The sequence below is a fragment of the Hemibagrus wyckioides genome, linkage group LG25, assembly GCF_019097595.1.
Source record: "Hemibagrus wyckioides isolate EC202008001 linkage group LG25, SWU_Hwy_1.0, whole genome shotgun sequence".
Classification (NCBI taxonomy): domain Eukaryota; kingdom Metazoa; phylum Chordata; class Actinopteri; order Siluriformes; family Bagridae; genus Hemibagrus; species Hemibagrus wyckioides.
The window spans coordinates 13,236,833-13,359,157 of record NC_080734.1 but is presented as its reverse complement, the minus strand read 5'-3'; the positions used below and the strand labels follow the sequence as shown (position 1 = coordinate 13,359,157).

General features: G+C 39.2%; 3 protein-coding genes across 7 annotated transcripts; 1 reads left to right on the top strand and 2 right to left on the bottom strand.

The window, feature by feature from the left end:
- Nucleotides 1-15,226: 15,226 nt before the first annotated feature.
- On the bottom strand, nucleotides 15,227-62,560 carry mark3b (MAP/microtubule affinity-regulating kinase 3b). 3 transcript variants are annotated; one of them, XM_058379056.1, is made up of 18 exons: nucleotides 61,861-62,560; nucleotides 53,719-53,910; nucleotides 53,340-53,393; nucleotides 36,963-37,011; nucleotides 33,769-33,834; nucleotides 33,576-33,646; nucleotides 32,613-32,669; nucleotides 31,422-31,658; nucleotides 30,615-30,734; nucleotides 29,394-29,493; nucleotides 27,800-27,912; nucleotides 27,019-27,166; nucleotides 26,685-26,896; nucleotides 26,442-26,545; nucleotides 24,626-24,805; nucleotides 23,229-23,495; nucleotides 21,377-21,403; nucleotides 15,227-15,873 (listed from the first exon to the last, which is right to left on the bottom strand). In XM_058379056.1, exons 1-18 carry the CDS (start codon nucleotides 61,909-61,911, stop codon nucleotides 15,528-15,530), a joined length of 2,394 nt encoding a protein of 797 aa, XP_058235039.1. In that variant the 5' UTR covers nucleotides 61,912-62,560; the 3' UTR covers nucleotides 15,227-15,527. The 3 variants fall into 3 exon arrangements, with proteins under 3 accessions (XP_058235039.1, XP_058235037.1, XP_058235038.1); XM_058379054.1 differs by lacking the exon at nucleotides 24,626-24,805 and having other exon boundaries at nucleotides 61,861-62,559; XM_058379055.1 differs by lacking the exons at nucleotides 21,377-21,403; nucleotides 24,626-24,805 and having other exon boundaries at nucleotides 61,861-62,558.
- A 4,247-nt stretch (nucleotides 62,561-66,807) lies between these two features.
- Nucleotides 66,808-78,068, top strand: clic5b (chloride intracellular channel 5b). The gene is made up of 6 exons (XM_058379765.1): nucleotides 66,808-67,476; nucleotides 75,621-75,730; nucleotides 75,877-76,002; nucleotides 76,909-77,015; nucleotides 77,219-77,400; nucleotides 77,567-78,068. Exons 1-6 carry the CDS (start codon nucleotides 66,904-66,906, stop codon nucleotides 77,729-77,731), a joined length of 1,263 nt encoding a protein of 420 aa, XP_058235748.1. The 5' UTR covers nucleotides 66,808-66,903; the 3' UTR covers nucleotides 77,732-78,068.
- A 6,265-nt stretch (nucleotides 78,069-84,333) lies between these two features.
- runx2b (RUNX family transcription factor 2b) lies at nucleotides 84,334-114,715 on the bottom strand. 3 transcript variants are annotated; one of them, XM_058378508.1, is made up of 8 exons: nucleotides 114,463-114,715; nucleotides 114,145-114,276; nucleotides 102,950-103,263; nucleotides 101,559-101,715; nucleotides 99,887-99,991; nucleotides 92,434-92,607; nucleotides 91,300-91,461; nucleotides 84,335-88,389 (listed from the first exon to the last, which is right to left on the bottom strand). In XM_058378508.1, the coding sequence occupies exons 1-8, from the start codon at nucleotides 114,509-114,511 to the stop codon at nucleotides 87,902-87,904; spliced, it is 1,581 nt and encodes a 526-aa protein (XP_058234491.1). In that variant the 5' UTR covers nucleotides 114,512-114,715; the 3' UTR covers nucleotides 84,335-87,901. The 3 variants fall into 3 exon arrangements, with proteins under 3 accessions (XP_058234492.1, XP_058234491.1, XP_058234493.1); XM_058378509.1 differs by lacking the exon at nucleotides 91,300-91,461 and having other exon boundaries at nucleotides 84,334-88,389; nucleotides 114,463-114,714; XM_058378510.1 differs by lacking the exons at nucleotides 91,300-91,461; nucleotides 114,145-114,276; nucleotides 114,463-114,715 and having other exon boundaries at nucleotides 102,950-103,768.
- Nucleotides 114,716-122,325: the final 7,610 nt, after the last annotated feature.

Below are 122,325 nucleotides of genomic sequence, written 5' to 3'. Positions count from 1 at the left end.
TATAAAAGAACATCTATGAAACCTAACAAACCACATGACTTGCTGGTATCAAGTGTACTAGTCTTCTTCTGCAAATGTTTGCACTCAGCTTTATAAATTTGCATCAACTGATTTTTAACCCTCATGTGTTCAGTGATAGTGAATAGAACAATTATAAAGCCTTGCTTTCAGTTTGCAGTTTGTGAAGGTGCCTTCACTTTAGGAATTTGAGCCCTTGCTTATATTAGCCTGAATGTCTTATGGTTTCAATCTACTGATTACCTGTCGGGGTTCAGGTCTCCAAAACTGCTTTGGAAACTGCCTTTGCATTCAAGACTTTCACAACCGAAGAGAATGTGGTTTATAAGGTTTGGAAAATTTGTAGGTGGAGGACATTTCCACGTCATTCCTTTCTCATCAGCTTACACATGCTGCTGAACAGCTAGCTCCTTCTGCAGTGGAATTTAATAAACAGAACTGCAACGAGGCCTACCTGCCTTTAAAGGGATCTGTGAGGGTCCCATTAAGGATAATATAGGTTCTAATTGTTCCACTCTGGACATTAAGAAAACAAAAAGCTTACTCAAGAGGCTTTCATGGAAAAGCTAGAGCTTACAGATTTCAATATATGATATTGCATTATTAATGCTGCTTCTGATTGTGATTGGAAATATCCACTGAAAATTTTACTCCTTAAGCCGATGGAGTCATATTTACAATTGGAAGACTAAGTATTACGGGCGATACGCAATGATGTAGGATATAATCTTTCCTGGCAGTAATATTTGGTTGGTATTTATTAAATATTATTTAATAGCAATAATATATATATATATTTAAAGAAAAATAAAAATAAACCCTCCTCATTTCCTTTTACTGTGTTGTTTGGATAACATGTGCTTTACTGTGTGTGCAAATTGCAAGACATTCAGCTGAGTGGATGTACACAACATAGAAATAGAGTAATTCATATTGCTCTAAAAGTTCCATAATATTCAAATTATTTACAACCTTGTATCCCAGTAATCCCTAATTCCGTGCACCATAAGATAAATAAAAAAACTTTTATCAGACATCACCATCTTGGGAAGCCTATAGTTCGCCCGTACTTCCTGGTTCTTCTTTATTTTACCCTGAGGCTTCGTCTAACATGGGTGAGTGAAAATTCTCTCTGTTTGGATTTCTTGTTTGTCTGTTTTCCCAGCCCTTTTAATATTTCCCTAGTGTTAGCAGTTTAAAGTTGATTTTTCCATCTCTTATAATATTTCTTTATATTTTCATAGTTTTAGCAGTTTAAAGTCTATTTTTTCTGACTCTTTTAATATTTTAATATTTTCATAGTGTTAGCAGTATTTCTCTGAATCAGAATCAGCAGTATTTCTGTGAAGTCTTTATGCTGTGTGCCCTTGGGCCCCTTGTTGGTTTTTCCATACTTCATGTTCTGTTTTTTTCTCACACTCACACTCCTGGGCCCACATTCTATAGTTACTGATTACCCTCATACTTTATGCTTTTCAGGTCTCTGTGCAGCTGATATTTCATTCATAGTCAAGAGTTTCCTGGACAAACATGGCATTTCCAATCCTAAATTGCTCATAGATTTCTTCGTTCTTTAAACTTGAAGACTTGAAGTACAATGGACTGCTCACTACCCTTCTACTACCAAGATGGTTGAATTTTCGGGTTCACTTATAGAAGCTTGAGTTGCACTCACAACAATGCCTCCAGGGCTGAATTCAGAGAAGAGATGCTAAAGAACCACACAGAGACAGTGATTGAATAGTGAAACTCCTCGAAATGATGAACAGGGAGTATTTATACAGAAGAAAGGTAAGGCATTAGCAGAAACAGACGTGGTGGTTGACGTGTTCACTGGAAGTTTTCCTAGTTTATTATGAAAAGGATTGTCTAAGATACGGAAGACGGGACTGTCTGTGCTTGGCACAGGTTCTCAAAACAGAAGAGAAAGAATTTCTAGGACAAAACAAAGGATATCAAGGTAATAAGATGAGGTCATAAACAAATGGCGTCACACAATCAGCATGGCCGCAGTCAGCCCAGGATAGAGCGTGCCCTCTTATGTCCAAACTTGAACTGTGCACGTTCCTGAGGAGCATCAAAGACAGTCTCAGTGCCCACTGGGCCATCCCACAGCCCCAATCTCAAACAACAGTCACCCTTTAAGGCCACTCATGCCAGAGTTCAGAAAGTGGTCCAGTCCAGCAAGAAGCAAGACCACTTGGAGTGGAACTTTTACATAAGTGTTGTTAACTAGGGCATCTACAGATCGCCTAACACAAACAGAAATGCACTTAAGGACACACGGTAAGAACAGAAAGACCAAAACAATGAACACAACAACTAGTATAATGAAATGCAGAATCCAGAAACCCCAACCATCCCAAAGAGAAGAGAATCATGCAAACTAGGAGTCATCAGACAGTGGTGGAGCAGCTATAGCCTTTCTCATATGTTGAATGATATTGGTGATGTTGTGAGAGTTAAACAGACTGCTGTTCCTTCTCTGACCTCATCCAAGAGCACTCAATCTACTTAGTAGGCGTGGTGTGTTAACAAAAGGACCGGTTTCCCTGTGTGACATGCTATGAAACATTGTCATATGAAGAAGTGATGGTCTTTGTATGAGTTCTCTTAAAGTAAATGCTCATCCTAGACCTTAGTCCTGTGTGTGTGTGTGTGTGTGTTCTTTATCCCCCTGTTTTTCAGAGCAGCGGTCTCTGTGCCTCTTTATTCCCACTTCCTCTTTCTCACATCATATTAGACCACTTTGGGTCTCTCCTAGCCACATCATTTTAGTTTTGTATAGTTTATTATGCCACATTTCCTACATCTGTTTCTAGAGCGAAGTCTGAGTAAACAGAGTAGTTATTTGTTTGGAGCTAATGCAGTCAGTCCACAGCCACACGTCTGTCAGCTGGCCTATTTACTCAGGACACATGTGTGCAGTAGATCACCTGTCTGAGTGATCAAAGGCCGGCATCTGACTCCATCAACAAGAGTGTGTAAAACACAAAACACACGTGCTGTTCTTAATACAATTCAAAATCAATGACGGCACCATGGAAATAGGTCAAAGAGCAGCATGTTTAAAGGAAAAGCTCACGCTGAAGCATATTCATATGTTTATGTCAAAATATCTGTGATTGCTTAGCAATTCTGGTGTTAATTTCTCCCAGTAACGTCACAGGACAGGCTTTGTAATCAATCTCAGATATATGAGATAAAGGTCAGAATACCTTTAAAAGAAAAAAAATAAGAACTTGTTTTTACATGTTGTTTTACATATGCATTGTTTCATCTGCTTGTCTCAAATCCTAATGCGATTTTTTCTTTGGTGTGGTTTCATTAGGCAGGTGGAAACACAGCAGTCACACTCAGGTGCAGACCAAAGCAATTGATCAGAAGCCCTGTGTGAGAGTGAAGTGGCCTCTGTTTGAATCCACATAAACTCCAGTGTGGTTCGACTGCAGTGGGATCGAATGATTCAAGTCTGAATCAACTCAACCACAGAAAGAGAACCAAACATGACGTGATTGAAGCCGTATTGTTTGGAGTAATTTTGGAGAAGTGAGCTGCTTAACCAACCAAATGACAAAGCAACACAATTTTCATCATCCAAAGCATCTGTTATGGCAAGGATGTGGATGGCTGTCAGTGAAACTGGGTCACTGCTGTTTATTGATGGTGTGACTACTGATAGAAGAGGCAGGATGAATTCTGAAGTGTATCGAGCCGCTATACTTTCTACTCAGAATTAGCCAAAAGTTGCAAAACTGAAAAGATAGCACTTCACAACTTTCACAGATAAAAGGATAATGACCCAAAACATATTGCGAAAGCTTCTTAAGAAAAAATATATGGAATGTTTTTAAATGGCTGTCAGTCACCTGATCACATCTAGTTAAGCATGAAGACAGATCTGCAAGGATTAAAAATATACTCATACTTATCATTTTACTAGTTTGTCCAATTAATTCTGAGTCTGTCAAAATGGAAGGACTGTGTAAACAATGGCTGCTATTCTGAAATGTGTTAATATAATACCCTGTATAAAGCTTGCTTTATTTTAAATCTATTTTTAGTGGTGTACAGAAGCAAAATCTTTTCTCTGTTGAAATACGTACAGTCCTTTCTGTCTCTAGCAGTGTGTACAAATTACTGGGTATGAACTGAAGCTGCTCCGCTGTCAGACAGAACCTGAAAGCGTACTAGGTTTGCAACATGAAAAGACTTACTGTAGTGAAAAGACTATCGTTAAGTCAATAATCATGTAACTCACACACAAAACACAACACTTATTAAACATTTATTGTCCAGGCGTCTGTCTGCACCACATGGGGAAGCAAAGGCCTGAGGGCAGGTCACTGATTGAATAACTGGCCAGTATTGTCCTCTAAATCTCAGGAGTCATGCTGCCACATTATCACATGATGTTACAGCCCTGTGGGTGAGGCATGAGGTGGATGGAGGGCAGTAACATCTGACTTACATTAATCATATTGTCACATTAAAACAGGAAAGAGGAATGTGCAGCACATTTCTTAAGATTATTCTTTTTTGTCAAAACTGTGATAGAGGATTTTGAGAAATGAGTCTAATAGGAAGACAATCAAAGTGTGAAAAATTGTGACTGCAGTGATTTTGCCTCAATCTTGAAGACGCTGAAGCACTTATTACAACCTACACTGCACCGTATGCTCTCTGATCCTCTAGCACTCCTCACTTGCCCCACCATCTCTGAGGATACAAGGAAGATATGATTCAAGACTCTTCTCTGTTCCCCTAGAGATGTTCCACTATGTCCAAACAGTTGGGTCACTGGCATAAATGTAAATGTTAGGTTGGAATCCAAACCAATCAAGTGCTTTTGTGTTATAAAATTAAAAAGCCAATTATATTCCAATGTGCCAATCCACACCTTGATGCAAAAATGTTTCCAGATTGTATCTAGTGACTCTCCTGTATGGAAATGTTTAAAAAAAGTTAAAAATCTTCAAAAAAGTTTTGGGTGACATTGTGATTACCATCATTTGCGCTCTCTCTCTCGCTCTCTCTCTCTCTCTCTCTGTCTCTCTCTCTGCTAGATGAAATCATCTCATCTAGACCTGGTTATGTTATTGTATCCAGAGCCAAAGTATTAATATTTACTCATGCAGATCTCTGTCCTGTTATACAAAGGTTAAAAATGATTTTAAAGGCTCACAGTAGTCTCTGCAGTTCCACCTTGTCCTTGTTAAAGATGGGTTAATTAAAGAGTTGCTTTGCTCCTCACTGTGCTGTCAGGCCTCAGGGGCACAGCGCCGTGAAATTGAGCTTCACACGCAAAGGACAAGCTAAGGGCAAACTGTCTCATTAACCAAATAAGTTTTTATTCTATAGTAATGTTTGTGTGGCATGTCCATGAGTATCCTTAATATAACTGAATGTCATAAGTAAGTATTGATGGTGAGCATATTTTTTCGCTGTGTAACTCTACAGTATATCTAAATGACTGCAAAATGCACCATGAGATATAAAGTGATGACCCTAAACTAACCTTTGGGCTATTATCAGTGGTGCTTACAGTGCAAAAACTTTATTGATTCCAGAGCTGGACAGGAAAGAGCACTTAGGGGCTGAAAGAGCTTTGATTCAAGCATGGGCTGGCAAAAACTTTGAGCTTTTATTGAGGTCACATGGAAATAAGTGAAAGAGAAGGTTGTCAGGTGGAGCTGGTTCAGAGAGCAAAATCCCGGAAAAGATCAATTTGGTTTTTTAACAGAAGTCAGAATGCATGCAGATGTCTGACTGTGCTTAGGACAATCATTTATCTTGTGTTGTCCGGCCCCTCGGCCATCTTCGATCCAAACTTTATTTAAACATTCGCCAAATTGTGTTATCTTCTCCTCCCACTTTTGTCTTACTAAGGAAACATGAATGATGATCAGTTTTTTATATCCAACTGCTAAATCATCCCAGCTTAGCGATCGCCTCACCATTTATCATAGACATCCTCTTTTATCTAAACCTTCCTCGTAGGATGAAAGCTAAACTCAAATGATGGCTGTGAGATTACTGCACATTAGGTCTCTAATAGGTTTCAGTCTGGATTTTAGCTCAGGTCCTGAGTATGGATCCCTGGTGAAAGCACCTAATCGCTGATGCTTTAATGGCCATCAGTGGGGAGGCAGGATGATCGATGGCCAGAGCGGAGCAACAAAGCACTGCTCCTTTATTCAGCTGCCTATAACCCAGGAGACCCACTGTGCCTCACTTCTGAGACCCCAGATGGCCCCGAGGCAGCAAAGGGACAACACCAGCTTGAGGGAACAGCCCGGAAATATCAACATCTCCTCTAACAGCCTAATTGTGCAGATGGGTCACAAAAGACTGCCTAATGAAGCCCAGTGACAGCTAATAAGAAGTGGAATAACTTACAACTTTATATGGTTCTGTTAAAAGTATGAAAATTTGTTCCCTTCTGTTCCCAGTTGTTATGATCAATGGACGAGAAGCTGATCCTCTCATCTCACCTCAAATAAGCCTGAGTTTTAATAACAATGATAATAAAACATTATACACTGTTCATTAATCTACAATATATGGCCAAACTGTTGCCAAAAATTTGGAAGCACAAAATTGTCTAGATATCTTTGTATGCTGGAGCATTACAGTTTCCCTTTACTGGAACTAAGAGGCCCAAATTTGTTCCAGCATTACAGTGCCCCTGTGCACAAAGTTACTGAAACTAGCAGCTTCTTGCCAGGCTAACTCTCTGTCTCTGAATGTCAGCAACACTAAGGAACAGATTGTAGACTTCAGGAAGACCTAGCAGCAGATTTAAAACCCACTCTAGATCAGTGAGACCCCTGTGGAGAGAGACTGCAAGTTCCTGGACCTGACCTGGACCTATGCTCAAGCAAACAAAGCCAGACAACAATTATACCATCTGAGGAAGTTCCCAGTGATCCTGAAAAACATTCTATACTGGAGTTATAGACAGTTTACTAACCAAATGCAACCCAGCAGAGAGTGGTGCACCAAGCTGAGCACATTTCTGGGACTGCACTTCACTCTCTACACTGTATCTACAGCAGGTCATGCAGTATGAGAGCTGCTAAAATCATTAAGGACTCCACCCTCCATAGAAAACGTCTGTTCATCCTGTTGCAATCAAGCAAGCACTTCTGTAGGCTGATGGCAAGAAGTGGGAGTCTCTTCCCTCAGGCCAACAGGCTCCTTAATACAGCCATGTTCAGGTTATAGTTCCCTTAGGAGTGCATCAAGACTCTGTCAGTCTATTGACACACTGCAGTTTTTCTGTTATTACATGTAGCATTCTGCACACTGTTACTGCACACTGTTACTACATGTAACATAACTGCGCATCAATTTTCTATTTCTTCTTATTTTGATTCAGTCTTAATTTTAACTTAGGAGTTTATATGCACAGTCTAAAAAGGAGCAGGCCGGGTTTTCACTGTTACATACTGTATATAACAGTGTACATAACTCTTGAATAAACTCTTGAATCTTGAATCTCTTGAAGTGCGCCCCATGAAGACATGCTTTGCCAAGATTGGTGCAGAAGATCCCAACACAACTAAACACCTTTGGGATGAACTGGAAGACAGACTGCATTCAGGCACACCTCACCCAACATCAGTACCTGGCCTCACTACTGCTCTTGTGGCTAAATAAACACAAATCCCCACAGTCACACTCTAACATCTAGTGGAAAGCCTTCCTAAAAGAGTGGAGCTTATTATAACTAATAATGAATGGGTATAATGGTCAGGTGTCCACAAACCTTTGGCCATGTAATGTATCTTTAAAGCTCTAGTGTCCCCAGTATCCCATCTTCAGCTTTCTGGACCTTCCTGATCCATCACGATGCCATGCTTCTGGTTGAAGTACTCATCACTTGGAAACCACTCATTGCTCTGAGGATGGCCACTCATGAACAGCCTAAATATTCATGAGATTAGTGTGAATGGAACCATTTAGAAATCAAAAACATGGCTTTGGACTGCAGTCGATATGAAGAGCTTTGCACTCAAATTAGTAAACAGTTGATAACTTACAAAACAGACTTCATATTAAAATAATTTTAGAATAAATTTCCTGGGAATATAATGGCACATTTTGACCATATAGTACATAGTTACTGTATATAAGGGAAGTGATTTAATATTCGCACTCTCCGGTGTCACCCAGATGAGGATGGACTTCCTTTTGAGTCTGGTTTCTTCCTCATTTTGTCTCAAGGACTTTTCCTCTGGTCTCAGGGACTACCATCTCCTCTGGTTTGCTCATTAGGGATAAGAAAATTTAAAAAAATTAGAATCCTGTATTTATATATTTCTGGAAAGCTGCTTTGTGACAAGGACAAGAAGCTAAAACAGAATTGAATTGAATCTCTGTTGTATTCCTGCCTCATGCCCAGTGATCGGAGGATAGTCTCTGGATTCACTCCGACCCTGATTATGGTAAAGAGCATAATGAAGAAGAATGAATGAAATAATAAGATCTAAATGAGAACATTTTGGTTGTCAGATAAAGCATTACAAATGTATAAGGCTGTGCATATAAGGTTGCTTGCATCTTTTAATTAAAGCAATATTAAATCAAATCAGTATTGAACCAGGAAACAGTTAAGGAAATAAATTAGGTCCCATCTGGAGTGCTGGATGTGGAGGTGTCACCCGCTCCCTCGCCCCGTAACTCTCAACTCTCCCCTGAGATCTCACAGGCCTCATCTGCCTTTCGCCCTCACAATATTGATGTCAGTGTGCAGAGCCGAGCATCATCGGCTTTTAACTATGGGCCAAAAGCATTGGGTTTTGATTACACCCAGCGCATGGCTGTTTTTATTCGCGTTTCCAATCACAGATGGTGACTAAAACACACACCTGGTTCCAATTAATCAGTGTGTAGCTTATTCAGTGCTGGTGAAATCAAATAAAAAAAGCAGCTGCTAGTCAGTATGTCAAAAAAATAAATAAAATAAAGTCATTACAGGCTGAGATGATGTCTTAAAGACAATAAATAAGTGCAGGGTTTTGAAAGAAGAGAAGACTGTTGTAGACCTCATTATGCTGCATAAGCCTGTGATGAATATTTCATAACTGAAGTCTAGCGCTAATGACTACTTTAAAATCAATATTTATCAAACTGGAGATTTAATGGGAAAGCCATGTGCAGGCAATAAATAGAATGGATTCAGAAGAAAAGTTTAAGATTTACACTTCCAATGAAAATCCATTGAATCTACTGAATTTATATTCATAACATTACAGTTTAAAGCAAGTTTCAGATAAACACCTATCTGAAGGTAGAATAAACGTAAACACACTTGGTGACTTGGTGGTCAGTTATCAGGACGTCCAGGTTAAAAAGTGCTTTTCCAAAGATAACTACCCAACCTGGTCAAACTTTGCTCAGAACTTACACATGATCATGTGCTGATTATTCTTTGCCCCAGGAAAAACCTATGCATGTAGAAATCAATACAAAGTCCAAATCTATGCAGAGAAACCCTCTTTGTTTACAGTTCTTCTATTTTGCATATTGAACCGTATAACATATTATACACAACTTATACTGGTCTGTGTTATTTTGTGTTTTGGGTCTTTTTGTCTCGCACGGTTTGCACTAGGTTGCATATGTTGTACTTTATGTGGCTAGGACTAACTTACTTTTAGTCCTAAGCTCAGTGTTGTTATGTAGCTTTATGTTGTTTTATGAAGCACCAGGGTCCTGGAGAAACGTTGTCTTATTTCACTGTGTACTGTGTCAGCTATATATATATATACACTACTCAAAAAAATAAGGATATTTGGTTTTTGGATGAAATTTATGGAAAATGCAAGAAGTTCACACTACAGTGATATTATATCACGAAAGTAGGGCATTTAAGGAGAAGCATGCAATGGTGATTTCCTCATCTCAAACAATTTATTGAAACAAAAGCCAACAACAGTGGTGGGTATACCACAACAAAAAATATCAATGTCTCAATAATTTGTCATGTGCCCTTGACCATCAATTACAGCTTGACAACGACGTCTCATGCTGTTCACGAGTCGACTTATTGTCTGCTGAGGCATGGCATTCCACTCTTCTTGAAGGGCGGCCCTCAGGTCATTTAGATTCTAGGGTGCAGGGTTATGAGCCTCTACACGGCGACTCAGCTGATCCCATAGGTTTTCTATGGGATTCAGGTGTGGAGAAAGTGCAGGCCACTCCATTTGAGGTACCCCAGCCTCCAGCAGCCGTTCCCTAATGATGCGACCTCGATGAGCTGGATCATTGTCGTCCATGAAGATGAAATTAGGCCTGTTTTGTTCATGCAGGGGCACAATGACTGGATTAATGATGTTATTCAGGTAGTATTGGCTTGTCACTGTACCATGCACAAGATGTAGGGCAGTTCTGTATTGAGTAGACACACCTGCCCAGACTGTAACACCACCACAACAGTGTCTGATGCATAGCGCTCTCCTTGACGTCTCCAACATCGTTGGTGGCTATCATTTCTGCTCAACGTAAATCGACTTTCATCAGAGAACAGGACTGAGGCCCACTGGTCCCTCATCCAGCGTAAATGCTCCCTGGCCTGGCGGTGTGGTCAGGTACCCTTGCAGGTCGTCTAGCACGCAGACCACACTGATGTAAATGGTTTCGAATGGTCTGATGTGACACTTGGGTGCCTCTCACCTCCCTTAAATATTCATGGAGTTGAGTGCCATTCATCATCCGGTTCTGCAGGGCATTGTTCACAATGAAGCGGTCATCAACGTGGGATATGGCCAAAGGATGTCCACTTCTATGCCTTTCTGTGACTCTTCCAGTCTCTCTGTATCTCTGTCGCAACCTGCTGATGACACTCTTTGACACTCTAAGCTCAGTGGCCACTTCCCTCTGAGAACATCCTGTTTGAAGCCTCGCAATGGCGAGGTACTGTTGATCAGTTGTTAGGTGTGGTCTTGCTCTCATGATGTCAAAATATGAACAGCATGATGAAGAGGACTGTTTAAATACCAATTTAATTTAATTTAATTTATTGGTCAATTCATGGATCAAACACCAGTTGTAAATTTTGCCGTTAAGCACCTTGTTAGAGAACAGCAAGTTATGCAAAAAGTACTGAATCACTGAACAGTTGGACATGTGCATTCAAAAGTGCAGAGAAGGTCAAATTCTCCGAAAGCCGAATATCCTTAACTTTTTGTGAGTAGTATATATATATATATATACACTATATTGCTAAAAGTATTCGCTCACCTGCCTTGACTCGCATATGAACTTAAGTGACATTGCATTCCTAATCCATAGGGTTCAATATGACATCAGTCCACACTTTGCAGCTATAACAGCTTCAACTCTTCTGGGAAGGCTGTCCACAAGGTTTAGGAGTGTGTTTATGGGAATTTTTGACCATTCTTCCAGAAGCGCATTTGTGAGGTCACACACTGATGTTGGACGAGAAGGCCTGGCTCTCAGTCTCCGCTCTAATTCATCCCAAAGGTGTTCTATCGGGTTGAGGTCAGGACTCTGTGCAGGCCAGTCAAGTTCATCCACACCAGACTCTGTCATCCATGTCTTTATGGACCTTGCTTTGTGCACTGGTGCACAGTCATGTTGGAAGAGGAAGGGGCCAGCTCCAAACTGTTCCCACAAAGTTGGGAGCATGGAATTGTCCAAAATGTCTTGGTATGCTGAAGCATTCAGAGTTCCTTTCACTGGAACTAAGGGGCCAAGCCCAGCTCCTGAAAAACAACCCCACAACATAATCCCCCCTCCACCAAACATTACACTTGGCACAATGCAGTCAGACAAGTACCGTTCTCCTGGCAACCGCCAAACCCAGACTCGTCCATCAGATTGCCAGATGGAGAAGCGCGATTCGTCACTCCAGAGAACGCGTCTCCACTGCTCTAGAGTCCAGTGGCGGCGTGCTTTACACCACTGCATCCGACGCTTTGCATTGCACTTGGTGATGTATGGCTTGGATGCAGCTGCTCGGCCATGGAAACCCATTCCATGAAGCTCTCTGCGCACTGTTCTTGAGCTAATCTGAAGGCCACATGAAGTTTGGAGGTCTGTAGCGATTGACTCTGCAGAAAGTTGGCGACCTCTTCGCACTATGCGCCTCAGCATCCGCTGACCCCGCTCCGTCAGTTTACGTGGCCTACCACTTCGTGGCTGAGTTGCTGTCGTTCCCACTTCCACGTTCTTATAATACAGCTGACAGTTGACTGTGGAATATTTAGGAGCGAGGAAATTTCACGACTGGATTTGTTGCACAGGTGGCATCCTATCACAGTTCCACGCTGGAATTCACTGAGCTCCTGAGAGCGACCCATTCTTTCACAAATGTTTGTAAAAACAGTCTGCATGCCTAGGTGCTTGATTTTATACACCTGTGGCCATGGAAGTGATTGGAACACCTGATTCTGATTATTTGGATGGGGGAGCGAATACTTTTGGCAATATAGTGTATATATATATATATATATATATATATATATATATATATATATATATATATATATATATATAGAGATATATAGATATGGGAGAAATGACAATATAAGCTTCTGCCTTGACTGGTGGCTATGAGATGATAGATTATGCTGGAGACTTATGCTGTACTCACACCAGGAAATTGCATCAGCTGTACATTTACATGTTTTTGCACACAGATGAAGTCATGCATACATGAGAAATATTCAGACGAAACACAAGTGATTTAACACTTCAAGACTTGACTGAAGATCGACATCTAGTGGTTATAATGCAAAAGTGCATATTCACACCTAAAGGAGTTAAACTCGGAGCATTGACACGTGCACTATTATGAATTAGAAATAATTTAGGGATCTTGGAGAACAGTGTAGACATGTTTATTAAAAAGGTTTGTTTATTTATTCCAGGAATAGATCTTCAGTAAGTAATTGATCCTGGTCAGGGTCACAGTGCCTCTGAAGCCTTTCCCAGGACACGAGTACATCCTGGATGTATGCCAGTCTATCATAGGGTAACACGCATACACACACATTAGAGTCAGACATTGACTGGTATGTTTTGGGGAAATGGGAGGAAACATGCTCATAACCTATATTATTAATTCAATCCAATTCCATTCAGTTTGATTTCTTTGATTAATGCTTTCTACAGTGCAGCTTTACAGAACATATGAAATATAGTACAAAAAGGTCAAGATTAATATAAGACTTATATTTACATTTATTTGTATCAATCCCCTAATCCCTAATGAGTAAGCCTGAGGTAACTGTGGCAAGGAAAAATTCCATCCATCCATTGTCTATACCCGCTTTATTCCTAATTAGGGTCACGGGGGTCTGCTGGAGCCTATCCCAGAGCACATAGGGCGAAAGGCAGGGGTTCACCCTGGACAGGTCGCCAGTCTATTGCAGGGCCACAAGGAAAAATTCCCTTAGATGAAACCTTGAGAGGAACCAGTCTCAAAAGGGAACCCATCCTCATTTGTGTGACACCAGAGAGTGTGATTATAAATTACTATAAACACCAGTGTGATTATGACATATGTCCTTTCTACAGTCATATACAATCAGCTGGAGCTGTGTATTAGATACAGGATGCTCATTATTTCTTGTTCTTAGTGGAACCTGATATGTTTTTCTGCTGTTGTTGCAGAGTTCATCCACCTCACGTTACAATGTTTTATGAGTGCTGAGATGCTTTTCTGATCATCACAGTTGTAAAGAGTGATTATGTGAGTAACTCTATTTTTCATGACTGCTTGCCCATTTTTTCCCCTCAGACCTCTCATATCACAAGGTGTTTCCCCCCACAGAACTGTCACTCACACAATGTTTTTTTGTTTTTGTTTCTCACACCATTCTGTATAAGCTTTATTAGTTTTGTGCACAAATTCCCGGGAGATACTGGATCTGTCTGAAATACTCAAACCACCCAGTCGAATTCCAACACCCATGCCACAGTTATAATCACAGATCACATTTTTTTCTTCATTCTGAGGTTTGATGTGAATAGTTACTGAAGCTCTTGGCATGCATCTGTGGGATTCATTGCTGGTAGTATAACTGCATGAATGTGGACATCTTCACAGTGGACAGTGAGTGTACATGGGGAAACTTCATACACAGTAAGCTGAGATGTCTGGTCAACTTTAAATGATTTCCAGCTCTATGTCAAACTGTCAAATGAAATTTAGCAGGATTTCATGTCCCTCTTGCTTTAATACACTTTAAATAACAACAATCCGCCAACAGACAGGTGCTGAGCCCATGAACCAACGCATAAAGCCTTGTAAAATCCTTCACCTCCAGCAGGTACCACCACTGGTGTAAAAGAAAGAGACATTGGATTTTAGTTTTAGGTGTGTTTTAATGAAGAGACTGATTAACCTTACTGTGTGATGAGTACATTAATTTCCACAGTTTCCAACTCACAGCCAGATTTAGAAAAGGAAAAGTATCAATATGTAGCTGTTGCAAAACTAAGGTACATTATTTACATTCCAAAAAAATAAAAACAGTGCCATGGTTTTCTTTACGGATGGGAGTGAATACTGAGGCCTGAAAAACGACATCGTGACTCGGGAGCTTGACTCCTCCATAGGCCCTTTTTCACCTCATCGGAATACAAACGACATTTCAATTCAACAACTTCCAATATATGTTACAAAAGAAAAACAAGACACTTCATATGGTAATAAACTAAATATACCAACAGAGCAGGAAGGAAAATCTTCCTGCTCTGAATAAGTCTTTTAATTCTCTGAAAATTGTTAGTCTCACAATGCATTACAACCATGAGGTTTCGCTAAGGTGCTGTGGCTGAACTCTCCTGTGACCTCACCAAGCTGAGTCCGTCAGCAGATTCATGGCACCACAGTCTATAAATAAGCAGATCCTGTCCATCATTAGGCATATAGAACAGTTCAGTCCAACAGGACAAAGTCACTTCCTGTCTGGATAAATGAGGAGGGAGAAATGTGACTGTACTGCTGTCAGCAGCTTTGGGAGGCGGGGGTTGTGGGGTGCGGTGCATATCATTTTCTTATCCAACACAACAACACACAACGTCATGGCCATTTTTGCTTAGTATCAAAAAAAGAGACCAAAGGAGTTGTGGGCAGGCACGGCACTGAAGAGAAATACTGTGACTCCATCATCCCTCGGTTTTAAATGAAGGGTTAACTATAGGACTATGGGGCAACTAAACGCAGTAGTGCATAAATAAAAAAAAAAAAAAAAAAAAGAAACCCATCAATCATTTCTTTTCCATACAGTTTGAGACCACCAGTCACAATAGTAATAATAGTAATAATAATAATAATAATAATAATAATACCACCTAAGGCATGATTCTATACATTTTATTACACATTTCTGTAAGCATCCGAAACACAATCCTTGAATGTGCTACTTTTTTTAAACAGAAAAAATAGATTTTTGTATGCATTTGTCCTTTTGTCACATTTTCACATTTTGATTATTATTTTCTTTTTTTTTTTTTTCTTTTTTTTTTTTTTTTTACAGCTTTAGCTCATTGGCGATTTTTGAAGCTATGTTCTTGAATGCAATAGACGTTCCCGATATCCGTTTGAAGCGCACGCCATTGAGAGAGAGACGGGGCAACTTGCACACCTCCATCTCCCACTGAACGAGGCTCTCGGCATGGCCGTCGCCATGGACACAGAGCAGCAGGAAGCGTTCGCGTTGCTCGTAGTCGCAGTTGTTGGCGTCGAGCACCTTGCGGATCTCGCGCATCATGTCGCTGGGCTCCATGGCTGACGTGGTCTTCATGCTCCAGGTGAAGCGCAGGGAACGTGGTTTGGTGTCTTTCTGGTCCTCCTTCTGATCCCCGGACACGTTCCGACTGCCAGAAAAAAAAAGGGAGAGCAGTTATAGTTACAGCTAAACAACTGCAGTCCAGAGGTCAGAGATGCGTTATGAGAGTAATGAACATGTATGGTAATCAGTCACTGCTTAGCACAGCAGGAGAAGTGATACAGGTGCTAGATCATGTATATTATCCTCTGTAAAACAGAACTGTGTAGAAATGCATGCAGGGGAGCGCAGCGTGCAGCAAACACAAACATCAGTTCTGCATGCATATATATATGAGAAGAGCTCAGGGGGGGAAAAAAACATAGAAGAACAAACAGTTCACTACAGCCACAGAAATAATATCCATCACTCTGTGGATATTACAGTCACTCAAGGCAGAACTGGAGGTTCTCTCTAATGCAAAACACCCAGCACTGCAGATCAACCGTAAGACCTTACAGCAAACACAATATATACTGAGATAATAATAATAACAATTATTTACAAAAACATCCACCGATATAAAGCTCTGGAAAAAAACCCACTGCAAAATAATCAGTTTCTTTTCTGTTTTTTTCTTCTTCCAGGTTCATGTATTGGTGAGAGGAACAGTTTTGTTTCATTTTTTGTGAACTGCTGCCAATATTTCTCCTAAATTCAAAATATAACTATTGTTATTTCGAGTGTATATTTAAAGGAAATGACAACACATCAAAATAACCCAAGATCATGCAGTATTTGCAGAGCTTTAATAAACCAAATAAAACACAATGCAAATAATTTGTAAACAAATTGTGTTAATGCTTTGGTTAAATCACATTAAGAAATCAGTATTTGGTGGAATAACCCCGATCTGCATGTGTTTTGGCTCCATGATCTCCACCAGTTTTTCACATTGCTGTTGGGGAACTTTATACCACTCTTTTTGCAAAAAAGCAAACAGCTCAGCTTTGCTTGATGGTTTGTGACCATCCATCTTCCTCTTGATGACATTCCAGAGGTTTTCAATAAGGTTCAAATCTGGAGATTGGGCAGTGGTCTCATTTTTTTTTTTTTTTTTTACAGAGCTGTATATACCAGTTGGTGCACTTTTTATCTATGCAATTACTGGTGCTATCTGTAGCTATGTAGACACATATGATGACCTCTGCTGATCAGAAGTTCAGAAAAAACACCTATTACTTAGCTGGAGATAGAAGACAGGAGTACCTAATTATGGCTTAAGACTCACTCCAATTTTATTTCAAGGTGTAATATGATGTTTTGTCCAAAAGGTGGCAGCACAGTAGATGAAATGCTTTTGAAAGACTGTGCATTATTTCCCTGTTCTGAACTGAATATAAATCCACATCAACGGAATTAAATAAATAAATAAAAATATATCATAATATTGAGGTGTCAAACACAAGGCCCGGCAGTCGCATATGGCCTGCTGCCGAATATGAAAAAGCCTTCACAGTACCCACGGTAATATTACTTAAAATTCACACCAGATGCACTGTGAGAGTGACATACTGACTGTTCGTCCAATTCACACAACACCTCGCCTCAATATTCTAACAACAGCAGCCACATGTACAACAGTGTCAGTGGACAGACTGAGCAAGCTGTATTTACACACACTTAAAATCAGTGCATGTGTTTATTCAGATCTTATTCTGAAATATCACTGTATAAACATTAAATATTAGGATTTTAAAAATATGAGTATAGAAGTGTAAGGATTTGAGCGAGTTTGACAAGGGCCAAACTGTGATGGCTAGACGACTGGATCAGAGCATCTCCAATACTTCAGCTCTTGTGGGGTGTTCCCGATCTGCAGTGGTCAGTATCTATCAAAAGTATCCTTTACGTCTTGTAAGGGGTCCATGGAGACCCCACCTCACAACTTAAAGGACAAAGGATCTGCTGCTAACATCTTGGTGCCAGATACCACAGCACAGGGATCTAGTGGAGTCCATGCCTCGATGGGTCAGGGCTGTATTGACAGCAAAAGGGGGACCAACACAATATTAGGCACATGGTCATAATCTTATGCCTGATTATTGTATTTAGTAAGTAATTAAAAAAGATTGTGTCTTTGATGCTTCAGTAAGCAAGCAATAACTAAAAACAATTTATATAACTACAAAACAAAAAAAGAGTCTCATGGCTGTGACTCATGGTTTTACGGCTCTTCAAAACTACCAGCATGGCCAAGACAGAAACTGAGTCAGATAACCCTGCTAACTGCTAATGTATATATCACCATAAAAGTGTATCATCAGTGTGAAAGTAAGGATGCAGAGACCAGCCCAACCCCTTGAGGAGAGTTCCAACTCTGCAGAGGCTGTAGACAGGACACAGGACTGGGAATATACTACATGATGCTAAACTGGGTGTCCTGTCTCACCTTGAGCCCTCAAGTCTGCCATTCCTCTCAAACTCTGCTGGTATTCTTTATAACCAGGACATACCAAGAGGTCAGAGGTGAAGACAATTGGAGGGAAAAAAAACAGTCACGTAACAGAGAGGGTGATGATACGCGTTTTCATAAAGCTAGGACAAAAAGGAGATTGCATGATCATATCTAAAGACTTAAGGAAGCTAGCCAGTGTCTTCATATTCAATTTCCTGTGGTTTAGGGCGAGGATATTGCTTATGCACTCAGAACCACAGAATGTGATCAAACAAGAGCATGACGATTCTTCTTCAGCTGCACTTTCTGCAGCCTAGGAATGAATTTTCTGACCTAAACAAATCAACCACGGTGTCGGTTGCTCCCTTTTTCGGGTACTCAAAAAGAAAACACAATAGACAGGGCAGGAAACAGGAAGAGGGGGTTTTAATTTATCCTCTTGCTCTGGACTACACAGAAAAAACATCCCTCTTTATAAAAGAGCAGCTCAACATAATGACTGTTTACATTGATTACACTTGCTCCTTGTGCATTTACTGTAATCAGGGACAAAGAAAAACCCTTTTGGACACAGGGTATAATCTGGAGTGTAACATACAGATGTAGTGGGCTGGAATTCAGCTCACCACAAGGAACTGAATGATCAAGTACTCTTACTGAAACAAGCTGCTTCATATTTAATCAGTCTGAAAGTGATTAGAAAAAAGGCAGATAAAGTCATTGGACGCTCTCTTGCTTGTGATTACAGTGTTTATCCAAGATGAGCTCTTAAGGGAGGGGTCTTAACTGAACTTGCCAGTTTCTTTAAGTAGTCATCTAATGCATTAGATCAGTTAATGATCTTTATGCTGTAAATTAGTTATTGGTATTTATTCTTGTTATTGTTTTTTTTTTACCTTGTACCTATGTTGTTGTGAGCAAACATTAAGCCTTTGCTCAAACTGAAAATAGGAAATATTACCGGATATATTTTACAGCTCCAAATACTGATTTATTGATGGTTAACACAACACATACAATTCAGCTCTTTATAGTGTCTTTAAAGCAATATCAAACAATATTTTAGCGCCTTTATAAAGATGTACAAGGGTCAACAAAGTCATCACTGCAATTCCAAATTCCATATGTAACCTCTATAACTGACGAATGAAGGCGTCCCTTGATTGTTAATTTTATTGGCACTATGATGAGAAACCAATCAGAATCATGCCTTTTTGCCTGTTATTAAAAGCCAGACAGCTACACTCTGATCTCAGCTATATGAAGATAACAGTGTGTGAAGTACACAGGGTTTCCTGTAGGAGCAGTGCAGATCTGGCTATATAAAATAAAATGTAATTTCCGGGTATTACAAGCATCTTATTTGAAGCATTTTCAGTGTCTTGTAAGATTAAATGATTAATGATAAAATGAAATGTCCAATTCACGCCGTCGCTGCTTGTGCTGTCTGCCATTCTAATATATTTATACGCATCATGTGGTGATTTTGTTTAATATGTTTCATCATGGCACTCACCCATTCACTCCCTCTCTCCCTCTCATCAATTCCTCCCTCCCACACTCCATCCCTCTCTCACTCACTGCCTCCTGCCCTACCTACCTAACTCTCTCCCCCACCCACTTCCTCCCTCCCTCATTCACTCCCTCCTTCACTTTCTCTCACATGCCCTCACTCCATCCCTCACCTTCTCTCACATGCCCTCACTCACTCGCTCACTTTCTCTCACACGCCCTCACTTTCTCTCACATGCCCTCACTCCATCCCTCACTTTCTCTCACATGCCCTCACTCCATCCCTCACCTTCTCTCACATGCCCTCACTCACTCGCTCACTTTCTCTCACACGCCCTCACTTTCTCTCACATGCCCTCACTTTCTCTCACATGCCCTCCCTCCCTTACTCACTCCATCCCTCACTTTCTCTCAAATGCTCTCCCTCCCTTACTCACACCATCTCTCACTCCCTCTCACTACATCCCTCACTCATTCACTCCATCCCTCACACTCGACAAAACTACATGAATTCCTCACTGTACATTCTTAAATCTGTCCACTCTAGAAATATGACCTATTTACAGTCAAGACCTCCTTTAATTTAACTCGGTCCACAGTCTCAGCAGAAACCAAGCACAGAGACTGTGTGCAATCATCCACTCCTACAATGAAAAAGGAGGGAATATGCTGGGCTGCAGTGGGCTTCATTCCTGATCATACGAACAGCAGGTGGATAATAAAGTCATGTGGAACAAGTAGGAAATCTGTTTTATTAAGAGGGAAAAAAAGACAATTGGGATTTAAACAGTCCAACCAACAGGTTGTTAAAAGCAGACTCAAGTTGTGTGGGAGTTTACAGCTCAGAGAGAAGCATGTTGACAGTGGGTGGAGTCTGAGCTCTTTTACAGCAGGGTCTTGGTTAGGAACATTCTGCCTGGACAGATCTGGGGAAAACTGACAGGGGTGGGTCAGAAGATCTAGAGCAGTAAGATCTACAACTAGGACAGGATACTGGAGCATCAGAGCAGGGCCAAAAACGAGAAGGAGAATCGACAAAAAAACAAAAAAGAAAGTTCTCGGTACCTGCACTCCAGACATCTCGTAACAAATCACTCTCAATCGCCACATCTGTCAGCAGCCAAATTTAGCGCCCAGTACGGTGGCCTGAATTACAGAACCGGGAGTTTATCTTCTCAGAGTTTCAATGCAGGTACAGTGAGGGGATGATTCCAAAATGAAAACATCCCATGTGTATTTAAAACAATTGTATTCCACTTGTATCATGGCAAGTAATAATTAAATTAAAAAAAATTAAAATTTAAGAGTCACAAACGGTGTGCAAGAAACTACTGTGAAATTCGGCACAGGAAAATAAATCCCCACTGTAAAAGAAAACTTGACATTAATAGAGTATTAAAATAAAAACAAAGAGTTCTGTGCACATTTCCATCCTGTAGAGAGGCATGCACATGTGATTAGTAGAGATTCTGATGAGTCTGTTTCTTTCCATCAGGACAGCAGTGATCTCAGGCATGCTCAATCGCACTCCGATTAAGGCACATGGACCGAGGAGTGAGTATCAGGCAATTAATTTAGCACTTTGCCACACTTGGTTAAATGTTAACTCATGGTCACACTCACACCAAATTGAGGATCCTACCTTTTGGTAAACCTGAATGACATGTTTCTATAAAACAAACACACAATGCAAAGAGGCATCAATTACAATCTACAGTCTGTAGGGCAAACATAAGGTCAGAAACAAACACGCAGAATAAGTCATTTCAAGGTAACTACAAGGACACAAGGAAAATAAGGACACAGGCATTTCTAATGGAGAAAACATGAAGGGAACTTTCACTGAGGGGGGGATGAGCATAGCAAAGAGATCAAGAGTGCTGCTATTTTCCAGATTATAATAATGCATTTCTCCTAACATGCTTAGAATAGCTATATTTATTTCCCAGAAACCTTTTAAATAGCTCTTCAGATATTGCTACTGAGTCTATTTTTACACTGCTGCCTAACTGACCAGGTTAAAAAGTGGTAATTAATAATGTAATAAGATATGATGAGCATTAATATAAAGGTTGACTATAATTATCATCCCTTTTTTAGAAAGAGTGTTTCTATGTAGCACAGTTTTTGTTCCCTGACCAAAAATTTTTTGTAAAATATCAAGTCAATGGCCACCGTTTCAGCTGGTGTCCTGTCCAGGCATCACACACAAAAGATATGATAGGAGTACAGTTATTATTTTTTATTTTCTCTCTATATGTTTAACCATGAGGTGATTATTACTTACAGCAGGAGAGTTACATGACTGTTTTGGGCTGAATCATATTTGTACTGCGAATTTTTGTATTGCTTTCCACATTATTCAGCAGTGTATAAAATAGCTCTTGATCCAGCACTTTTGCGTGTCTTATTTTATTTTATTTTTTTTAACATCATGCTCCAACAGATACTTGTGCACACAACTGAATGAAGCCACAAGATGCTAAATCAACGGGATAAAACGGTTACATGAAACATTACTGCTCCTCCACCAAGTTGTTATGGTTGCAGAAATATTAGCTGAATCATGTGTAACTGAGATGCACACAGGGCATAACTCTCGCCTAACGCTTACTTCTAGTAACTACAATTGTGTAGTTGTTAAATCCTCACTCCACAACTCTGAATATTGCCCGAAATAAAAACTTTTTGAAAGTCAATAAGGACTATACGGTTATTTCCCTACAGTTGACAAATCTACTTTTCCAATCAGAAGAGTCTAAATATAGATAAATAAATAATTCCATGCAAACAAAACCTGCTTGTCTCAGTAACCACTTCCAAACATTTCGATTCTGAATATGTGACCATACTTGATAAAACGGGGTAAAAAAAATATCAGCCAGTAATGTGTCATGTTTGCCTTTCTCTTCATATTATGACAATATCTCAAAGCTATAGGTCTCCATTGTGTCGCGAGTACAAGCAAGTGATCTACCAGAAACGAAAACACTAACAAGTAGGTGATCTGCTGGAGTAGCATGCTTATTGTGAAAATAGGCTAAAGTAAGAACAACATGCATGCTAAAAGAAAAAAAAAAAAAAAAGCATTTTATAGTCTGGAAAATATGATAAACAGGAAGTTTGGTTGTATGAGGGCTGGTACTATGTGGCTTGTGTTTTGCATGAGCTTGCACAGAGGAAGCATTACAAGATGGAAGGAGGAGGAGAGGAAACTACACTGGTAGGGTTTAGTGAGATCACCAAAAATTTTGCCTGGTGACTTTCAGAAATTTTGTCAAGACCACCATCTACTCCACTGCTCACTGAATTCATTCAACAAGGTACAGAAGCCATGATAACAGTTACCTGTAGTTTCACTGATGGTTTGGGGAAAAAAGTAATGTTTCAAAAAAGGATAATAATAAAAAAAAAAAAAACAACAACAACAAAAACCCCAGAAGTGTGGTGGAAATGTCATGATGGATGTGTTGTAAGTGATGTGCTGTGCTTACCTGCGTGTGAGCTTGGAGGTGAGTTTGGTGAAGAGGTTGGTGGAACCGCGGCTGCGGGACTGAGAGAGCGGTGTTGCGTCATGGGAGAGGGTGGGTGAGGCAGGGGGTCCGTTGTATGTGGCTGTGCGCCGGTCCCTCAGCTGGCCGCCGTGGAAGGTGCTGCGGCTCGCCGTGCCTCGTGGGAAACGCAGGCGGTCTGGTGGTGTGGCGCTACTGATGCTGTGAGTGGAGGCCCCAGGGTTTCGCTGTGAAGAGGCTGAGGTTGTGCTGGGGAGCAGAAATGTGAAACGAGGGGCATTTTTAAATGTAACTTAGTAGTAAATCTACGCAAGAATGCACTCGACTTATTTATTTTTTCAATTTCAATACAATGGCAAATTTTCCAAGTTCCATACTTGACACTCCTAACATACTGATCATATATCCTCTTAATCAACGTAAAGTGTAAAAGGGTGATGTGTTTGTGTCATGTTCTTGTCCGCTATCTGCTTCATCACACATGTTGAGGTCATGAAAGACAGTGGAGCAGATTGGGGAAAAATGTCCAGTTTAGCTTTTGAGAACAGTACTGGTCAGAGTAAAGATACTGAGACTTCATGACTAATTCGAAGGCTACTGAAGCTCCTCAGGTGAGAAATATGTTGAGATCCTACAAGACATTCTGCATAGATGCTGAGAATTTGTCATAACACTACATTACAGAACGCTCTCTTTCCTAAATGCTCAGCTGTACATGCTCAAAAAGAAGCAGGTTCTAGTTTAAACCTGCTGTAAATAATGAAAAGTTTTAGAATCCAATAAAATCAATAAGGCATGAGTCAGAGTTAATGATGGTCTCATCTAGTTCATTTCCCTGCCACATTATGCATGGAAATAGGAGGAAGTACATCCTCTGGGACACTTCAACTTCAATTTGTACTCATGTCTTTCACATTATCAGTTTATTAGGTACAACTACTGTGAGCTATCCTTGACCTGTTTTTGTTCTATCACAGACTTTCACATATTGATCGAAGAAGTGTGGGATAGTTATCAACTAATATGTTAGACATTGCTTTATTTAGCCAGGTATTTAAACACACTGCCAGGCTTTATGCATTAGACAATATTAAACTTATTTACATGATATTAACATAAATAACGTCCACTACATGTAGTGGGATTACACATGGGAAGTTAGCGTGGGCAGTTTGAGCACACGGAGGAGAGAAGGATTGTATCAGACACGCCTTGACTGATTAGTAGGTGGGGGAGTGGGAGAGGTCCCCATAGGGATGAGTGGCAGGTGGCAGGCAGTCAAAGTGTTATAAATGCAGTCAGTAGAGAGGGCAGCGGGCATTAGAGTGGGGGTGGGGTCACGGTGCAGTTAGTGAGTCAGATGCCGAGTTCGTCTTTACTTGGGCCTGAAGAGTTCAGCAGGGCCGTCACTAGGGGGCAGTGTAGAGCGGCAGGTGTGGCCAGAAGCTGAAATTGGCGTGGCTTTGTGATGCCTCAGACGGACCGAGGCAGACGAAGCAGTGAGAGCAGCAACGTATGGAGACTGACTTGCGGAGGCACACGCTGACATTTCACTCAGGCTGGCCAAGCAGGCAGCAGAAAACAATGTGTATTTAAACCAAATAACAATGACGGATAAAAGCAAGAGGAACACAAAAAGAGAGAGAGAGAGAGAGAGAGAGAGAGAGAGAGAGAAGCACACTTTATGCTTTCTGGTTCTTTTGTGGAAGCAGCACATAATTCTGTCCAGTGCAGTTACGGGTGATGTAAAAGCAGCACATTTTGTCAGATATGGCTAGCACTAATACAGTGCAATCTGATCCAGAGCCTGCAGCACAACACGCACTACAATAAAAAAAAAAATGGATGGATAGATGGCTGGCTGCTTTAATTACAGCCCCAGAGAAAGAAAATGACATTTGATTTAAATAAAATTATTAGGGCTTGAATTTGAATGAAGAAGAGTATACTACACAGCTCTTAACCTGGACCCGTTTTTATTTTTATTATTATTATTTATTTATTTAATTAAAAAATAAAAATAAAAATTTTCTAGCTGTCGACTCTGATGACTGATGTAATAACTTTACACTTCTCCTCTGTGATAAAACACAAAAAAATGGGTTTCCTCTACACAAAAAGTCATTTGATGTATTTATTTGGCAGCATCTAGCTTTTAAGAGACTTTGAGAAAACCTCTCATCATTTACTTCTAGAAAACTAAACATTCATGATACATGGCTTATACATGTAGCTGACGTTATAATAGCCCTTTTCATGATCACCCTCTTCTATTTTCTTCTAGTAATGCACTCCCAGCATAGGTAGAATGGAGACAGTTATACAACCCGATCGAAGAAAGTAGTTAAGAGACGCCTCCACAGCATTCACCTTTACAATGCTGCAAAGTGGATATGCACGCTAGGTGACTAAATGAGGCAGCTCAATAGGCCGTATTTAGTCCCCCAACTCAAGAGGCAGCATCTGTATCTAATCATTGATGTGTGTGTCTGTAAGGGACTACAAGTGATGACTGCAGAATCGGTCCAGAAATAAAATCACAGCAGAGCATCTGCAAATGATGGAATTACTCCAAGCCCCCATGTAAATCTAATCCCACTGAGGATTTGCATTTGGCTTAGACTGACTAGTCAGGTAAAAACAAACCTATTAAAACTAGTCTAATCAATGTAGCTCATTAGGATCATACTGTCTATGAATGTAAGTTGAATAAATACATTTTAACAAAATCACATTTACAGAAGTAGAAAGAAAATCAAATTTTGCATTAAAGAAAAGCCTAACAGGAAAAAATAATGGTCCTGGTTCAATTTGGTGTGGACAGACTGGGCTACCAAAAGCATTAAAAGAACCCTAACCCTAACCCTTTCAATGGATAATGAAAACAGAGAAAACTATTAATGAGTATCTCATTCATATATAGAGAACCAAATGGAGAAACTGGTAAGGGAATAAACACATGGTGTGCAAAAATGAACAGAATACCAATCCCTATAGCACTAACAAAAGCAGATGTAAAACAATTAAGCTTCTCAGAACACTTTTTAGATAAATGTTAGCACTGGTCACAAACACTCCATCCGTAAAACCCTACAACAAGCAAGATCTGTCTCTCCGTCATTGATTGGTGCATGCTGTCCATTATGTTTAAAAGCCGTCTTGGCTCCTGTTGATTAAAAAAAGTGATGAGCTCACCTGTTTTCTTTGCCGTTCTGGATGACAGAGTGCCGGTCTGCAGCATTGCGTTCACTACAAACATATGTATTTCTCCTGGTCATCCCCCCAGACACAGAATTACTCTGTGGAAAAAGAACCACATTTAAATGCAGAGACTACAAATCCTATTAGTATGTTTAGAAAGGTTAGCAAAAATGCACTTAGAAGCTATATTAAAAAGAATGCAATTTCAGAGGACAGAGAGAGAAGCTGGTGACTTACCCCAGGGGCAGTGGAGCCCTTCTTGCGGTCAGGAATGTCAGCCTTATTTGGATTGTTGGCATTGCCCAGCAGGGGGCTCGGGGGTGCCATGCCACGGCTCCCAGAAGAGCTGGACTTGCGAGGTTGGGCACTGGTGTCCTCTTTGTGCTCATTATCTGCTGTGGTAGTCTGGCTCCTCTTGGGGTAACCCACCGAGGGAATGGCTGGACCAGCTGTGAGACGAGGCACAGGACAGATGAGAGACAGAGCTTAGGCATAAGTCACTAAGAGCACATTATTTGTGATCACTATATTCTCAAGCAGGTAGATGCTGATGCAGTGTGATGGCACTCACCCTGGTCACTGAAGCGCCGCTGTTTCTGGTTGGAGGTGCTCCTCTGGACTTTGAGGTGTGATGGTGACTGGCCATTGTTGTGCTCGCTGTTGGGTCTGACTTTGGTCAGGGACAAGTTACTGCTGGAGCTGGAGTCAGCAGCATCCAGCTACGAGGGCAAATAAACAGGAACACAATGACTTCATAAAAACTTTTATGTTACACAACAAACTCCTTTTTGCTCAGGGACAGAATCCTTCTTCTGTGCATAAAACTTCTAGAGACTTTAAAGGTAAATGCTGAGACAAAAAAAAATAGTAAGCACTGTTTTGCTTTACTAGACTTGAGGTTACGCTTCTGTTTCCTCGCTTTCTAAAAGTGTGACTAGCCACACAGCAAGCCATGTGACTGTCATATGATTTAAACATACAAGAATATATTTATAAAGTATTAGGGGACATGCAGAGTTACTTCCTGACACACTACAGAACCCAAACCAAACGTCACCTTTTCCGGCATAACTCATAGAGCAGAGGAAAAGCTAACCCAGCAACAGAGCTGCAGCTATAATGACAAATGTTTCAGCTATAGCGACACCTTTATTTCTGCATTTAGCCAAGTCTCGTTCTAAAATTGAAAAACTGCCCTTCTCTCTGCTCATATCTGAAAACCAGACCTGCATGAGCTTTAGAACCATGAGGCTCTCTCTAGAACACCTTAAAACAATGTGCTTATCTCATTCAGTGAGTGGGTTTAGTCTGGCACTTGGCCTATCGTTGCTTCTCTCCTGGAATTTACTCACCTCAGTGGGCTTTCTACCCAGCAGCAGGTAGGTTGCTGTAATTTCATCATACTTCGTCCTAGTCAGAGACTCGTGGATCTCCTCACGAGAGTAACCCATTCCCACCATTATGTCTGCAAAAAAAGAAGAAAAAATTGCAACAAACATCTGTAGGTAAATGGAGCAGATAACGTACACAGCAGGGTAGTTTGCAATATGTAAGGAATGAAACATGATGAGACATGCTGTTGTAGGAAGATAATCAACAACGGCCTTCTTATCATGTTTACAAGCAACCACAGATCTTGTCTTGTTACCAAGACAACACCGGCTTCAAGTTACAGCGCTATCTCTTACAAAACACTGACACAGACGACTCCTTATTTCAACAATTATCCATGTTTAAAAATCTGTGGAGTGTTCTCCGTTTAATTTAGAAAGGTCAGTAATTTTGGAACTACTGACCGACATGTACTGTTACACAATTTTATCCAAATTATTTGAGAATTCAGAATCAATCAATAGTATAGTGCTAGAAGATGAAAATATCACATTGTACTATTTAATGTATGTATTTATTGTAAATTTCCCCATTGGGACCATCCATCCGTCCCTCTATCCGCCCCTCCATCCATCCATCCATCCACCCAACCAACCAACCAACCATCCATCTTAATGATACACGTTACATTCAATGATATGTAAAAGTATAAAGTTTAGCTGAGTGGAAATTTATAAGAAAATATGCAAACATTTTAAACACTTAAGGTAGAAGAGAAAATGAAATAATCAGATGTGATAATTATATAACAACACTGTGTTATATTTATATCATACTAATATCTAATTTAAAAATACAAGTGTCATTATTTCAAAAGCATAGCACAAATTCTGTTAGAGCACAAGTACTGTTGTGTTGTGTTGAGAAATGCAATCCAATTTAAATACAATAGCTGTACTTTTTCCAGTTCTTTTGCTTGTTTTGATCACGTTAACGCTTATTATCTGACTCTCACTTCTCAATTCCCTAAAATAACAAAAACCAGTTATTTAAATTGAGTCACTAGTCTCAGGCAGAACACCAGTAATCCTGGGAAATGGATAGACTGGGATCTATTGATGGTGTGTTTGAAGGGCAGACTGCCCAGAGCAGTAGTGGAAAGTACAGAGACTGCCTGAGCTCCATCGACCCTTCACCACTGAGGCACATTAAACACCATCAGCCTGACGCTGAAGGAGACATTCCAGCCTGACACTTTGTTTTAGACTAAGGCAAAATACAGATATGCCACATGCATTTACACACACACACACACACACTCTAATGGTTCTGGTAAGAGATTATACAGCACAGAAAAGTATTGTGGGATTTTTTGCCACAACACTTCCTTGTCTGAACTGCAAACCTACATTTCTCTCCCAAAATCTCCTGTCCCAACTGTCTAATAATGTAGTAATAAATTATTCATATTTTGTTTTAAGTAGATGATCAGAGGGAGGGCTTATAAGCATGGAGATTAAGGTATGTCCAGAATTCACACAAAGAAAGCTAGCTTTACAGATTCAGACACAATCTGACTCCTGCTGTGTTAGGACACAATCATACAGGTGTTACCTATTCTTTTCTGGTCCGAGATGTCAAGTTCTGGCTCCACAAAGGGCTTGAGTTCATCCTCTTCAAAGCCAGCGTTGATCCACCGGTCCTTCATGATTTGCTGAAGTGGACGCATAGAATTACATAACAGTTCATATCCAGTGTTGGGGTTCAGCAATAAGAATGTTAAATTCTAAATTCTGATTCAGAAAGAGAGGAACTTGAAAGAGAGAGGATAAACAGGACAGGAAGTAGTTTGTTTCAATTATACTGTACAAGAATGAAAAAAATGTATCCATTTTGCCAATACTTTGGCTTATAAATCCTGTGCGACATTATTCATTACTATATAAACTGAATGTAGCAATAAATCTAAGGTTAAAATTAAAAAAATAAACAGAAAAAACAACTAATTCCTTTCAGATCCTGGCAAAACAAAAACATAAATATGACAGTATACAAACTGTATACTATATACCTCTAATATATATATATGTGTGTGTGTGTATATATATATATATATATATATATATATATATATATATATATATATATATATATGCGTGTGTGTGTGTGTATATATATATATATATATATATATATATATATATATATTATATATATATATATATTATATTATCCTTATTGTATTATATACAATATATACTATACATATATACAATATATATAATATATATTATAATATAATATATATATAATATAATATATACTATACATATATACATACAATATATATACAATGTATAAACACATACAGTGAATGCTAATGTACCTCTCATATCCTCTTTAGGCCATGCAATATTTAATATAGCCCTGGTCAGCTGGACAAAAAACCCAGCAGCTAAGCTTTAGTGTTATCGAAGAGCCTGAAGCATTAGTCTCTTGCAGAGCTGAGTGATGCTAAGTGGGAACTTCTAAATTATTCAGGACCTAAGCAGATGATGTTTTGTTGAATGTAGCATGGCAGTTCTGCATAGGGCATGCCTGCTGGTAGAAACATGTACTCAAGAGATCAGCTGACTCAGTTTTTCTGACACCATCCTTTCCTCTGTACCCAACTCTGATTCGGTTGACCCAACCTTGACCCAAATTTGGACCGCTGTGAATGAGCAAGCTGCCAGAGGCTTGTGTGTGTGTGTGTGTTTTTTTAAATGGGGTTTGGGTTGAAGGAAGAATGGTTTGAACCATGTTTCCACATTACATGCTTCTGTTTTCTCTCACCTCAAGTGTACCCCGCTTGATAGGATTGAGCACCAGGAAGCGTTTGAGGAGGTTTTCGCAGTCGGTCGACATGTAGAAGGGAATGCGATACTTCCCCCTTAGCACTCGCTCTCGCAGCTCCTGCATCAATCAGCACAATACATACACAGGAAACAGGATCTTTAAATACCTAGCTGGGGAAGTGGCAATGACAAAGCTGAACACGTTTCAACCAGTCACTAAGAGACAAAATCTAGTGTTCGAGTTGATTTATACCATGCATATGAATGATGTCTTCTCGGTGTATCCTGAAGTCCTTCATAGCCAATTTTTCTTACATTGCTCCATCGCATGCATTTCTAACATGATTTCACTATTAAGAGTTGTACTGATTTCAACACACTGCTTTTTGTTTTATTTACAAAGGTTCTGGATCTTGCCGATTAGTAGCCGATTAAATTTACAGTATGCTATTTGAGACACATCTTATGACAACAACCAGAAGAATGGTGGAATGTTTTTACAAGAAGCTAACAAACCTTGTTCATCATGTCCGTGTCGATTCAAAAACAAGAACCTGAATGTGTTAGAATGGACCAGTCAAAAGACAGACCTCTATTCAGTCAAAATTCTGTGGCAAAATTATTATATAAGGCTTCAGTAACGTTGGCACGAATTACAGGCAAAATATGAAGATCCAGATGTGAAAAGCTGACAGATGTATTCCAGAACACTTCCAGCTGTAATTACAACACCAGAAAATGTGGAAAAGTAGTATGCAAAGGACTGTATACCTGGGTACTAGTGACATTAGAACGACATACTGACCTTCAGGTTCTGGCCATCAAAAGGCAGTGATCCACTGACTAATGTGTAGAGAATGACTCCCAGGCTCCAGACGTCCACCTCTGGTCCATCGTACTTCTTTCCCTGAAAGAGCTCAGGAGCGGCGTATGGTGGACTGCCGCAGAACGTGTCCAGCTTGTTGCCCAGCGTGAACTCGTTACTGAAACCAAAGTCTGCTATCTTAATGTTCATATCTGCATCTAGCAGCAGATTCTCTGCCTAAAAGTGAGAGAGGAAACAACCACCACCATAAGCATAGCATATACACCATCATCAACGGAAATTTCAACTGATATAATTTAACAATGACAAAGAGAGGGGAAAATACAAGCAAATGACAAAATTACAGAAAAAAGGAAGTAGGGTATAATCATATACGCATCATTTGACAGAGCATCCCGTGGAGCAAAGAGGGCCAAATTGAGCAAATGAGGTTTTCCCCCTGCTCTTGACATGGTTTTAAGAACTCATGCATCATTGAAGAAGCACAGTGTAGGGGACCATGCAGACTAAAAGGTGAAATGAGCAACCAAGCAGTCACATTTCTTCCCCCATCACTCAGCATTTACTACATTCCTGCTGATGTTTAGAGTGCTCTCTGCATCATTATTCCAACACAAAGGTAGGTTTATGAAGTCCAGAGCTTCTGCATGCTTGATTTGTACTGTCAGAAAACATAGAAATATTCTAATTCCTCAAATATTCCAATAATTCTGACATTTTATTTGGTAACAAATATTAAACACATCACTTTGTCTTCTGGAACCTACATTTGTTCCAAACTGACAAAATGATCAGTCAACTTATAGCTACATCTGAAAACGAAACAAAACAGTTTAAAAATTGACAGCAAAAATTTGTACTGTATTATATAACGTTATAAGCCAGTCCAATTCCAGTCAACAATCACTGTGAAGTTTAAGCAGTGAGTGATCTGGAGCAAGAGTGTTTTTGCCATAACTCACTGATGACCAATCAGTTGGCAGTTAATCCATGTTGGCTAAGAATGGCTAAAAATCTTTCTCCAGCAGATGGAACTGATTGTGGCACTTTAGCAGTTTCCTGCCTTTGTGGTCAGTGGAACAACAGCCAAAACTGCCAGAGTGAGCGAGTGAGTAAGTGACTGGACCTGCTCCACTAGTCTCACACAGAGCAACAGCGTTCGGCTCTTACCTTGAGGTCTCTGTGCACAATGTGTTTTTGATGGCAGTACTGTACAGCTGACACGATCTATAGAGAGAGAGAGACAGAGAGAGAGAGAGAACAGCACGTTTAGAGATCAAGGTGGAACACACCAGGACAAATCGAATAACCCATAATGTGGAGTGGTGTGTGAAAGTCAAATTAGTCTCATCGACAGCTTTGGCCGCGTTTTCCCAGAATCCCATTGATTAAAAGTGGGGCATGTGTCTGGCTAGCACAACACGGTCTGCAGAGATCAGGATGGAGCCATGTATTTTGTCATTTTATGAACAAAGAAAAATGATACAGCATCATACATGCATCAGTTCACATTCTGTTTTATTCTTCGTTTTGAAAAGTCATAAACATGGCACTAATATAAAAATGGGGACAACAAGGCTGTAGTCTTAGTATAACACTTAGTATAAACACATATTGTGAACGAATAAACTCCATCTTGAGCCTTGTTTATATGAATATATTTTAATATTGATTTCATATTTTGCATATCATGTTCTATACATTTCAGCCACTGTGAATCGACAAGATTTAGTCCATCTGTGACATGGACGAAGCAACATTACAGGTTGGCGACATGTTTCTATTTTTCAACTTGTCTGACTGGGGAAGGATCTGGAAACATCCATGTGACGCTGTAATGTGCCTAGTGCTACATCCTGACCCAGATAAGCCAGTCTCCTAGCAGCTGCAGCACGACACTCTGAGCAAGAGGAGAAGGAGGAGGAGGAGGAGAAAGAGGAAGAGAGGGAGACCCTGGGTATTTAATAACCTACACGACTGACTTGGTAGACCAGTGGGATGTAGTGCTGATGGCAATTACCTCATAACTGCACAGCCAGTATTGCTAACACACACTATAGCCAAATGGCCTAAATGTACAGGATGACACAATGGCTGTTTTATACTGTTTTTGAGCACACCGCAGTACCATACCTGTCTAAATTTAGCCCTGGCCTCCTTCTCCTTCATCCGACCGTGTGCTACGAGGTAGTCAAACACCTCCCCTGCAAAGAAAACCACACAATACATTACACAGCAGCCATGTTTGCAGTGCACTCGCAGTAATCAAGAACATTCAAGATTACAATACAGGATGAAACTGGTAATGAGTAACGTGTGTTCTCACCTCCACTGGCATACTCCATCACCAGATAAAGGGTTTTTTCCGTTTCTATGACCTCAAACAACTTTACTGTAGAGTAGAGAAAAGGAGAAAGAGAGACACAAAAAGAGAAATATTTTAGTGCACAGTTTAATTAGGCCTATTCTTTGTTCGAAAAAGCAACTCAGACACTGGTACCCTTTCAGTCCATCATTTAATGAGTACTGTGGAAGAGTAATGTGTATTGTGTGGAGTCTTACATGCATATATAAGACACTTACTATAAACGCTCGGATGAATCTGAAGCCATTTGTTGAAACTAATTTTGGCTTTTTATGATGCGTCAGCATCGCTGTTATGTGGAACTGTACATGCCGTAACATTGCTGTGCGAAAGTCTCATATTTTGGGAAAAAAACCTTGATCCAGGTCTCTGTAGCTCTGTCACATTCTCAAATCTGACTCAGAATATGTGAACATTTTTTTCTGACACATGGATGTATATGGCAGAAATACACAGATTTAGTTAATATTCAGTAGTTATGTCTCCAGTATCAGTGCTGTATAACAGCAAGAGGTAAAGTTTTGCAATATAGGAAAGTCTTCAGGGCTTTGTGGGCTTTTCAGTTTCTCAGTAATATGACATATGATGAATAAAAGGAATTTCTTCATATTAGCATCTTAAGTATTTATAGCTGTTACAAGAATATTAATAACAGGAATTAACTTCATGGATATTTCCCAACTTATGAGAAATGAATAAAAAGTACATGCATGTGCCATTCTTTAAAAAAACAGAAAGTTATCGTCAACAAAGCTGGAAGAAAAAAAACCCTGACATGCTAAAAAGTAAGAATGTATTGTATTAAATGCAATGTTAATGTTAAAAATAAAACAATGAAACAATGAAGTTGTCAGCCTGCTGTGGTAGAAGAGGAATAGAACACCATGTTCTGCTACAGGGAAATAATGAAAACTGGAGTAACACCAGCCTGTAATTATTGTCCTATAATAACAAGCCCCAAGTCATATTTTATTCCTTACATAATCATACAATGGTAAAAGTATTGTAATTATAACAATTAAGCTAAACATTTAAAAAATATTATAGAAACCTACAGAGTAACTTACTCTGAGTAACCTACAGAGTGAAGCAGAGAAAGCACACTAGCTGCTCAGGGTCAAATAAACTACTATGTTCTGTTTTACATAACACCTAAAGTACAACCTGAACTTCCACAAAATGACTCTGCACCTACACTGCCACCTACATTTACCATATCCTGCACCCTGATTTCCTGTTCTCTGGGTTTAATGCAATGTCAACACCAAATATTTCGCCAATGCAGTCTGTTTTCAACACAAGAAAAGTGGGTCATTTCTATGGAAGAAATAGCATGTGACCAAACACAATAACCTTACTGATGCCATTGATGAGACTTCCCTAGGCCAGATTATCTGATGCTCGAGTGTGTGTGCGCTCGCTCAGCCCACAACAGGCAGCTGCAGGTGATAGTGTGTGCAATCAGAGAGATGCCGTGATAAAATCTGTACTTTTCATTTAGCCAGATTCCTAGAAAGCTCCTCTAGACATTTTTTTTTTTACAGAGTTGAGAAGTTTAAACACGCAGTGGTCCATCTAAAATCCAAAATGTGTTTTTATACACCTGGGATTGATTAACTGAGCTAAAACTTCACTCTAAACAATTCTACAACATTTCTGTCATTTCGCAGATGCCCTTATCCAGAGCAACTTACTTTTCATCTCATTTTATACAACTGAGCAATTTAGGATTAAGGGCCTTGCTCAGGGGCCCAGCAGTGGCCAATTCTACAATAACTGATCTGACTGCACATAATGTAATAATTAGTGGAAAATGACAGCGCATGGTTTGTCATTCTGCAGTCCGAAAGGATTCATCTGGCTGCGTGCTTGCAACGAGGGCATCTGTGATGAGTGTGGTGTTAATTTTTCAGCCAAAAGGCAAGCACTCAGTAGTCTACTCATAGTATAAACACTCACACATGGATTTCTGTTGCTTAGGCATGAAACTGTACGTGCACTCTTAAAATATAACGCTGAATAAAGAATCGCAAGGGCGCAAGACAAAGTGTGTGTGTTTCTTGTATGCAAACAAAATAATACATAATACATACATTTCGTCTGTTGCACAAACCAGCAAGGCGATTTCTACACACATCAACCAAACAAGACACAACACAGTCACGCAGATTATTGAGAATTTGTAAAGTAATCTGCTACAACAAAAGATCATGCCCGAAACCCTTCTACCTATTTAAACCCTTTCTACCTATTGTGAGATAAATTCAGAACTTTTGCTTTAAATCAGTGTAGAAACTAATGTTGGTAAAGCTAGGCTTGTATGCTAGAGTGAGAAGTAACTCAAGATGCTTGATTGTGGAAGGAAGAAAAATTAGGATGTGTGTAGGTTGAGGTTGTTAATTAATTGGCTTCCCTCCTCTTCCTCCTCCCTCTGAACACTGTCTACATTAGTGTGAGCTGACCTCTCTCACTCACTCTCTCACACACACACACACCACACTTTGGTGTTTACTGAATAAATAAGTGTAAAAATATTGGCAGAGATCATACGCAAAACTGTATGTGTGCTTAATGATTAATAAGCACAGATGTGGAAAGCAGTAGCACAGCATCCTAGATCCTCCTCCTCCTCTTCACACAGCAGTACTCATAGAAGCACAAACTATATTAGCATGAGGCTCAGGCAGAGCCAGCAAAAACAAAAAAGGGAATTCCTTTAGTTTCACGGCTCAGCAAAACAAACGTCTAGGGGCTCTTAAGGGTCCGTGAAGCTTAGCCAGAGGATTTCTTTTTTTTTTAATAGTAGGAAATTGCAGCCCACTGTTATCAAATTTACTATGGCATAAATATTATAAAATAAATTCTAATAATTTTTTTTAATAAATGGGTTCTATGTGTAGAAAGAAATATTTTAATAGACGTTTTTTTTTTTAGCTGAAATACATAACCAAAATATAAATAGCAAAATGGACAAACAGACAAATGATCAAACATATTTATTTTTGTTTTATATAAAAATGTAATATTATTCTTTGAATTACTTTTTTAATAGTTACGTGGGTCCAGGCACATCACGGTCAAAATAAAAAAATAAAAATTAATAAATGAATAAAATGTTTTGTAAAATGTATTGTAAGAATCTCTCAAAAACTCACCAATATTTGGATGGTTCAGAATCTTCATTATTCTTACTTCTCGGAAGAGCTTTAAAACAAGAAGAGAGAAAGAGAGACATAGAGTCGATTAGAACAATAAGTACACAAGTATAACAGCTTGTTTACAGACGCTATCTATAACGCCTAACTCCGAGTGATTAGGTTGTTGTGTAATGGCTCATAAAATGAGCATTAACCTCTCCATTAACCCCCGTACTTCAGGCATATTATTCAGCAACTGCTATGTATTATTAAGGGACTATTACAGCACTAATCAGAAACTGCATGTGGTTCCAGGAGTGAGGAATAGGCCTAGATCTTTTATTACTCCATTAGGTTAATTCTACGCTCTAAAAAGACAGGTCACTAAAGAAACATCTCAGAATACACATGACTAATCGAGGGGATGCTGTTCAGCCATTTCTTTCCACTGTACACAGCATCTAAACAGGAAGAATCCATCAAGCTATTAAATCTGCATTTATACCATGTGCTAACTTTATTACAGTCCTTACCTATTTATCCTACACATTTTCCTGAGACCCTCCTGTGACCCTCCCCCAGTTATACAAAACCTTATAACCCACATGCCAGCAAGAGGACGATGTGATTGACAGACTGTTGCTACGGAAAGGCAGATAGCCGGAGCGACACAAGATGCTTCGGTGTCAATCTGAGCCTCTTCCCAGCACACACACAGCCAATAACAGTTAGGTTTCCTTCGTGACATTTCCTGCTTCTATAAATTTGCTAATGCATCTTCCTCCCCACCCTCCTGATGCTCTCTTGTGCTCTTATGTTCTTTCCTTCCATTATCTCTCTAGCCACTCAACCTTTTAATATGGGTGCTGGCATTTTGCTGCGTGAGCAATCGGAGTACACAAACCCACATCGAACGCTGTGCTCTAGTGAGGACGGAAACTTCGTGCCTTGAAATATCTTCACCACACAAGTGCTAACTTACACTCACACAGGCACACACACACACAAAACATTAACCAGCAGATAGAAAGGAGAAAAAAAAAAGAAAAAAAAAGAGTTTGTTTCATTTTGTCCTTTTTCCACCGACCTTCGTATTCTAATTTCTCTTTTATGTCAATTGTGAGATGAGCTCATCATTATGCTGTCCTACATGTGTAAATATAAATAATGATATACAGCACTGAACTATAGTGTACTACACCACAAATCAATACACAGCACTTTACACTGCACTCCAATATAGTATACAAAGTAATATATGTTCAGTTTAATGCTTTTCTTTAGATGCCACTTCAAATGTAATTTGCAATGATAATATACCAAGTACAAAGCCCCAGCCCGCTCATATTTAGACTAAAAGTGTCTATTTACTCTTTATCTACTATAACTGAAGTACAGTAAGCTATTAAACAGCAGCAGAAGAGACGACCTAGCAAAGACAATAGCAAAAACAGCAGCAGTAGCAACAGCAAAAACAGCAGCTCTGCAAAACCCCAGAAGAAAACAAAGTGCCTTAAGGAGCTATAATACTAAACCCATATGTATGGTATAAGATTTAAGTGTGTTTATTGCAATATTAAATCAATGAAAAGGATTAATCCTAAAAAAAGTAACTTTTCTTTTGTGTTTGTTGGAAATTTAGCGCTGGTCAAATAAACAGCATGCTTGTGGATTATGGTTCATGAGATGCTGAGCTGCTCTATGGCTGTAGTGATGTCACTTTATTAGGAATGCCCTGCACATGCATGCAATTATCCAATCAGGTGACAGCAGCAAGTCAGGGACCAACTCGAGAGTTTTCTTCTTGTGAGTAATGCATCAAAAATAAAATCAACAATTTCTCCGCACGGACTTCCCATGAGCGTCTTTATTTGTCCCGTCTAATTCCGCTGAGCAGGTAGGGCAGTATATGCTCAGGTTAGAAACCAGAACCAATCTCAAAATCAGACTGCTGATTTTGATAGCAAGGTGCATGTTTTGGTTCAATTAGGTCTATTCTTGTGTCACTGTTAGACTTTTTTTCAGTCGTGTGTCCTATATGGGGTCTCGCATAACCAGACATTCAGACTGACAGCAGAAAGTCTGGACTCCACAGCAGCTTTTACCACCCAAGGACCGCCCTAGAGAGCATTTGACTAACGTATACTGCAACCAATCACAGATCACTCTGTTCAGTCATGTTTAGGAGACATGATGTAAAGTTGATGCTCCTACAAAAACAGACCAGTGTGTAACCATAGATCACTCACTTAAGAAAGCTGAGCAAATGAATGAATCTCTACTGAGAGCTTCACATCCACTTCAGATCCAGCGTTTAACTGACGCTCACTGTCACAGTTGTAAACACGACAGCTTCCTTCTTCCATGAGAGAAGCAGAAAGTCATGATGGCTTTATTTCCAGGCAGACAGTCAAAAATTTGACGCACACGTCTTCTGTAGAATTCGACCAATCAGACGACTATTTCGAAACACTTAAAGCGTTTCCAATTTTGTGTGTCATATGCAACAGACATTCACTCAACGGTTCATGATGTCAGAGGCTAAGACTAGGTCAGGTAAGGTCTCGTCCTCACTACTGAAACCTTGAGAAACATTGGTGAAGAAATCTTCTTGAGGCGTTCTTACTCGAGCCCCTGACTCATCGCAATCCATGTTCCTTTTTATGCAGTGTAACACGTGACAAATCCTCTGACTGCATTATGACCCACGAATGCAGAAGTGAATCTGATCGCTCATGCATTGTTATTAATTCTGTTGTAAAAAAAAGGTATTCATCACCAAAATTTTCCCAATGGTCTTAAATTGGCCTGTTGCTAGTCCATCCCCTGGAGGTCAAGATGCTGTTTATGCATCTCATCATACAGTTACAGGTCAAGAGCTTCAATAAACACTCGAATCAAAATAATTTCCATGTATAAAACTTTAAAAGATAACAATGTAGAAACATTTTGCATAGATGTGCAAGACTTTGCACAGATGTAACCTTAACCCATCTTACCGTTTAGCCTCAAATGTGTAGTTTCACTGACATTTAAAGTTTTACTTACTGCAGTGTGAAACACGACAGTGTTGCACTTTCATTACACTAGCAAAAACGCTGTCCATTATGTGTGCTGCAAAGACCGTGTATATTCAAAAATAAGACGATTAGGTACTTGTAATGCAATTTCAGACAAATGAAGAATCTACAGCAATCCTGAACAGTTCATTACAATAACACTACAGGCTAGGTTCAGGAGTGTCCGGTCTTATTCGGAAAGACCCGGGACGTATGCAGATTTTCATTCCAAACGAGCCAATATTAACTGATTATGACTGGAAACTCCTGGCCAAGTCCAACCTAAGCACAGATTGCTGCACTAATACCAGTTATGCTTTATATTTCCACCCACAATGTGTGTTGTCAGTATTTCACACGAGTATTAGGCCCCAAACTTCTAATAAGATTTCTTAAAACGTTCTCAGGCAAAAGCTAAGTTGACACTCCAGCCACTGAGCAAGGCGAGATAGATCAGCTGCTGACACGATGAGCGCCGACAGGACACACACTGTATCCGGGTGTCATAAAAGACCTTTCTGTGTCATAAATCATCGCGCTAATGCTCCGAATCAAAGACTAGCGGTTAACATCAGGTGCAGAAGACAGTAAAGGACCTGAGCTGATGTTATGGTTATGGCGTCTCGTCTTTTTCTTTAACGCTGGAGCTGTACAGGCATCTGCTCTCCATAAACACACACCGCTCTCAGCGCTACTGGATAAATATAGCGTCCAGCGAAGTCCTGTAACTCTGAACGTGAAAAGTAGTAACACAATCTCAACAACATCCTTCACCAGCTGAAGGTGTAAGAGAGACAAAATACACACTCTCGACTGTTGTCTCTTACATGGAACACTACAGGCAACTGGTGACTGGTTTATGAATGAGAAACTGCAAGGACTCATGGGAAGCCACAGGGTTCATTAGCAGGGAAACACCAAGCACAAACCCATCTGGCTCTACAGTAACTCGGGCCATGAGACGATGAGAGGTGGAGGGAAAAGAAAAAAAAAAACACCAAAGATTTCTTTGAACGCTTATTGCTGAGCATTATGTTACCTCATGGCTTGAAGAGACAGAGGAATGCTGGGAGTCTGTGTGTGGGAGAGGAGCACGCTGTGCTGCAAAGATCAGCCTGAAACCGCTAATCACCCTGCCGAGAACAAGACCGTTGCTTGTGCTAACAAGCCGATGGCGTCCAGACGCAGATGGAGCGGAGAGGATAGGGAGAGCTTCGAGGATGAAAGTCAGATGTTTTCCAGCATTTAAACAGTGAGATGAGATGAGTCATCAGCAGCATCCGCTTTACCGAGTGTGTGAATGGTGTTCTGTAAGCACAACGACATGATCCACAGGCGCCACCACAGAGGCTCATGGTCTAGAACGAGTTACAGCTTTTGTGTTAAAGAAATGAGTCACACCACAGGGGGATGGGGACAATCAGAAACTCATCACCCAGCTCACCAGGCACGTTTGCCAAGTTTTGGTAGCTAAATTAATAAAATAAGACAAACTAGTTAGATACCGGAAATAAGCAAGTCTGTATTTTTAAACATTGCACATAATGTTTCTGACTTTTCGTCTAGAGAGAAAAATCTTTGGTCTGCAATTCAACAATGAGGCATTATATTCTGAACTTGCTGCATGTAAAAGAGCATGATTAGAGTCATTTTCTTTTATTTCCCAGAGTATTTTAAAACCATTTTTATCAACATGAAAGTTTTGCTATGAGGTGGATTTCATTTTGTTCAGGCCTAGTTCTGATTTTATCAGCCAACTTTAAGGGGTGGAGGGGGGGAACTCAGCCAAATGTGATGTGAACATTACGGCATTAGGTAAACGGCAGAAACTGTTACTTCTCTATTTCAACCGCAGTAAACAATGCAAGGCCTCACATATTAGAGAAAACAAAAACAAAACCAGCGACGCAAATGGTTTTATTCATGAACAGAAACTAGATTGCACCAGCTGGCTTCTCTGACCTGGACTACAAAAACTACATCTATACAGTACAGACGTACAAAGGGAGTGCAGTCTAGATGTTGTTTTATTCAAATGTTTTTAACTGCTAAGCTCTTTCCTTCTGAAAAGTTTCTTTTATATGTAATCTCTATAATATCTTTCATTTTGAAGGTAAAGGTGGAGTGTTTCCATATTGTACATGGTACTGGTAAATGCTATATTGACTGGCTGATGATAAAGACAAAAAGCACATACACCGATCAGCCATAACATTATAACCATTATGCCTAATATTGTGTTTGTACCCCTTTTGCTGCTAAAACAGCCCTGATCCGTCAAAGCATGGACTCCACTAGATCCCTGAAGGTGTGCTGTAGTATCTGGCACCAAGATGTTAGCAGCACATCCTTTAAGTCCTGTTAAGTAAGTTGCAAGGTGGGTCCTCCATGGATCAGACTTGTTTGTCCAGCACATCACACAGATGGTCGATTGGATTGAGATCTGGGGAATATGGAGGCCAAGTCAACACCTCAAACTCGTTGTTGTGCTCAAACCATTCCTGAACCTTTTTTTGCTTTGTGGAACGGTACATTATTCTGCTGTAAGAGGCCACAACCATTAGGGAATACTGTTTCAATGAAAGGGTGTACATGGTCTGCAACATTGCTTAGGTAGGTGGTAAGTAACACCCACATGGATGGCAGGATCCAAGGTTTCCCAGCTGAACACTGCCTAAAGTATGACACTGCCTCCGCCAAGCTGGCCTTCTTCCCATAGAGCTCATCTGTTGGATCGGATCACACGGGCCACCCTTCACTCCTCGTGTGCATCAATGAGCCTTGCCTGCCCATGACCCTGTCACAGGTTCACCACTGTTCCTTCCTTGGACCACTTTTGATAGATACTGACCACTGCAGACCGGGAACACCCCACAAGAGCTGCAGTTTTGGAGATGCTCTGGTCCAGTTTTTTCAGCCATCACAATTTGACATGACAGAAAGCATAAAACCTGGGCATGTGTAACAGTGAAAGATATGCACTTGAGATTAAGGGTAGTTTTATACAGAGGTGCAACAGGAAATAAAAGAATCTTTTGACTAAAAAAAGGAGTTAAAAGAGATAATAAAAATACAAAATGTAAGCAGAGAAGAGGAAAACCAAAGTAAGCATTCACTACGAACTATTATTCATATTTACAGTGAAGCTCAATGCGGTACAAACCGAGACAGACTTGCACAACCCACAAAAAAACAACAAAAATTACAGATAAACATATATAAAAGAAACATTAAATCTAAAAATTAGGACTAGTTTGTGATATCTAATACCAAAGTGATTTGCAAACAATTATAAAATGTATAGTTTTTGAACAAAAAAGAGCTTTGTAAACATTCCTATTTGTATTTAACATTACAGAAAGAAGTTAAGAAACTCGAGTCTTCAGCACAGAGGAGTTTGTGCTTTCTCAGTAACATGAGAAGTTGCATTTTTTTTGCTTTAAACTTCAACAAGAACCAACTAGCTGATTTTTGCTGACACTTGCAACACCTTCCATGTCATAACACTCCTAACAGAAAACTTCACTGCGCTTGACAATCTTAAATAACACCTTTTATGTCCAATCAGATCCGCTATGGATGAGCCGTTACTATAGAAACAATAATGTGTTACGAGCTCATACACAGATCCAGGCTTTGATAGAATATTAATCAGCTTCTGATTCGAGAACTCATCCATGCTGTGATATAATGATTGCAATCAAGAAGAATTATAGAAACCTATTTGATCTTCTTGAAGGATGCAGAAGAGAGAGTCATGGCGGTTATGAGAGTGCTGCATGTACACCTGGATGCTGTTTTGCATTTTGCGCACCTATGCTGGAGCTCAGTCATCAGAGCCATCTTTGTTCCCAGGAAGCCAGGGACGGCCCTGAATACACTTTGCTCAGGGGAAAGTGGGCTGCAGGAGGAGAAAAGAGGACAGCATGTTCCCCCATTCCAAACTAGGTCTTCCAGCAGCATGTCAGATAGCAAAGAAACCGTAACTGACTTGAGACGAAAATATCCGGATGTATAGCTTACACCAAACAGTGGTTATAAAGCAATACTACACGTCCATCTTGTTTAATTCATGCATGTCTTTCATACTGAAGTGTGCACGTGTAGCGCCACACGGAGATCGAAGCACCAGATCACGACTTCATTCCTAAACTGTTTATGTGTGTGTACATGCTTGTGTCTTGTTTTTTTTTCCAGACTAGTCTGCTGAACACCTGTAAGCATTTGAGGAAGGTATTTTTATTCTGGGTGTGGTTTTGTTTCTTTGTCTCTGCACGTGTGTTTCCTCATGCCCACAGGCTGCGGTAGCTCCAATTGCTGCATTTCTGAATAATTCTCTGTGCAAATTGACATCATGCTTCAGTGGCCTTTTTTTGAGCCTCTGGCATGAAGTTCTGCCCTTAAAGCCTCGAGACACGATGCTCAGTCACACACCTCCCACACACTCGCCCGCTCTTGAGATGACCTATATGGCATATTTCACTTGGTTCGAAATAAGAAATATCAGAAAGTGAGCTCTTGAGAAAGGCACAGCGGTAAAAAGCCACAGAAGGCTTATGGAGGTCTGCAGGGCACACAGCAATAATGTTCCAGATGTGTGCATGGCTGACAGATGGCACATGGCAAATAACCATCCTTATTCTGTCAGCCAGGGCCTTCAAATAATTCACTGCTAATTTGGTTCAAGCATTGCCGTGCTGACGGGCATGGCGAGGAGAAGCAAAAGTGTGGACTAATATCCTGCAGGCACAACAGTCAGACCCACAGATGCAGCGGATCTCCCAATAGTGTGTGATTCTCTCTGCATCTCTGCGGGTGATTGGCTGCCCCTCTGTGAAGCTGTGAGATAGGAAGCTCCCCTCCCTCTCTCTTCTCTCAGCACACACTCCCAAACAGGAAGCTGCTCGTGGAGATGCGGCCGGGTGGTAGCGAGACATGCTTACACCCACAGGAAAAAAAAACAGTGTGTGCGAACACGTGCACTAAGCACAAACGTGTGCATAAACCCGACAAGACGAAAATACACCAGCTGCCAAACGTGTAACATTGAACAGCAGACACAAAGAGGCATAGACACACTGTATTGATCTAAGAGAAAATGCTAAATATGGGGCTTCTATGCTTTATCACTATGGATAAAACTACATTTTTATGATTAAGTAACATACCAGCTTTTGGTATTTTTTGAGTTAATCAATAAATAATTAGATTATTTAAAAAAAAGTATGCATACACTCTCTCCCTCTCTCTCACTCACACACACACATCTCCAGACAGTACTAAGAAAGCTGTGTGTCCCTGCTTGCAGAGTTCCTCTAGTGTCCATGGGAAAGCGGCACTACAAGTCTCCACGTATGATCTACAAGCACACAACCTAATTAAAGGCAAGTGCTGACTGGATAAAAAGTCTGTCTGCTTCACACGCTCCTGTGAAGTCGTGCCCCAGCCAGATCTAAAGGTACTCCAACATCCAGCAGCGGAACCAGAGGGTAAAAAATAGCAGCACTCACAGGTTACTTACTGTAGGAGGAGTGCAGATTGTCTGACCTCTTTAGGATATGAGTGGCCAAGCTAAACCCTGTCTGTTCTCAGAGTATTCTTTTCATCCGGAGGCATCACCTTCCAATCGGGCCATAAGTCATTCTGTGCCTTTAAGGCAAAAGGAGGAAGGAAAATATATAGCAATCTAACCAGCAGAGAGGACAAAGTTTCACACAACTTGATATATATAAGAACAGGTTTGGACAATGTTACACTGCAGGCAAATATTAGCATGCTCGACTCAGGAACACCGCAAACTCACAATGGGTTTTGGTAACACAAACTTGACAATTGACCAAACCCACAATATTCAGGATGTCATACGGCTAAGCAAATGACTACCCTGGGCAGGCAGAACAAGAAGATTAAATGCCTCCAACAACCAGATAAAGAAAAATGCTTCTCACTATTGACTTATCAAAAATGTATTTTTGTCACCTGTATTTAAACAAACAAAACATGCACTCATGGTGGCGTGATGCACCTCAACGCTGGGACTGCTCACAATTAAACCACTGTAGAGCAAATTCATTGTTGAGGTCTCCAAAATGATGGAGAAATATCATGAATGAGTCATGATCTAGGCAGAAATTTGTTTGTCTTCATTAATCCACTTAACTAGCTAACTATCTGGTCATACTTTATAATATTAGATTAGCTCCCATTACTAGCCTAGTCAGCTAGATCTCAGGGAAACTTAAACATTAGACTTGGAACTGCTTACCCCTTTGCCTCAAGTCAAAAAAGTGTATAACAAAAGAAATAATTAGCAATGGCAGTGTGATTTCTGTTTGCTGTACCCAGACTGCACTGATCTAAAAGAAACGATTACGTTCTGCTAATCATAGATCTATCATCAGAGGATCTTTGCCCTATAATCTGACATGGAGAACACACTCAGGCTGTTCCAAAAATCCAGCCAAGGTTTTATTGGGTTCATCATCTAATTCAGAGTGACAAGTAGTAATTATGTAGTAAAGACTGATGAAATCTGCTAAAACATGCTCAAGGCCAATATCAGACAATGATTAATAAACTGGTTAATAAATTCTCCACCTCTCTTTCCATACCAACAGTCATCCGTGCCTCTGGGGACCATGTAAAGACAATACTGCCACAGACAGCAGAGCACACAGTGCACAAGGGTCTCTCAGCTGACCAAACTGGCCAGCAGCCCACTTTCCCCACCAGCCTGTTAATGTGCTTTCCTCTCCAACTTCCTTCCTGGCATACTCCCTTGTTTCATCAGAGCATACACAAATATATATATACTGTACGCGCACACATGGACGCTCCCTCACTGCCATACATATTACATACATATACACTTTATATATATATATATATATAAATATAAGAGCTGCAAAGCTGTGCTCTGAGAGAAGCATTCCCGTGCCACATGCTCAGAGGTCCCTTATTCTGTAAGCAGGAGAGAAAATAAAAAATAAATAACAGACCACCAACAGCCAACTAATCAGGACACAAACACATCTCATATTCCCCATCAATCATGTTACCTATTACTTCAGAAAGTCCCCCTTGTTGCACTAGCATGCATTTTGGATATGTGACTCACGAGCCAACAAGTATTTTGCTATTTTCCACCAGGACTACACCTGTAACAGCTCACAAATGAAACGTTGTTTTGCTTCTCATTCCTCATGCATACAATCGACAGCACTCATCAGTACTGAGATCACTGATGGAGATCACGGAGGCGGAACTAACTGAGAGTGGCTCATTACACCAGACATTGCAGACCTGACATCAAATTATAAAGAGCAGCTTTTCAAACACTCTAAATAGACTAGTCCAATGCAGAATCCTAATTTGGGTTCTCTGTAGGAAAATAATGATCTGTATTTCATTTGTTGTGGTGCGTGAGTGCACCTGACTGCTGGGGTGGTGGACACTGAGCACAGTCGGTAATGTCCGCTCACAGTGTTAAAAGTAGCCTTGAGTAGGTGATGGCTCTTGGGTGGAAAGAGTGTCGGGATCAAAAGAAGCTGCTCATGCTAAAAGTCTACATATCGCTCATTCAGAAACACGCCTTTGTGCAAACAGACTAAACAACTGCTCCCAAATGTCAGCTAGAAACACTGAGCAGACTAAACACTGCATTTGAGTGAATAAGAGCTGTAATCGAGATATTGGCAGATGAGCAGTGAATCACTGCACACCTCTAGGGTGGATTTGAGATGGGATGGACTTTTATACTCTCTAGGGGCGAATCGTCCGACTCCTTGAGCGAGAGCTCATCTGGAGCCGTGGTGCGAGTCTACGTGAAGCCTGATGGAATTCTGAATTAGAATGGGAGCAGACTTGATTTTAAAGATGGCACACTGCCACTTTTTCCTTATTCCAAAAAAGTTTTTTTAAGCAGTTTAGGTAAGATAGCTGTCTAAAACGACCTTACACAAACATCTAAAATAAATTCTTTCACACAAAAAAAAATAAATGAACATCTCAGCACTGTTACAGTGGCTACAGTTTCTATTGCTATGATTACCTGTACTGTTGGTAACATTACTATTACTATTTCGATAGCTACTGTTATTGTTGGTATAATTGTTACTTTCACTCTTAATACTGATACTATTGGTGCTCTGTTGATCATCACTGCTACTTTCACTATTACTATTGCTGCCTACGGCTTCCGGGTGCTCTTCACTTCATTTGATATTCTGTAATTTCACTTTAAAGGTCATTCTGGGTCATGACACACTAAGGGTCATCACAAAAACCTTTTTTAAAGTTTTTATATCCACTGTATGTCTATCAGAGAATCGACTCAACCTCTCAAATAAAAATTCTTAACCAAAACCTGAAAATAAAAAGCAAAAATTTTGTAATGGAATTACAAAAATAAACAAACAAAATAAATGAAAACACTTTTCAGGCCATCTGGGTAGCACAGTCCACAGATGCCTTGTATTTCTTCAGCTAAATGGCTGTGAGGAACATAACGATGTCTAATCCGGACACGCTCGCTGCTGTCGTCGCTGGGCCATTCCAGGTAGCAGCTGATAAATTCTCAGCTAGCTGTGGGTGACACGCTATTTGAAAACATGCCTCAAGAGGAAGGAAGGAGACGAACTCCTGCAAGGATGCACGTACGTTGGCACTGTGTACATGTCTGTGCAAGCATAGCAGAGAGCCCTCTGTGACTTCAACTTAGAACAAGGACTCGATTCTCTGCTGCTGATCTATTTTCCTTAGGAAAAAAAATAATAATTACGATAAAATTATGACCACATCTCTCTACATCTGTCTGCTAAAATAACAGAGAGAGAGAGAGAGAGAGAGAGAGAAGGAAACCTCTCTGACAACAGGAAACCAGGAAAAGGAAAGTTCCAGTGATATGTGCTGGATGTGTGAGTTTTGTAGTAGTATAAGACTTGTCATAATTAGTCAATAAGCCATTACATTAATTAACGCTTGCTGTTAATGTTCACTCTTTGGACCCCTTGGTACTGTTCAGGTCAAAACTCCTTTACATGTATTGTCTTTATATGTGGATAAAATTTGTGATTAATGTTTGCACTTTCTCGATCCTGTGTAACAATGAAAGTGTCAATCGTTTTTGTCATCAAGTTATAATTTGTTTACAACAAATGCAAAACACATTAAGTAAAAATACACCAACCAGGCATAACATTATGACCTAATGTTGTCTAATATTGGGTTGGTCCCCCATTTGCTGCCAAAACACAACAAACTGTGATGCACTGTGTATCCGACACCTTTCTATCAGAACCAGCATTAACTTCTTCAGCAATTTGAGCAACAGTAGCTCATCTATTGGATCGGATCACACGGTCCAGCCTTCGCTCCCCACGTGCATTAGTGAAGCTTGGCCACCCATGACCCTGTCGCTGGTTAACCACTGTTCCTTCCTTGGACCACTTTTGATAGATACTGACCACTGCAGACCGGGAACACCCCACAAGGGATGCTCTGAGCCATCACAATTTGGCCCTTGGTCAAACTCGCTCAAATCCTAACGCTTGCCCATTTTTCCTGCTTCTAACACATCAACTTTGAGGACAAAATGTTCACTTGCTGCCTAATATATCCCACCCACTAACAGGTGCCATGATGAGGAGATAATCAGTGTTATTCACTTCACCTCTCACTGCTCATAATGTTATGCCTGATCGGTGTATAAAATGGGTCGATTTGTGCCGAACACTACACAAGGGTTGAAAATGGTCCTTAACATTTAGGGTGGTTATTAGAGCAGGGGATACGTGTTAAGAGTAGATAAAAATGTAAGGAAAAAGTAGAATGAACAGTTGTTAAGACTTCAGCATTGATTATCTATAACAATACATCTGGAAGTGTTTTATTCCTCTTGTACCACAGTAATTTGCCTATTATTATTATTAGAATCATTATTCTTATATTTTTAAATAATTATCCAAATACACCATATATAAAATGTTAGGTGTATTGTTGTGGAAAGTCCCTGAAACAAGTTAGCTTCTGCAAACACATACGCTGCAACACCTCACTCCTTTCTCTCTTGAAGTTAAGACAAATAAACTGCAGCTTGCTACGTCACCCCGAGTCTGCTAAAACCTCAGCCCTGAAGACTTTCCTGTGCTGGAAAATGTAAAAAAATAAAAAATACAGCTTCACTTCTGACTGACATTCCCTACCAAAAAAAATCACCATGTCCACACAGAAAATGTGTCTGCTATTGAAGTCCCTGTGCAAGCTGTGACTAAAGAAACTGTAATGAATTTGAAGAAGTTGATTAATACAGACTGTTGATAGAAGATCATTTGGGTCTACATGTTACGCATACATGTCTGCTCTCAGATATTCCAAAAAAAGTGCTAGTTAATCGGATTCCTCGATACAAATCTTGATCATTTCTTTATTCAGAGTATAACCATGTCACATAAGGTTGCTAGGCTACTCAAGTCTTTCTGCAACCAGGTTATGTACATCTCTCTTTATTTACACCGAAGAGCTCTATTTGTTATAGAACTGATGTAAACGATTTTCATCGAATTTCATAATTAAAATCATTACATCAGTATTGAGCTGCCCTTTAATGAAAGCCTAAAGAGTTCTCTCTGACATTCTGAGGTCAAACCATGGCATCATATTGATTAAAAGAAAACTAGGGCTGACCTAATGTAACAATCTGTGGGTGCTGCAATTGTGTATGAGGTCACTGCTAGGAGACTCACTGGCCCAGATACAGAATGGTGTGTGTACTCTATTAGCATTAAGAGATCTGGGGCCTTCCACTCCAAAGCAGGAAAATACCCAATAAAGAGGTCACTTTAAGCAAACAAAACAACACCTGCATAAGAAAAGAAATTCAAAACGTCTATGCTTTTGCTACCTCAGTCGTTCCACATGCCTGTAGTGAGCTGTTGGTGGTTTGCTGCAAATCTGGGACCAATAAGAGTAAACAGTGTTAGTCAGAAACATTCTGAATAAAGGCATGGATCTCTAAACAAAGCATCCCTTTACCAGCATAACCTCTCACAACTCACGTTTCTCATACACCCCCTCTGAATAATGAAAGAAAAATAAACACTGCTTTGTGAGTTTCCAGGATACAAACGACTACTAAAACGTCTGGGATGGCTGATCTGGATCGTCTACACCCACACAGTTCCACCAAAGTTGTCCGTCTAAACGGAACGCTTATGTGCAACAGCCAGCCGATGTTAAGTGCCGAGAGTATTTCCAAAAAAAAAAAAAAATTGTATTAAAAAAAATATATAAAAAGCTCCACAGGCTGCCTGATCTGATTAGAAAGTGGCTGATTCTAAATGAAGTGACCAAACTCAAAGTACAGGCACTCCTCCCACTCCAACCAATTGCATAAGAGCAGATGGAAATAGTGTCAGAGACAGACTACAGCGAGCAGCTGCGAGTGAGTGGCTCAGGAGAGCCCACTGTCTGAGAAAAGCCCTAGAGGGAAAAGTGCTGGATTTCTGAGCAGGGCCAACATCTCACACTCAAACACAAAATAAAAGACTTTGCAGCCAAAAGTTTGTGGACACCTGCCAGGCACTTATATGAGCTTTTTAATCCGGATTTAGTCGCCTTTGCTGCTATAATAAGCTCCAGTCTTCTGAAAGGCTTGCCTTTTGGAGTGTGGTTGTGGGGGATTTGTGTTCATTCAGCAATAAGAGAATTAGTGAGATCGGGTACTGATGATGAGTGAGGAGGTATAGTGTGAGGTCAGTGTTCCAGTTTCTCCAAAAGGTGTGCAGTGGGGTTGAGGTCAAGGTTCTGTGCAGGACACTTGAGTCCTTCCACTACAATGTTAACACTACACCATGTCTTCAAAGACTTCGAACTGTGCACAGGGGCGTTGTCATGCTGGAACAGGTTTGGATGTGGACATTTTAGCTTAGTGGTTAAGGTGTTGGACTAGTGACCAGAAAGTTGTGAGTTTAAATCCCTTGAGCAGGGCTTTGAGGTTGTATAAAATGAGATAAATCATAAGGGCATCTGCCAGAAATGTTGTGTTATGTTTGGGGCTCTTATTTCCAGAGAAGGAAAACTGTAATTTCACAGCATACAGACACACTATACAACTGTGCACTTCCAAATTTGTGGAAACAGTTTAAGGAAGAAGCACATATGGGTGTGATGGTCAGGTGTCCAGCAACTTTTTCCTCATATAGTGTAGACAGGACTAGTCTCAATTCTCTCATTCATTATATCTGTTCATAAACCCTACGTTATATGGTTATAAAAAAAGTCTACAAGCTTTCCACCTAAATCAAGCTGTAACAGTCTCCATCAACTAACCAGCTCTTGTAGGTTTATCATTTTGATCATACTGGTAAGACACGTGCCTCTGTGCCTAATCATTGCTAGCATGAAAGCATGTCTGTTCCATGATTAAAAAAGTTCAGCCATTTTTCAGACTCTTGGATTCATTGCCACATGTGATGTTACCTGAGATAAGTAAAGAGACCAGCAACATCCTTTAACAGTATTATCAAACCAGCCATATTTAAATATTTGTACCAAATACTGTACATTTTATACAATAAATACTGTTTAAAAAAAAAAGTACTAATTCAGCTGTGGAAAGGTTGAACTCCTGGGCATGCACTGTACCCAGAGCTAAAAGCTGTCATTGTGTCCATGAATGGAAAACAAATAAAATCAATAGTATGGAAAAACAAGTAAGAGTTAATTAAAAGCAGAAGGTACATCAGCGAAAATGCGCATTCATCTGCCTCAACATGAGGTCTAAAGCCAACTCAGAGAACCACACACACAAACACAAAAAAGCTCAGGTCTTGGTCACAGAGCTTCAGTAACATGTGAATGGAGAACTTGAGAAGCTCAGCGAGTAAGAGTCTCATCTTCAGCTCCTCCTCCACGATTCACTGTCCCGTCTGAGTGCTTTGCTCTCTGCACAGATGCGTGCACTGTTATTACTCCTGCCACTCGCTTGAATTTCTCCACTCCGGCTATTATTAGCTGCCACAGATATCCAAGGCCACAGACGCTCCCTCCATCAGCCGTCACTTAGCCATCGTGTCTGGCCTGGAAGTGAACAGCTTTGGGTTTGGTGAGCTAGTGCTAAAGAGGCTCAGGCTGCACTGTGGTAAAATGAAAACGTTCGATACACTAACAACACAGTTCTTGGGGTTAAACCAAAGCATTTGATATATATTTTTCCCCACAAAAATGATAAACCAGGAAAAGGAAGGAGAGAGAGAGAGAGAGAGAGAGAGAGAGAAAGAGGTTGAGCAGAAATAAATAGAGAGGATATTACTACTTGGGAGAAATCCAAAATATTTACCTTTTGGAGACTGGTAGGATTGAGCTGTGTCTTATCAATAATTTTTATGGCCACCTGCAGGAAAGGGAGGAGACAAATGATATTTTTGCGACCCTGCAACAGCAATAAACTAAAATAGAAAAGAGAAAAAAAAGACTTCCGAATCTCTATGTCTGAGGCTAACACTGTTCATACATAATACATCAAAAATACATTCAAAATTAAATAAAAATCTGATTATATTTTTACATTCGTCTGTTTAACACTCATTCGATCTGACAGAGTTCATTGTGAAGGAGGAAATGGATGAGTGGGAAAGACTGGGAAGATAAATGTCTGGAAAAAAAAAAAGATCCAGGCAGAATGAAAGCCCCTGGGCTGAGCGATGTTTAAAGCTCACCTCTCGACCCGTGAGGATGTGTCGCGCCAGTTTGACCTTGGCGAAGTTGCCCTTGCCGATGGTTTTGAGCAGCCGGTAGTTGCCGATATGCGGCTGCTCGTCGGCGCAGGAGGCGATGGAGTTGCGGCATCGAGCCCCGGAGCGGCTGGATCTCGTGGCACCATCGTTCCGCCCGTCGGTGTGAGAGGTGTGCTGGAGATACAACCCAGACAAAATCACAGCTTAGTGTCAGAGTTCAAGACACTCCTAAATGTCACACACTGGCAGATACAACCATACACAGTACCACATGCTTTCCAACTGTCTGGGTCATAAAAACAGAAATTAAACACAGATTATAATTAGTTATCATAAAAATGCATATAATCACACGTACAAGCAAAAGGCAAAAATATACAGATAATATATAAACATATATGCAAACATAGAAGAGTAGGAATATTGTGAATAAAATGCAACTTAAATATTAAAGTGCAATTTGTTTGCAATTACTGCAGTATTCGCTGTAATCAACACACAACATGCTTTGCAGTTATTGTATGAAATGATCAATCCAGATTAAGTCAAATCCCCACAATAATATATGCCTGAAGAGTAAAGTGATAGAAATGTTACTTCCTGTGTGTGTGTGTGTGTGTGTGTGTGTGTGTGTGTGTGTGTGTGTCTAACACGGACTGTAGTCAGCAGCTGAACACAAGTGCTACAACATGCAAATTTAACCGCATTCGATTAAAACGTCTGACCTATGACTAGATAAAATCCAAAGAAACCTTTCCCTCAACTCAGAATTCCTCCTCGTAAGCTCAGGGCCGTCTACTTTACCCCAAATTCAACACACTACCTCAAATCAACATGGTCCCGGAGCATCAACAATACACAAAGCACTGACTAGACAGTTTGTTGTTTTGAGATGTGTTACTCATCACAGTTAACTGGCTGGAATGTTGCCAACAAAAGACAACCATGGAGATCGACTGCACAAAAGGGATAATGCCTTAAATGAAGCAATTCCCAAAATCTGACTTCCCGTTTCCGAGGTAAGACAAATGCAGAATTAGTCTAAAACTAGGACGGTGTAGCCTTTCAGTTACACCCTCACAGAACACACGTCATAACGAGTAGTGTGCGACTGTAGATCTGAACAGAATCAGGGATTTTACCATCAGCCACCCAGCAGACAGCAAATCAACAATGGGGGAAATAATAAATCCAGGATCGAGAGACAGGAAAGCAGATTTCAAAAGCATGCGACTCTCAGTGGAACCTTGCTTCAAGCACTTCAGCATAATCCAAATAGATCGTGCTGTACAGTAAAGTGCTAGCTGAAATGATCCATCTCTTGTGCTTGCTCAACTCGTGACAAAACAGAGCAATGAAAGATAACGAAGTGGCTACGAGCTTAACCAGCTTCTCAGTATGCTGACAAAACAGAAGGAAATATTTCCCTAATGGTACTTTTTCATCTAACTTGTCAGTAATCTCTGTTTGATCTAGGAAAGTGGATATGCTGCTTATTTTTAAAGATTTATATTTGTAGTTTGTCTTATCATCTGTTCATATTTGCCATTGCAGCAGACAACAGAAAATTCTTCCCATTTAAAGAAATCACTATACTGCTCACAAAAATAAAATGCATTTATAACACAAGGAACATTTTGAACAGATTGACAGCAAGTTAAAAGAACTGTTTAGTACAACAGTTTTTTAGTACTCGCTAAACTCAAACGTTGTGGCCATTGTGTACAAAACAGACTACAAAAGGTTTACGTTTCTGGTGCAAATAGCTGCAGAGGTCCTTGTTTACAGTAGGGCAGTGAATCCAGACTTAAAAATCAATAGGGAATTGTGGTGTTGACTGACACTGTGCTGACAGATCGTTCAGCGATATGATGAAGCGTCAATGTAAATGATAAAACCCGGTCACACAAACAAAAACACAATCATATTCTATTTATATAAATATCGTTCAGGTCAAGCGGGGAAGTGGTTAAGGTGTTGGACCACTGATTAGAAAGTTGTTTGAATCCCACATCCATCAAGCTGCCACTGCTGGACCCGTGAGCAAGGCCCTTAACCCAAAATTGCTCAGTCCCCTCTCAAAAATGAGATAAAATGTAAGCCGCTCGGGATAAGGGCGTCTGCCAAACGTAAATGTAGATGGCGCCGTGTTAGCAGGGGTGGGAATCTCTTGACTGATCGATTCTTTAATTCCGTACGCATCTTACCTCAATATGTTTACTACTTGATGCTTATAAAAGGTAAAGAAATATCTACACAGGAAGTTCAAAAAACAAAACAAAAAAAAAAACAAACCCATTGAACAAGAGTGTCTGTTACACGAATAAATTTAATAGTCATAGCTCATAAGTCAGAATGTTTGTCCTCCAGCTAGGTAAAAACCCTTCGACTTGAAATTCCTACTCAGAAACTCAGCATGTTCAGCAAGTGAAATCCAAACCGCACGACTGCTCCCAGCATCAACTTTTAAATAGGCTTTAACACAAATAAAGTGATCAGTACAGATTTCACTATTCGTAAAAAAAAAAACAGAAATTCAAAAGCAGAATATAAATCCCTACAAAAGTTCTACATGTAAATCTATCAAAGGGCAAACCATAAAAAGCAATTATTCCATCCCCTGGATAAAAGTCTAATGAGATTTTGCGGCTTCGTTTGCAAAATGTCTAAATAAAAAAAATCCTGCACCTGAAAGTACATTTCTTCCACTGGTCATGTGCTGAACTAATCTACGCTGCCATGGAAAGCTTCCAAAAACTACAACCATGCAAATCACATTTTCTTCCTAATTCAACACACAGAAAAAGTGCTCTATTATTATCTTTTCTAACCTGTTTTAAAGTTTCTCTTTGTATATGTTTAATTCGCCGTTCTTCACAAAAAAACAAACCTCAAAGCCTTGACAGAGGAAAAGTGATGTAAACAAAACTAGAGCTAAACAAATTATGCCATGCTGTTTCCTGGATTTCAGCCATGACTTCCTCTTTCTTTGAGAAACAGTATTGTGAAATGCTTTGCAGAGAGAATTTACACTTGCAAATATTATTTGAAAAGCCAATCCACCATACCAGGTTAATGAAAGCACAGCTTTAAAAGTCGCACATAGAAGTTTAACAGAGCCAGAGAGAAGAGAAGAGAACTGTTCTAAGAGAACAGAAGCATCAGATACAGCCTACAGATCAGAATCCTGGTAGCATCATCAGTCTATGCCTTCATTGGAGAGGTGTGCGGTTGCTCAGTAAATATATTCACATGCTCTGGGCTATGAACATCAAGTAAGCAGCTTGTTTCATGAGTTTATCTCCGACAGCGAAGCAGGCTGATAGAAAAATACTCAGGTGATGAAAGCAGCACTAACTGAACAGTGACAAATGTTCTCCCAGTGGCATCGACTTCTGTTTTGAAGTTTGGGGTAATAACAGAGTGTTGTCCGCTTGTTGACATTTTTAGACTGAAGTGACAAGTAGTGTCATTGGCGATACTCAAAATTGCATTAAGACATTGAGACAGCTTAAAAAAACAAAAAACAAAAAAACAAAAAGTGAAGCCCTCTACAAAGATGGCAGAACCTTCTAGGAAGACAGCTATCCCCATCAATCACAACATTAAGATAAGTGATTAGACAGAAACCACTCCTGAGTAAAAGGCTTAAGAAAGACACTTACAGGATGAGGAAAAATGATTCTCAGGCCTGCTGAGACAATAAAATGGATCATTCTGGGTTAATAAAGTGGCTAAGACCACCCCTGCATTGGTGAAGCATGGTGGTGGTGGTATGCATGGGCAGGAATACTGATCAGGACTGAGGATAGAATGAATGCAGACCAAAAATGAAAAGGTCCTTGAAGAAAACATGACCTCAGACTGGGGTGAAGGTTCATCTTACAGTATGACCACAAACTGAAGCGTACAGCAAAGACAAACCGCCGGAGTTGCTCTGTGACAAGCTTCTAAATGCCCTTGAGTGGTCCAGCTAAAGCCCAGACTGTAACCTCTCTGGAGATGGCAGTTCCCAGATGCCCACCATCGGATCTGGCTGAGGTTGAGAGGATCGGTCAGGACGAATGGGAGAAACCCAAATGCAAATCTGATAAACTTTCCCAAGACGACTCAAAGCTGTAACAGAAATGATTCTACACTGTACCAAATAAAGGGTCTGAACAGTTAACTAATGAAAGATTTCTGGTTTTGATCTGTAATAGATTTGCAGAACTCATTTTTGTTTTCTTCAATATGGATCATTGTGTTTAGATTAAAAATAAAGAAAGAGACTCTTCTGAAATGGCAAAAACCACAACATTAAGCTATACACCAATATTTTTTCATCCAACTCCATAACTGCAGGTTCCTTTCACTGGGACAATATAAAACATAATAAACGTAAACATAATAATAAGCAAATAAATCAAAGCTATGGGATATGAGCTACAAGATAAACATCACCACAATACTTGCTTTTTCAACAGTTAATAATATGCTTAATATAATTTGAGGACAGTGGCAGGGCTTGGGGTCAAACAACTGGTAGAAAATCGAACAGGCAACGATTTCTCTACCATATCTCCCTGTGATAAACCAATGCCAATCCATCTAGAACAGAGCTGCCCAAATTAGCACATAAATCGTTTAGGCAGCCAGCTGAGTAATATCTGATGAAGGCTGACAGAAACACATGGCCACGGTAAAAGGGAGCTGACAAGCATAAGTTTAAAATAACCATAAAGATGAGGTAAGAAATATGAAAATAATACTTGTGACAAGACATTGCATGCATCCCTGTGAGCAACGTTAGTCGCTGTGATCGTGTCCTGACTGGAAGAGGTAATGTGTTTACGTTGAAGGCAAAATAAATCTCATTTCGCTAAGAATTTTAGATTCCATATAGCTGGATAGATGATCTCAACACCACCACATCATCTTCAGGGAGAATTTTCCAGCATGTTGACCCTGAAGAGGCTACGTAACCATTCAGCCCTACTTAGACTAATTATATCATATCAGGAAGGAACAAAACGCAACATTAATTTGTTTAATTGTTATATTCCGTTAATACCACAGCATTTAGATTTATTTTTTTAACTGGAGTCATACTTCTTATCCGTTTGTTAAATCTCTTAAACAAGTCATCACTTTCATTATAGCATCTATAAAGGTTCCATCACTTTCTGGGTAAGTTACTAACACCAACCCAAATACAATTCCTGTGATGGAAAAGCACTGACACTGTAGATTCCTTCCATAAATGTTATGCTTGTCTTGTTAAATAATACAATTAAATCTGTTTATTATAAGGTTTACATTATGTCGTGCATCCATCACACAAGTCCCTGTGAATTAGCTATAGAAACGACATCTTACTGAAACAAGCTCAATAACATGAACAACATCTGAACAACCAGAATTCAGCAGCACTGTGGTATAAATGCTTGCCAGTATTTTCCATTATCCACATTTAAGGAAAGAAAATACTGGCGGTGTTTATTAGGATGATGAACCAATCCTGACACGTGTCTACAATGCCATGAAATATCCACCAATTGCACCAAAACACGAGTCTGCTCATGTTTTTCTGAGCAGGAAAGAGGGCAATGTGAACAGGAATGATCGGTGTGAGGACGTTTATGCGAATGGTTTTAATGGCAGTCCTGCAGGAACAGACCTGAAGCTCATGTTAAATTGGGAGACATTTGTCAGATAAAGCGTGTCCAAATATTACTTATCGTGAGGACGATACTTTATTTTCGTCGTCTATCATTTTGATATTCGGAGAATATTCTATATTCAGGATACTAAACCTGTATTACAAAATATTCCACCTAAAATATGTACTACACATTTTTAATTCTTAGTCTAAGCATTATCACGTTTGGTTACGTCTGAAACGAGTCTCTAGTCTAATGCTCCAGTGGCTACTATTTCTGTGGAGCCCTCATTTCCAGTATTCAAAATTAGAGGAATAAAAAAAAATCTGCACACAGCCAAGTAGGACAGCAGAAAATGCATTATAGTATATAACCTTCTACAGTCTTTTCAGATGACATACATCACTTAAACACAGTCCTACTTTCTAGCCTGACCTTAACTAATAAAAACAGAAAAAAAGAGCCATTTCATTTACGCCTGAAATGCTGCATGTTCCAGTCTATTAAAAAGCTTTTATACTAATAATCCCTGCACTCTGAGTTTACTGCAATTCTCTTTACGATGAAATTATAAACACTAAAGCTTGCACTCGTCTACTGCTTCAAACCTGGCACAGAATTAAATCCCTAGACATTTGTCCTTGATTACTTCAGAGTAAAAGAACACCCAAATAAAAACTTACTATGGTAATGCGGTGTCTCTTGACCGAATGCGAGCCCTTCATGTTAGCATTAATTATGGCATCCAAACAGGCGAGCGCTTCGTTTTTGGGGACGCTGGCTGCTCATCGATACACACACACACACGGACTGATGCTCATGTCTGCACCCTATCCTTAGATTTTTGTGAGAGAGGGGAGGGCTGAGGTGCTCCTCGCTCCGTAGAGCCAACAGCTGGCTATTAACACTTACACGCTCCATCAGCCTTCAGAGGAACCACCACGCTGCGTAGACTTGCACATATTCTTTCATCACAGTGATCCTCACACCATGTCAGAGCAGCAAAAGTCTGTCTTGGAGTTCATTTTTCTTTTTCTTGTCTTAATTCCCCGTCTCTATTTGACAATGAAAGTACAAATGTACTTTTGCGACCACTGGGTTTTCTTTTAAAAATAATGTTTAGTGTCCCAGGACATCATTTTTAGGATCCCAGGACATCAAACATAACTAGATTCTCACTTTCAACCTCCAAAGAATTTATGGACATTATTACAGACTTCATAACGTACAAGTCTGACAAGTCATTAGGACAAATGTACCTATAGTATTCCTTTTCTTAACACAGATTTTGAGGAAATGTAAAGAACTATATATGTACACACACCTGGCTATCACAGCAATAGGTGTTTCTTCCCTGAATTGTTGTATAGAAAGTCTTTGTATGGTGTAGAGTTAAAATTTCCCTTCAGTGGAACTAACAGGGTCAAACCTGTTCCACCATGACAATGTCCCTGTGCACAAAGTGCGCTCAGTGGAGACCATGGTTCGCCAAGGCTGGAGTGGAACTGACCTCAACACCACTGAACACATCTGAAATGACCTGGAAGGCCACCTACCCCTCAGAGCTCCTGTCACAACATCAGTACCGAATCTCACTAATGCTCTTAATGAGTAAATCCCCACATCCACACGTCAATTTCTAGTTGTAGAGGTTATTTATTTTAACGCAATCTGAACTGAGATGTTACAAAAAGCACATGTGGATGTGACGGTGAAATTTCCACAACGTGTTTATTTTAGGGAGCATAGTGGTACATCAGGTAGCCACCTCACAGCTCCAGGGTCTCTGGTTCAATCCTAAGCTTGGTTTACGAGATTTTCTGAGCATGTCCCCCCTGTGACCATGTTCTCAGGTTCATCTCACCTCCCATAAACATGCATGAGCACTGACTATGCTGAAATTCCCTAGCTGTGAATGACTGATGGTCTGCAGTGGACAGGTGTATCATTTGGGGTGTATTCCAGCCTCACACCCCAGGTCTCTGTGGTCTACTCCGAGACTCATGAGGTCGATTCATGACGATGCACTGTAATTTGATGATATAATAATGTTTCAAATGCAATGTAAAAAAAAGCCTTCCCAATATGAAGGTACATAGGACATCACTGACTTTCTTACAGATCTTCAATCCCAAGTATTATTTTAAAACTTGGGATACATTTAGAGGAGGACAATCTCAATATTTGCTACACTGTAACGTCAAAGATGGGATTTCTGGGACCTGGTGACTCTGTAAGGCTCATACAATGGCTTTTTGTGTCAATATGACTTAATGAACATTAAAAAACTCAGCTAGTGGAACAGTCGCACGGGAACTTCCTCAGCACGCGCCCTGTGCGCCTTGTTCAGTGGCACTAAAACAACCATCTGAGGAAATACGAAGTTAATAAAAGTGTGTCCCCCAAAAAAAGTTTCATCCTTACGCATTATTGACTGTGAGACAAAAGAAAATCAGTGACAACGATCCATCGATATACTTACATTTTCCGTGTCGCGCTCATTGACTGTAGGTAGTGGTGTTCTCGTTGACATTTTAACGCGTCTCGAGCTCCAAAGTGCTTCTCCTTTCCAAGTGTGTCTACTCGCAGCGCCTCGGTCCAAAGGAAGAGTGGAAAGCAGCTTTCCGACAGCTGATGCAGACCATGGAAGAGACCAGCTTCAACTGCGATCCGAAGACGAACTTTCAGCACAACAAACGCCGGAAGACGCCGCCACTCCGGATTAATAAAGTCATTTATCGAGCCGCATTACACCACACAGCGCTGGATGTCCAACCGGTGGCACAGAACACAAACTTCTGCAGTGTTGAGCATGCGTCCACCATAACCGTACGCCAAAGGTGTCCGAGTGGCTTAGAAAGTGACCACACGCTGTCAGATCAAAAGTTGTTAATGAAACCAAGCCCATACAGTTGAAACAGGCCCACCGAACTGCACACGGCGTTCAGACGAGAAGGAGGAGGGGACTTCAGCTTATAATCGCTTACAAAGGCCTGCTGACGATTTGGGAAGTTAAGTGAAGTTCCTGCAAAATGTCCAGGATCTGAATAGCGACGCCACCCTATTTCTGGAAAAATCACGCTCTGGAATCCCCAAGTTTTGCTTCAGTTCCACCCATCCCAGAAACTAAGGGTTGCCTGTAGCTAGGCTGATGAATCCAAGATGGCCGCGTATTTGCTAAACAGCGCTAAGCCGAGCCCAGTGCTGCCGGAGGAAGTGATGAAAGAGGCGGCTTTAAAGCTGATTGGCGCTCCGGCAGCGCGAGGGCTGTTTGGTGTTGCTAGGGTGATTATATGGACAGACAAAAAGCAGCTACCTTTCACCTATATATATATTTATATTTATATATGTGTATGTGTGTGTATATATATATTACACCAACCATGCATAACATTATGACCACCTGCCTAATGTTGTGTTGGTCCCCCTGTTGCTACCAAAACAGCCCTGACCCGTCATGCACTGTGTATTCTGACACCTTTCTATCAGAACCAGCATTAACTTCTTCAGCAGTTTGAGTAACAGTAGCTCGTCTGTTGGATCGGATCACACGGGCCAGCCTTTTCTCCCTACATGCATCATTGAGCCTTGGCGACCCATGACCCTGTTGCCGGTTCATCACTATTCCTTCCTTGGTCCGCTTTTGATAGATACTGACCACTGCAGACCGGGAACACCCCACATGAGCTGCAGTTTTGGAGATGCTCTTATCCAGACGTCTAGCCATCACAATTTGGCCCTTGTCAAACTCACTCAAATCCTTACACTTGCCCATTTTTCCTGCTTCTAACACATCAACTGTGAGGATAAAATGTTCACCTGCTACCTTCTATATCCCACCCATCTTCCTTTTATTATCCTTTTATGATTTCCAAATAATCTGAATTTCAACGCATTCCCTGTTATTCATAGCTATGGGAATTCTGCAGAACAGAAATATTTCCTACCTGACCATACTCCTTTACAGGAACTAGGGAACCATTTGGGGGTCTTTTGAGTGCTCATGACTAAACTGTGCTGCATCACAGATGCCATGTGAGAACAGCTTTTCTATTGTCTTATGCTTGGGTGGATATTGTGATATGTCATAAATGATGTTTTATGACTTGATGATCTGAAGACTTAATATATATTGTGAGATTGCAGTGAATAATTCTTAACAAGTATCTGACACTCACAGGGTTCCACAGCTGACAAGGGTGTGGCCACATGTGAAAAACACCCTTGAAACAAGATTTCCTGTCCCGCTTGTTAGAAATTGCAACTATAAAGCCAATGTTATGTTGCCGTTCATTTTCTCATGCCAAGAAAGACATTTTTGGCAAATAAATCCTTGCCCTACACATACAGTAATTAGCTTGTGTCTAAAAACCTGGAGGATGCTTCTGCTATTCTATTGAATAGTCAGTATAAAATGGTTAACATTCATATTTTGCCTGTGTTTTATCAGTACCGATTATATTGTGGCATCGTACTATATTAAATTGCATAGCAACACCATGGCCTTTACTATTATGTGGTGTATGGCAAGTTATACATGTACATATAAAGATCTACCATCAACAAGTGAGTGAGAGAGAGAGAGAGAGAGAGAGAGAGAGAGATTTGCTTTCTCACGAGAAAAAAATGAACCTCACTTCCTGTGTGGTTGAGTAGTCATCAAGAAAAGACAAGAAAACACCCAACTGTATTGGAAACAAATATATATCCTTAAATTTTTGGTAAACAAGCTTTACATATTCTTGTAAAATAATCTTTACATATTGGTTTAAAATGACAAATTTCTTGGCCAGTATGTTGTAAATATCCACACATAATCTTTTAATTGTAGTATCCCAGGAAGCTGCTATTGCACATGTGGCTTCACACATCTGTCACCTTTTCTGTCACATCATCTGGAGGACAAATTGCGTATACAGAAAACTGCAATTAAGTGAGTTATAGTTGCTGCATTAGCAAAATAAAGTGTAATCTGTTTAGAAATGTTGGAGCTGCATGCATGTTTAAAAATGGGGCTTTATGTGATACTTGGTTGAAACAAACAAGCTATAAAACCTCACCTTCGAGAGAAACCTCACTTCACCTTCGAGAGAAACCATGCACTTTATATATAACATTTTTTATACAGCAGTAAAATGATCAAATAATGATTTCCAAAATGATTATAATTTCCACATAGTTTTTTTGTTGTTCAAGTAAATGAAGTTATTCATGGCTCTCTACCCCCCTCTAGTGGCTGAAAACATTTTTATTTTATTTTATTATTACGAATATTTTTTGCTATTGTTCAGCCTTCTTCATTTCTTTTGCATGGTGTAAAAAATGGAAAGACATAAAAATGGCAAACTGTTTTATATTAAGGCCAAACACTTTGTATGATATAAAACACAGTCCTGTGCTAGAAACCAACAGAGACATTTCAGAAATTGTGGTAATATCTAATGCTTCATGCTTCATATTGTATTTTTCCCTTAGTGTGTGTTCCCCCCTCTATTGTACCACACAGATTCTAAGACAATGACACTACAGGTAGAGAAAAGTATTTATCAATAATTTTGTATCAATAATTTTCACATTTCTATTTATTTATTTATTTGTTTGTTTTTAGCACTTGCATTCATGAGCCACATTTATAACTTTTATGCTGTACAATGCGCCTCTGCGGCTAAATACAATGTTTACATAATTCTATAACACACAGTAAACAGCAGTTATTTTATTTCTGTTTATTTAGATCCTGCATGTATATATTTTCACTTCTTCATTTCCTGGATACCTTCACAATTTCTTTTTTATCAATTATTTAATCTATGGTTCTATTTCATATAATTTTATATTTCTATTTTCTTGAATATTGTTAATAGTCTGTGGACGTTTCTGGTCTGATTATTATAATTCTTTGTATGTGTCAGATGTTCAGTGAGAATTGATTGAATTCAGATTCTGATTCTATCCTTAATTCAGAGAAATTTCCCAGAATGTTCATTATTGTTGCATATTATATTGGATTTATTGGGGGCGCAAGTTGCCACTGTTGGGCCCTTGAGCAAGGCCTTTAACAATCACTGTATTATAGCTGACCCTGTATGCTGACCCCAACTTCCAAAGATGGGATATGTGAAGAAAGAATTTCACTGTGCTCTAATGTATATGTGACAAATAAAGACTTCTATCTATCTATTCTTTTTTATTATTATTATTAAGGTTGGATTTTTATTAGGCTAAAAATGACTTATTATTTAAATAACAGGAAACAAATAATATTCTAACAAATTGTTCTGTGAAAGTATTTTCCTGGAGTGTATGCTCACAGGGAAATAAAACTTTCATTTTAAAATAGTTCTGAACACTTTCATTCATTCTTTGGTTATATACAATTTTCACATATTTAATTTGACAAAACCTTATTTACATAAATAATTACACTTTGAAAAAGTACCATCATTAGGGGGAAAATGAACTTCCATAGTTATATGTAGTGTTTGTTTGTTTGTTTGTTTGTTTGTTTGTTTATTAATTAATTAATTAATTAATATATATATATATATATATATATATATATATATATATATATATATATATATATATATATATATAAATATATATAATTAATTAATTAATTAATTATATATATTTGGACTGGAAGTAAATTGTTCTTCTTATTCTTATATAAATTTTGTTATTGAAATGTGATCCATGGATGTCAATAATAAGGATTCTACAATAATAAGGATGCTATAAACATCTATCTAATAAATACAGTATGAAAAATGCAATTGTAGATTAAAGTAAAAGCCTAAACCAATCCCAAATGACCGAACATCTTATTCAAAAAGTTGATCCTGAGTCATGATACTTCAGAATATCTTTTTTCCCTTCATATTTAGATAATCAACACTTGATTATACTGATTAGAAATGCAGCATATGCAGGGGATTTTATTTAATCAGTTGCATGAAATCTAAGAAAAATAAAGTGAATTGACCTTGCAGTTTTCAGGTTGAGCCATTGAAGATTTTATGTAGGAACTATAGTAAGGTGCTTACAAATAACGATTTTAGTTCAAACTATTCAGAGAACGCTTTCATGTAGGGAAATCCTCCTTATAACACCAAAAACCACTGAGAGGCCTGAATACTCAAAATTGTAGTGATTCTCTCAAATGAAGTTGTATACAAAGACACACTGTAAGAAAAAGCCCTATAAATAGCTCCAGCATCCTATAAACACCAAGCAGGAGTTCCTCTTGTTTGCTCACATTCATTGAATCCCATAATGCTCCATAGTCCCCTATATAGACGCACTATATAGAGTAGTAAATAATGATTTCTACGCCCTACATAGTGCACGATATGAGGCAACAGAGAGCTGTTTGATATTCAGCCCTTTAAATGACACGGCCATAGAGCAAAGTTCGTTGCGGCTTGTTAGCTGCCCAGGCGCGCCACCGCACTCCTGTCCAGTCCCCTCAGCAGCAGGTGCGCGTTTCTGGCGCTTCAGCCCAACTTCGCAGACTTAAAGCAACATGGCAGACGAGAATATATATGAGAAAATAGACGAGGAGAACTTGTATGAAAAGCCATTTGACGAGCCGGACGTCTCTGCTCAAAAGGAACCCAAGTATGAGAACCAAAGCGCGTTTGCGGAAAACAGCGCACCAGCCACAGAGCCGATTTACAGCGAGATTGACGCGCAGAACAAGTCAGGAAGAAGTTTCTCTCCGGAATACATGAACACTAACATAGCATCTGAGGAGGCAGAGGAAATCCAGACTGAAGCTCAAAACGGTGTAGGTTTGTATGAGGTTCCAGCAGGGGAAAATGAAGAAGAAGAAGAAAAAGAAGTGTCGTCCAGACGCTCGTCGTCCACTGAGCGCCACTGTGAAGAGCCGTGTGATGGAGAACAGCTTCAGGAAGACGCGTACGAAGACAACGCTGAGGATGGGATGATGATGGCTTTCTCACTGCCGAAGGGCAGAGCCGCAGAAACAGAGGAAGAAGTGGTGGACTACAGTCTCAAACCAGTGCAAAACAGCAGTGTTGAAGATGAGGAGAAACCCGTGGATCCCAGTCAGCCTGACGTTGCGCTCTTTGTTAAGGTGGGAGCCAGATATTAAATATACATTAGTATACACTCTCAGAACAAGAGTCGGTTCCTCATATGACTCTTTTGTTGGTATATGATTCAAATGATCTTTGGGAGGTTATTTTGAATGTGTGCAAAACTTTGTGCAAACAGATCTTAGAAATCTAGTAGAAAACTATGTGATCATGCAGCAGTGCTAAAGTCTTCTTTTTCTTCTACTTCTTCTTCTTCTTCTTCTTCTTCTTCAGAAATAGGGGCTAATGTCACCCATAAAGACCTTTCGGCCTTAACTTGCTGACTGAAGGTCATGTAGGTGTGGTTGCATGAAAATGATAACCATCACTTGGACTTGAACCATTTTAGATTAAGTCCACCATTCAATGGCACTTCCTAAATCATCTCTATTACAGCCTGAAATAGCTTAATAAAGACAGACGATCACTATACAGAAATTAAACATAAAACATGGCCCGGAATATAAGTCCTTGACTTTGATACTTCAAGTGATAGTTAATGAGTATATACGGCGTAGAGTGTAGATAAGAAACATCCAGAACACAACGGAAATATAGCAAGAAGAATCCCAGTCAATCAGTCAACTTTCTCAATCATTAACTACTGCTTTCCTGAAGTCAGATTATTCAAAGCTGTTGGTTTTCAGACACTGATTGAAGCTGGTAATGCTCAAAATGACCCACCGCTGGTTCAGTGTACTATTATGTGTAGGCATGGTGTAAAATATTGGTCAAAATCACACATCTGTTTCTGTATCAGAATTCTGGTCATAGTTTCATCAGGGCATAGCAGTGCTGTTTAATCATTCACCAGGTAACAGTACAGTCATGGAAACCAGACTGAACCTGCGTGTGCAAATGAGCCCGTGTGTTCTCTTTACTTTTTGATAGAAGGGGCACTATAATCTCAGTACGCAAAGGGGTCACTTTGCTGATTGAGCAACAGTGATTGACAAGAGTAGGGTGTGTGTATGGAAGGTCTTAGATTAAGTTATACTAAAGAATTACTAAAGAATTTGTACCATTTTTTTTTTTTTTCATTTTGCACAGAAGCAATTGTATTTGCGGCAATTCGAATGTGTTAAAACAGCGTGTTTGGTTGTATATGTTTTTAGAGATAACTTTACATTACAACTTTATATCGTATATATAATTGAACACAAATGACAATGTCTCATTTTACAACCACTTAAACTTCAACACAGTGGTTTATGATCACCATAGCTCACAGTAATAAAAGAAAAGCTGTCATGGACGGTTTCTTCACAGGGCGTGAGTTTTCAGCCGTGTTACAAAATAACAGATTGCAAGCGGTTTCATTATTTTATATTTATTGTGCTGTTGACTTTTGCTCAGACCAAAAAAAATGACCCATTCTATTATGATGATTATCTTTTTCAACATTTAATGAAGAATACTGAAGCGCTTTCAAGCCAGGATTCATGGACTGCTGTTTATCCGTTCCATTATAATGTTTATATAGTATGGTAAAATGACTTAATGATAGTGAAGGTGGTGCTGTTTGATATCATAAGTGTTATTTATATATCCATTGTATATACTTATATAGTCATGAGTATTTGCATGTACATATGAATAATCACCAAATCAACGTCATTTGCAAATGATAGGCAACCTATAATAACCATTATATCAGTATGTCTCTCTCTCTCTCTCTCTCTCTCTCTCTAGTTAGATAGATAGATAGATAGATAGATAGATAGATAGATAGATAGATAGATAGATAGATAGATAGATAGATAGATCAAGTCAAGAAGCTTTCATTGTCATTTTAATTTGTTATATATAGCTGACAGTGCATAGTGAACTGACAGTGTTTCTCCATGGATAGATAGATAGATAGATAGATAGATAGATAGATAGATAGATAGATAGATAGATAGATAGATAGATAGATAGATAGAAATAGAATATAGATATATATAAACATGGCCTATCTAATCTAAATCTTTGCTGACTGCTATTACTGATATGCCCAGTGTTTCCATCATGTGGCAGATCTCATTATAAAAGGAGTTTAAAGGTTGTTCAGTAGTGCAGTTCAAGTTCATCAAGCATGAGGGATTTGGCACATCTGTGAATGATTAGCAATACAGGACAAATGTGTCATTTCATACTAATTTTGTGTTTTAGCTTATACGGAGTGTATTTTATTTTTGTAATACTTTGAACTCACTTCAACCGGTGGCAATTCATATGATTTTGTAACTGTGTTAAATTAATCAGTAACTACAGCAAAACTAATAAGAAGGGAATGTAGTTGAGAGTGAGGAATTTTGAAACCGCTGACAGGACCTTGGAATTTCAGGATTTAAGGTTTGCACTTTCTTATCAGAGCCTCCCTACATTCAAAAGTGAGAAGAAAAGGTACCATTGTGCCTGCAAAAATGTATCAGCAAAAGATAGATAGATAGATAGATAGATAGATAGATAGATAGATAGATAGATAGATAGATAGATGTAAAATAGAAATTAAGATTAATTGGCAATATTGGCTACAAACAATTTTTATTTATTTATTTATTTATTTTGGTGGAATTCAGGTTATTCATGTTTATGTTAATTGTTGTGGGCGGGAGAGCACAAAAGAGGATGTTGCATTTAAAATCCAGTGCTCCAGTGAGACATTATAACGGATTTTGGTCAAAAAAAAAATGCATGTCATCTTTTTCTGAGCCCCACTTTTAGTATACAAGCAAAAACATGGCACCTGAAGAGTAGCATTAAAAGTGTCCTGGTTTAGTAGATGTACTTCTCTAATGTAACCGTACCTCACAAATAGGACACTTCACCCATATAATAACCACACACAACCGCACACAACCACAACCACATTCTTTTTAACCCTGAGAAATAAGAACAAATAATTGTGGAAACTAAAGGCCAATTCACAACATTGCTTTTATATATCAGTGAATGGTGAAAATTGAGTTCAGGTGCAGAAAAAACAAGACAGCAGGATGGATTATGGCTGGTCAATACTTCTGCAACCACTTATTTGTGAGTAAATCAGGGCGTTATGGGATGGCCACATGCGTATCTGCCTTACTTGCATGTAACATGGGTTGTACACTAGGAGGCAGCATTAGATAAACCATACTGAACCATAATTTAAGGGGGAAACAGAAAGCAAACAAGGGGAGCTTGATGCCAGCAGTGTTTATGGGGATTTATTTAGCAAGTCTACTTCTTCTTGTTATCTCTCTAACCTGTTTATCTGCTGGTACAATATTTTCATATAAATCCTACAAACATTCAGACACTCTTTTTTGAGATATTGTGCTAAAGAATCTTGGAATCTTGGTGTTTTAACATACGGTTAGGGAGTGTGATGCAGTGCCACTATCTGTGTATATCTGTAATTTAGTGCTTCAGAAATCCAGTCTCAGTGTTAAATCAGAAGGAGCAGAAGGTCCCTCCTTCCTTCCTTCCTTCCTTCCTTCCTTCCTTCCTTCTTTCTTTCTTTCTTTCTTTCTTTCTGCATGTTTCCTTCCTTCCTTCCTTCTTCCCTCACGCCTGCCCTCCCCATATGCCTCCCATCTTCCCTCCCGAACACCATCCCACCATCCCTTTCTTTCTTTCTTTCTTTCTTTCTTTCTTTCTTTCTTTCTTTCTTTCTTTCTTTCTTTCTTTCTTTCTTTCTTTCTTTCTTTCTTTCTTTCTTTCTTTCTTTCTTCTCATTACATTAATAGGCCAAATACTGTCCTCACTCTGTGAGGGATACTGTATATAATATTAATTTCAACTGGTTTTACACGTCACATTATCAGTATAAGTGTTCATTAACAGTTTACTACCACGCTGTATAAAAAGGTGTTTTCCCCATATTGCCAGTAGTAAAGTTCAAGTTCCTTACTGTGAGGAATTTCAGTTTTACTGCCTAAACCACTCAGTGTAGTTTCAGTATTCTTTCTGTAGCTATTCTTTCAGAAAGCTGTTCATCCTGCACATTTATACAATTCTACAATAGTAAAGAATAACAAATAGCCAAATTGTTTTACCAATATAAAATTAATTAACTGTAGGGATAAGGATCTAAGAATCCTTTTGTGTGACATCTTTATATTCAAAAAGCATGTAACAGTCTTTGAGGGGAAACGAATAGAGCATAGTACAGAATAAACACCATAAATGTACACTACTGCTCAAAAGTTTGGGATCACTTGCATATTTCAGCTTGATTTCAGCTACGGAGGAAGACTCCATCAGCCAATCCATCTTGTGGGAGATGCTCCAGGAAGCATGGGGTGAAATCTCATCAGATTATCTTGAAAAATTGATAGCTAGAATGCCCAGGCTGTAATTGCTGCAAAATGTGTTTTTTTTTTTTTTTGATGAAGGCAAAGTTTGAAGTTCATCAGAATCATTATTTCTAACTCTGACATATCGGCATGTCCTGTTCTTTTGCTATATTTTCTATTCAGACTAATTTCATGTGTGTTTCCTTGGAAAACAATAAAATTTTTGAGTGATCCCAAACTTTTGAGCAGTACCTGGGGTCCTTTACTGGATGAACAGGATTACTGAAATGAACTATAGGCATTTATAAACTTTCTGGCTGCCCCAGTGTTGATACACTATATGGGCAAACGTTTGTGGACACCTGACCATCACACCCATATGTGCTTCTTTGGAAGCACCATTCAAGATGAAGTCCCCCTTTGTCGATATAGTAACCTCTGCCTTTTTCAGAAGGCTTTCAACTAGGTTTTGAGGCATGGTTGTGGGGATTTGTGCTATTCCTGAAGAGCATTTGGCGAAATATTGTGCTAAAAATGTGTTTAACCATGACAGGAATTTTGAGTGTTTTTAGTGAAATTGTAAAACATGTACTCACCATATTAGATCATTGTTTGTTCGACCATATTTGTTGAATTGTACACTTGGAGGTACATCGAGTGGCCTTTTTAGCCCCAGACAGATAGAATCATTGAGTTCCATCTGCTAACCAAAGTGCTAGGCAATACTCAGAAAAAGTGATGCAGTCAGTTTTCAGGACATATATCTGGAGTGAGCCTTTGCACTAGCAAAGAGTCCAGGATATTTAAAAGAAATAATGTGATTACAAACAGATTATTTCCATTAGTATTAAGGTGAAAAGGAAAAGGAACCTGACTGGAAGTCATGTGATAAAGTTGCTAGTTGAGGATCATGGCAGTTGAAGACACGGGTGTAACATTTGCTAGTTACAGATAGAAGAGCAACATCAGTAACCTGATATACTGTTTGTCCAAAGTGTGCTGGTATTCAAAACAGTGTATCTAATAGAAATTAGACATGACAGTTAATTAACTTAATCTGGGATTCACACAAGTATTGCTAGGACATGAATATAGATATAACTGATCTCCTTTGACCCCAGATCAAATCTACATGGCCCCATATAGACTATTCATAAAACCCTGAAAGACTAGTCTGGTGCTAAAACCAAATGCTAAATCATCAAATATTTAAGCAGGAATCTTGTTCCCCTGGGCTTCCAAGGCTGATCAAATATAACCTATCGTTGCACGTCAGAGTGCTGCATGTGTCCAGTTGTATTAAATATTGATGAAGCCAATTCCTCTACTCTTGGTTTCTAGGCCATGGCTGAATGTTGTGTGTTAGAAGGTATATTACATCGTACAAAAAACTGCACTGGTAGTCTGGAACATTCGTAGAACTTCAGGAATAATGACAGAAAAATTTATTTCAAACTGTTTTTATCTATAAAGCACTTTTGTAATCTGTTATCCACTTGAGAGATTTCTGACATTTCCAGAACTTAATCACTATCAAAGCCTGCTAAAAAGCATCAGTCTGATCTCGCATGAAGCGCTCCAGAGGTGCTGTTTTCTCCCAGCTGCTGTCGGACCCAGGTGCCTGACATGGGGTGAATCAGGGCCAGAGCTCCTCCCCTGGCAAAGCTGCACACCTTTTACTATTACACTCTTCTCTGCATTCCTGCTTGGCTGACAGAGAAGCTAATCATACTTGCTGAAAGGCACAGAAGTTTACTATAGAACAGCAGGAGCACTGCTAGGATTGCTAACACAAAGTGGGAAGATGTGAGCAACAAGTCTTTGCATCGCTCTGTTTTTGGACTGAACTCAGATCCAGAAAAACTACCTGTACAATGACCGATCCAGTGTCAAAAGGAGGGGGCCGGGAGCCTGATCTTGAATTGTTTGTCAAGGTAAGAGATAGAAGGGACATGGAAAAATGAAGGGAGGTTGTAGAAAAACAGTTTACTACAGTTTTTGTTTTCTTGCATCTGTGTAATGCAATAGTTACTCTAACGTTCTAACGTTACAGCACTACATCTCCATGCATGAAGTATCCAATTAGATTATTAACTACATATAGACAGTATTTCATATAGTTGTATATGTTTAAAAGCCTGGGATATATATATATATATATATATATATATATATATATATATATATATATATATATATTTGTTGATGAGCTCTAATATATCTATGCTGAAGATTAAATCAGGTTTTAGGCTTGTGATATTCCAGCCTTAAAACTCCTCAGAGAGAGGAGCAGCTGGAGAAGCAAACAACTAATGAGGTGCTGATGCAGAGGAAACAGTCTTATACTTGCTAACATGGTGTTCTCTCCAAGAAACACACACACACACACACAAACACACACACACTTGAAGTACCTTTGTTTTCTGCAGAATCTTCATGTTCCCACACGAGCGTTTAAAATCAAAATGGAGCGTGTCTGACTTTTACTTCTCCCAGGTGCATCACAGACTCCATGATGTAAAAAGAACTCCTCCCTTATCCAAGCTGCACACCTATTTCTGTCCCTCCTGATAGAGCTGTTGTTGGCTTCACAGCAAGCTGCAGTATGATTTGATACTTTATATTCTTGTTTTATTTAATATGCTGCTTATTCAGGGTGTGAAGATGATTATAAAGCATGATGTCTTGTTTAGCTAGTTGAGCATCTGGATTTTGATTCATTTGTATGCAACAGTGTAGGGTTTAGGTATAATGTTAAAGATAAAGCAGTGCAATGACTGGAATCTGTTGCGTGCCTGAATGCATACAGAATTAAATTAAATATTTCACATAAGCCTTCTTTGACTGTAGTTAGAAGAAAATGCAGAGCATATTTTTTTTGTGCAGGGTCACATGGTAGACTTCCTATAGCTAATCTAGTGCTACTCATGCAGCCATGTTTAGACACCTGATCTCTCCGCATAGATACTGTACTGGAGTGTCAGTTTGGTCACTAGGCTGCGCCTCTATTTCTTCCTTATGCACAATGTATTAGATATTAGTCTTAAGGATCCTAGATGTTGTCATATCACATGGCTATTATACATGATACCTAAAATACAATACTATAATGAGAGCCATAAAATAATAAAAAAATATCCTTAATCTGCAGCCTATTCTTTATTTCCTTTATCAGTGCATTAGGGGCATTCTTTATGCTTTGGACACTAATCTCTTGTGATGCATTGTGGGATATATTTAGGAGTCTACTGCGGAATCTTCCCAAAATAATGCACATTAGTAAATATTGTACCTAATAATTTATACATACTGTTTGAACATGTTTAAGGGCTCTTGATAGTTCAGGTTTAAGCTTGCTAGACATAAATTATAATAAATATATTATAATAAATTAAATGCATAGCCTTAGAATATATATCTCTTAGATACCATTTAAATATGCCAGATTTAGCAGATTTGCTTGAGAAGAAAGTATTAAGCCCCAGTGGGTTTTATTGTGATTATGCAACTTTTCCCAGTATGACACCAACAGTTATGAATTAGCTAAACAGTTGCATGAATAAGCTAAATATCAGATATGTAATGAATCCAATAGGTGGTGCTGTTGTACTTTTTTGCTTTGCCTGTAGATTTTCCTTTTCACCAGATAAAATGTAGAGAAGTTTCTTTTTTAGCACACTGGGGACATCACAAACTACAGGGTGTTGTATTAACCTTTGCTGATCTTTGATATTCGTGGCATATTTGTGGTTTCTGCAAAGCATCTACAGTAAAAATGGCTTGTCTGACCACAGTTCAGCAAAGTCTGTGGTCACTAAGTAAATGAGTTAAGGCTGTGTCACATGAGAGAGAGTCATTTCTCAATGTTGTGTGGTTTACAGGCTGGGAGTGATGGGGAGAGCATTGGGAATTGCCCATTTTCTCAACGCCTCTTCATGATCCTCTGGCTCAAAGGAGTTGTCTTCAACGTCACCACTGTGGACCTGAAGAGGTGAAAATTCATCTCTTGCCAGCTTGCATGTTTAAAATAAAGCTTTTTGTGACACACACACAGTCCTGATTTTCAGTTTCTGGTAATGAAAAATATTGTACTGTATTGTACATTTATTTTGCCATATCATATGTGATTTTGTTTAGGAAGCCAGCCGACCTGCATAACCTGGCTCCAGGCACACACCCTCCTTTTCTCACGTACAATGGTGAGGTCAAGACAGACATCAACAAAATTGAGGAGTTTTTAGAAGAAGTGTTAGCACCACCCAAGTAAGTCACTAGACGTTTTGTAGACTTGGGTAAAATATAGAAGTGCTTTTGAGAGGCGAGATTGGGTTTAAACACTCTTGAAATTGTTTTGCACAGTGATGAGGCTGCAAGTACAGTTATTATGAAAAAGAAAGTACAGCCTCTTAAATTTTATAGTTTTACGTATAAAAAAAATCATCTGGTCCTGAAATTAAAAAAGATTGAAAGCAGGTCTTGAAATTAGATAAATACAAATTCAGATGAATAACAGCATATGACATATTACACCATGTGATTATTTCATTATTTATTTAACAAAGTCAAAAATGGAGAAACCCTGTGTAAATCCCACGATTCAGTAGCTTGTAGAACCATCTTTAGCAGCAATAACTTCAAGTAATCGTTTTCTGTATGACTTTATAAGCATCAACATCATTGTGGAGAAATGTAATATGCTATGTGTTGTATATCTGAGGTTGTATTTACCTTTAGAATTTATTTTTATATCCAGATATGTAAAACCATAGAATTCAAGGTGTGTACTTTCTTTTTCACAGATGTAGGTTCATACATCTTCAACAAATTAATCACTGACAACTCAGTGTTTATTTGTAAATAAATAAAAGTTGATTTAATGGTCATCTTTTCACCCTTCTTTGACAGCTATGTGTGTTTTTATTGGGTTAGTCCTATCCTAATCAGCAATCATGCAATTATGGTTTGAAATTTTGAAACGAATTCCTTCTTGGCTATAGTACAAGGATACACTCTTTCGTGCTGATTGCAATACATAAAGCCTTCTGTCTGGAATACTGAGCTTTATGTTTATGTTTTGAAATCTGTCACAGGTATTATTAAATGACACCGATTTGGTATTTGCCTAAAGGAAGTAGAAAATGCTATATTTCTGTTTTCTGTGTGCCTCAGATACCCCAAGCTGGCAGCCAAGCACAGGGAGTCCAACACAGCAGGGATTGACATATTTGCAAAGTTCTCAGCTTACATCAAAAACTCAAGGCCAGAAGCCAATGGAGGTAGACATGTCAAACCAGATCACTTGATTTTCTGAATGGATGTAGTATATTATAGACACCAGTCTGCCAAAAGTCTAGCCATATTTAAAAATGATATGAATATTGTTCTTTCTGCAACTTCAACAGGTATATTAATGATGGATAATTATCCGTAAGCAGGTTGCAATTCGAGTGATTTATGTATGTGATATGGATTGCGGCAGGGTTGGAGAAAAATCTGACAAAAGCCATAAAGAAGCTGGACGACTACCTGAACAGCCCGCTGCCTGAGGAGATAGACGCAGACAGCATGGAGGAAGAGAAAAGCTCAAACCGCAAGTTCCTGGATGGCAACGAACTCACTCTGGCAGACTGCAATCTCCTGCCAAAACTCTTCATAGTCAAGGTGAGCTGCTCACAGCCATGTACATAAGCGTACGATATTTTAACAGCAAATAGTGCGACAGATTTAGAAAATCAAACAAAGTTAAAAGAACTGTGCAAGCTGATGTTTGACATTTGCTTCAAACGCTTGAGGTCTGAACATTTCCCGTTGTTCTGGCTTCTTACAGGTTGTGGCCAAGAAGTATCGCAACTACGATATTCCTGCTGATATGACAGGAGTGTGGCGCTACCTGAACAGTGCCTACGCTCGAGATGAGTTCACCAACACCTGTCCTGCAGAAAAAGAGATCGAACTGGCCTACCTGGATGTAGCCAAAAGGCTGGTGAAATAAAGCTTGTGGCACAACTATCAGAGCAATTAGACTTTATAGGTGCAGTCAGAAATAGACTGTACTGGTTTTATAGAATTTAGTTTTGTATCATTGAAAACAGATCTTGCAATGAAACCGCTCTGGTTAGCCAGAATTCTGTTCTGCAACACTAAATAAAGAAATATGATGACTCAGTGCAGGCCAGAGAAGTCTCATTCCCCTGTAGTGATTGTGTCTAAACTGTGATCTGTCCAGGCTAGATGAATTGTTTTCCACAAGTTTTTTTGTCAGCTATTTGCTGCATACCTTCTATTTAAACAGATTGTTGTCGTGTAATAAAGATATTATTTGTCAATGACATGCATATACATTATGTTTAACATTTAAAACTAGAAAGGATCTATTCATTTGTAAATTCTGGTTTCTAATTTGATGGCAGAATTTTGATCATTTTTCAGGATTGTCTTAACGTAGAAAAAGATTTAATAGGAATATACAAACTGTGCTTAAAGGTTTGTTAAAAAAAAAAAGAACTAATGAGCAGTGGGTATAAGGTGAAAATAAATATGTCAGTAATTCCTCTAAATCATTAGGTTAAGTTCTTTAGGATATGTGCATACAAATATGACCAGCATAAATATTAAAGAACGATTTGATTTAAAGTATATATTTTATTTTGATTTAAAAAAAAAACCATCCTCTCACTTTTCTGACAACTTTTTGCATTTTATTAATGTGTTAACATTTTACTTATCTTTTTTGTCAGTTTTCAAAAGATTTAGTCTTGACCGAAAATGATTTCTGATTGATTTGTAATTCGTGTTTTGAATCGTGTGGCAAAGACGATTCATGACATGCCGTAACGCTGGTAAATCAAGTGAAGCAGTGTAGTCGGGCTTTTCTCCAGCTTTCCTCCACTCACAGCTCTGCTGAAATAGCACACAGCTCCACAGACTTGATAGGTCCTCATGGAGCTCGCTGCTCTTGTGTGGCTTGGACAAACATTTGATATGAAAGGGGAGTGTGGCGCCAGAGAGGCCTATCCTGCATGAACCTCTACGAATAAAATAATATTTTTACAGGTCAACTTGCCTTATTTCATTTTCCCTATGCACCATTTTTGCTAATTAATATAATTATATAGGGATTATATTAAAGGAAATGGAACTTATACTGGAATTGAATGATGAGGTTTAATGTGTGTGGTTGAAATATAAAATCTGTGCTGAAAACAATTTGCATAGTTAAGGTGAAAAGACAATAGGTAAAGCTAAGCAGGGTCACAGATCTGCATTTCACTGTCTGTTAAACATTCAGAAACGTCGATCTGTCTTTTTCATTGTGAGGTTGGAGAGGGATGACCCCAAACAGATTTAAACACTGACTTCCAGGCTATATATCAAAGCTCTCTTGTTCCTCTAGTCTATCATTAGGGTGGAAAAAACGTCCAAACCATCTACTTTTTTCCTCAAAAGAGCCTCACTCCAAAGACCTGCGCCCATCAGATTTACAATAGGGAGCAGCACTATTTACCCGAAGCGAGCTCCATCCAGAAATAACAGAGCAGAAAAATAAATGGAGCCAGCCATATTTTTCCACACAAGTAAGAAAATATGTCCAGGGCTTGTGCCTCACTGCTTAACATAATTAGTTCTTAAACATTCTACGCCTTGGATCTCTTCACTCACGTTCAACATTCTTCAAGCAGGATAATATACAGTACGGCATGCATGTCAAACATGTCCTGCGCTCATCCAGGGCTGAAAGTCTTATCTGTTTACCCAGACGCCAGTGATATACGGCTTCTCCGACCCCATGCGTATGAAGAGACAACCCACAGACACTGATTATATCTTGTCCCCTGGTTTATATTAATCGACAGTTTGTGGTACATACATATAACAGAGTGAGTCTGAGCTGGTCCAATAGGAGCCAAAGGTCTTATTATAGCAGGAATATTTTTATTACCGATATTTGCATTTTATAATATAATTTAGCAAGAATACTTGACATACAAGATGACTGAATGGAAATGATATCATATAATAATAACAAAAATAATAACATATCTATCTGTCTGTCTGTCTGTCTACTATATATATATATATATATATATATATATATATATATATATATATATATATATATATATATATATATATATAGTAGTTCAATCAGAATAAACAGCGACAAAGCACACAGTCCATTGACTAAAGCATCACTGAGGTTTGGTGGTAGATAAACATTTCACTGACACTGGGTGTTGATATTGGCTTTTTGCGCTGTGATTGAATACGTTGCCTCAAACTACCACATGATCACCATAAATTGATTAGTGCTGTTAAACATTTTGAAATGCTAATTCAGGTGTAATAGTCAGTTCTGCTTATTATTGTTAATGCAATGCAATTAATTTCTCCTTTTCTGGAACAGCATATACATACAGTCAACTTTAGCTACGATTCATTTAGTCCTACATAATCTGTCTCGTTAAGCCAGGAATGAACAACTTCTACTTCTACTGCAGGACCAAAGCAATACACAATTCATTCATCTTACAGAGAAAAAATACTAAAGGGAAGCGTGCATATATACTGATGTAATGTGTCTTATAAAAGTTTACATTTAATAATATGGCCTATAAGTCAGGCTAGAGCAGAAATTAATTAGTAGACTGATCAACTGAGGAAAAGTTGCTGCAAAGTATATTTCATATATACAAAGTGACTTCCAAATGAGGCAGAATACAGTCCAAGCAACTATCTGTAAAATTCACAGACCATGCTTTTTCTTCGAAGCCTTTTTAAGCATGCGAGTAATTTAAAAAATATATAAAACCAAGTCTTCCATTAACATTTCTTTATTATCTACTCTTAGTCCTTAATTTTACAGAGTCTTGCGGAACCGTAGTCTAGAAGATTCCACTATAAAAGGGGATATCATTTTTATTAAGACAAGTTGAAGAAACCCAAATCCGCTTTTCATACGGCAAGAGAGTATTGGGTTCTTCCTCAGCATGGGCCTAGTTTCGCAGAGTCTGCAGTGTGAGTGACTTGTGGTGGAATTTGATGGGGATTAGTGCTATGACAGGCGCACGCCTGCGGCTTAAGTATGGAGTTGACGACCTAACCAGAGGAACCCCTGGCTACAGAATGCTTCATTCTGGCAAAATATCCACACGCTGGACATCAGTGATGGCTGAGATGGCACAGAAAGAGTCTTTATTTGCACTGAATGCAGATGAAAGAGGTAGTGTTTGGATTTAGTGCTCAGAGAGTCATGAGGCATAGTATATCACTTAGCCACAAAGGTGATTGATTCAAACCAGGAATATAAAAGAGATGTTCATCCTTAGTATTTAACCTGGGATCAAGTGTGCACCATGACTGACATTTCAGGTTTCATTTCATTTCCAAAATTTCTTCCTGTTGTGGCGGGATGTGGGCACAGAGACCATCACATTATGTCTGGGATGATTATAATTCTTTTATGACACGACTTGGTGCCTGAAAAAGGAGTAAGGACAGTTGAGTTCCTCTCCTCCGTCTTCCAGCACGCAGTATATCTCTCCACATAAGAGACCAATCTGTTGGTTCTGCATTCAGCCTTACCCACAGAAGCCATCACAGCTGCAAGGCTGTCAAGAAAATTTTCTTTATCATTCAGCTTTATAAAAATCTGCACACTCCCCAGGAAATCAAGAATGTTTGATTTTCCAGTCATAAACTATAAAATCTGTCATTAATATAATAACATGATTTGGGATATTTGGAGACAGAGCCGGAGTCTAAACGAAGAGCAGACATGGGCATTGATGAAACTCTTTGGCACACCCCAGTAGCTGCAATTACTTTGTCGTTTTCCAAAAACAGAAGATCAGAAATAACTGGCATGGTGTCGCCAAGCCTGAATGTCAGTCATCAGAAAAGGCCCCTGGAAGCACTGTTTTGCGTTACCAGTTCATTAGTTCTCAATTAACACTCGGCCCCATCAAAAAGTTTATACGGCCACTTTTTTTGACAAGAACCATGCCCATGCTCCACTATGGCTGGCTACATCTGAAGATGGAGTTTCTGTCCAAATATTTCACATTTTACTGCTTGGCCCAGACCTATGGAAAAGGCCTGTGTTGCATGAATATTTGGCACAAGTCAGAGCTCTGTCCTGTCAAATGTTCTGGTGCCTGAAACACTCAATCATGAGCAGTTTAGATGGTGAATAACCTGAGACTCCTGGCACCAGTTTAAGGACTCAACAAAGAAAGCTATTGTTTAACTGGTAGCTATCCATGGTCCTGATATTAGAAGATTTTCTCAATTAGTGTAATTACGGGGCAGTGGGTTTCGCGTGCAGTGTAATAGCGTATAGTTTTAAAATCGATCAAAGTTTGTGTATGGATGTGTCAAAAGACCTTAAATATTTTCCTCTTACTCTTTTTAAGCTTTACAATAAGGAAAACAACCATAAAACTATGATGTAATAATGAGGACAACAAACATAAAAACACTTAATTAAAAGTAAATCTTTTTTCTTTGCCCAACAAATATTTTCTACAAACAATTTCTAATATGGTTCTCGTAGTCTTTAATCTGTTTAAGATTCCTCTCAACACATACAGGCACCAGGCACTTTTTCTTATCTCTTAATGTCTTATCAGACTTTTGGAAACAGCATTAATGCCAACTGATCACTAGATGGAGCAGTCGAGCTGAAGTGATTTAAAAAAAATAAATAAATAAATAAGCCAATAGGTGAAATCTTCATCAGATCTATCAGATAACAGAGCTATGTGAACAGCCATTCAGCAAAGCTAAATAGTAAAGTCTGTGACAGCAATGCGAGTCTAAGATTCTAGAGGATGCGAGGCTAGAATCTAATCACTGAAATGGCTTCAACATATCTGACACCATTGCAGTAATGTTAAAATGTGTCACAAAATGGTATAATATGGTGTAAAAGGTTTATATATTTGGTTTCCATCTTCTGATTTTACAGTGGTGCTCACAAAACAACACATCAACCTAATCAGAAGAGTGTAAGCTTGTAACAGTATACTTTTGTAATGATAGACAGTGACAAAGTAATTTGAGAAAGTTATAATTTTCAGTATACTGGTAAAGATAAATTTTACAGTGTATTGCTTCACTACCATGGATGTTTGCTATTTAAAACAAGACAAACTCCACAAAGATCAAACACCCTGTTCACACTTTGATCAAACTGTTTTAATATTAAGTACAACATTACAGGGTGTTCTCATATCACATGTCATGATTAATTCATAGCTAATACGTGTGAAAAGTGCAGCAACAGTGTTGTGGCAACAGCTTTATAACATCATGTGTGCTTGATTTAGTGTATGTGTTACGGCTCTATTTTCATCCAAACCATCTATTTTCATAGAAATATGTGTGTGTGCCTTATCAAAAAATCATATGACTTCATATCCTTACCAGTGTATGGCTGTCCTTTTATTGATCTCACCTCATGCTCATGAATGTTCTGAAGCTATCTATAAAACAGCTTGTGACTACAGTCAGAGCTACAGGTAACCTGACCTTCATAGCTGATTATAGATTTCTATCAACTTCTTATTTTTACTTAGACTTGAATGTTGAATTTGGAACTCACCTCTCAGTGATTCACAAAATGGCCCTATGTGATGAGGGTGAGTGTTTGCAAGTGCCTTTCTGGTGGTAGGCCACTTATGCCAGGATGCAGGGCTGGCCTTTGATTTGTATGAGTATGATTTTTTGGGCCTGTAATCCAAGAAGCACTACAGATTTCAGAAACAAGAAATAAGCAAAACCAAGGCAAGAAAAAATAAAAAGTACCTTTAGATGGCCATTTTGAAAAATTCACCTGAGCATACCTCATTATCCCTGGATAGGTCCTAAATGGTCAGAGCTATGCCCTCAGATCTCTCACAGGTGTCTCATGTGTCCACCTCTCTAAACAAGGGCTGGCCTACTGAGTGGTGGATGCCACGACTTCGGCCTACAGGCAGGCTGGATGCCTGTCCACTGCCATTACATACCGTTTTATGAGGAGCATCTCCTCCTCATGGCGAGAAGTAGGCTGCTCCTGAAAGCTTCCAGATGGGAATCAGAAACAATCAGCTCTAGGATAATTCAGTTGTCCCAGGGTGAGTCAGTCACTGCCAGGGTTCCTGTCACTTGGACCTAGCAGTGACCCATTGGGAACTTTGTGAGACAGAAACCACAGATGAGGGTATTTTACAACTGTGTAATATGGTCACCATGTGACTTTCTTGTGTGCACATGCATAAGAAAGTGTCCAGGTGTTAAAACAATCTTGTGTTCACAGAACCATAGTTTTAGCTATTAAAGGAGACATCACTTAAAACTGTAGGACATGTGAAAAATTTCACATATTGACATAAATTACACAAATATTTAAAAAAAAAAAAACTAGATTAAAAATAATTCAAATATAAAAATAATTCTAAATAGAATTAAATTCTTGCACGCTCATTGCTATTTGATACTTTATTCAGTGCCATACACTTTCCACTTAAAGTAGAAAATGATCTACCAAAAGTAGATTTTTACACATATATACGTCTGTGTAGTTTTCTTACAGTTTCACTATTTTAATCACAGAAAACATTTTCACTCTAGCAAACATAACCCAGGTCGCCGCTGACAGTAACAGCTCACAGAAATGAGAAAGTTTCAGATTTGTCAGCGTGCTACTTCTCAGACAACACATTCAGCACAAGAGTGTTACAGTGGCATGACCCCATCAGAGTTGGCTTAGGAAATGAGTTGAGCGATGTTATATGCAAAAGCTAATGTAAAGCAATTTTTCAGCGAACACAGTGCTATTTCATGTGCAAAGTGCCACAGCATGTTATGTAATAGCCCAGAGCATATATTGCGTAGCAGAAAGCAGCATGTAGTGCTAAGTGGATGCTAGAGGCCCTTTCAAATGGACTTTAATACAGGCCATCTGTGGCTGAGACTTTGCCAGAATCAAGTTTATCTTGGGCAGTGTAACACTGAGGTGTTGACTGGTTTGGGTATGGCCTCTCTCGCTTCTCTTGTGTGTGCAGAGATGCGAAGACTGATGTCCAAGCAAAAATAAAACCCTCATAGATTTTTCTATCAGACGCTATACGATGTAGTGCCAGCTCAAATACTGCACTGACTCTTTTCCAAGATTTTTCCCTTCAACCCCCCAAACACATTAAGAAAAGATCATATAGCCGTCTTTTGTTTCTTCTCTACAGGTCATTATCCTAATTGCTAGATGTTTATGGGAATGAGGGGAATGCGAACCTGAAACCTTCTCCACTTTTCTTTCTCATTTCATATTCAGGGAAATCCCTGGAAAGCTCCCAGTTCACCTTAAAATGATCTCAGTTTTGAAGACGGAGCATAGTCTGATTACAGCTGTTATGTCTTGAAATAATGTCGAACAGTCCCGGTCTCTCAGGCCTGGTTTGACTGAGGCCTGGTTTTCGAAGAGACAAAGGCGAGGCTGTAGCCAGCAGCACAGTGCCAGTTCAGACGCTCCAAAGCAAATGTTGATCCATGGAGCACTGCAAGGAAGTATGTAGTACAGTGGTGCTGAGGCACTATCCGGGACCTACACTCTGATCCAACGCCAGCCTCCCGAAGGGTTCATGGACAAGGTAATGAAACTTTTAGTGATTTGATTTTGGATGCATGGATGCAGTCCATTAATCTTCCCTCAGGTCAAGGGTGTGTACACTCTGGAAAACGTAAAAAAGAAAAAAAGCACACAGAAGTGGCAAAGGGCTCAATGTAAAACAGCATCAACGCTGGCACTGTGGCAAGCTGCAGGAGAAGGAGAGAGTTGTTGCAATCATTTTTATTTTCCTTATAAAAGAAAACAAGTACAATATACATTATTTAATAAATGCCAATTTAGCTCATTGTTGTCATGATAGTCAGAACCATTGTTTAACAACAAAGGAAGACCCATAACATTAAGGCCAGAAACATGATAAATAAAACACATTTGTGCAAGTGAAGCAAAGCATGCAAGCTCCGAAGAGAAATTAGCTCATAAAACATCCACCCACCCAACATTCCTGGCCCTTCTGGTAGCTTAACCAGGGAGGTTAAATATTTTACATTAAAAAAAAAAAAAAAAAAAAAAAAAAGGAAAATGAATAATAAGCACAAATGCAGTGGGGTATATTTTCCTCATACAATAACTATCTACACTCACAATATTGTAAACATTTTGTAAACAAATTTTCATTTCTGCTCCCTCTCACAGATACTCAGTTCCATACAATGACATTAATTTGACAGAACTGAACATGACAAATGGTGTCAAATGTCTCAATTTTTCGCTCGGACAAAAATCTAGCTGTAAACTCTAAACACAAACTTAAATCCCAGGTACGGTTTAAACCCTTTAAGTTGAGTGGCACACTGATGCGATCGAACTGCATAAATGACTAAGTGCTTTGCTTATCTCGCTGAGAAAAAGTGAACATTAGAAACATGCTTAATAGCATTACCAGACTCATAAATGCATACATCTGAATCTGACACAGGGTACCCATTTCTCTACACTATTTCTCTGTTTTTGTGCAGTGTATAATATAAGGCACTGGATAGTAAAGCAAATGAAAAGATGAGTCTAATTGTTGCTGGCACGACTGCACAGAACTTTGCATGGAGGATTAGCCAAACCCCACATATTGCTGAAAAAAAAGAAAGGAAAAATAAAAGCTTCAGTCTGGAATATGTAAAATGGCTAGGCTTGGTTGTCGTACCACAACATTACACATTTTAAAATTTCAACGAGTGCTATTTAAGCTTACAGTAAATACATTTCCCTTGTTTTTTTGCTACTAAGAACAGAATTAGTACCAAAATGGACATAGATTCAGAGATTCTTGGATCAATAGCCACCAAAGTTATTGGATAGGTTGAATTTCTAAAACATTGTGCAACCTTAAACTCCAGCAAAAGTATCGATCAGCTAAAAACGTACTTAAATTGTACTCAGAATTCAGACATATCAAAAATCACTGATGTTCCATGGGGAGGATTTTAGCTGCCATTTCTCTGAGCAATACCATATTGAGGATAAAGAGTATTTTCACGTCGTGAAATAGTGTGTGTGGCTTTCATTAAGCTCCAGTAAACTGATCCAGTCTTCAGGTGGGTGCACAGCAGGCCTCTTGATGTGCAGAGGCTTTGGTAGTTTTTCTGTTAAAGCCCCTATTTCTGTCCAAATGGACTGCGACCGTTTTCAGCTTACACCTGGGTTTAACACTGATGGATAGATCTGAGCAGGATGCATACAAATTGAAAGAGTTATGGTATAATCAATAAAGAGTTTCCAAGAAAACGTGGCCTTTTTTGGTTCGAAGGCAAATATGAAACGGCATCGGAGCTTTATGTACTGAGCACTAAAGCAATAATTCGAACTGGCAAGACGATCTGCGATATAAGAATAGAACTTTCGTAACGTATTATATGCAGAGATAGGAAACCGATCTCAGTATACACAGAAGAAAAACATTTTAAGAAATGGCTTAAGGCACAGAAAATGTATCTTTAAATTACATATCAATTTCAGTATTAACTTGAACATAGATGCATTACAAAAATATCCCGTCTATGAATCAAGTTCAAAATACATTACTTAAGTTATGGCTTTATAACTTACAACTCAATATCTGTTCACCAAATATGCATAATTTAAATTACTTAAGTTAAAAAGAAGAAAATTATTCCTAAAAAAAAACAAAAAACAAATTTGGTTTGTCATATTCAATTGAAACCAACTGCTGCTCAGTGCTTTAGAATCCAACACAAACCTAACAAGTCTACCTTTTTTTCCCTTTTTAAGAACTAACAAATCACTCATAGCTTTTTTTTCTAACCATACTTATCTCTCTATAAGTTACTGGTTTCAGAGAAATGGATATTGAATTGCAGGTTTACAAATAACAATAACTGCCATGAGCGTTTGTATTTAAATACTTCCTGTTGAAGATCCTCGTTCCATAAATACTCCTCAAAAGTGATGAAGATTAAAAATTAACAAGGCAAAAGAGAATGTCTCAGCAAGATAGGACATGGGTCCTGGTAGGGTTTGTGCTTTAAAACCATGTGTCTGGTTTGGAGTTCACCTGCCTGACGGGCACATGGTCCTGTCTTTTTTTTTTTTTAAATTCTGTCAATATGGCCGCCACACTCCTTCGTCCATCCTCCCTGCTGTATTGAGCACAGTTGGAGAGTTGCTGTGGCTGCCGTCTTCCTCTACACCGCTCCCTCCATCAGCCTGCACGGGAAGACTGGCATTGACCAACGAGGCACCCGTGGAAGCACTAGTGCAGGTGGGCAGCATCCTGGAGGGTGAGCGATCCCCCCCAGGTACCATAGAGAATTGGTAGGAGCCGGAAGAGGCCCCGTAGTAGAGATAGGGGGTGCTGCTGCTCTGGAATGGTCCACTCTGACTCTGAGTGGAGCCTGGGTATGGTGGGGGTAGGTATGTGTGGTAATGGGCACTGCCCAGAGACATGCCTGTGGTGACAGGTGTAGGCGTGTAGGTAAACGTTGCTGGGTAGTGCATCCGCGGGCTGGAGAATCGGCTCTCAGTGAGGGAGGAGAATCCGGGAAACTGGCGTTCAAACTGCCCAGGAAAAGGAGTCAGATCTGTGGAACCTGCACACAATAGAGTACGCCATCTCTTAAACTATTTAAAGTCACATTTTCTCCACAGATCATACAAATGAAAATAATCTGAAAATGAATACATTCGTCAGATGACATACATTTTAACAAAGTGGAGAAGAATAGTTGAAATAAAATTCTATTTCGATTTTTCTTCCACTTTTTGTGTTTACATACACAAATTAGCTATACTTGAAATAATGAAAAAACATCACTGAAACCTAATAAAGTAAATAACCTAAATATTTCTATTTTAGTTTTTCACAAACTTCTTCAGCAAAGACTAATAGACAGATAGATAGACAGACAGACAGACAGGTGTTTCTACAGCAGCATGGTTGCACACAAACAATAAAAGACTGCGCCAGATGTTAAGTAAGAATTAAATACAATAATAATAGGTCATTTAAAAGGAGATAAATAAAGTCAAATTAAGAACATATAAAAACATATTCATCACTAAGGGATGTCCTTGTCTGTAGTGTTACAGTGACTCTATTGTGGTATTAAAATGACTTCGGGGCTATACTTAGTGTAAGGATATTAGTTTTGATTTCCAGGTGTGTAGGCAGGATTGGCATTGTATAAACATATGGATCTGGGAATAAAAGATTAGTATATATCATGTAGGGCAACGGCCACTTTGAATTTGTTTGAAACCTTAAAGTTTTGTATACACTAATAGCCACTCTTAGGTCAGCTTTCTCTAAAAACTGAATAAAATTGTGCTCTTTATGCATTAAGCTGAATCACAACACAGCACAATGATCACAATGTCTCTTGAATTGGCTAAATATGTTTATGGATTTCTCCCTTAATTTTTTCCCTTTTTTCTCAGACCAGCTCGTGTGTATGTGTATTCATGTGTATGGTTATACGCCTCTCATCTTCTGCGTCCGCATTTCCAGCCTTATTTATATGCTTGTTTATGTGAGTCTGCACATGTTTAAACTGGTCCGGGTTCACTTAGGTATGTGCATTGCTTCAGTAAATTGTGTGTGTGTGCCCATGTTAAAAGCGCAGTCAGGTTGCATAAGCAGTCACACATTTGGAAGTGTTTTGTGAGGTGTTTGAAGCATCATGGGGAGACAATCAGTCTCAGCCTCAGATGTGGGCTCCTGGTATCTTATACAGTACATTCGGAGCCCAGGCTAGAACCCCGTTCCCCCGGCCCTCTGTCCTTCACAATCTCGCTTGTTAACCTTAAAAGTCACGAAACCACTAATGGGCCATTTTGGCACTGGCAGCCCCCTACAAAACCCCCTTCTAGATGCAGTACTCTTATCATAAATCACTAGGCGTCTTTCCTGTCACAATGTCTAAGCTAAGGGGGACTATGATTATGTGTGGGCGCGTTGCAGAGGCGTGAATTGTCGCTAAGACCCTCATGTCCTGGACTCGCTAACAGTGTTCCCCCCACACACATTTTTCCCCCTTTTATATTAAACCTCTTTGATTTGAAACTCTTGGAATAATGGTTCTCTAGCCCCAGGCATCAGAGAGTGTGTGCTCTGAATAATGGGCAGAACAGCTAAAAGCACAGCCCCCCTTTTTTACACACATGTACACATAAAGGCTATGTTTGGGCTGTATTTAAACAGTCACTGATGCTAGACAGCACAGGACCCCAAAACCAGATGCTGGTTCATACCTCTAAGTATGTGCTCCATGTTTAAGAGGCAATAAGCAAAGGTTCATTTGGTCTATTGGCAAATATGCTTTTAGCAAGTATTACACTGTCAATTTCAGATGACAGCAGAGTCTAATGATATCTGACAACAGCATCCGCATTTAACAGGAGGATTTTCTGAACTGGAGTTTGCTTCTCTGGCAGCAGGATGTGTCAAACAGTACTGCCCTTATCTTAGATAATAGCTGTCATTAGCAGCAAGAGCTTTGAGTGCGCCATGCAACAAGCTGCAGGCCGACAAACCAGTCTAATCGAACCTGACAGGACAGGTGGCAGGCGTCCAAAAGCTGCCAAGCAGCAGTAACACCAGGGAGCCGCTTGTTTAATCACTTACAGTTGCTTTGGGCTCACAAGAAAGAAGGAATACGGGAGGAGGGAAAGTTTTTAAAAGACCTCAAAAACAGTCACCTGGCCCCGGCTCAAACAGGTGCTTGGAGGGAGAAAGTCATCGGCCCACATATAAGCTTTAAACGTATGTGTTTGGGTGGGTGCAGGGCAAGACAAATTAGCATATTAGATTCACCAACTGGGCTCAGGCTCCCTGGCAGGATCTTTCGGAACCGAATCACTATAAAGCTGCTTAATTTGCCTTCCACCAGCCTGTTATTATGTTTTACTCTGTTATTAACCATATTCGGCACAGGATCAAAGAAACCGGTGGAGGAAAACGGAAACAATCTCTTTTTTTTCCGCTTCAGAAAAAAAGGTCTTTCAATCAATCTCTGGAGGTGGACGTTTCAAGAAGGGTTTTTTTTTTTCCACATCCTCAGACGAACAAGCCAATGAAAACTGAAAGCTAATGTCAGTTGCGGTTGTAATTAATTAAAGCTTGAGTAGCAAGTGAAACGAAATATTTTTACCATGACTTTGAAGCAAGTAAATCATTTGCAAATTGAAAATAGAAGAGTGATGATGCAATACTAACCCTCAAAAGCATTAAATTCTCAAAGCTAAAAATGACTGATGCACCATAAGACAGGAGTTAATGATACAGGAGTTTCCATAGGGGAAAATTTCTTTTATCTTAATATTTCAAAATGGGAGCACAACCCTCTGACAAACCTGTTCCCAAAAAAAAAACTGGACAAGCTTTTGGTGTCCAACAAAAAATATTTCAACATATGTGTCTTGCTGATTGGCATCCAGGCCTTGACAGCAGAGGTGGAGAGGGTTAAGGGCCACACCTGCAGGGGCCTGAGACTGGAGGTTACCTGGCATGCGACGGGGAACGTCGCTGATGGAAGGCAGGCCGGTGGCACGGCTGGAGGACAGAGGGGTGGTAGAGTGCACCGAGGGGGACGCCATGGGGCTCAGGTACGATGAGTACGCTTGCTCATTAAACCACGGAGGGGACGACTGTGACTGCCGTGGGTCTGACCATGTGTGACCAAACAAAGAGACGGAGCATTATTTCCACAGATTAAACCTTGTGTATATAGGATATGTGTATAAGAGTGATAATGTTACGTCTTGTTTCAGATTACAGATACAGGCCGAGCTGGAATCATTTTTTAATAGACTTAAGTAGCATTTTAGGAGCTATGCAACGTACCTGAGTAAAAATAAATGAATCACTACTTTTAAAACAATTTACATTCTTTTCTTCATGCCTAGGTAACAAATAGAATCATATTTCTGTTTATTTGATTTTTTTTGGCTGAATATGAGTTGAAGAATGAATTGGAGAAAAGACTAACTTTCAATAGGAATAGAATTAAAAATGCTAACACGTGCAAGAAAACAAACATCAGATGCTAGTTCAGCTCATTTATTTCTCTGACGTCAGTGCTTGACCATATTTGATAGCAGAAACCTTTTAATCTTTAATCTATTTTCTCTTCACTTATTGTTCCCTGTATGTGCTCCACTCTAGATATGGGTATTTGTGTGCCTACATTCATCCTATTCATGAATGAGCAGATTTTTATCTTTCGAGTCTATGATAACATCCAAAGAAGACTGTCCTTAAACAAAGAGCTTAAAGAAAGAGGTGCAGGAATGATGGTATGTGCTCTCAGTTGACTTAGCTGTTACAAACAATACCCAGGGCTTAGGATGCTTAAAGCAGTAATTAAAGACAAATGATATGTGTCTCTTCTCTCTAGGTACAGGGTGCACTATACTCTCTGCTAATCATCTCTTATTTTAGCCTCCACAAACATAGCTGGAGGCATAATTAAGACTTCGGTTGTGACTTTAGCACAGCTAAATACTTTTTCTTAGTTGAATACAATTAAAGGATCGTGACCATTTATTAATTATTTACACTGTAAAAACAAGGTACCACGGTGATTTTGCAGAGAATTTAGTTCATGCAGTGAAATAATTCAGGAACTTGCCCATACCTGAGATTTGGCTCTGGCCCTGAGGAGAGAACGAGTTGGGGGTGTTGAGCGAGGTTCGTGGGGGTTGTGTTGGCACAGCCACCCTCATGGTGCTCTGTCGGATGCGTTCTAGCTCGCTCAGACGGTCAGAGAACAGGCCCGCCTTCGGTGAATCGTCCAACTTTGGCCTGTGCCCTGCAAATTTAAACGAAACAGCACATGAGCTGAGGGTGCTGGGACCCTTGCCATGCCACTGCATGACTGTTTCATTATCATGTTCACCACAAATAGCGTCATCTTAATTACGCAAAGCAGAAGGCATTCCAAAATCTTTTAGTTTTGATACAGTTTAAAACGGCAATAGAAGTACACTACTAAATAGCAGATATTATTGCAATACCTCAGAAGGAGATGAATTACAAGTAAGGGCTATGCCATTTTCTGAATTATTCATTATATAAACACAGTAATTCCTCAGCGTGGCAACACAGTGACAGAAATATGATGTTTTGCTGAAGCACAAGAACTGTAGTTCATTAAAGTTTTGATGAAACCTGCTGTCTAATATAATTCACCATGTGTATTAATAGGTACAGGCTTACTCTTAACCTCCGTTTGGATTATGGCAGCCTTCTCAAATGGCTTGCAATGGATAAAAATGGGACAAGTGTTCCATTTCCTTCTGCATGAGCATTTCATTCGGCTCTCTGGCATGTTCGGCTTGTCTTATTAATTTAGCACGTACTCTATGGCTATCACTGCTCTTTAAAAAAAACGATCAGTGGCTCCACAACAAAAGAGCTGTTTAATGTCATTTAGCTTCCCCCTGCTGAGCTTTATATTTTCCATACTCCACTACAACAGTGTCCATACTGTTAATCTACAGTGTTAAAGCAGGTGAAAGACATGTTGTGCCATGCAAGTCACAAAAAATCCAACAACCACATTATTTCCATAGACTCTCATCCTTCCTTTACTACCTGTACAGTGGGATCTGCAGACAGGAAGGATCCATACTGACAAATACTTTACGGTAGAGTCATAACAAGACCATTTAAGAGCCCACAGGTGCCCCGTGCTGGCTCAACCCATAGCAGAAGAGGGATAAAGAGAGGAGAGAGGCCCCAAGTTGCACTACCCCCAGCCCTCTTGGCCATTAAAACAGAGCTGTTTGTCTGTCTAGGCCAGTACCAGCTTCCCAGAGAAGGCAGTAAAGTAAATATCAAACAGGAGAGGGAGAAAAACTCCTGCTGAAACTGGAACTGTTCCAGTTGGCACAGAGAAACCAACTAAGACAGGATCAAGACTACACTCATTGTGAAGAGAACAAAAAGACATGTACATACTGAGAGAGACAGAGAGACAGTATATCTTTCACTGTAGACATATTACTTGGAAGCAGGGTTATAGCAGATGACAGATTATATTCAGTACATATTTAATACTCCAGGTTATGTGTATGACTTTACAAGCCGCACTTCAGTTTCTATTGGTGCAACTAAAGCCAGTGGGCACGGTGACATACTCGGAGCCCAAGCCGCCATAGAGTCCAACCTCATTCACTGAACAAGCCTTTTGTTTCCCCAAAAGAATTCACTGTAATTTATTTAGCTACAAGCTGTGCACAGGCACTGACACTAAAATTAACTGCAGTACGTAAAAACTGAGCACTCTAAATGCTTATTTTTTAGGCTTCATATAAAAAGTGATGTCCTGTGCTTGGAGACCAAGCGGAAGCATCCATCAAGCACGGTGTATGGATTGCTGAGGAATATGGATATTCAAATGACACAAAATTAAAATATAAGAATTATATTTGGCAACTTCTAAAGTATTTGGAATGTGCCATTATGTGAATAAAGCACTTTTTCATCAAAATGTATCAGCCATGTGGTTCAACTGTGAGTTACTCTCCAAATATTTTAAGTTCTTAATATGCTTAAAAAGTTGATTGAACATTTTTTCCCCACCCACAATCTAAGTCTATAGATAAAAAAATTAAGCTGCAAAACCAGCCATTTAATAATTCATGGTTGTGACTGACATTCACACACATCACATCTATTCGGTGAATATTTCACCATAGACTATCCTAGATTAAATAGTCTAAATACCTAGAATACTCTGTATTTTTGATGTAATACAGAGAAGCCAATCAGAACAGAGGCCACTGGTTTTAATTGCACAGTAAAAATAAATGAATAAAAGTGATACATAATACTGTGTTGAGGTTAAGATGTAGATAAAATGAAGATGGATAGATGAATGTTCATTTTTTTTTTAAATATGCAGAAAATGCATAAAAGTCTTTTCCAAAAAAATGAATCGTAATAAAGTACTGCGTCCACAAATTGAGTATAAAAAGTATAAAAAGTGGCAGTGGCTTACACATATTTATCATAGACAAAAGTCACATTGTGTAATTTTTAGTTGCACCACATGATATTTTTGGGGTTTTTTGATTTACATAATTATATAAATTCAGTTTTATAGTTTTCTTGAGTTCGTCCCACATCCAGGCCGGTTTTATACGGAAACAGCACAGAAGGGCTGAAAAACAATTCATGTTGCCATGGAACCTTGGCGTATTGCTGTATACTGCCACCTTTTGTTATTCAATTGTATTTAAATTAAAAGTTTTAAAAGATAAGCATAAAATGATCTTTTCTTGATGGTCACACCAAATGATATTATGTAACATGAGCCAAATACATTATGCCAAAATATGGCAAAAATAAATGTATAAAAGGATTCAGAGCAATTTCATATTGGTTAGAATTTCTAAAAAGTGCCTTAACGATATACTGTATGTACACTTCTTACTAACATACTGATAAACTAGGTAGGTATTTTATTTTATTTTTTAAACAGCAGAAAGGGTGAACAGAAGAAGTCTGCACTGCATCAGTGTGCTATAACTACATATATTAGTGCAGTTATGGAGTTATGGTGATATTTATAATTTATTGTGCAGGTTCAAGACAACTCAAATTGACAGCACTTCAAACTATTATTTATTATTATCTTTGCCATAGAAGACAGAACTGACCAAAGACTATTTCATTTTAATTGGTGATGAGAAAGTAAATTGTTAATTTAAATTTCCCCTAATGGAAGAAAAACAGTCTTGGAGTTCAATTCATTTATAATTGCACAGCAGAAGCATTATCAAAAAAAAGTACATATTGTACCACAATAATTATAAAATAAGTGAAAATGATATAATGATGTAAATTATATGGGCATATCCTTCCAATGTATTAGTTGAGGAGCAAAATGTGCCTGCTCTTTCTTTCACAGCACACCTCTAGACACCATGTGGAGTGGGAAACAAGTCTTGTCAGCTGGTATAGGGGGAATTGGACAGGGAGTGATCCTGAATGAGTGGAGGTATTTAAGAGAGTCAGGAAACCAGATGATATCACTGCTGGGGGGAAAGTCCCAAACATTCCCATCATCTCCCAGACAACGGGGTGAGATTTTCGATAGCCAACACTTCCCTGTCCAATCATGCAGCGGAAGCACGGACACACTCATTCCAGATGCTTGACTGGCCCAGTGGGACCACAGCCAAACATTACTGGTAAGATATATAACCTCCAGCTGACACAGGCCTGATTTCAGAGCTCAGGCTCAAATACTTATGAGTTTGTCAAGGTAATACCAAGATAAAATCTGTCCTGTTACATGTTTTCTGACAGCAAAAGGCCGAATTACGCAGAAAACTATACCTGAGTCATAGCAATACACTAAATCTCATCTGTGGTTATCCTTCCTGCTAACTCCTACATCAGCATGTTTGGCCATCATGACTAACAGTGATAATTCAACAGCTCAGATGGAGGAAGAGAAAAAGCCAAAGACAGGAGAAAGAATAACAGAACAACTAAACTAGCTGACCTGAGCGGCGTAATGATTTTGCAACTGACTTAAGTGAGTTCACATGCAAGAATTCAGTGCGACTCTCTGCTGTTTAAGCACAATATACCGCTTTTAGAAATTCATGAATTTCAGACTTCTGTGTATTAATTAATATGAGACATCGCTTATCACCAGGACAGGTTTTTAAGGATAAAGTTATGAACACTTACTTAAAGTGTGCTGTAAGTATAACACATGCTCAGTCAGCTTATCGTTTACACCATGGGTATGTTTTATTTACAGGTGATCATACACTTTGCCATTATTTTATTAATTTAACTACTCAAAATAACGAACTAAACATACAGTGCAATAGGCTACGGCATCTTGATTTAGTATCCAATGGACATTAAATTGTGCTGTTTTGGTGCACGATATTAGAAAAATTCTCTTCCAGTGGCAATATTGGTGTTCTAGATGTTTCTGCAATACAGTGAAATAGAGCAATGGAGGAAGAGGGGTGAAATACAGCATGGGTGACAGCCAGTCTGTCCTATTCATTCAGGGTTAGGAGAAAATGAGAGAGAGAGAGAGAGAGAGAGAGAGAGAGAGAGAGAAACATGCAGACTCAGACTGTCATGGAGACCTGCCAGGTATCTGTGTGGTCTTTACATTTTAGCCTTCAGAAGGCAAACCAGGCAGGGAAAGGGCACATGCACACACATGCACACACTTACAAAAAAAACTACAAGGGCCCTCAACCTTTTTCAATCATTCATTACCTCCATGCTCATATGAGAGCAGTAGTATGACTCCTAAAAGAGAACTACCAGTATTTCCTGAGCTGTAATGATGCAGCTCTGATGAACACACTGGGTATCCAGAACAGACATATACAGCCAGACTCAAGCTGAGCCCTCTCTTCACGCACATACATACTTCTGGCACCTCCTCCTGTAGCCCCAGTTTGTCGGGCCAGGACTGTGTCTCTGTTTTTCTCCCTTCTCTTCTCATGTTTGGATTGGTTTTATGTGAGCAGTTCCCATTATATGTGCAAGCAGCCTTACATGAAGTCTACACTGACACTTCTTTTTTTTCATTTGCCGTAAGGGCAAATAATGGCGCTAGTGCTTGTGTGGTCTACAGAGCTGATACGGTTGAACAATGGCCAGATATAACCTTTTTACTGTCTCAGCCACCATTATTGCTCCAGTTACTGTCTCCATTCAACATACTGATGTGTCAAAGTGTCCTGACAGTCAAAACAACTTGTGGGATTCTGACGAGATAGAAGTGCATCTTAATTAAAAGAGCACCTAGGCTTATTCTAATTCTCATCAACAATTCAAGATTCATGATTTTACAAGAAGTGAAATGTAAAACAAAAAGATCATTTTAGGCATGTTACAAAGAAAGGCAGCCCGACATATGATCTGTAATTACACGGGGCCTCCAGAGCAAGTGTGTTGGTTTAACCAACCCCGCCCCATCTATTAGTTTAAATAACTTTTAATGAGGTCTATTAGAGGTTAGCACAAAGCCTGAGTTACCCATGAACGGCTGAACAGAAGCATCACAGCAAACATAATACTATTAATCAGACACTAATACAGTTATTATATTGCTAAGAAATATATACATACACAAATATATACATAGTAGACAGACGGCTAAAATGAGAAATCACATTTAAAAGCAAGTGAATGGTGTGAGTTACTAACATGACCCCAGACTACCAACACTCTCACTGTACTGCTTGTTCTCTCTCTCTCTCTCTCTCTCTCTCTCACACACACACACACACACACACACACACACACACATACCGAGCACTGGAAGTTCTCACCCCTGAAAGATTCATATGGCACCCATCATGGCTTATTAAACACATAAACACATTAATAATGCACATACTGTGCTGGTTTAATATCTGCTATACATTCAACTCTGACTGAGGCCCTGCAGACACAATAAGTAAAAGACAGCCTAAATGAACAAGCAAATTATATTTTGACTAAAAATGAAACAGTCTGTACATAAACATGCACCTATTATTTCTAAATTACACATAAATGCTCTAAAGCATAACAAATGTAAGTGCTGACAAGTGAATCAGAAGAAGGTGTTCTTTCAGGGGTTTGCTCTGTGAAAAGCTTTCTGACGGCACACTGTTGGCATTGTCTAGCTCAGTGAGCTGGGCCTCTTCCTTAATTGCCCTCTCATTAACACCAATTAGATGTTTAATGATGCAGAATCCCCGTGTTAAGGAAGTGCTGAAGTACAACATAATTAAGAGGACACAGATGCTTTTGCAACTCAGTGATCGGCATCGGTGACCCGTTATGCAACAGCTTGGACTTTTTGACCATGACCTCCTTTTTGTCTACACACAATTAATGTGACGCCATTAAGTATTAATACATCATGCTTGCATGGCTTGAAGGTACTCAGAAATATGGCTCTGGGAGACATGGTCCATGATCTTAAACAAAACAAATCTATGGGAGTTTAGAAAAATTGCATAAAAAAAAGACTTCTGAACTTTTCATTCGTTATAGGCCACAGTAACATGCAATTTGTCGGCCTCTTGATACTGCACTTCAAGAGGAGCAGGAGGATAGGAAGTCTTTGACATCAAACAAAAGTGCAGAGACTGCTAGAGGCCGTCTTAATACAATGAAGAATCAAGACCATACAGCCTGTGTGTCTTCAAACACCAGAACCATATGTGTTCACTGAGACTAGAGTAAGTGAGAGGGAAGGAAAGAGAAATGTTGCAAGCGATGTGATAGGGTTGAATCCTACGCCAAGTTGGAGTATGTATTTTTTTCATGATAAAGGAAAACAGCTGCTCTCCAGACAGGTTGGCACTGAAAGCCATTAAAAATGAGCTGATGTTAGCACTATAGCACCCCAGTGGAGCCTCGGCGCAGCCTGACACACCTTCAACTGACAACTTGCTATGAACACACAAGAAGACTACTAGATGCCAACAAAGAAACACAAAAGATATAATGTGGTATAAAAGACAGCTCGTATGCTGAAATACAATTCCATGACTACCATAACATACCATAGTGTATAGCAAACGACGCTGTACTGAAATGAACTCTGTCTTGACTTTTCAAGAAATGAAAACATAATAACAAAGGCGTAAGTAAACCCAGTGAGTTCTATAGAACTATTCTGATGTATCGCTCTATTTAATAGTTAATCATTTATATAACCAAAAAATCTGACTTCTAATAGTATGTATGAACAGTTCTCTATACACAAGGCAGAGTCTCTTTTTGATTCTCAGCATCTGACAGGAAAAACTGTATAAATATCAATCACTTGGTTAACACAGCTAACACAAAAAAGCTGAATCAGTCCATGGCAGGTTTATAAAGGGTTAGAAGAAATAAATATATTATAAGTAAATAAAAAGAAATGAGAAATAGTCGCAGTTATTAGGTTACACCTCAAATACATCCAACATCTGAGCTACAGTATCTAGGACTAAACCAACAGAGAAACAGAAGGAGCATCACACCACTTCAGTGATGACAAACATGCAATAAGGAGGACAGGAAAAGTCAGAATGCAGAGATCTGGTCAGTGTGTAACTTACTCCTTGGCTCACGCGGTCCGTCCACTGTGACCTTAATGGCTCTGTGGTAAGTGGCCACTTGTGGTGGGTTTGTGAACACTGTAATTGTCAGGGTGAAGCTCTTTCCTGTACAAACATAATAATATGGGTTTAGTTGCTGACATTGAAAGTACCTGCATGTTTACATACCTTTGCCAGCCTTCATCTCATATGAAATTGTATATGTGAAAATTAAATTTAGGTCAAATCTGCCTGGTGAAGGAGACAGGTAAAAAAAAAAAAAAAGAAGACCTCCAGATATTACAACAGGCTCAACAAACCTGGTTCATCATTCATCTTAGTCAGATTTCACAAATTGTGCTCTCATGGGGTTCTAAGAGGAATACAGTGTACTAACATGGCGTCTCAGGAATGCCATTGCTTGGTCAAGGAGACAGGAAGAGGTGGGTGGAACGTCATTGCAACTCTGAGCAACAGCTGGCAGAGCACAAACACCAACATCTCAACACCGAGAACACACACAGTTCTAGTGCTGAGTGTAATCTCAACACAACTTTAAATGTTTTCTCTTGTGACGATGAAAAGTCTGAGAACTTTCAGTTAAGATATGAAATGTGAAGGTACTGAATAGACTGTGTTGTGTTCTTAATGTTCTTATACACAAACTCATTTCCTTCTTGATTAATGCATTCTTCTGAAGTCAGTAATGCATTCTCAGCAGTGAGAATCGATTCACAGAGATAAAGCCAATTAATCCAAAAATCTGAAACCTATTTTGCATTGCTTTAAAGAACAAATGCACCAAATGCACTGCGAGATGAAAATATTGGGTGCCTACAGAAAAAGGGGTGGAAAGGCAGCAATATTGCCTTGGTCAAGCTAATCAAATGTCACTTATGTTCACCGTGCAATCAATATTGGTTTTGCAAAATTTCAATTTCATTAAATCTTATAATGTTTTTCCTCACAAATTCTGGGTCAAGTTAATTAAATGCATTTATATAAATAGTTTAATAAATTAATATTGATATATTCATTGATATATTGTATCAATACTGATTAACTGATATATTATATTAATTCTATTTATTTGATTTATTATGCCCAGGAACACACACAGAGCTTTGTTTCATAATAATTGCACATTATTTAGCAATACCTGAATTGTAAATGATGCAATTATTACAAGAAAGTCTTTTGTCCCCAGATGACTGCAAAGCCAATTACAAGAGCCTCCATGCACACGCATACTCTTAGGTACACAGAGTGCTCTGGCCTGGAGCAGGTGTAAGTAGTTGCAAAGTACAAAAATAAATACAGCTGATTGGCTAATATTAAGACAACAGACGTATAGCGTGTCCTTATTGTGTAAACCTCTCTCATCTTGTGTTGACAGGACATCCTTCACGTAATCTTATCTACTTACAGAGACCCCTTATGTAAACAGCAGTGAAATTGGCATTAAGTGGATCAGACCTGATAATTACACACAGGAGACAACATGGCTTTACCCTACTGACGTCTGTTGACAGCTCAAAGCTGGCTGTATTTTTTCGTCTGCTGTTTTCTGTCCTGCTTCCAAAGCAATGCAGCACCTTTTCCAGCTCACAGATGACAGATAAAATTACCTAAATGTGCAAGCTTAAATATAATAGGGGAAAAAAAGGATTTCACTGACTGAAAGCGGACTAACCTCGTCCACTGCGTCCCACAAAGCGTAGATCATTGAAGCGAGCCACCTGGTTCTTCATCACACCTGAAGCATTGCGCAGCTCTGCTGAGTAATTCTCATCGTTCCCAGCCATCACAGTGACAACAGTCCCATCAGGAACATCTCCCAGAGCCACGACCTGCAGAGACACAACACCGACTGCAGTGAGAGCTTCCAGGGCTCTCTGAGGTCATGTTAGGTAGTGCTGGAAACTAGGCTCAATATTCCTAGACCTTCTAGCAAAATGACAAAATCCAAACATAAAAGCTTACAGTAAAAGTAAACATTTGGACACACCTGATGGATGTTTATTATTATACTTTCAAATATATTTTTCATTTAAAGGTTTGAGCTTAAAATGTGTTTCTAAGGCAAAAATACAAAAAACAAATGGATACTTGTCTAAACATACATTTTATTCCCACAACAAAAATTGTCAGAGTTAAAACGTCAAGAAAAAAAAAAGTCAACAAGTGCTCAGCATGTGTGTGAGCTTTTTTTAAAACTGAAAAATATCCAAGATGACTGCATCATGAAGAAAGAAAGCTGAGAGAAAGCAAATGAAAAGCTCATGAGTCTTGAAAAAAAATCAATCGATATCTATCTATCTATCTATCTATCTATCTATCTATCTATCTATCTATCTATCTATCTATCTATCTCATTGGCTATTTGCCAATTATCTGTCTAATGTGGAAAATCTATTTGAAAATATATATTTCAGAACCTGTAGATAGACCTAATACATAGAGCTGATGATGACATTAAATTAACACTACATTTAGGTATTTATTTCATATTTTTAACACATTGTAAACAAACAAAACATCAATAAATAACACGTAAAGGATTTTTTCTTTATAGTCGACCAGTTATAAAAGTCCGCGATAGATAGATAGATAGATAGATAGATAGATAGATAGATAGATAGATAGATAGATAGATACGATAATGACAATGATAATGATAAGGATAAATGACTTATTTATACTTAGATTCCATATTTACGTAAATAATGACCTATTAGACTAATTAACAGGAAATGAACATTTGTTGTTTTTGCTTTGTTGTTGTTATTGTTGTTATTGTTGTTGTTAGATATTCGTATAGCCAAAAAGCAGCAAATTCAAGGTATAGCGACTAAAGTAAAAATTAATTTCCTGCAGTAAGAAAATAATAGCTTCAAGACATAAGGATATTTAAGTTGATTTCGGGTTTGTTTTGTTTTAGTAGGAAACCAAAAGTCACAAACAGCATGATTCGCATGCAGTGGAGCATTTAATCCTTTAAGCTTCCCCCCAAAAAATAATTCCTTAAAGTACATTTCTATTTTTTTAAAAAATCCCAAGACAGATATGGGAGCATGGATCTACCTTGAAAGCGACCGGCAGCGTTTTGTTGCACCTCCAGTGAGAGGGCAGCACGGAGCAGAGGAAGTTGGGGCTGTCGGTGCGCACCAGCTCGGCGGGATGATCGGCGATGATTTCTGCCATGGAGCGGTTCTCAAGCGGCCGCAGTCTCGCGTCGTGCTGACCGTTCCCACCTCCTACATTCCCGCCGCTAATGCTGTTAATCCCTCCGCTGCTGCTGCTGCTGCTACCGCTGCTGCTGCTCACCTCGTTCATTTTGGCCGGGAGCGGCTGCAGGCTGCTGGACGGGGGGCTGAAGCGCCGAGTCGCGCTCGCATCTACGGGAATGCGCATCACAAACACGCTCGGTTACACTCGAGGTAAGGCGAGTCGGCGAGGTTTAGACAACTCCTGTCTTGTAATGACTAAAAGTTCAGCCGTTTCGGCAGCTGTTACAGTGTGAAGTCAGTGTGCCAATGAGAAATGAGTGTCGGAAGTGTCCGAATCCAGCTCCGTCACGACCAAACTTCAATTGGCGCTTTGTGGAGAGGCGTCATTTGCTACGTTTTCCTGTATTAAAAAAAGCTTCCCAAAATAATCACGCGTCACGTCTGACACTAGGCATACTTTTATTTTCTCTCCCTCTCTCCCTCTCTCTCTCTCTCTCTCTCTCTACCGCGTGATTCTTATAGCCTAATGTGTTAAATGTTCCAAAAGTCCAAGTTACAAGTTCTCTACTAGACCTCTGATGGTCAGAGTAAGCGACACTAGACAGAGTCAAGCTTATTAAATTCCTTTCCTGTGGATGTGTGGAAAACAGCATTTTTTTCACGTCTACAGGACAGAACAAACTTCCTAAAAGATATTAAAGTCTTTTCAAGCAACAGGGTTAACTATGGAGTGCAAAAAAAAACTGCTCAACTGTGCCTCTAATATAAAAGTTATTTTTCATATAACAGGAAAAATTAGTCCATTAATCTGCATCAGTAACCAAATAATGCTCAGTTCATCAGCCTGACATGCTGTTGCCATTTATTTTCTACTTGTTTACTACTAATAGCTCACATTTCACAATATGTTTCACTCAAACAGGACATGGCAATTGATAAGTAACAACTGTAACTGAATACGTTTTGGACCAGGGCAAAACAGACCAGGCTCAACACTATACTCAAGACTAGTGCAATAGTTAAACACTGCGAATACAAGCGTGGGATAAGCAGATAGATCAGAAATACAAAATGCTCTGGAGGATTATTCAGAGAAGGGTAATATCATACAGCCTGCATGGATTTAGTGTGAAGAGAGCTGCTTCCACATCTCTCCATGATACTATAGATGGCAATCTCACTCTTTGATGGAAAAGGGTCTTGTTGTTTCCCATGAGGAACATTTAAACACATTCACTTCTGCAAGACAATCTGGCCACAAATAAATGCTGGTGCAGTTATATTCAGAGCTTCAGTGAAGTACGGTGCCTTATTTCCACATTCAAGTTTATGGGGATGAGACCTACAACCACAAATGTGTGGTGATGGAGAAAAAAGAGGTGGCAGTACCACACGCAAAGTGTGTGTGTCTTATGGATATGAAAAAACAGGATTTTGTGTGTGTGTGTGTGTCTGTGTGTGACTTTATATAAAGTGTGTGTGTCTTTCACTATAAGGATGTGGGAAGGATTGAAACACTCTTGGGAAGCACAGACAGACGTGCATATGGTACATCGTTATGACAGAGGAAAAAAGCCTATTGAATTACGTTCCTTCTCTTTCTGCCCAGAACACCAAAAATATGGTTCAGACTGGCCAGTGTTTTAATGTATTAACTTTAAATTTATGGCCAGATAAATCAGTAGAGTTGTAATTAAGGTTGTAACAGTATTAAACATATCCAAAGTTAAATTGCACTGCATATTATTCAAACAGTCTGGGGTCTCAGGTTTGTGTCTTGCTTTCTCCATCATTTGCTTGCTCTGGGCCAAAAATATGCTCTGTGGAAAAAAAGTGTTGTTTTATGTGACATTACGTGTTTTGAGGACAGCTCTGCTGACGATCGCTCAGCAAATTGAGATTACCATGACAATCAATAAAACAATAGTGCAAATAAAAAATAATAGCAGAAACAGAGAGGCTGCTGACATGCCTAAACCAAACTGTGTGTTAAGTCATATACAAAGAGATATCAAAGAGCATTTGTCACATCTGAATCCACTTTGCTGTACAGTATGGGCGCCATCTGCCAGCAATATCGGTGTGGAGTGTACACACTTAATTTCAATCATTCTCTGTGCCTCGAGACCGGGACTCGGCCCACTCCTTTCGGGGCTCGTCGTTTGATGTCCTAATGAGCCGAGAGCAGCCCACACAGCTGCCTCTGATGTGCCACAACAGCAAGGGTCGACGCTGTTCACTTTAAGAAGGACACAAAGTCACTTTTTGCTGTTCATCACCTTTTTCTATCTTTCAACCTTTACGTCTGGTCTGATCAAACTCAGAACCTGATGATCAGTTTGTAGGGACACAATGGTCATGATGTGAATCATATTATGGAGGAGATGATAGAATGATTTACCCTTCATAACTCATCAGACTTTAAAGGATTTATTCTTTAAAGGGTTTGTGCAATCACCATCCACACATTTCCCCTGCTGATACACACCTTATTATAAATAACGTCAAGAGACAAAGGAGCCATTGTTGACTGCTACTTTAAACAAAAGGAGACACTGAGCTCCAGGGTGGTAACAATATCCAAATGACTACGATTTTGATTCATAAAGCCCCGGGTATTATGTAACATGCTACATGAATGTTTTTTTTTTCTGTGTATGTGTCTGTGTTTTTCTCTAGTTCTGCGTTCCTTCATTCGTTGCGAGGAAAAATCCAGCCTCTTAAGTCCCTGGATCAAGGCTCCATTTCACAGTGGTGCATTTTTAAAGACACTTAATTATGGTTTTATGTGTGGAGCATTTTGATGGGGCCACGGAACCTTCCAGTTTCAAACAGTTACTTTCCATCCTTGGCAGGCAGCAGAACAGAGGGGCGGAGTGTGTGTATGTGTGTGTGTGTGGTGTGTGTGTGTGTGCGTGCGTGTGTGTTTAAGAGAGAGAAAAAAAGAGAGGAATGACACATTCACAAAAACATACTTCTTACCGAATCAGGAAGACCTCCTCAACTCTTCTCGATCCCTAGATTTAATCTAAGCCCATAATTACTATTTGTCATCAGACAGCTGATGACATCATTGCAGCAGTCAGTAACACAGCCTTAAAAGTGTACTTGCCAAGCTATCAAATATGGTAAAGGATCTGAGTAGGCAACAAATTGCAACCGCACAGAAATGGCAGAGACCATAGAAGATGGCACAGAAGTGATAGAACAGGAACGAGGCATGGTAGGAGATTTTCCATTAAGAGCTAAAGAAGTAGAGGGTGCACACAGAGTGCCTTCCTTGGGCTGTTTTGGATGAGTGCGGCGTGCGGCATGGCAGCCTCGTCTGAAAATCAGAGTTGAGATGGAGGCTTGCTGTGGTCGGTGGAGGGGGGCCGGCTACAAAGGCAATTTCCTTTTTGCTCTTATTGGCATGACTGTCTGCCGCCTTCATCCTTCGTGGAGGTCCTTAATTGAGATCACTTGTACTTAAAAATAGGAACAGAAAAGGAACTTCTGTGGCTTGGGAAGGGGAAAGAAATAAAGGGCGTTGATGTGTAGGCTGCCATTAAACACTCATAACGAGAGAGTCCGGCATTAAGAGTGTGTGCAGCTCTACTGTCTGCTGTGGCACTCTTTAGGTGTTCAGACATTTTACGCCACACTACACTACACTCATTATGTGTGTTGTCCCTGAAGCGGTGTGCTTTCGAAGGGCTTGTAAGCTTACACTGTCTAAACATGCCATAGGACATACGAGTTAGTTTGTGGCTCCTGTTTATTTTCTTATTCCTTTTTTTTAAAACAATATTACATATAACATTTGTAGGTGAGTAAATAATTCATTCATTTTTACCCTCCTAAATCCCACTGAGTAATTACATTTGACATATAATCACAGGATCAGTATGAACAGCAAACACTCCTGGATGAGGATAGAGTATCATTTTTCCATAAGAGTCTGTTTATTTTGGACAAGAAATAAGACCAGAATTCCACCTCACACATTTCTCGTCCTCTGTGAAATGCCCCGGTCTACTTCCTCTCCGAAACGGCCTGGTTGGTTGAAAAATATTTCTAGTATATATTTGAAAGATACTGTTCTAATGTATCTGCTGCTATTTAGTGCTATTCTGTATGAAAGGTAAAACTAGTAGGAGATTTATTGGGAGCAGATTTCACCATTCCCCGCAGTGGACTGAGGTTGATTGATGGTGTAATGTATGGACGAGGGGTTGAACACCTGATGGGCACACAAATACAAACAGGCAGATATCCAAAACATGCGCATCAGGAGGCTATCGCCTATCACCGCTGATTTTTCTCAGCTACTGTTACTTTATTTGCAAGTGTTTGGACTAAGGATAGTTCATGCAAAGGTGCTCAAATGAAACCAAGAATGAAGGGAAGCGTATTACAGCAGGCCAGAATCTGAGAAAGACACACAGAGCAGTGCTCTTCGAGTGCATAAACCTCAGACTGGGGTAAAGTATACTATAGCCATATGTGCACAGCAGTAGATTAAATGAATTATTCCAGGACGTCAAAAGTCTGTGGAACCAGGTGATTTGCTTGGCCACCACTCTGATATTTCTTTGTGAAAAAATAAGGCTGCCATTGTTTGCTAGAAACTCAATCATTCTCACAGGGAGAAGGTCTGCCCAGTCTTCTATTCTTTTCAGCCTGTGAGCTAAACTTAGTCATTACCAAAGCTTAGGGGGGAATAGTAATAGAAAACTAAAGCTATGGAATGTTTGATGAATTGGTTAGTGGGGAGAAAATGATGGAGAGCAAATGCTTCTGGAAGTACAAGGCACTGAGGTCAATATCGCAACAGATCATTTTAGAGTTTGGGAGTATATCCTTTATATCCCTGTTAATTGGACTCTGCCTCCTGTAAGCTATTAGGGGCGATATCCATCCTCTTTAAACTTGTTCTTTTCTGCACATATAATCACTCTTAAACAGAAACTGATACTGAAACTTTATCTTTTTTTAAATAGGTTTGTCTCTGAAATGACAGACCTAACAGGTCTCCCAGATCATTTTTAAAGATATTCTACACAGCAATTTTTACAAGTGTGTTAAAAAGAATATAAATAACATGAAATTGGTACATAAAATAGGAATGCTGGAAAGTGTTTATTGTGTATTGGAACTGTATATTTATTATTCATTTTATTTGAACATTTTAGTTTCACTCTGGAGGAAAACAGGATTTCAAGAATGTCCAGAGTTATCAGTAAATGACCGGTGTGGCTGCAAGTGTTCATTCCAGCCAATCTGTAGCAGCACCTGATTCCACCGATTTAATCTGTTAGAGCTTGATCTGGATCAGTTGCACCTCCTGCTTGGATGGCATGAAAACCTGCAATCGTATCTTTCCTTTTCGGATAAGTCTGAACACCTCTGTTGTCAGCATTTAAAATCCAGTAAGTTATCATTAGGTTCAGACTTCTAGTCCTCACTTATGTAACTTTTTCCCTGTGAAATAATTCATAATAGGTACTGAATATATGCTTTATGATTAATAACACACCATTAAACCCAGGAATAAATTGCTATCCTTCTTTTATCCTATTTATTTTGCCCTGACCCAACTTTTTCTGTAACAAATTCTCTTCTGTTCCCATAATATACTATATTTATGATTCTCTGTAAAATTAAAATGATACATAATTTAGATTGCTGAACTGAACTCAAAAGAATTTAAGTTCATGAATCAGACATTGAATAAGTTCCTAAATCCCAGTGGGTGAATTTATTTTATTGGTAATCGCTGCAGTTTGGGGCAGAACTAAATGAAATAACATTTTTGGCATCTTAAGAATAAAGGTCTCAAATGTCTGGAGTTAACTGAGTTACTCCACTTTAATGCTTCTGTGGAAGGCTAATCAGTGACGACATTACAAGCATCTGTAAATACTTAGACTGAACATGGTAAAGGTTCGGCGTTTTTTAAAAGTGCAATATAATGCAACTTTGCAAATACCGTAAACTGAATCCACCATCATGTAATAACAGACTGAAAATAAATTACATTGTAATTACTTTGGCTGAGTCTAGAAACGCCCCTTCTTTAAAGCTAATTGCATTGCTGAAGCGGTAGTGCCAATTTCAGTGATGTGTTTTTACCCCTGGGACGTTTAGTCATTTTACCCCCTTAATAGTGAGCTTATTACTGAATTATTTATGCAAATACATGTTGTTCAGTAGCTACAATAAATCTAAAAGTAGCTACAAGAAGGAAATTGAATTCAGGACCAACAGCTGAATTGTGGACATTTGTGATTGAAATACCATATTTATACATGAACTTTTAAAGCTTTTGCATGCTGATAAGCTCATATTCACTAGTCTCATTGTGCAAAGGCTGTGAAAGGATGGGTTGCGATTAGAGGTGCGGCATAGGTGTGGTTCACTGATCTAATGCCAGACTTTTTTGCCCACTGTTCTATAAGTTAATACACAGACCCGAGGATAAAAACAGACTTTGCTGAACCGGAGTGTAATTCCCAACTTCTGTGAAGCGGGTATCAGACGACTGAATTCCACTTTTCCTAAAGAGGAGACAAGAAGCAGAGTGTGTGTACAGGGTTGCGGTGGTGGTCTAAGGCTGTGGCTTTGTGTATGTTGGTACACTTCTAGAAAACAGATTCCATCCAGTCACCTAAAGCATTCTTTGCTTTGTTCCTCTGAGGGATTGATCACATATAGAGCTCTTATAAAGTGTTTCCCAGAAGAGAAGATTCCAAGTAGGATCCCTTAAGGAAGCTTTTAATTGTCAGCTGATTAAACATGACATTATCCAGTGTTGTTTATGTTATGCAGTTATGCAGTGTTAAGATATGCCACAGTTTTATTTTCTGCTGCATCTGTAACCACAGTGAACATTTTGGGCTTGTTTATCTGAAAATAATAATAATAATAATAATAATAATAATAATAATAATAATAATAATAATAATAATAATAATAATAATAATAATCTTGACAGTTACAAATGTCTTGAGAAAATGTTTTTTTTTTTCCAAGTTGTATTCCTTTCACATTTTATTTGGAAGTTAACACCACATCCAAGCTGTTAGGTGAAGAACAGTATTCAACATTTACTGCAGAAAATTTGCAGTTGTTTGTGAAGACTCAATAAACACTCCAAAATGAATTCGGAGAAAAGACACATTGCCTGAGAATGTTGTTGTGTTTCACATGCGCTTTGAAGTGAATTTTCTCATGTAGATGCCTGTGGTTGCTAAAAATGACAACTCTGGGAAAAAACCCAACAAAAAGAAGTATATGTGTGCGTGTCTGCCTGTATATATATATATATATATATATATATATATATATATATATATATATATATATATATATATATATATATAAACTTTCAGGACACTTTTGTTGCTATGTCTGTTTTTCTTTTTAACAGCATGATCTCTAAAAACAGGCGTCTTATTTCACAGATGCATGACAGACAAACAAGTTTGGCCTGGATGCATGCCGCCAACAAAACGACAAAAGCATCGTGCTTACACGTCAAAATGCAATTGTATCGCCTTTGTTGCCCTTAGCCTGAATACTATTTTGTGGAACTGGAAGGAGTGACAGTGTTAAAGCCTGTACCACATTGTTCTTCTGACAGAGATTTGAATTGGAATTGATGCATCGGTGCAACAGTTTGAAGAGGTAGACAGGACTACTGTTAGGAGTTTATACATCAAATGATCTTAAGGGAACAGGAGGCTGACTGTCAAGTGTTGCCAGATGTGATTTTGCTTTGATACCTACAAAGATCCCTATAGTATCCCACAAAAAACCCTTCTGACAGATATTAAAATGCATCGGTCAAAGATGTGGTTTTGCAGGTCCTATTAGATAACACAAGTTGCATTCTCGTTATTTCCCCTTGGACATGGTGATACTTAAACCCAAGCTGCAAAGTGAAATGATTCTCCCTGATCACCTTCCTCCTGTTTCTAGCTGGCTCAGAGGGGAAATGCGTTAAAAAATACCAGGCTGCTTCTACTTCAAAGCCAATTACTGAACACGGTATCAGTGTGCACTCCCACTCACTTCTTTGTGCCCAAAGCATATATGATTTCATCCTTTGTAAAAAAAAAAAAAAAAAAAATGCGGAGGTGAGTGTGCATTGCACATGAGAGTGTCATAAGTAACCCAGCCTTCTAGGACTTCATGCTTGCATCCCAGGTGCTGAGACTGTGATTAAGCAATTTAGCTGCATTTCCAGCATAGTCAGTGTAGAGCTGTTTTATATAAGTATGTGGGGGTGGTGGAGGAGGAAAACAGAAACAAATGAGCCAGCACAAAAGCCCCTTGCCACCTCCATCACAGCAGATGGGTGCTGTTTGATCCACCTGTGGGTTTCTGCAACTCTGAGGCGCAAACTGATCCCTTTTTTTCTTTCAACTTCTTACTCCGGTTACAGAGGCAGGCGCACATGGGTGGATGCACTCGCTCCGGTATCCCTGAGCCAGCGGGCTGACGTTCAGGTGTGCAACTGATCCCTTACTTTTAACACATTTACCCTCCTGGGAGTGTGCGAGGAGCTAATTTGAATGAATTAGGAGATGGCCCTTGTCATGATGTGAAACTAAACCCGTTTTCTTGTCATTTCCGCCTCTCTCCATTTCTCCGAGCTATTGACTGCACATTTGCTCTGACACTAGAAAAGGGATTTGGTTTCCTGTACAGTTTGACTAAGTGCTTTGATTAAATTGTCACTTCCCTTTGCCATGTTCCAATTATTGGTATATTTTCTCATGGGCCATTTGTAATACCCTATATCTTTGTATATGCTGGATTTATGGACGTAAGAATTGTTCTCAGGACTGAATGCAGAATTAAAAACTAACCCTAAAGCATTAAAACTGTATTAAAAGGCTTGAGAAAACAGTGGTTGCAACATATTAGTATATCAGCACTGCATTTAGAAACTTTAGAAACTTTATGTAAACGCTACTAGAAATATTTTGTCAAAGAAAATGATAATTCGAGCAAATTAAAGGTTACAAACATTTACACATTAGTACCAGTAAAATTCAGTACATTGATAGACACCGAGACATTCCAGACAGCATTACAGGTATCATTATTTATAAATTCCTATTATAATTACATGCTCGCTTGCTGACTGTAATTAAACTGCACAAAATTAGTGTTCTTTTTTTTTTTAGATGTGTTGTCTTCTCTTACAAGCTGCCATGGAATACCGAGTGATTTTCCCCACAGTTCAATTATCTATTGATGAGAGGGCTTCCCTCCACTGGCCCTGCTGTGGAAAAGCGACGTCTGGTTTGCTTTTAGCATGTCTCAAAAATGAAATGTCTGTGGTAGGATCCGCGGAGCCCGCGCATGCAACAGAAGCTGCCTTTTCATTTCTCAGCTTAGGTTTGCCTCAATTACTGTATATGGATATTTTACAACAAGTTTGGATATGGAGTCATCAGCTTCATTAAATCGTCCTCTCCGCTTTCATCAGACTGTTAAGGTGGATTTTTTCTCTCTCTCTCTCTCTCTCTCTCTCTCTCTCTCTCTCTCTCTCTCTCTCTCTCTCTCTCACTCTGCTTCAATTTTTCTAAACGATAATTGCTGCTATGGGATCATTGTCAGTGCTTGGTTTTGAGTTTGATAGACAGAGGGAAAATAAAGCAACAAAATATGCCCTGTAGAGACGTCGCGAGGCTGCATCCTGCCACACATGTTGACGATTATTCCACACCACATAAGAATGTTTTGAAGCTAATAAAAGAAATGTCATCTTGTGCATTTTTATTTTTTGTTATATATGTATATATACATTTAGAAATTTTCTACTTGGAGTAAAATGTGGTAGAACAAAAACAAATAACACAAATGGTCCTTAGATTTTAAAACACTGTTGGATTTGATTGACATCTGTCATTTTTATGCTCACACCTGCAGTAGCCCAAATCAAACTGTGCTCTCGTTCTGCAGGCACTAAACTTCCCGCCATGGTGCTCTCATCCTTCGGTTCTCTCACCCCAGAGATGTTAGAAAGGGCCAGAGGTTAACATCCTAATAGAGGGTGCTGATTGCTATAAGTGCCTCTCTGGCTCCGGCATCGCAGAGAGAAGCGTGCAGCTCGTGTGGCTCGGGAAGCACACTCCACACAGCTGTGTTTAGAAACAAGACATTTGGACTTATTCAAAACTGCTCTGGAGGGATCTGCATAGCCATAGATCAAGCAAAATGGAAGGGCCTGAGTTTGACATTAGGAAGTCAAGCACAATGAAGCACTAGGTTTCATTTATCTAGTTTCAGTGGCAAAACTGAATTCAATTTTAATAGTATGGATTGTAGCTGTTTTTTTGTTCACATTTGCTTTCCCACTTGGTTATTTCTCAGTTTATTGATAGAATTTGATCGTGTCATTAGTTTAATGATATAATTTAACAATATTTCAAATATTGTGTCTTCAAACAAAAAACATATGAGCAGACATTAATCAGACAGTTCTTTGACTGCAGAATTCTGCAGCATTTTCTGCATATTCTTCTGGTTCCTGACCCATTTTTCAGCAGTGTTGTTGCTGTGATGGACTTTCACACTGCCCTGTTCCTGCTCAGGCCATTCAGCTGCAGAGATGCTGATGCACACCCACTAATCCAACAGGCCGTGTCAAACATTCAAGTATTTGCTTTCATATTCCGCTCAGTTTTCATGCCTTGTTTCACTGCTTGTCCGTAAATGTGTGCAGCATGCTGAGTGAATGTTTATGCTTGATGGAAATATCTTTCAAGAGCATTTTTTTTTCCTTCTCGACATCCTTCCACACATGTAACCTTAAGCTGTACAAACATGTTGGCTGCTTGCAAATGTTTGCAAATATATATTCGTAATGTAAATGTTTTCTTGACATGGCAAGCACAAATTTTCTTTGCACAACATTGCTTATTTCGGACAGGTTAATATATGTGGACATCGGACTATCTTTGACTGTTACACTGCCATCACACTGACTTCACTGAATTCACAACACACTTGATGTATTAATGGTTCAAACGTCTCAACTTAGTAGTCACTTACCCCAAAAGAAGTTTTGCTGGCAAGTTGTCACCGAGCTGAAGAGGCTGTTCGATGCCATTGCCACCGCCGTCAGCTGCGCCACAGATAAATTTTGTTTCTCTATGGTTTTGATGACCTTTGAGGCGTCCTCAGCTAGGCACACGCATCATGCCAGGAGAAAAAGCGCAAGGGTAAAAACATCCACAAGAATTGTGTTTTCGCATCAACTATTTTCATGACCACAAGTAATGACCAGGTCTGGCTAAAAAAATGTCCCCTAAACTGGAGAGGATGGAGCCAAACTTTCAGCACTGAGAAGTGCGGTTGAAGCGTACTTACTGACTGGTGCGCTCCTTAAGCCCGAGGCTGACCTGTGACAATTAACCATTTACGTGCTGCCCGGTGCAAAAATTCTGATCGGAACTCCTGTGGTTCTGTGGTTGCTCAGGAGGTGAGCAAAGCCTTCACAAAAACCCAAAACGGCAGAAGCTTTAAAATCTCTCTTTTTTTCCCTCCCTTCAAAAAGCTGTCACTGGAGAGGCAGGGTCACATGCTCGTGACATCACCAGAGCAACAGAAATGAGTGGGCCAGCTTCTTACTGCTGCGGCTTTCTGCTCTCTTTCTCTCTCTCTCTCTCTCTCTCTCTCTCTCTTTCTCCCCCTCTTTCCTGCTCTTGCTCTGTTTTTCTTCTTGCGGAGACGCGTGGTTCGGCAGCTTTTCCTGGCACTTGGGGGGGTGTGGGGTGGAGTGGGGGGGGTGGGGGGAGGAGGAGGGGGTGTTGAGGATGGGTGATGGAGCTCTTCAGCTCCCCTGAGTCATGAGGCTTTGGGGGGGGGGCGCGAACAATTACCAGCCTCAACCTCCCACGGCATATGGAGCGCAGAAGCTTGGTGTTCGCTTTGCTTTTCCTGCCTAGGGCTTTCTTCCACCTACTCCCTCTGTCTGATTCAAGTACAACAAGGTAGCATGCTGTGGCCTGTAACTGCTGTCATGTCAAAGGTGGGATGAGGACAGCAGTTACACGTCTGTTTACTTAGTGCCATGACTCCACTGTTAACTGTTAGAAGAACTTTTCTTCACTTCACTATTGTCATTTTTACTATTGTCATCATTTTCTTCTTTTTTAAACTCATCCACACAGGATTTTGCCCAAAAGACAAGCAGTTTATGACAGTTCTGTATGACTGTATGTGAGTGTGCATGCGTGAGTCTTTGGAAATGTAGGTGATTCCTGTAAGAGGCAGTAAATCATGCCTGAGCAGTGTGTGTGGGGAAACCTGCCACACGTCTAAAGAACCACTATCGGCTCAGGTGACTCATCAGATTCACACGCCACATAAAAATGCAGGCTGGGTTGAGGCTCGGGTCTGCTCTGTGATCACGGGTTACAGGTGTTTGTTTAAAGCATCTCACCATCGGAATGTAAGGAATGTGACTCGATATATTTTTTCATCTACTTTAATTCAGCGAATTAGCTTGTGGGATGGTATAAACAACTTTTAAAGCGTTCTTGGTGGCCTGCACTTCAGTGTGCTTTGCTTTGTACAGTATTTTGATAATGCAGTCTTTTATCATAATGAAACAAACTGCTCAATTTTAATTTTAATTTTTTATCCTTATATAAAATAGTTTTAAATTTGTATTCCCAAGTAAGAACTCATGGGACTGTATTTCACGTCACATTTTTACGATGCATAAATTAAAAAGCCACATGTTTTTTGTTTTTTTTAACCATCACTCATCACTGTCTGCTTTTAATGATTAAAAATGATCAGTAGCATAAAATTCAGCAATTAACATCAAGATGAGTCTTGTGAGCCCTGAAGAAATGAAGTTATTCCAAATGTTCCTGTTTGTTTTAAAAACCTATACCGCACCCACGTCGCAAATATTTCCCATCAATTTGAATATTAGGTTTGTCTTACGACCAGGCACTTTATGAGCATGCAATTTCTGGGTGGGACACTTTAACTCCGGGGTTAAAAATAAGATTGCAGTAACAGCCCTCTAACCATTTTCCCTCTGCTGATGTAGATGTGAGGAGTATTCAACCCTTAGAGCAACTACCATGGAAAATAAACAGAAAATTCTGGGGAATATAAATCATTCTTAGTCAGGACACGCTATAGAAAATGGATAATATGGCAGTGAATAATAAAGCCTTATATGAAAGATTTAAATGATATTAAAAAAAAATGAAAACCATTAGTTATGCGATGTCGATCACCCAATTTAAATAATATATATTAAAAGAAATAATAACAAAACAAGATTTCTTTTTTAATTGTTGTATATGAGCGTTAATGGATAACACATGAATAACTGTTATATTTTGGCAATAAATTTGGCTTGGCACGGCTCGCTAAAGAGAGTGGAGTGATGAACAGACAGCTACAGTGATTTATCGTAGCAGGTTACGTCTCTAAAACGCCAGGCAAGTTTACACTCTGGTAGCGTCTGAATTAACATGCTTTTTATAAAAGAAAAACACACCGCTAGTAAAAGGATTCTGTTCGCTGGCAGCTCGCTGAGCGCGACTACAAACAGGCATCAGAGTTTAAGGTGGGAATGGAGTCGATTCAACAGTCAAGAACTTTTGCAGCCTTGTACAGTTTACCTCAGCCGAGTCCCAGGCACCTCTGTGGCGAGAGAAACTCAAGATGTGAGGTAATATTTCCGCAAGGATGTTTATATTCAACGTGAATTGTTCGGTATGGTCTGTAAGGTATAATTTGAACGAAAGTAGATATTTTTCTTTAGCTGTCCAAAACGAGTCTACATCTTCCAGTGACCTCGAGGGCCTTTCTTGTGGTGTCTCGTCGACTGTTTTTGGAGTTGCAGCTTGGAAGGAAAATAAAATCACCCTCGGAATAGGCAGAGGGGGGAAATGTTTAATATCAAATGGCACACGTACAAGCAAAACACCCATTAAAAATAACTCTCGAGTAGGCGATTAAATCAAATTTTTAAAACACGAAATGAAAGCAGCCAAGGCACAGTGCAATGACATTATTTTGTTAAAGGAGATATTTTAGCTTGGTGGCTTAACCACTGCAAACCCAGGCAAGTTCTCCTTTCTGCCATTTTAATCAAGGACCGCATCCAGGGTAAACACAAGTCTACCTACACAGCAGTTCAAAACACCAGCCTCTCTTGGGAATGGGAGCAATGATTTCCAAGGGTTTTTTTTTTCCCCACACACAATTTTAATTAGCTGGTTAAGAGCAGGGGGGGCAGATGCTGCATATATGAGTGTCTGCTCAATTCTTTGGCCTATGCTCTTTTTTATTTCTTTTTGACTGTTTTGAATTCAATTATTTGCTCATGTTGGCTGTGTGTGGCATTTAGTCAGCTGAGAGATATTTTTTTTTTGCATCGCATCTGCAGAATTTTCCCTTTATCCTTTGAAAGACGAGTCTGTAAGACGACTGACGCTGTGGCTGTGTGATTCAAGCCCATTCCTTATTCAAATCACAGTGTACTATTGTTGAAGATCATATTTAGTATCCTTGTTCTGCTTTGCGCTCAACTCTTGCTCACATTGTCACCAGATGCAATTGCAAAACAGGAGAAGGATTTCATGACGAAACTGACATTATCACTCTCTGTGAATGTAAATAGGTCTGTGTGGTTAGATAAATGAACATGTTAGTGAAGCACATGTAAGTAATCCCATACTTCGGGCGAGCCCATGGGGATTTGCAAACAACCTCCATCTGAAGGGCACAGTGCACAATATTCCTATTGAAAGACTGCTTTTGAAGGGACGAACGCACAAAAATGCTACTTGAGAGACAAGCCTTTTTTTACGAAACTGCGATCTACAGTACAGTGAACAATTGGATGAACAAAAAGCGCTCTGTCTTCACAAAAAGTCTTTTGGCAAGGCTTGTATGACAGTTAATTGGCATCCTCACATGATATGACGAGGGGATCGAGATGACTCCCTTTTCAATTTGCCATAATACAATAGTACCCATAACCCATTTCTTTGCCACAGCAAGTAACTTCAGTAAGATGGATGAGCGTATGGATCTTATATTGCTTGGATTTGCCCCAGGAATGTCAAAAAACACCAAGTTCAGCCATTGCATTTCTTAAATAACATCCAGTAGTATAAATGATTGCTGAAGGCTTCTGCACTTTATATTGCTTATTGCATTTATTTTGCTTATGAAATACAGTATATATGGAAATAAACATTCTAGCAGACTTGGCATTACAATAGACCAAACATTGGAGCGTAGCTGCTGAGTGAAGGTGTATTGGAAAATGAATTAATATTGGATATGGCCACTGAAATGCTGACTGAGGTTCCTTTGAGAACGTTGTGTACAAATATAGCGTTTTTGTTTTAAAGTACATACTAGTGGATTTCATGACGGAAAGATGAAAATGTCAATCATTACTTTCTAACAAAACAAAACCAATCTTTACAGTTAAACACATTGAGGTTCATGTGTTAATGATTAATTGGAAGAAATGTAAAGAGGTATTGAATTTTTTAGGCGACAACATTTGGTATTAGCGTTTTAATGTCTGAAAAAACAATAAAAATGTCTTCGAAAATTCACCATATTGTAAAAAAATTGTATATAAATAATTTGTAAAATAAAGGTTGTTTCTGTACTACATCCCTTTACCAACATATGTGTGTAAACAAAAGATAATATGATTTTCTCATCGCCGTCTTTGGCACATGCTGAAATGCAAACACTTTATTGAATTCAGGATCTCATCATTATTCTGCTTATTAGAATTTTTTTTTGCAATAAATACAGAACAAACCACTTGGATTTATAGATCATGCTATTGTTAAGAACTACAAACTTTACACTATAAACTATTTAAAATGATTTGTACTAATAAACACATTACAGCAATATGAATAAAGTCTCTTACATTTCTCACTTCTGTGATTTTTGCATTTAAAATTTAAAACTGCCAATTTTCTAAACTTATCTCTTATAGTTTCTTTTTTATTCGTTTATTGCCTACTTCATGGGTCAAAAATCAGGTCAATAATTTGACAGCTTAAGAGCTCTCTAGCTAAATCTGAGTACATAGGTTTGCTTTTTATTCAGATTTGTTAGCACAGTGCTGAATTCTCTCAATCCAATCAGATTTGACTTGGGAAGCATCATGCATGAGCTCAATTACTGAAGACAGAAAAAGACTTTGAACCTGTTATGTGCTAAGTGGGTGGCACGCCACACACCTCCTGCTCACTGGGTGTGTGTGGAGTTTGCATGTTCTCCCCGTGCTTGGTGGGTTTCCTCTGGGTGCTCTGGTTTCCTCCCACAGTCCAAAGACATGCTTCTAGGCTGATTGGAGTCTCTAAATTGCCTGTAGTGTGTGTTTGCATGAGTGAATGAGTGTGTGTGTGTGCCTTGTGATGGGTTGGCACTCCGTCCAGGGTGTATCCTGCCTTGATGCCCGATGACGCCTGAGACTAACTTATACATATAACCGCATTCACTTTTAACATTTTAACATTTATGTTTGTTTTTTTTTACTAGTTTTTTACTGGTTTTAAATATTTAGATATTTAACAGTCCAACAATGGAAATAGACAACGGAAAAGGGTACAGAAACATGACTACAATTTTACCCTCATTACAAATTGAAATGATATGAATATCCAATTTTAAAAACACTCCCAACACCAAAGCCCGTGGTAAATCAGTATAATATCTAGAAAGCTATATGTTCCATAAAAAGTGCATTTTGAACCTCCAGCTGCTGAGCCAGTGCTTTTGGTAGGCTTTACTATCAGCTTACAGATATACCATGCACTATTTGTAAGTTGAGCCTGTAGCTATTTAGCAACTGCATAGGTGAGTAATACCATTTACCATTAGCTAGCCAGCATCCATGTGACTGGAATTTCATGTATTATTTGCACTTCACAGTCCAGGATTATCAGTGTTAAAGGATTATTTTGCAGCATGTGTAATGTCAATAACAGAGAATGTGGGATACAGACTCCACTACCTGTCTGTACTAATCACCATGTAAAGCTAATACTGCAGTTCTTTTTCTAAGAGACTAATTGAAACCAAACAAGCCATAGGTTAAATACTAAAAGTCTCAACTGTTAACTCGCTTAACAGTCCAATGCTTGAAGAAAAATGTGTCTTCAAGTTTCTTGGTAGAAAATGCTAGCCAGAAACGGTTTCTCTGGATCACTTAGCATGCTGAAGTAACAAAATCTCTCACCATTTTGATTTTGTTGGCAGCTCCATGCAACGTAGTTTGTGTGGTCAGCTGTAAAGGAAAGTTGCAGAGGTGCATCACAACTTTTCTAACTTTAATCATTCCCATCAATAGATAAGTTTATGTCAGAAATTGGGTTATCACTTTGATCATCAGCTCCACATCCTCTTGAGGTAAATGCCACTCACTTCATTTAAACAGGAACCTCATCGTTATCGTGACTGATTACTTTCCGCTCTTATATTGGTGTTGAAATAATCTTTTAAAGCCTGGCACGCAAAGCACACTTTCAGTAGCTTGAGAAAGATTTTAGCCATGTTAAGGCAGACTGGCTGTGTTTACAGCTGTGTTTGTTAAGCTGGCTTTGTACCCAATATGATCTTTGCAGGCAAAAAAACATCAAAATTTAAAAAAAGAAAAAGAAAAATCCGATAGACAGAAATAGATAATTTGGCTGAAACCCGATTTCTTTTTTTTTCTTTTTTTTTTTTTGGCCACAGCATATCCAGTGGGTTTCCTCAGGCTGTATTTCCATTTCATGCTGTTCTTCACATGAGAAAGATCCTTAATGAAATAGTTATCAGTTTAAGTGTTTGACAGTTTTTAAATAGTGTCTATCAGAACAGAACCTCTTGTAAGATGCTTGGCTTGAATATAGATCATCCCTCGAGTCACAAGGAATTCATGCACCAGAACCCGTCCCTTCTCTTTACTAAGTCTTCACCATCCATTTAAACATGTACTATTTTAACTGCTTTCAAATCCCCTTTCTTTCTCTAATTCTCTCTAACAGGGTTTTAGCCTGATGGTATTCCTAGTCCCTGACCTATAGCATGAGGGCATGTTTCTGATGGAGACTACAGAGCATTTCTATAAGTCCAAATGCACAGTGCTGTAAATGTAAACCTCAGAATTCCATTACACATGCTTTAAAAACGTTTGTAAAATGGTGGATAAAGAAGTTCTCAACAATGTTGATCTGTAACGTGCGTAGTGTCTGATGAGAGGCATTACTGATCTTCAGGGCTTGTTATCAGATGCAGACGTGGATTATGAGGCAGTGGAGAAGTACATGATTTCTCTGACTTAGCAAAGAGCAATTAAGGAGAAGGAATGTATTTATACTCAAAGAATAGGAGATTTCACAAGGCAGAGACAGAGAGATTTGGAGAAAGACTGTTGTGATTTGCTCAGACTTGTATGAAATGCTGTGCTGCAATAATTTATGATAATGGCCTGGAAAGCCCTATTCTGTCGGTTTATATCAACATATGCTTTCACATTCGTCTTACATTCATTATTAGAATCTGCTTTATCAATTAAAATCCAGTGTATAACTGTTTACCAGTAATGTACTGTCTGTGTAAAGGGATATGATACAGAAATCTTTATTTTAAAAAATGATTTAGACTTGTAGAATTTTCTTATAATATGGATGGTTGCAGTTGCCTCCCCATTTTTTGAAGTTTATTTTAATCATTTCTATTCCCTCAGTGTTTTGCTCTTTATTTTGCTCTTTTGTCAGAGCAAAACTTTTAATTTCATGTAAAATGTAATTTTAACTTTGTCATTTTACTTCAGTTAAAATAGGGCTGAATGTTTTCATTTGTTGTACTGCAGAACTGTAACATCCATTATGTAAGCATCCATTATGAGTGCTACTAAAAGTGTTATTAAATTCTTGTGTCAGCTGTTGTGCCCTTAAGTGTTTTTTTTTTAAATAAAAGACAGATTATCAATAAAATTATTGAAGGTCAGCCCAGACTCCAAACATCTATTTTGTGCATATACAGATACGACACAACAGTTTTCCCTCCACGATACAGTATCTCATAAATGCAACATCTTTTTCTTCTAGGAAAAACTTAAGCTGTGAGACCTTCTAGGTGAACTACAGAGCAGAAGAGAGAACATTTCTGATCAAGAACATTGGTGCTAGAGCCCGTAATGTGTGTATGTACAGCAGACCATATCTAATCCATACC

Coding starts and splice junctions, on each gene's coding strand:
- mark3b (XM_058379056.1), bottom strand. CDS start 61,911: ATGTCAACGAGAACACCACTACCTACAGTCAATGAGCGCGACACGGAA. Junction 33,647..33,768: donor GATGGAGTATGCCAGTGGAG/GTGAGAACACAC, acceptor TTTTCTTTGCAG/GGGAGGTGTTTGACTACCTC. Junction 31,659..32,612: donor TTGTGCACAGAGACCTCAAG/GTAAGAGCCGAA, acceptor TCTCACTTTTAG/GCAGAGAATCTGCTGCTAGA.
- clic5b (XM_058379765.1), top strand. CDS start 66,904: ATGGCAGACGAGAATATATATGAGAAAATAGACGAGGAGAACTTGTAT. Junction 75,731..75,876: donor ACCACTGTGGACCTGAAGAG/GTGAAAATTCAT, acceptor GATTTTGTTTAG/GAAGCCAGCCGACCTGCATA. Junction 77,016..77,218: donor AAGGCCAGAAGCCAATGGAG/GTAGACATGTCA, acceptor GGATTGCGGCAG/GGTTGGAGAAAAATCTGACA.
- runx2b (XM_058378508.1), bottom strand. CDS start 114,511: ATGGTTAATTGTCACAGGTCAGCCTCGGGCTTAAGGAGCGCACCAGTC. Junction 103,264..114,144: donor CCAGCAAAACTTCTTTTGGG/GTAAGTGACTAC, acceptor GCATTCCCGTAG/ATGCGAGCGCGACTCGGCGC. Junction 88,390..91,299: donor CGTTCCCCGTCGCATGCCAG/GTAACCTCCAGT, acceptor TATTGTGTGCAG/GTTCCACAGATCTGACTCCT.